Source organism: Bos grunniens, chromosome 1 (genome assembly GCF_055505025.1).
Source record: "Bos grunniens cultivar Pamir isolate PY7600 chromosome 1, Bosgru_T2T1.0, whole genome shotgun sequence".
Lineage (NCBI taxonomy): Eukaryota > Metazoa > Chordata > Mammalia > Artiodactyla > Bovidae > Bos > Bos grunniens.
In genome coordinates, this window is record NC_141165.1 from 112,355,215 (window position 1) to 112,499,393 (window position 144,179).

Below are 144,179 nucleotides of genomic sequence, written 5' to 3' on the forward strand. Positions count from 1 at the left end.
TTTACCCTTGTATTCCATAAAAGGTTTCTCCTTGTTTTAACCCTTCAGTTATTTCAGCAGAGTGGATGGCGTGGTGGCCATACAAAGGCATGTGATGATTTTTTCCCTGCTGTGGATAACATCCTAACTCTCCTTTCCTAGATTTCCATGGCTTTTTCACCATGTGCCCTTCTGTAACCGTGGATCAGCCCTTTTCTCTTTAAGAGAGTGCACCACAGGATGACTTCCAGCTTGCTTTTTCCAGGGGAGAACACAGGTGCTACAAAAAGAGATGTCTCACGAAAAGGAATCATAACATAAGGGTGGGATACAGTTGAATGACAAAAACAAATATCTAAGGTGTTTGAATCAAGGTCCATGCATTCATTTATTTCTCAAGGTAGCAAGAAGATAAAACAATTGAAATTCCATCTATAATGAGTTACAAATGATAGTAAGCCCAGGAACCTTGAGCATATATATCTATAAGGCAAATAAAACAAATATTTTTCAGAATGTGGGCATCACACTTTAGCTAACCTGAGGAGAGCCACTCCAAGCCCCCAACACCGTGACACCAAGAATCATTCTCAACCGATTGTTTTCCAAACAAAACGTGAAAAGGCAAATCTGTGACTAATAATAATAGAAGAAAATTTTCATCCAGAAAGACTGGATGCCCATCAAAGTCACATCTCTTCTTCTGATTCTGGTTCTCGTTCAGCATTTTTCAGGAGTCCAACTTCTGAGGGGCAGAACCTCGTAAATCGAGATTTAACCAACCTGAAGACAGAATGAAAATCATCTTGTATTATGCTGTTTAAAATTAAACCCCCAAATTATCTGTATCTATAATACAACAAACTCCAAATTATCTGTGCAAATGGAAGAGGTACCCCCAAAAAGAAAAATCACTTTTATTTGTCTTTGGAGCTACCTGTGAACATTTTGTGGATTAAAGCTGCATAGGAGCAAACAGACACAATAAAGCTCTAATATGTAATGATTGTTTGCATCATATTCAAAATTTATAACTTTAATAATTTCTAAAACAAGCAAGAGAATCTCTGAAGTAAGCCCAGACAAAAGAGCTCAGGTGTGTGTTAAAGAAGCCCTCTCTAAGAAGGAAGCACACAAAGGCATCTCCTTCCCCACGTCGAGCCCCATGTCAAGCCTGGGCTGTACTGCAGCCCTTACTGCAGCCCTTACAGCTCTCTGAAGACTGCAGCAGTCTTCAGAGAGCTGCTTCTGTGCTGGCCCCAAGCTGCTCTATTGCATGTGATGGGCCTGGATGCATTCAGAAGTTGAAAGAAGTGACCTCTATTCTTCTAACTATTTGCATAGATTAAGAGAATCTGTAGGTGTGGTTGGGAAATTATCATTTTGGCATTGGAAGATATGAAACTTCTTGGTGGCAGAAACTCAGCAGGCTCTTTTGTTCTCTGATATAATAAAAACTAGGTAAAGCTTTTCCTGTACAGGATTATTTGTGAAGACATCTCGCTGTGACTATGTCAATAAAACATAGCTAACTTTCAGAAATATACAATATGGAAACAAACTGATAAATAAAATCATTCTCATTTTTTGAAAAAATGTCACTAGCCTATCTGTATCTATACACTTGTTTCCTGCCTTTCTTCTCCCACTGAAGGTCTGGCCCACCCCTCACAATATACCTAGTTTTTACTTGTGCTCTGGATCTCACTGGAGTATGAACTTCCTAAGAACAGAGACTTCATCTTATTTACTGCCCTAACTCTTGTCAGTGTCTAGAACGATGTCTGGTACACAGTGCCTCACCACATATTTAATGATTTAATGGGCTTGTGGAACAGTCTTCCAGGAGTTTATATTACTCATCTTGCTGTTGTTGTTCAGTCACTCAGTCGTGTCAGACTCTTTGGGACATCATGCACTACAGCACGCCATGCTTCCCTGTCCTTCACTATCTCCAGAGTTTTCTCAAACTCAGTCCATTAAGTCGATGATGCCATCCAGCCATCTCGTCCTCTATCACCCACTTCTCCTCCTGCCCTCAACCTTTCCCAGCATCAAGGTCTTCTCTAATGAGTTGGCTCTTGGCACCAGGTGGCCACCAGAGGTAATTCTTCAGTCACTTGCAACTCACCATTAATTCCTCCAACACACAACGGAGCAGTATCAGTAACATCTATTGACTTATCAAGAGCCAAGAAAAACTACTCAAAATCACTTGGCTTGATAATTAGTTAACTATTGACCTTGCTCCCAATGTCCTCAACTCTTCAATGCACTATTATCCTGAAAGGCTAATACTTCTAACTAAGGTGACAACTGGGACAGTGTGTCATTTTTAATCCCACACAGTCACCTCCATATTGCAAAACCTGAATATGCATTAAATGAAAGGAATTAATTAGTTACTTCATTCACTAGATTTATTCCTGATGACTCCTAGAAAATAAATAACTGTCTGCTTATTACCAACTAATTGTTAACACAGAATCTAAGGACTCCTGCTGTTCCCCACATCTGCTCTCTGAGCTGTATCTGTTGCTGCTGTTGTTCAGTCATAAGTCGTATCCAACTCTTTGCAACTCCATGGACTACAGCATGCCAGGCTCCCCTGTCCTTCACTATATCAGGGAGTTTGCTCAAACTCATATCCATTGAGTTGGTGATGCCATCCAACCATCTCATTCTCTGTCACCCCCTTCTCCTCCTGCACTTAATCTTTCCCAGCATCAGGGTCTTTTCCAATGAGTTAGCTCTTCATATCAAGTGGCCAATGTATTGGAGGTTCAGCTTCAACATCAGTCCTTCCAATGAATATTCAGGACTGATTTCCTTTAGGATTGATTGGTTTGATCTCCTTGCTGTCCAAGGGACTCTCAAGAGTCTTCTTCAGCACCACAGTTCGAAAGCATCAATTCTTTAGCATTCAGCTTCCTTTATGGACCAACTCTCACATCCATACATGACTACTGCAAAAACCATAGCTTTGACTCTACAGACCTTTGTTGGCAAAGTAATGTCTCTGCTTTTTAATATGCTGTCTAGGTTGGTCATAGCTTTTCTTCCAAGGAGCAAGCATCTTTTAATCTCATGGCTTTTAATCTCATTTTTTAATCTCATGTCACCATCCACAGTGATTTTGGAACCCAAGAAAGTAAAATCTTCCACTTTTTCCATTTTTTCCCCATGTATTTGCCATGAAGTGATGGGACCAGATGCCATGACCTTAGGCTTTTGAATGTTAAGTTTTAAGCCAGCTTTTTGGGTCTCCTCTTTAACCTTTATCAAAAGGTTCTTTAGTTCCTCTTCACTTTCTGCCACTAGGGTGGTATCAGATTGGGGGATAGAGTAATAAAAGGAAATGCAAGTAATTTTTAGTTCCTAGAATCATGCAAGTGCAGAAAATTAAGGTCAGGGTATGTCTGGGCTTTTGCTCCCACATGTTCTCTTCAGTTAATATAAGAGCAGAGCTGAGACTCTGGGTATATACTTCCAGAGTCGATCTGGAAATCAAACTTTCAAAAGGCAAAGGTACAATCTGATATGAATTTTGTCATTTCTATTTTGTTCTTCAATATGGCTCACAAGAGTTGTCTCCTTGAAGACCAACCTGAAAATCGGTAATATTTCTCCATCCATCCAGAGGGGCTTTTGAAATAGTTCTGTACCACAGTGGTATTATATATGAAATACAACAAAGATTTCATAAAGATAGGTCTGTCCTATGAGCTGTCATGAGGACAACAGCAGGCATGGGACTAGATGAGGCAATCCTTAAATCATTATTCTGGAAGGCTGAAAAGCACGCCTTCATTTTTCAGAGATTTGGGAGGTAGGAGTTTCATAACCCAGTTTTGTTTCCATGGTGATCTTTGTGCTCTGTCAAATAAATTCTGATAGAATGTCCTCAAAACCCATCAGCTGTGACTGAGTTACAATCCAGTTCACAGTCAAACCATGATGAACAGATTTTCAAAACTCTTCATGACTACAGGAACTACATATGACCTCACTGAAAGTTAGTATATATTCTTCATGATATTCTTTAAGCTATTGCTTAATGTTATATAAAAATACATTAGAACACAAGTTCTTGGCCTAATATTTCAAGAGCAATATGAGAGTGAAACTTAAAAGCACATAAAACATGATTTCCAAACAACTGAACACTATTTGAGTAGTTCTGAAACAGATCTGTTAAAACAGAAATAAGTGTCTATTGAGTACCTATATAATTTTGACAGTATGACAAAAGCTGTGAGAGATATGAAAAAAGGTCTTTTCCTGCAGGTGAACAATCTAGTTAGCAGATAAGACTAACCTGAGCTAATAGTAAATATCACAAGATAGATCACAACTGTTAAAATGTGTATTAGAGACTAAAGTACTGCAAAACTCTTGAAGGGAGATAAGCAAAGACTAAAACAATCACAGAAGTTTTCACAGGAGAGATGGGCATTTAATTAGGATATGCCAGGTAGATGTAACTATGTGGTCAATAAATCAAAGGTTCTGGGTAAGGAGAGGCAACTGAAACAGTAAACATGGAGCTTCTGGTTTCTAGCAAACTATAGGTGGATAAGAGATTCATTAGTGGTCTGAAGGTTTTTGAAACAGGAAGAGACAATAGTCTTCTTTTGGCTCTGGATGGGAGCTGACATGGGGTAGAGAGATTGCTTGAATGCTGGCTTTATTCTTGGAGGCTGCACAGCCCCTAAGGAGATGAGGCCCAGAAGTCAGCCTAAAACAACAGAGGAAGAAGTCAAGTTTCACTCAATGACAGAGTGAGTCTTAACCACCAGCACATACACATGCTTTGAGGGAACTGAAAAGGACTAATAGAAATCACTCAGGGAGAAGGTAGAATTTGCCAGCACCCATGGCACTTAGACCTCTGTACTATGCTGTGCTTAGTCGCTCAGTTGTGTCTGACTCTTTGTGACGCTATGGACTGTAGCCCGCCAGTCTCCTCTGTCCATGGGGATTCTCCCAGCAAGAATACTGGAGTGGGTTGCCATGCCCTCCTCCAGGGGATCTTCCCAACCCAGGGATCGAACCCCATGTCTCCTGCACTACAGGTGGATTATTTACCATGTTAGCCATAAAGGAAACTTAGACCTCAAGTAGGGGGTAACTACAGATCAAGGTAGGCTGACCCAAAATATACAAGAGACATAATGGAAGCTAGACCAGGAAAAGATTTCCTCACCCAGAGATACAACACCAAAGCTCTTTAGCAGTGAAGCTCAAAGAAGCACAGAGCAGGAGAGATAACCGGGGTAAATGTCTAGAGAAAGGACTAGAAAGCTAGTTCAGGCAGAGTCTGAGACCCCTCTGGTCTAGAATCAGCTACTGTAATTTAGGGATTTAGAGAACATGCTAGATGTGTACTGTCCAATATGGTATCACTATGCATATATGAATATTTAAATTAATTAAAATTAATGTGGCACTAGGCACATGTCCACCTGCAATGCAAGAGACCTGGGTTCGATCCCTGGTTGGGAAGATCCCCTGGAGATTCCCCATGGACAGAGGAGCCTGGTGGACTACAATCCATGGGGTTGCAAAGAGTTGGACAGGACTGAGCGACTAAGTACAGCACAGGCACATGTCAAGTGCTCAATAATCACACACAGCTCATGTCTATACGATGACCATAGATATAGAACAATCTTCAATCAATGCTAAAGTCTGAAGGATTGGAGCCTGCATGATTAATAGTTGGAATCAGCCAGGCCAACTGTGGTTTGGCATTACCTACCATGCTAATAGAAATAATAATGAACCATACTCGCTTCTTTCATTCCAACAATCCTTCAAGCTTCAGTTTAATTCTCAATTGTGAGGAGGCCTCCTCTGTGTTCCAATAGTGCTTTATTCTTACACTATTTCCATTTATCGTACTATATTTAAACTGTCTCTCTCTCCCCATAGGGTCTATACCTTATACACTTTTTGATACAGAAGAAGGAGAACAAGAACTAGAGGAATAATAAAAAGAACAAGAGTGAGTGGGGGAGGTGGTTCAAGATAGCAGCCTAGGAAGGTCTTGAATTCACCTCCTCCCATGGACACAGCAAATCTACAGCTACATAAAGAACAATTCCCTATTAAAAAAAAAAAAAAAAAACCCTGAAAACTAGCGAAAAAGCTCCTCTACAACACAGGACAAGGTTCACAATGAGATGGGTAAAAGAGGCAAGAGACATGGTCCCGTCAAAGACCCCATCCCCAGTGTGAAGACTCACAATCAAAGAGACCTCACAGATACAGAGCTTCTTCCTGAGGAGCAAGAATTTGTGCCCTATATCAGGCACCCAAACGCTTGGGACTTGCATTGGTGAGATGAGCCCCAAAACATCTGGCTTTGAAAGACCAACAGGGCTGATGTCGAGAAGAACCAAAGGGGTGTAAGGAATAGAGATTCCATTGTGAAAGGGCTTGCATGCAGCCTCACCCACTTGGCCATACAACATAAAAGCCACAGTTTGAAAAGTGTCTAGACCATACATGAATGGAATTCATTTCCTAACCTTAGAGCATCTACTAGCAAGGAAGAAATCTGTTAGGATTCTCTCCAGGGATGGAAGCACTGGCAGGTTCCATTTTTGCTTTCTTCGGCCTCTACTTTGCTAGTGCCAGCACTAGCAGCCACCATTTTTGCACTCTTTTTCTAACTTGCTAGCACCAGTGTTAGAAATCAAAGGAGAAATTAAAAATTACCCAGAGATAAGTGTAAGTGGAAATACAACATACCAAAACCTAGACAGCAAAAGCAGTTCTAAGATGAAATTTATTTATAGCAACACAGGTCTACCTCAAGAAATAAGAAAAAATTCAAATAAACAGCCTAAATTTTACATCTAAGGGAACTAGAAAAAATGAACAAAGAAAGCCCAAAGTTATTATGAAGAAGGAAATAATAAAGATCAGAGCAGAAGTAAATGAAATAGAGACTAAAAAAGCAATAGAAAAGATCAATGAAACAAACCGCTGGTTCTTTGAAAAGATAAAATTGGCAAACTTTTAGACTTACTCCCTAAGAAAAAAAGAGAAGGCTTAAATAAGTAAAATCAGAAATATAAGAGGAGAAATTGCAACTGATACCAAAAAAAAGGTACAAAGGATTAAGAAAGTATTATGAACTGTTAAACACCAACAGATTGAATAACCTGGAAGTAATGAATGGTGACTGCAGCCATGAAATTAAAAGACGCTTACTCCTTGGAAGGAAAGTTATGACCAACCTAGATAGCATATTCAAAAGCAGAGACATTACTTTGCCAACAAAGGTCCGTCTAGTCAAGGCTATGGTTTTTCCTGTGGTCATGTATGGATGTGAGAGTTGGACTGTGAAGAAGGCTGAGTGCCGAAGAATTGATGCTTTTGAACTGTGGTGTTGGAGAAGACTCTTGAGAGTCCCTTGGACTGCAAGGAGATCCAACCAGTCCATTCTGAAGGAGATCAGCCCTGGGATTTCTTTGGAAGGAATGATGCTAAAGCTGAAACTCCAGTACTTTGGCCACCTCATGTGAAGAGCTGACTCATTGGAAAAGACTCTGATGCTGGGAAGGATTGGGGGCAGGAGGAGAAGGGGATGACAGAGGATGAGATGGCTGGATAGCATCACTGACTCGATGGACCTGAGTCTGAGTGAACTCCGGGAGTTGGTGATGGACAGGGAGGCCTGGCATGTTGCGATTCATGGGGTCCCAAAGAGTCGGACACAACTGAGCAACTGAACTGAACTGAATGAATAAATTCCTAGGAACATACATCTTCCAAGATTGAACCATCATGAAATAAAATATCTGAATAGGTCAATTACTATGAAAAAGACTGAAACGGTAATCTCAAACAAAAAACTCTCAATGAAGAAAAGTCCAAGACCAGGTGGTTTCACTGGTAAACAGTACAAATATTAAAAAAAGATTTAAATACCTATCCTTCTCAAACTTTTAAAAAATGTAAGAGAAGAGAATGCTCCCAAACTCATTTCACAAGGCCAACATTACCCTGATGCCAAAATCAGACAGATATCACACAGGAAAATAAAATTATAGGCTAATATCACTGATGAACATAGGTGCTAAAATCTTCAACAAAAGATTAGCAGACTGAATTTAAGACTGCATTAAAAGGATCATGTACCCTGATCAAGTGGGATTTATTCCAAGGATGCAAGGATGGTTCAACATCCACAAATCAATAATATGATACATCACATTAACAAAAAATAATTAAAATCATATGAATAGATGCATTTATGATTTAAAAAACCTCTCAACAAGTGGGTATAAAGAGAAAATACTTAACCTAATAAAGGCCATATATGACATGCTCACAGGTAACATCATACTCTGTGATGAAATCATGAAGGTTTTTTCCTTTAAATCAGGACCAAGACAATGATGCTTACTCTCGCCACTTTTAGTCAAAATAGCATTGTAACTCAGAGCATTTAGGCAAGGGGAAGAAAAGCATATAAATTGAAAGGGAAGAAGTAAAACTGTTACTATTTGCAGATGACATGATACTATATACTTCCCTTATAGCTCAGTTGGTAAAGAATCTGCCTGCAATGCAGGAGACCTGAGTTCAATTCCTGGGCAGGAGGATCCCCTGGAGAAGGAAATGGCAACCCACTCCATTTATTCTTGCCTACAGAATCCCCATGGACAGAGGAGCCTGACAGGCTACAGTCCATGGGGTTGCAAGAGTTGGACACAACTTAGAGACTAAACCACTATATATATATATATATATATATACACACATTATATATATATAATGTAAAACCCTAAATACTCCACCAAAAAAAACAGAACCGATAAATTCAGTAAAGTTGCAGGGTAAAAAATTAATATGCAAACTCATGTTTTTGTATACCAACAATGAACTATCAGAAAGAAAAGTTAAGAAAAAATCCCATTTAAAATGGCATCAAAAAGAATAAAATATAAAATACATGCAAACAAATTTAACTAAGGAGATGAAAGATCTACGTACTGAAAACTATAAGACACTGATGAAAGTAATTGAAGAAGACACAAATAAGTGGAAAGATATTCCATACTTATGGATTGGAAGAATATCATTAAAATGTCCATATTACCCCAATCTATAGATTCAATGCAATCCCTACCAAATTACCAAAGGTATTTTTCATAGACATAGAACAAACAGTCCTAAAATATGTATGGAATCACAAAAGATCCTGAATAGCCTAAGCACTCTTGCAAAGGAGAACAAGGCTGGAGGAATCATGCTTTCTGATTTCAGCCTATACTATGAAGTTGTAAAATCAAAACAGTACGATATTGGCATAAAAAGATCGATGTCACAGAACAGATAGCCTAGAAATAGACCCACACATAATATGGGCAGTCAATTTACAATAAAGAAGGCACAAATACAAAGTAGGGAAAGGCCAGTCTCTTCAAAAATAGTGCTGGGAAAACTGGATAGCCACATGCAAAAGAGTAAAACTGGACCACTGTCTTACATCATACACAAAAATTAGCTCAACTAAGATATTTATATAAGTTTATAATATTTTATGCTTTATGTAATAGAATATTACTCAGCCATAAAAAAGAATGGACTGGACCTTAAGGGTATTATGTTAAGTGAAATAAGGCATAGAGGAAGAAAAATTCCATATGATTTTAGTTATCTGTGAGATGGGAAAAACAAATGAACAAACAAAACACATAGATACAGGGAACAGACTGGTGGTTGCCAGAATGTGGAGAGGTGGGCATAAATAGATGCAGAGTATCAGGAGGCACAAACTTCCCAGTTATGAAATAAATAAGTCTTATAGTTTTCAAAGTATAGGTCTTGTGTCTCCTTCAGTAGGTTTATTCCTAAGTATTTTATTCTTCTTAATGAGATGGTAAATGGGGTTGTTTCTTGAATTTCTCTTTCTGATCTTTCATTGTTAGTGTATAGAAATGCAACAGATTTATGTGTACTAATTTTGTGACCTGCAACGACCAAATTCATTGATGAGCTCCAGTAGTTTTCTTTAGGATTTTCTATGTATAGCATCTTTAGGATTTTTTGTATATAGCATCATGTCATCTGCAAACAATGACAGTTTCACATCATCTTTTTCCAATTCGGATTCTGTTTGTTTTTCTTCTCTGATTGCCATAGCTAGGACTTCCAAAACTATGTTGAATAGAAGTGGCAAAAATGGACATCCTTCTCTTGTTCCTGATCTTAAAGGAAATCCCTTTACCCTTTCACTGTTGAGTATAATGTTAGCTGTAGGTTTGTCATATATGACCTTTAAGGTATGTACTCAAATTATGTTGAAGTATGTACCCAAATCCCAAAGAAAGGCAATGCTAAAGAATGCTCAAACTACCACACAATTGTATTTATCTCACATGCTAGTAAAGTAATGCTCAAAATTCTCCAAGCCAGGCTTCAGCAATATGTGAACCGTGAAGTTTCAGATGTTCAAGCTGGTTTTAGAAAAGGCAGAGGAACCAGAGATCAAATTGCCAACATCTGCTGGATCATCAAAAAAAGCAAGAGAGTTCCAGAAAAACATCTATTTCTGCTTTATTGACTATGCCAAAGCCTTTGACTGTGTGGATCACAATAAACTGTGGAAAATTCTGAAAGAGATGGGAATACCAGACCACCTGATCTGCCTCTTGAGAAACCTATATGCAGGTCAGGAAGCAATAGTTAGAATTGGACATGGAACAACAGACTGGTTCCAAATAGGAAAAGGAATATGTCAAGGCTGTATATTGTCACCCTGCTTATTTAACTTGTATGCACAGGACATCATGAGAAACGCTGGGCTGGATGAAGCACAAGCTGGAATCAAGATTGCCGGGAGAAATATCAATAACCTCAGATATGCAGATGACACCACCCTTATGGTTGAAAGTGAAGAGGAACTAAAGACCCTCTTGATGAAAGTGAAAGAGGAGAGTGAAAAAGTTGGCCTAAAGCTCAACATTCAGCAAACGAAGATCATGGCATCCGGTCCCATCACTTCATGGCAAATAGATGGGGAAATAGTGGAAACAGTGTCAGACTTTATTTTCTTGGGCTCCAAAATCACTGCAGATGGTGATTGCAGCCATGAAATTAAAAGACGCTTACTCCTTGGAAGGAAAGTTATGACCAACCTAGACAGCATATTAAAAAGCAGAGACATTACTTTGCCAACAAATGTCCATCTAGTCAAGGCTATGGTTTTTCCAGTGGTCATGTATGGATGTGAGAGTTGGACTGTGAAGAAAGCTGAGCACTGAAGAATTGTTGCTTTTGAACTGTGGTGTTGGAGAAGACTCCTGAGAGTCCCTTGGATTGCAAGGAGATCCAACCAGTCCATCCTAAGGAAGATCAGTCATGGGTGTTCATTGGAAGGACTGACGCTAAAGCTGAATCTCCAGTACTTTGGCCACCTCATGCGAAGACTTGATTCATTGGAAAAGACCCTGATGCTGGGAGGGATTGGGGGCAGGAGGAGAAGGGGACGACAGAGGATGAGATGGCTGGATGGCATCACTGACTCAACGGACATGAGTTTGAGTGAACTCCAGGAGTTGGTGATGGACAGGGAGGCCTGGCGTGCTGTGATTCATGGGGTCGCAAAGAGGTGGACACAACTGAGCGACTGAACTGAACTGAACTGATGTACCCAAATTATGTTGAGGAATGTACTCTCTATGTACACTTTCTGAAGAGTTTTTTAATCATAAATAGGTGTTGAATTCTGTCAAAAGATTTTTCTGCTTCTTGAAATGATCCTGTCACCTCACACCAGTCAGAATGGCCATCATCAAAAAAATCCCCAAACAATAAATGCCGGAGAGGGTGTTGAGAGAAGGGAACCCTCCCAGACTGTCAGTGGGAATATGAATTGGTGCAGCCACTATGGAGAACAGTATGAAGGTTCCTTAAGAAGCTAAAAATAGAGCTACCATATGATTCTACAATCCCACTCCTGGGCATATACCCAGAGAAAAACACGGTCCAAAAGGATACATATACCTCAATGTTCATTGCGGCACTATTTACAACAACCAAGACATTTAGGAAGCAACCTAAATGTCCATAGACAGAAGAATGGATTAAAAAATTTGTGGTAAGTATATATAAAGGAATATTACTCAACCATGCAAAAGAATGAAATAATGCCTTGTGCAGCATCATGAATGAACCTAGAGATTGTCATACTGAGTGAAGTAAGTCAGAGAAAGCAATATCATATAATATTGCTTATACATGGAATCTAAAAAGAAAGGACATAAATGAACTAATTTACAAAACAGACATAGACTCACAACAGACTTAGAGAAGGAACTTACAGTTATGGGGGGAGGAATGGGGGATATTTAGAGAGTTTGGGGTTGACATGTACACACTATTATGTTTAAAATGGATAACCAACAAAGTCCTACTATATAGCACAGGGAACTCTGCTCAATTTCCTATAGCAACCTAATGGGGAAAAGAATTTGAAAAAGAATAGATACATGTATATGTAGAATGGAATTACCTTGTTGTACACCTGAGAATAACACAGCCTTGTTAACCAACTGTACTCCGATATGAAATGAAAAGTTAAAACATGAAAATAAAAGAAATAAATCATGGGAATGTTATATATAGCATGGTGACTATAATCAATAATATTGTATTGTAGATTTGAAAGTTGCTAAGAAAGTAAATCTTAAAAGTTCTCATCACAAGAAAAAAAGTGTTTGTAAATTTGTATGGTGACAAATGGTATGCTGCTGCTGCTGCTAAGTTGCTTCAGTCATGTCTGACTCTGTGTGACCCCATAGACGGCAGCCCACCAGGCTCCCCCGTCCCTGGGATTCTCCAGGCAAGAACACTGGAGTGGGTTGCCATTTCCTTCTCCAATGCATGAAAGTGAATGGTATAACTAGACTTATTGTGGTGGTCATTTTGCAATGTATATAAAAGTTGAATCATTATGTTGAACACCTGAAACTTGTATAATGTTGTGGGTCAATTGTACTGTATTTAGTTGCTCAGTCGTGTTCAACTCTTTGGAACCCCATGGACTGTAGCCCATCAGGCTTCTCTGTCTATGGGGATTCTCCAGGGAAGAATACTGGAGTGGGTTGCCATGCCCTCCTCCAGGGGATCCTCCCAATCCAGGGGTCGAACCCAGGTCTCCCACATTGCAGGCAGATTCTTTACCACCTAAGCCACCAGGGAATCCCCAAGAAATACTGGAGGGGGTAGTCTATGCCTTCTCCAGGGATCTTCGTGACCTAGGAATTGAACCAGGGTCTCCTGCATTGAAGGAGGATTCTTTCCCAGCTGAGCTACCAGAGAAGCCCCATGTCAACTGAACTTCAATTTAAAAAGAAATCTACCATAGGAACCAGAAAAAAAAAAAAAAAAAACAAAGACAAGAAAAAGAAGAATCTTCATTGAGTTCTTATTATGTTGTAGGCAGTTTAAATACATGATTTTCATTTAGGTCTCCATTTTTTAAACAACAAAACTGATATTTAAGGTGATTAAATAATCTACCCTAATATAGCTGACAAGCAGCAAAGCTAGAATATGGGTTCTTAGCAATCTGTATATTGCTCCTCATCCATCATGAAACATTGTATCAAAGTCCCTGTAAAAACATGGATCATTTAACTGAATCTTACTGTTAGAAGTATTGCAGTAAATGTCAAATTAATCAGATACTCAAACTTAATGGGAGACATACATGTTTGTCAAGAATGACCACAAGCTTGGGAAATTCCATAACTGAGGTATGCATGGGGAAATGGAGGGGGCTCACTGCAAGTATGGGGAGGACCATGTGGAAAAGAAAACAGCATATGCAAAGACATGGAGGCACAGAAGAGTGTGTTGAAGGGTGATGCATAGGTTAGGAGCACAGCAGAGACACTTTTTAGCTATTCCAACTTTAAACCAAATTTATTCTTTTTATTGGAAATGTCTGTGCTTATAGACAATTTTCTGCTATATTACTCTGTTTTGTGGAATGCTAAGGAGTGAAATACCTCTTTGAACTTAAATTTCAGTACTGTTGAATCTTTTTTTTTTTTCAGTACTGTTGAATATTAATGATCATATCCCAAAAAATAGAACTTCCACGAACAAAAAGCACTAACTTACCAGGTGACAAAGACATAAATTGCTCCAACGATGCTAATGGCTGTTGCATAATGCCAACAAAAGCATATGGAGAGAAACATAACGTTGTCATGATCCATTAAATCCCATGCAGGACCTCCACTGGGAGGATAAAGGATAAACCCAATCTGTAATTTAAAACAAGAGCACACATTAAGAAGTACCAGCCATATTCCCAAAGATGGTGCAGTTCAAAATGTTTCATTTCAAGATTAATGGTAACATAACTCCCATTATCTGAGATGCTACAGATAAGAAACTCTACCTGTTTTACTAAAATGGACAATATCTACTAGTTAATTCTTTTGGAAAAATGTTAAGGATATTTATAGATCAATTTTCAAGATATGAATAGTAATCATCTCTGGATATTGGTGGACTTTCAGAGAATATACTAGGATTCCAAGTTGCTCAGCTTCACTAAATTATTTCAAAGTCAGAGTTTTGAAAAACAGGTTTTAAAATAAACAAAGCCTTTAATCCATTTTGAGTTTATTTTTGTGTATGGTGTTAGAAAGTGTTCTAGTTTCATTCTTTTACAAGTGGTTGACCACTTTTCCCAGTACCACTTGTCAAAGAGATTGTCTTCTCTCCATTGTATATTCTTGCCTCCTTTGTCAAAGATATGACCCAGAGGGATGGTATGGGGAGGGAGGTGGGAGTGGGGTTCAGGATTGGTAACATGTGTACACCCATGGCGGATTCATGTTGATGTGTGGCAAAACCAATACAATATTGTAAAGTAATTAGCCTCTAATTAAAATAAATAAATTTAAATTTAAAAAAATAATAAAAAAATAAAATAAACAAAGCCCATGGGTAACATTATATTCATACTGAAAGCTTATCTCCTAAGATCAGGAACAAGACAAGGGTTTCTTATTTTACCAATTCTACTTAACACTGTACTAGAAATTCTAGCCAGTGCAATTAGTCAAGAAAAATTGATAAAGCACATCCACATTATAAAGGAAGAAGTAAAACTATCTATATTCACAAATGACATGATCTTATATACATATAATTATAAAGAATCCACAAAAAAAACCTATTAGAGCTAATAAATAAATTTAGCACACTTGCAGGATACAAAATCAACACACAAAAGATGCAATGAACAATCCAGAAAAATTGTTAGGAAAACAATTCCACTAATAATAGCACTGAAAAGAATAAAATACTTGGGAATAAATTTAAGCAAGGAGGCTCAAGATTTGTACCTTGCAAACTACAAAACATTGTTGAAAGAGATCAAAGAAGATCTAAATAAATGGAGTATAGCCAGGGGTCGTAAGAGTCAGACACAACTTAGCAAATAAACCATCATTACACCATATATAAAAATAAACTCAAAATGAATCAAAAACCTAAATATGAGAACTAAAATCATAACTCTTAGAAGAAAACACAAGGAAAAAGCTTCATGTCCTGGGATTTGGTACTAATTTCTTAGACATGACACCAAAACACACCAAAATTTAAAACTTATGCACATCAAAGGACAGTATCAGAAAAATGAAAAGACAAACCTTAGCATAGGAGGAAATTTTGCAAATCATATATCTGATAAGGAATTGACATCTAGAATATATTAAGAACTCCTAAATCTCAACAAAAAGCCAAAAAAAAAAAAAGCCAAACAAAATTTTAATGGGCAAAGGACTTGAAGACTCATTTCCCCAAAGGTGTTTAAATCCTCAATAAGCTCAAGAAAAAAATTATAAACATCATTAGTTATTAGAGAAATGCAAATCAAAACCACTATGAAATATCACTTCACACCCCCTAGAATGGTATTAATAATAGTAAGTAACAAGTGTCGGTAAGGATATGGAGAAATTGGAATCCTTACACGTTGCTATTGAGAATGTAAAATGATACATATATGCGTGCCCAGTCTTGTCTGACTCTTTGTGACCCCATGGACTGTAGCCCTCCAGGCTCCTCTCTCCATGGGATTTTCCAGGCAAGAATACTGGAACGGGTTGCCATTTCTTACTCTAGAAGATCTTTCCAACCCAGGGACCAAACCCATGTCTCTTGCATCTCCTGCATTGACAGGCAGATTCTTTTCCACCGTACCACCTGGGAAGCCCATAAAAATGATACAGCCATGTGGAAAACAATTTGACAGTTTCTCAAAAAGTTAAAGTAGAATATCATTTTAGATACTGTATTTACCCAAAATAACTGAAAACAGGTATCCAAACATCTACACAAATGTTCAAAGCAGCATCATTCACAAGGGCCACAGTTGAAAACATTCCAATTGTCCATCAACTGATAATGAACAAGCAAAATGTGGTATTTCCATACCACAGAATATTATTCAGCCATAAAAATGACATTAACTTATAATGCAACATGGATGAACCTTGAAAACATTATGTTAGAGAAAGAAGATAGGCACAAAAGGTAATATATTGTATAGTTCTGTTTGTATGAAATAACCAGGATAGGTAAACCATAGAGAAACAAAGCAAATTAGTGGTAACCAGGGACTGGAAGGAAAAGAAAAGGGAATGACTGGTTAATGGATCTGGGGTTTCCTTTCAGGGTGACGAAAATATTTTAGAACTAAACAGAGGTGAGAGTTGCACAACACTGTGACTGTACTAAATGTTGCCGAATTATACACTTTAAAAAGCATAAAATGTTGCTAGAGGGGAGAAGGTTCCGGGGATGAGAGAACTGGTGAGGGAGATTAAGAGGTACAAATTTCCAATCACAGAACAAATGAGTTCCAAGTATGAAATGTATACTGTTGGAAATATAGTCAATAATTATGTAATATCTTTGTATAGTGGCAGATAATAGATCCAGATACTACATGGATATTAGATCTGAGGGATCATGTTGAAATGTATAGAAATATCAAATCACTATGTTGGGCATGAGGAACTAACACAGTGCTCTAGGTCAGTTACACTTCAGAAACAAACTTATAGAAAAAGAGATCAGATTTGTGGTTACCAGAGGTGGGAGGTGGGGGAAAGGGAATTGGATGAAGGCAGCCAATGGGTACAAACTTCCAGTTATAAGATAAATAAGTGATATAATGTACAATGTGATCAATATAATCAACAGTGCTGTATGTTATGGAAGTTAAGAGAGTAAATCCTGAGATTTCTTATCACAGGAAACAATTTTTTTCAATGTCTTTAATTTTGTTTCTACATGAGATAATGGATAGTCACTAAACTTATTTTGGTAATCATTTCATTAAGTAAATGACATCATTGTGCTGTACATCATAAACTCATACAGTGTTGTATGTCAATTATTCTTTAATAAAACTGAAAAAGCAAGGAAGGAAGAGAGGGAGGGAGGAATTTAATTCTGTTATGTGAATTTTACTCCAATAAGAAAAGTAAGATAAATAAATGATACGTAGATAGACAGAGGAACAGATGTCAGGTTTGAGATCTAAATGAAATACAAAATCAAGATAATTACATGGATAATTGTACAAAAGTCTACCATATATTAGCTAACTATGTGTCAGTTACTGTGCTTAGGAGATTTCTCTACTATGGCCCTTCAATAATATATTATTATCCCAAGTTAATGTAATGTTATCCTCATTAACAAGACTGGAAAATTGGGTGGTTTAGTAATTTGCTTCTGATCATAAATCTAATAAATGTAATCTTACTGGGGGAAAAAAAAGCATTTTAGTTTATAATATTGAGTGAAACCATTTCTGTTGGAAATTTCCAGTAATATGAATAAATCAGGGAAAAGTAAGAGTTATGCCTTAATCACATGTTCCTATTTCCCATTTGAAAGGTTTCCCTTTAGGGAATTCCCTGGTGATCCAGCAGCTAAGATTCTGTGCTCCCAATGCGGGGGGTCTGGGTTCTATCCCTGGTCACAGAACTAGATCTCATGTGTCACAACTAAGAGTTTGCATGCTGAAACTCAGGATCCTGAATGCCCAACAAAGATCAAAGATCCTGTGTGCTGCAACTAAGACTCAGCACAGCCAAATAGATAAATATTTAAAAAATAAAGGATTCCCTTTAGTTGGAAGGAGAACTGCCACTGGTACTTCCTGGAAGATGTACCACCATGTGTCAGGCACTGTAACCTCACTCAAGCACATAAACTTCACCCTAATTCTCATCCTCACAACCACCCCAAGAAGAGGGTGTCATCATCCCCATATCACAGAGGGTAGAACTGCAACTCAGAGACTTTGGTCATGTCCCCAGTATTACAAAACAGCTGATTGACTAACAGGGTTCCAAGCCAGGAGGGCCTGCCTCCAGAACTCTGTGTGCTCCTTCTTCTACCCAACATGCTCTTTCATCATTTAGCCTTTCTCCATGGGGCAATGTGGCTTGGACACAGTGGCTTGGAAGGACAGTGGCTTGGACACCAGGGTCCGAGTGAGTCATCTCAGCAGTTTGATACAGTTTGAACAATCGGTACTGAGACATAGTTGGTCCCATGAAGACATGGTACTGTCTCTCCCTTAAAACACAGATTATAGACTGGCAGATCCTGCGCCACATCTATATCACAGATGTGCTTTGCCTGCCCTGCACATTTTAAAAAATAAGTTGAATTAATTCACAATGCTTGAAAAATTAGGGAACTTCACGCAGAAGTCCATAGTCTCAGCTTACTTCTAAAAATAGAAATATCTGGCCACACCAGACCTGTATTTCAAAGCATGAACAGCAACATGTATCCTCCATTGATTCATCATTCAGGTTGGTAGCTGCCTGACCAAGTGGAGCAGTCCAGAGGCCTTCATTTTTACACTGGTGCTATGTACTTTATTTATTAACCAATGTCACATTCATAAATTTTTCTAAAATATCAAAGCTGACAGACTCCTTTTGTTGTGTCTATTTTATAGATAAGAAATCTAAGTAAGGTGCAAACCTGCCTCTGGGTCTCCAAACAGTCACAAAGGCACTTGCATCATTGCAAGAGCTCAGGACTCTGCATAAGGGCAGGGCTCCATTCTAAAGGGTTGAGTAATTAACAAAAGAGAGATCAATCATCAAATTAGAAATCTGAGCCTACAGTACCCATAAACTCCAGGAGGAGAATGCCACCCAGCTGCTTTGCCTGCTGTTTGGACATATCTGTGTTTTGTAATACCCTTTTATAATACTTCAAGGAAAGCTCACAGTGGAAACCAAAGTGATCAGAGCCCAGGTCCCTGAAGGCCCTGGAAGAAAAAGAGACTTTCTAGCTCCTCTGTGCTCACTGTTTGGAAATGACAATAAGGAAACTCAAACCATGTAGTCAATTCTCAGTTTAAGGGGCCCAGCCATTTCAACCAGGGTGTCAGAACTGCTTCTCATGTTTTCCTCTCACATCAATACATGGAGGTTGACAGAGAAATCTGTGTCAACCAAAGGCCTTTTGAGAGGTTGAGTTTAATGACCTAGTTAGTTTAAGGACTAGCTCTCCAGTTCCCACCCATCAGTCTCACTTGTGTTCCTTCAATGCCATTCACATTACTCACCTATCCCAGCCTGGGGAGTGATCAACTCCAGCTCCCAGAGGGAAGACATAACAGTTGTTGTGGGTTAAATCATTCCTTCTAAAAGGGCGTGTTGAAGTCCTAACCCCTGATACCTGTGAATGTAACCTCATTTGGAAATAAGGTCTTTGTAGATAACATCCAGATGAGGTCATATTGGATCAGAATTGACCATAAATCCAGTGGTGAGTGGGGCTTCCGTGATAGCTCAGTTGGTAAAGAATCTGCCTGCAATGCAGGAGACCCTGGTTTGATTCCTGGGTGGGGAAGATCTGCTGGAGAAGGGATAGGCTACCCACTCCAGTATTCTTGGGCTTCCCTTGTGGCTCAGCTGGTAAAGAATTCACCTACAATGTGGGAGACCTAGGTTCGATCCCTGGGTTGGGAAGAAGGCTGCCCACTCCAGGATTCTGGCCTAGAGAATTTCATGAACTGTATAGTCCGTGGGGTCACAAAGAGTTGGATACAACTGAGCGACTTTCACTTTCCAGTGATGAGTGCCCTTATAAGAGGTCCATGTAAAGACACAGGTACACAGAAATACACAGGTGTGACTCTGGAGGCAGAGATTGGAATTATGCTACCAACAGGCCAAGGAAAGTCAAGGATTGCTGGCAACTGACAAATTCTCCCTTGGGAGAGAGATTCTCTTCTTGGGGCCCCCAAGAAAGAACCAACCTGCTGACAACTTGATTTTTAGTTCTGTCTCCCAGAACAGTGAAGTCTTCCTGCTTGTTGGAATTTGTTATTGCAGCCCTTGTACACTAATACAGGGGCTAAGGCTGAAATAAGCAGAAGAGTATCACCTGTCCTAAAGCTCAAACCTGGACACACTGGTGACTCTCACTTATCTTTCAAACCCCAACTAAAGTTCACCTTCTCCTAGAAGATTTCTCAACCCTCTTCCTATGGAATTAATAGTATCTCCTCAAGGCAGAGGCATTTTCAGGTTGGAACATTTCATTCAAGCAACAGTCTCATAAGATATCATTACTATTTTTTAGTTGAGGAATCTTAAGCACACAGAACAGTTAGTCTATGGTCATGTGATTAATACGGTAGATCCAGAATTCAGATCTGGGTCCGCCTGACCTGGACTCACAGACTTCTCCCTTCATGCCACAGTCACAACTGTTTTTTGAGTTTCCAAAATAAAATCCCTCCCAGGTGTGTTGTCCTCTTTCCTTGATTCTCTCTGCACTGTGGTCCTCACACTGGGAATGACAAAGTGCAAAAGTGAGCTTTAGAAATACTCATTCACAAACAGACTCAGAAAACATGATTCATGGAATAAATAAATGTGCCTGAGAGATTTTTTTTAACCTTTTCTAAATTGCCTTTGATTAGGCTTTTGAGAAAAATATATTTGGCTGTAATGTGGTTCAAGAAACCATTTTGATAGGTGGGGAGGGGAACTCCCTTCAGGTTTGTCTATTACTTAATCATTTATATATGAGCTATTTTAAATAATGGCCACTGTGGGTATTTTCCTCATTCTGTTCACCTCTCCATATTTATGGTTCCAAGAACCCAGGTGTACCTTTTCTCTAATCTGTCTATATATTGTTTATTAATCACATATGGAGAAGTAGCAAGAGAAAAAATATGCTGAAAAGCAAATCACAGTGTAATAGTACTACCTGAGATAGAGTTTGGGGCATAAACATTCATAGCAACAAAACATGGAAGCAAAATAAATTCACCTAAGCCCCTGAAACATTTTTGTTTCAGAGGAAACTAACAGGGAGAGGGCAGGGGAGGAGACGTATTGTTGTTAAACCTGCCTTTCCCGCCAGTGTGTGTGTTTGCATTGGTATCAAATGTTCATTTTCCTTTAAGTCCCAAACTAATCTAGGCATAATGACAGATGGAAAGTTTTTAAATGATCTTGGATTTATGCCCAAAGATTCTAACCTCAAATCTCTTCCTTAGAAAAGCTCCTGGGGAAATATGAAAATATTATTCCTCTGCCAGAAAGAACGATATTAAGCCAACCTATGGCCTGGAGAATCCCAGGGACGGCGGAGCCTGGTAGGCTGCTGTCTATGGGGTCACACAGAGTCAGACACGACTGAAGCGACTTAGCAGCAGCAGCAGCAGCATGGTCAGTTATGAAAGCTCACAGCTTCCTCCCTCAGATATTTAATCAAACATTAATGATTAAAGAAGCACTAAATAGTTTCATTCATTCTGAGCTTATCTTTATTATTCCTTTTTTCAACTCTGGGTTTCCCCCTTTCTCCTTACTTTCTAACTTCTTTATTTGCATATTTAGCTCTTTAAAAACTTGATTTAGTAAATATATGGAGAATCGTCAACCCAACAAAGATGGAATATACTATTTTTTCAAATACATGGAACATTTACTGCCAGTGACATTGGGCTACATTCCAAAGGCAGTCTCAACACATTTTAAAGGGAACACATACAAAGCAATAGAATTGCAAATAAACAATTAACAAATTGCAAATAAACAAATAAAAAAGAAAGAATATTTGGGGGAAACTGAAAAGTATGCTCCTAAATAACTCATAAATTAAAGAGGAAAGCACACAGAAAATGCAACATTCAAAATTTCCCAAGAGTGAAATCTCACAGGAGGTAGCTAAAGTAATATATAGAAAAGGAATTCTATAGAAAGGTATGGGGCTTCCCAGGCAGCTCAGCAATAAAGAATCCACCTGTTGTGCAAGACCTGGGCTCAATCCCTGGGTTGGGAAGATCCCTTGGAGGAGGGCATGGCAACCCAGTATTCTTGCCTGGAGAATCCCATAGACTGAAGAGCCTGGCAGGTTATAGTCCATAGGGTTGCAAAGAATCAGACAGGACTGAAGCAACTGCAGACACATGCAGTCTTAGATGTATTATATGTGAAAATAAGAAAATTAAATATAAGTGAATATTCAACTCAAAAAACTAGAGAGAAAGAGAAGACAACCTTATGACATTAAAGAAAAAACTGAAAATAAGGAGAAATTGGCAAATCCATAACTAATATAAAATTTTAACAGATCTCTATCAGAAAGTGAAAGATCAACTGAATGAGAAGCAATTAGAAACAGAGAATACATAAACATACAATTAAAAAGAGTTCCAAGAGCCTGCCTTTACCCCACATTGAGAGGAATTTTTAATTTCGTTTTAGTTTCCCTGGAGCCAAACAACCAGCCATCATATCTACCCCAGACCTGGAGTCCATAGGCCTGCAGTCCACATCTTCTCCAACTATGCATTGCTATTCTGTCTGGCCCGCCGGTGGCTTGCCCTACTTTGGGTTGTTTAATTGCAACTACATATTTTTTACCCTCTTACTTTCATTTAGTTTTCTCTTTTTTAATATCTTTTTAATTTCATAGGTATTTTTGATAGTTTATGTATCATTGTTATATGTTTGAATCAGAGGAGATTTGCTGAAGCATAAACCCACTTGTCATCTTGGTCAGAAGTTACCACTGTTGAATTTTTTTTAATTTATTTTTAGTTTTGATCAACAACACATGCACAATATACAGTAAAGTATTCCCATCAAGAGATACAGAATGCATAATTATGTTTTACATGCCATTCTATTTAGCTTCCCAACAGATGATAAATAATCTCACAATGCAACTTCTGTATACCAGCTGGTTAAATTTACCGATTATAAATTTTATCACATGATAAGTAATTTTTTACTTTTTCTATATGATTTTTCCTTCAAAATAACCCTTGAATCTAGCTCTTTCTACTCTCCCACAAGCTTAAATATCACATCTTTCCTAGCTACCATTTCGACCATGATATTTCTCTGCCCCTTGCCCACAAGGGCATTGTTATCACTCTTCACTGAAATGCAAATCCCTGGAAGAACCTCATCATCCCATATCCTTGAACTTTAGTGACTAAAAATCTCCTTTAAGAAATCTTCTGTCATTAAACCACATTCACCTTTCATCCCAGACTTTCATTATATCTATATATGTATATTGGATTATGACTTATCAGTCTCTATAAAATAGTAGTCCCCAATCTTTTTGGCAACAGGGACTAAATTCGTGGAAGACAATTTTTCCATGAACTAGGGTGGAGGAAGTGAGAGTTTCAGTTCAATTCAAGTGCATTATATTTATTGTGTACTTCATGTTTTTTCATATTATATCAGCTCCTCCTCAGATCAGACATTAGATCCCGGAAGTTGGGGACCCCTGCTGTATAGTAGATGTTCACTATGTTTTCAACAACACTCCAAGATTAGGGAGTCAACAGTAAAATGGAAAATGTCTGGGATTTGGAGTCAAACAGACCCACATTTAGAACCTAGCTCCATTACTGAGTGATCCTGCGAAAGTAACTTGCTCTCTCTGAGCCTTCTTTATCAGTCAATTGGGAATGATAATATCTAACTTCCAAGTTGTCGTGAGGACAAAATGAAACACAAGGACAAAATGAGAATGAAATAATGTGTATGTAAAAGTCGCGTCCAGCAGCCAGCACATACTTATTCCTCAACACATAATTCCCTCCCTTTCCTGCCTTCCATGTTTCTCAAGCTTATTACTCATTAGGCTTTAAGTGACTTTAACATCAGGAACTGCTTCCAGCTAAGCACCAGCTCAGAGTTCCTACAAAATGGATATTCAGGTGTGTGAAGAAGGTGGACACCTCCCACCTCCTTTCCTGCTGCTCTGTCACTATTCCCACCAGGGTCACTGAGCCCCTCAATTAAGCATCACCTCTCAAAGGCTCACATTCGCACTGCCAGCAGAATATCAGAAGGGAGTCTCTGGGTTTCAGAGCACAACACCTACAATCAAAGAGAGAAGGCCATCAGTGCAGACACCAGGCACATTGACTGGAGGCCCCAACTCACCTGCCAGAACCAGCTTCCCTGAAGCAGGAAAAGGCTTGTCCGCAGAAGTTCCACAGTTATACTGGTCTGTGCAAAGAGCTCCATGAAGGCAATCACGCCTGTCGAAAATACGACCAAGACCAGAAGCTTGTGCACAAAGATGTCCAACATTTCCCGGCCATGAATGTGATTGTAGAAAACAAAAGCTGTCAGAGGCAGAAAAAATTGTTTGCCTTTTTCAGTGAAACTATCTACTGTTTCCCTCAATACACAACTTTCATAAACACACACATTTATTTGTCCAAAATATCAGATGCTCACTGCTTCCTACAATATTGGAAACCTCTAGCATTTGGAGGGACTTCCCAGGTGGCACAGTGGTAAAGAATCTACCTGCCAATGCAGGAGGTGCAGGAAATGTGGATTCCATCCTTGGGTCTGGAAGATCACCTGGAGTGGGAAATGGCAGCCTACTTCAGTATTCTTGCCTGGAAAATCTCATGGACAAAGGAGCCTGGTGGGCTACAGTTAATGGGGTGGCAATAGAGTCGGACATGACTGAGCACACAGCATTTTTGGAGTCATCACTACCTCTTTAGGATGGAATCTTTGAAATTTCCTTTCCCCTTCCCCAGCTTTTATTCTCTTCTCCACTATATCATGACATTTTCTATAACTATATTTCAAAGCCATGTTTTATGCAAAAATAAGAATAATAAGCATGAAGGGAACAGTGAAACAGGTGTTGAGGTGAACAGACAGATGAATGAGACAAACCTTCACCTTAAGAAATTCAGTCCACTGAAGGCAGTAAATATACACACAAGTCATAAGAGTGGAATTTGATGGGTGTTATAAGATTCTCTGGAAGCTCCCAAGAAGTAGTAACTAACTATATTTTTTAATCCCATGGACAGAGATGCTGGCTTCAGTTTCATCCTTTTCATTTAGATGAGAGGGAAAAGATGTTCACTGAAAATATGGTAACACCCTCAGATAAAGAGAATCATGGCATCATGGTTGGTGCCCAACCAAAGCTCTTACCTTTGGATGTGGGAGGCAAAGTGGACATTAGGAAAGACTATCTCTTGATAATGGGGAGATTTTTCTAGTTCTACAAACAATCTATCCCTTATATATAAAATAAATGAAAACAAATCATTAAATACTTGCTTTCAGTGTTTCTGTACAGAGTAACAGGGAGGCTAATGGAACAAAGAATGTTAGGACTTCATTTTTATGCGACCGGATTTTTTGGACCCTGTTTATCATGTAATGGTGGAGTTTCACTATATCAATATTAGATTTGGAAGCTACTCTACTGTGAGTGGTGGTCTCCTCGTTTGAGGATATTTATGCTTCACTATTCTCAGCTCAATTTTATATGTCAAAAATGGAAATAATGATCATCTCCTGGATAAATCAGAGATAAACAATGGCTGTCATTATTGTTGATTCGTTGCTTAATCGTAACAGACAAGTTCTGCAAGCCCCATGGCTGGAGCCCAGTAGGCTCCTCTGTCCCTGGAATTCTCCAGGCAAGAATACTGGAGTAGGTGTTTCTTTAAGAAAATGTGAACTATGAATAAAACACATTGAATTTTTTCATGTGTTGTACTAAATGAGTCAGTGTGTGTGTATGTTAGTATTCAGTCATGTCCAACTCTTTGTCACCCTATGGATTGTAGCCCACCAGCCTCCTCTGTCCATTGAATTCTCCAGGCAAGGATACAGGAGTGGTAGCCATTTCCTTCTCCAGGGGATCTTCCTGACCCAGGGATCAAACCCAGGTCTCTTGCATTGCAGGCAGATTCTTTACGAACTGAGCCACCAGGAAAGCCCAAATGAGTCAGTAGGGAAGGAAAATCTTTGGCATCCTGTCTAGGACATCTCAATAGCTCACCACGGCCCAAACCAAACAGATGACCTTGTGGGCCAAGGCTATACCAGGACGCAAAAGAAATATTATTGTAAAGGGCTAGACAAATGTCCAAGAATAATGAAAGGTATATGAAAATACTCATACTTACCCTCCACAAATAAGGCATTTGATAACATTAATTTGCTAAAGGAGGCAGGAAGTGAAACGACGGTAGAAGATAAGATATTGGTTACACCCAGCAGCCCAAAGAAGAAGTACATGGTAAAATGCTGCCAGCTCAGGAGTTGGACCCATTGACCCTCTTTGTAGTCATATAAGGTCAGGTGTGGTCCTCCAGGATAAAACTGTTCTCCAAGGATGCCTGCAGAGGGATATATCACACTTTAAGCCATCTTTCCACAATTTTACTGAAAAAGGAAGATGAAGAAGAACCAGGCTACTTCTTATCCCAATATATTATCTTTTTATGGCACTGATTCTTCTATCTGGGCTGTTACCTACAGCTGAGCACTGGTTCTTTAGGCTGGTTTTGAAGCTTCAAAGATTGGTTTGGATAATCATTCTTAGTCAAAGATAGTGAGTTTCATCAAACAGCTATTTCAGATCTTCAAAGCTAATGGTCTTAGTTCCACAGAGTTCCCTGATTAGTTCCCCTGATGGCCTTAGTTCCTACTTTAATCTAATGACTAGATAAATCCTGAGTAATTTTAGATTTAGATTTGTGAGGTTAATCCTATAGCATCTGATTAATTCTTCTTACATAGTACATCTTTGGGTAGTGAGTTGTGCTTGGTTCAGGATTAAAATGCTAGAGTTCAGCTTCTCCCCAGTTATGGATAACTGAGAAAGCACACACAGATATAGCATACAGTCTAGCCAGTTACACAAATTCTGAAAAACTTTCTTGAAGATGCTGCTTCATTTATTTATCTATAGAATTTGGCAAGGAAATTCCTCTCTTTGAAAAATAGTTGATCCACAGTTGGATGACCATCGCAAAGACCTCTCATCATGAACAAAGTATGAAGAAATCTGAAGGAAAATTAGGAAGTTCTGCCTTCAATAAAGGAGAGGCTGAAGTGGAACTCTAAAAACACAATGTTTTTACAGAATCATAGAACCAATGGAAAGGCCTTACAATCATCTGGCCCAACCTCTGTCTCTAATTTAGTAACCACACAAAAAGGATGAACACAGAAGATAAGGTTTTCTTCAACCTGAACCCTGTGGATAGCCTATCAGCAATAATTTATTATTGACACTTTCCCATAATCACTTGATTACCTTTGTGACATTTTGAAAAATGGTTTTGGATAGAGTTAACTCTTTCAGGCCTCAGAATAACTGACATAAAATTATCTTAAAGGCTCCAACTAAATCTAAAAAGAAGATTCACCTTGACTGGACAGGCAAGTTAATTGCTATGACTAACTCATAAGGAATAGCCCTTTGTATAACATGAAGTATAAGTTCTAATAAATTATACTAGGTAGAAATTACAATTAGAATAGGTATTCAGGTATTTTTAATGAAATATTTATTTTAGCAATTTTTTGTTTTGATATTGAATTATCTCTTTGCATGTGAAAATACCCCAAAAAGCAAACAGAACACAGAAAAGGGTCACTCACCCGTTAAAGTCATTCCAACTATTACAATTCCTTCCAACATTTCAGCTCGATGGAATAATGCTTTGGAATCAAGGTAAGAAGTCCGTTTCTGCTTTTTGAAGGCATATTTCAGAATGTACTTTATAGTCCACCAAATCCCCAAGATAAAGAAGAAGGATCCAGGGAGAGCATGGCCTTTGAAGTTCCCCATAACTACCAAAATAAGAACACAGAGAAGATGAAGGTGTTTCCTTTCCAAAACTTGGCCAAACATCACTTATTCCCATGTACTATCTTCTGATGATGGTAGATATATACTGCTGGGTCAGAGGATCCGGTATAACTGTCGACAGACATAGACCAATTACAGGATCAACAATACCATCAAGTAGAAAGACAGACATTGGTTGAACAATTAACCTTATTCTAGGCACTGTGTCTACTGGTTTACATGTGATCTCTAACCTAATTTTCACAATATACCAACGAATCAGGGGTTAAATCATATTTTCAATTGGGATACAGGTGTAGAGAAGTGAAATTACTTATCCAAATCTCACAATTATTAAAAAAAACTTTGATGAATGTGAGTCTCAGTGAACTCCGGGAGTTGGTGATGGATAGGGAGGCCTGGCGTGCTGCGATTCATGGGGTCGCAAAGAATTGGACACGACTGAGCGACTGATCTGATCTGGGTGTAGAGTGAAAGAGAAAAAGAGAGAAGTCTGGGATGGATGTTTTGGCCTGAGAACCTGGGAGAAGAGACTTGCCACTGTTTTTAACAAGGAGCTCAAAAGATCTCTTAAAAGTGATAGTGTGTACTCAGCCAAAACACTTTAATCATATTTGAAAGATAGTAATAGGAAAGTTCTATCTTTATGTTTAAAACTCAAAGTGATATGAAATTGCCTACAAAAAATTTTAAGTAGGTAATTTCAGAGTATCAAACATCAAGTGTGTGGAAGAGACCACTAGTGCTCATCAAATATCTGTGTATTCTTCCACGCACTTTTCCCAGCCTGCTCTCCATTTTAATCAGAACCATGTTTCTAGTTCTGTCCAGCAGATTGTGGCATTTGTCACTTTCATGTTAAGTCAGTTAAGAGCTTATGTGACTCCTTTAACTTGTTTTTCCCCCGCTTTGGCAACCTAGGCATGGTATAACTACAACATAGAAGATAGTCAACCAGATTGCATTAGATTTTTGCAGGAAACAACTCTTTATTGAGTTAAGTCATTAAAAGTTGACATTTAACAGCCTAATCCAGCAGATTGAGAGGGATACCAAGCCAAATCAAATTTAAATTCTGTAAACATAACTGCTATATGATCGAGCAATAAAAAACAAAAATATCCTCCTTTTTTGGTCAGTGCTATAGAAAACCAGGCTTGAATTGAATTGCTACATGATCAAGCAACAAAAAACAGAAATACTCTTTTTTTTTGGTTTTGACCAAATATGTCTTGAATTCAGTCTTACAGAAATTCAGTCTTGAATTTTTTGAGTTTACGTGAGTAGTCCTTTGTTCAAAGCTAATGTACCTTCTACAGAATAACAAAGAGAGAACTCAGAATCATCCCTGTGGATTGGACAGTAGATCAGTGCAGAAGAACTCATGAGAGGGGGATTTCAGGATTCTCCCCAGCCCAGTAGGGCTGAGTGCTGGACCCCTTGGTTTGGGACAGATTCCTTTGAGTTACTTCCACATCCTCCTGACAGAACCGTGAAGTTTCAAAGATGAACTATGAAGCTGACTAAAACACTACAAGTCTCTTAAATCTCCAGCTGAGATCCCAGACGGACATTCCAGCAGCCCCTGAATCATCCATACACTGGAGTGGGTTGCTATTTCCTTCTCCAATGCATGAAAGTGAAAAGTGAAAGTGAAGTCTCTCAGTCGTGCCCGACTCTTAGCGACCCCATGGACTGCAGCCCACCATGCTTCTCCATCCATGGGATTTTCCAGGCAAGAGTACTGGAGTAGAGTGCCACAAGAAACTAAAAAATACATATACATGGGATTGAAAAGTACACCTACACTGTAAATTTTTTTTAACTTTTCTGGAAAAGAATCTGATATATTCTAAAGGAATCTTAAAGATTTTTACGTTCCTTGGTACAGGGATTGCACTTCTAGGAATTAATCCTAAACATCTAACTGGAAATAGAAGTACCAAATTAGAAATAATATACATCTCTAAAATTAGGAGATAGGGGATATATTTAGTTAAAATAAATAAATAGGATTTTTTTAAAAACTGAGGAAGATCTGAAGACCTCAAAAACTAGATCTGAATCCCAACTTTACCATTTACCTACTCCATGTCTTTGGGAAAGTTATTTACCCCTTCAGGGCTTCAGATTCCTCTTCTGTTGTGATCATGGGGCTCATGTGCTCAGTGGTATTCAACTTTTTGCAACCTGCTCTACAGTAGCCTGCCAGGCTCCTCTGTCCATGGAATCCTCCAGGCAAAAATACTGGAGTGGGTTGTCATTTCCTTCCCCGGGATCTTTCTGACCAAAGGATTGAACTCTCATCTCTTGCATCTCCTGCACTGGAGGCAAATTCTTTACCACCTGGGAAGCCCCCCTCTTTTCTTAAGACAAACTTTCTAACTGATAAAATGAGATATTTCAAAGCAAACAAACCACAGTATTACTAAACAAGCTCCTGCTATTCTCAACCCATCTCAAACTATGAAAGAAAAACAAAAGTAAAACCAGATGAGAAATTCTACTTGGATACCAGCTGCAGCAAAGCAAGAAGCACCTATACCATTCACCTAGCAATCATTCATGTATGGCCTGTAACATTGCTCCTGCTGCTGTCTTAGAGGGTTACTAGAATTTTCTGTGGTTATTTAACTCCTTGACTGCAATTAAAGTATAAGCTGCAAGTAGATTGAAAGCAGGAACCAATCTACTCTTCCATTCCCCACTGGACCTATGAAGCTCTAAGTTAACAAGAGTAAATAAGCCCTTCTTATAACACAGGATCACATATTTATTCAACACCTCCATTGAACTAATCATCTTATTTATACCACCCACTACCAGAAAATAATATTTTCTCCAGTTATCACCACTCATCCACTTGCTCAAGCCCAAAAATATGAAAGTCATCCTAGAGTCCACCTGTGTCCCTGAAAACTAATTGGTTATTGATACTTACTGCCTCTACTTCCTTTGTCAATCCTCTCCTGCCCCAAACTTGGTTGACTTCCCCTAGCCTCTTGAATTTTATCTACTTGGAAAATCCTCCCTCATGGACAGACAGAAAAGAATCACTCTTACACCTTCTCAGAGTACTCAGTTCTTATTTTAATGAATTCTTTGTGTGATTAGTTACTGGAAATGTGCCTTCTCCATTAGCCTGTATGCTCATCACTATATTGTGAGAGCCTGTAAAGCAGGTAATTGAGGCCTCTCAGTGGTTGTGAGCCTGGGTCATCCATTTTTTCTCTTTTTTTAGGTTCTTGGTATATGGGGGATAAAAAAGAAGGAAGTTCCAAACAAGAGTTACCAAAATTGTGGTTGCTTTTAAATATTCAGGTTTTCCTAATAAATACTTTGAATACACACATAAAATATATTGCATATTTTAGAAATGGCATGAAAATATCTGAATTGTAAAACTCTAAGCCAAGTCTACCTCCATGACCAGCTAACAGATTCTTGTACCCCCAAAGGCTGAACAAACCAGTATATCTCAGAACAGTCCCTGGGATGTGATTGGGAGGCAATGGGAATAGTTGAAAGATTTTGAGATGATCAGAGTGGGATAAGAAATGACTCCTTTTCCTATGTCAGTTATAGAACTTCTGTATCGTTAGCCTTTTAATCTGAAACATTCTAATGGTTCCAATCTTTCTGTTTTAAAGACCCAAACAAAATGAAGTCAAAGCAGTCTTGCTATATTTGCCTGGCTAAGGGACTCAACAGACCCAGTTGCTCCTAAAAACAAAAATGGCACTCACTTAATTTCACTTCCATTGTGGAGAGAGAAAACTCACTCAGAACCTCAAACATCACTCAAGTCAACTTCTAGAACACCACCACCTGTACATCTGTCTTTTGTTCCCTGGTTTCCTATTGCCTGCAAGTGCAATTGCTGGTAAAAACCTAGTAATCCAGAGTTTAATTAGATCTCAATCCAAAAGCTGACATGTTGCCTTTGGAAGGAGAACATGGGGCCCTCCTCCACAAAGCAGAGCACTCCCGCCAGACAGCCAGCAGAAGCCCCGGGGAAATCACCAGGCTAGCAAACCAGAAGGTCCTTCATCAGCATCCTCCCTGCTTGATTGCACCACTTATAAAGGTTCAGGCGGCCCTAAAGTGGTGAGCTTCACGATTCAATCACTGGTTTCTAGCTTCCAGTCATCCTAAAAATTTATACACTTCCCCATCCAGAAAAAACCCTCTGCTCCTAATGACACCAAACATCATCCCCTAAGCTAAGACAAGAAACAATGCCTGAAACCCCTATTAGCTGTATTTTACTGACCAACACCTGCCATACACGAACACTCACTCACCACCCAAAAGGGAAACATTTTAAAACTCTAGCATTTGGGGGTAATACTGAGCAAATCTCAAGTGCAAAATCAGGTGTTAGGTGTTCATTCCCATTAACCAAAGCCACTTAAACAATGACCAGGCCTGTGTACGGAAAGAGGAGAGAACTGAAAATAGTTGCGAGAAACAGGTTCTGAAATTTACTCATTGGATTCTGAACCAGATATAAATGAAAACCATGGAGAAAAATTTAAACTAAAAATTCATCTTCAGCCACCACCAAACTTCAAGTAAAAATTCATCTTGAGCCATGACCAAAATAAAATAGTACTAAATCTTATTTAGTGACTCATATCAAGACATTTATAAATCCAACACAATAAACCAATTTGAGCTATTTCTTGAGCTCACTTTATCATTTGCCTTCATTTTCAAAGCAATGTGTATACAAGCATATGTAGCTTTGATTTTTTTTTTTTTTGATTCTCCATCATTCCATATCAGTTCTTTCTCTCCCAAATTTCAACTGTTGATGTATGGAACAGTCTTATGGACTCTGTGGGAGAGGGAGAGGGTGGGAAGATTTGGGAGAATGGCATTGAAACATGTAAAATATCATGTATGAAACGAGATGCAAGTCCAGGTTCAATGCACGATACTGGATGCTTGGAGCTAGTGCACTGGGATGACCCAGAGGGATGGTATGGGGAGGGAGGAGGGAGGAGGGTTCAGGATGGGGAGCACATGTATACCTGTGATGGATTCATTTTGATATTTGGCAAAACTAATACAATTATGTAAAGTTTAAAAATAAAATAAAATTAAAAAAAAATAAAAGACATTCTTAGTTAAATTATCCTTACCTTCACACTTTCCTCAGTGTCAACTCCCATGCAATTCTCTTCTCCCAGAATAGAATTTACAATGGTCCCAGTCTCAAGAAGGAAAAGCAGATACTGACTGGCCTAAATCTAAAATTGTCCCGTTTTCCTCCTTGGAGACTAAACCAATGTGCTCACATTAAATCAATGTGCCACCTTGAACTTGAGCAGATAAATCTTCCGAATATGTCACAATGCCTGCGTTGTGTGTCTAAGGACCACATCCTTTTAAACACCCTACCTCCAGTTCAAACATTGTGCCACAGAATATTTCCCAATGAGACTCACCTTGACACCCCACCCACATGACCACAGTCCTGTCCCACCTGCTGTGAAAACCAGAGCCAGGAGAACATGTCTGATCTTTGGCCTCTGTCTTCCAGGCTATCAAGATGGACAAGCAACAAAAGGAAAGACCATGGCAGCAGTAATGTAATAAAGCCTGATTTTAAGTCTGATAAAGACAAACCATCTTCTTACAGGGCATCAAGCAAGAGACTGGCACAGGTGCTTAAGTTGGGAGTCACAGCCAAATCAAAGTTATAGGAATAAGAAAGTTCAGTTCAGTTCAGTTCAGTCACTCAGTTGTGTCCAACTCTTTGTGACCCATGGACTGCAGCACACCAGGCCTCCCTGTCCATCACCAACTCCCAAAGTTTACCCAAACTCATGTCGGTGATGACATCCAACCATCTCATCCTCCGTCATCCCCTTCTCCTCCTGCCTTCAATCTTTCTCAGCATCAAGGTCTTTTTAAATGAGTCAGTTCGCATCAGGTGGCCAAAGTATTGGAGTTTCAGTTTCAACATCAGTCCTTCAAATGAGTATGCAGGACTTATTTCCTTTAGGATGGACTGGTTTGATCTCCTTGCAGTCCAAGGGACTCTCAAAAGTCTTCTCCAACACCACAGTTCAAAATAAGAAAAGACGATGGGAAAACATTTAAGTAGGTCAATAGTGAAGGTCACTTGCCCTCACAGAATACACAAACTGAGAGACAGGTGAATAAATAAGTTAGATTAAATTATTCTAAGCCAATATGAGGCTTGCACAAAGTAAAATGTGGACAAGAAAGAAGCAACAGTCTGACTCTAACCTGGAGAGCCAGCAACTGCTACCTATCTGCATTCAAGTCTTATTTCCTCCTTCAGTGTAAACTCTTGGTGAACAAGTGCCATGTCCCCTAGAATGCTTCACACCTATTTAGCACTCAATAAATAGCCAATGAATGATGAGCTCCTGCCTGGGACCCCACCTCCCTGAAACACTGGCCTGGGTGGCAAACAGGATCAGAAAGAGTCAGGGTGCCTAATTAAAGGCAGACTGGGCTCACTTCACATCTACTAAATCAATCAGCAGGAGGAAGCCCAGAAGTCTGCATTTTTAAGAAGTACTCACCACTTGATCTTTAGGTACTCTTGAGTTTTGAGGAACAAAGGCTTAGAGTATGTGGGGGACAAGCAAGGTGGCACAAAGACACTCAGATTTAAATGTGGCTTCCCCATCACCATACCCCAGAGGTATTTGTCTTCCATAAGTACCTAAGTCCTGATGTGTTTGCTTACATCACACTTCATATTAGGCAATGGTGTGTGGCTCAACACCTGCTCTTGAGACCAGACGCTAATCTGGCTCTGTCAGGTGACAATAACCATTCCAGAGTGCTGCCATTCTATTTATTTGACTCTATTTTACCATGCATTATTAAGACATCATTTTACTTTTATCTTTTCTATACCCCTGGTTCTAATTCCCATATCCTTCTCAATGTTCAGATAGCTAAAACCATCCATGTCACATGGATCATTCTTCTTCAAACATCCAGAATCACAAACAGAACACTCAACTTGAAACTATGTGACAGGATAAGGAAATCCAAAGACATCTTGAAAAACAAAACTGACAAATAGAAAGTAAGAATAAATACCATGTTACATTATGTGCCTGTAGCCAACTCTTCAAATATAGAAGCCTAGATTGTTTCTGTTAGTAGTGTTGCACCTGATATGGGTAGGAAGCTGCTGCTGCTGCTAAGTCACTTCAGTCGTGTCCGACTCTGTGTGACCCCATAGATGGCAGCCCACCAGGCTCCCCCATCCCTGGGATTCTCCAGGCAAGAACACTGGACTGGGGTGCCATTGCCTTCTCTGGGGTAGGAAGCTAGCATGTACTATAAAGTGCAAATAACTTTTCATGTATCTGCTTATTCTCTCTTTGAGAAAACCGAAGGAAATATTCTTTCCACCACAGTTCAGTTCAGTTGCTCAGTCGTGTCCAACTCTTTGCGACCCATGGACTGCAGCAAGCCAGGCCTCCCTGTCCCTCACCAACTCCGAGAGTTTACTCAAACTCATGTCCATTGAGTCAGTGATGCCATCCAACCATCTCAACCTCTGTCGTCCCCTTCTTTCCACCACAGGTATGAGGAAACTGATACTCCAAGAGATTTACTAACCAACACTATGGCACAGAGTTATTAAAGACCAGAGCCAGGATTTCAAGTTCTTTATATATTTGATTCCAAATCCCATTCTGTCCCCCTAGATCAGGGCAAAGACTAGAAAAGGTTTTTGAATAGTCCCATCAGAAAGTCTTCATCAAGTACATTTGCATAGGTTAAACATAGAAGGGAGAGGAATTGTCCCTCTAGGATTATCAATAACTGAATTATCAGCACCAGTGAAGGAGGTGAAGCTTTTAATGTAGCCACAATATTTATTTATCCACTAGGATAGTCAAAGTCAGAATGCACAAGGATGCCAACAAAAAAGAAAACCAGGCTGAGTAGTGTGCAACATCATTTGACAAAGGTCTAGACACTGAGATGAGTATTAGTGATGTGGTAAGAATCTAAAACAGTCATCTGTATTTCCAGGCTTCATTCAGTTCAGTTCAGTCACTCAATCGTGTCCGATTCTTTGTAACCCCATGAACCACAGCATGCCAGGGCTCTCTGTCCATCACCTACTCCCAAAGTTTACCCAAACTCATGTCCATTGAGTCAGTGATGTCATCCAACCATCTCATCCTCTGTCATCCCCTTCTCCTCCCACCCTCAATCTTTCCCAGCATCAGGGTCTTTCAAATGAGTCAGCTCTTCACATCAGGTGGCCAAAGTATTGGAGTTTCAGCTTCAATATCATTCCTTCCAATTAACACCCAGGACTGATTTCCTTTAGGATGGATTTGTTGGATCCTCTTGCAGTCCAAAGGACTCTCAAGAGGCTTCTCCAACACCACAGTTGGAAAGCATCAATTCTTCGGCATTCAGCCTTCTTCACAGTCCAACTCACATCCATAGATGACTACTGGAAAAAACATAGCCTTGACTAGATGGACCTTTGTTGACAAAGTAATGTCTCTGCTTTTTAATATGCTGTCTAGGTTGGTCATAACTTTCCTTCCAAGGAGTAAGCGTCTTTTAATTTCATGGCTGCAATCACCATCTGCAGTGATTTTGGAGCCCAGGAAAACAAAGTCAGCCACCATTTCCAGTCTTTCCCTATTGTTTGGCATAAAGTGATGGGGCCAGATGCCATGATCTTCATTTTCTGAATGTTGAGCTTTAAGCCAACTTTTTCACTCTCTTCTTTCACTTTCATCAAGAGGCTCTAAAGTTCTTCACTTTCTGCCATAAGGGTGATGTCATCTGCATATCTGAGGTTATTGATATTTCTCCCAGCAATCTTGGTTCCAGCTTGTGCTTCTTCCAGCTCAGTGTTTCTCATGATGTACTCTGCATATAAGTTAAATAAGCAGGGTGACAATATACAGCCTTGATGTACTCCTTTTCCTATTTGAAACCAGCCTGTTGTTGCATGTCTAGTTCTAACTATTGCTTCTTGACCTGCATACAAATTTCCCAAGAGGCAGGTCAGGTGGTCTGGTATTCCCATCTCTTCCAGAATTTTCCACAGTTTATTGTGATCCACATAGTCAAAGGCTTTGGCATAGTCAATAAAGCAGAAATAGATGTTTTTCTGGCACTCTCTTGCTTTTTCGATGATCCAGCAGATGTTGGCAATTTGATCTCTGGTTTCTCTGCCTATTCTAAATCCAGCTTGTACATCTGGAAGTTCACGGTTCATGTGTTGTTGAAGCCTGGCTTGGAGAATTTTGAGCATTACCTTACTAGCATGTGAGATGAGTGCAATTGTCCGGTAGTTTGAGCATTCTTCGGTATTGCCTTTCTTTGAGATTGGAATGAAAACTGACCTTTTCCAGTCCTGTGGCCACTGCTGAGCTTTCCAAATTTGCTGACATACTGAGTGCAGCACTTTCACAGCAATATCTTTTAGGATCTGAAATAGCTCAACTGGAATTCCATCACCTCCACTAGCTTTGTTCATAGTGATGCTTCCTAAGGCCCACTTGACTTCACATTCCAGGATGTCTGGCTCTAGGTGAGTGATCACACCATCATGATTATCTGGGTCATGAAGATCCTTTTTGTACAGTTCTTCTGTTATTCTGGCCACCTCTTCTTAATATCTTCTGCTTCTGTTAGGTCCATACCATTTCTGTCCTTTATTGAACCCATCTTTCCATGAAATGTTGCCTTGCTACTTCTAATTTTCTTGAAGAGATCTCTAGTCTTTCCCATTCTGTTGTTTTCCTCAATTTCTTTGCACTGATCGCTAAGGAAGGCTTTCTTATCTCTCCTTGCTATTCTTTTGAACTATGCATTCAAATGGGTATATCTTTCCTTTTCTCCCTTGCTTTTCACTTCTCTTCTCACAGCTATTTGTAAGGCCCCCTCAGATAGCCATTTTGCTTTTTCGCATATGTTTTTCTTGGGAATGGTCTTGATCCCTGTCTCCTGTACAATATCATGAACCTCCTTCCATAGTTCATCAGGCACTCCGTCTATAAGATCTAGGCCCTTAAATCTATTTCTCACTTCCACTGTATAATCGTAAGGGATTTGATTTAGGTCATACCTGAATGGTCTAATGGTTTTCCCTGTTTTCTTCAATTTAAGTCTGAATTTGGCAATAAGGAGTTCATGATCTGAGCCACAGTCAGCTCCTGGTCTTGTTTTGCTGACTGTATAGAGCTTCTCCATCTTTGGCTGCAAAGAATATAATCAATCTGATTTTGGTGTTGACCATCTGGTGATGTCCATGTGTAGCGTCTTCTCTTGTGTTGTTGGAAGCGGGTGTTTGCTATGACCAGTGCATTCTCTTGGCAAAACTCTATTAGCCTTTGCCCTGCTTCATTCTGTACTCCAAGGCCAATTTTGTCTGTAACTCCAGGTGTTTCTTGACTTCCTACTTTTGCATTCCAGTCCCCTATAATGAAAAGGACATCTTTTTTGGTTGTTAGTTCTAAAAGGTCTTGTCGGTCTTCATAGAACCGTTCAACTTCAGTTTCTTCAGCGTTACTCGTTGAGGGATAGACTTGGATTACCATGATATTGAATGATTTGCATTGGAAATGAACAGAGATCATTCTGTCGTTTTTGAGATTGCATCCAAGTACTGCATTTCAGACTCTTTTGTTGATTATGATGGCTACTCCATTTCTTCTAAGGGATTCCTGCCCACAGTAGTAGATATAATGGTCCTCTGACTTAAATTCACCCATTTCAGTCCATCTTAGTTCACTGATTCCTAGAATGTCGATGTTCACTCTTGCCATCTCCTGTTTGACCACTTCCAATTTGCCTTGATTCATGAACCTAACATTCCAGGTTCCTATGTGATATTGCTCTTTAAAGCACAGGACCTTGCTTCTTCACCAGTTACATCCACAACTGGGTGTTGTTTCTGCTTTGGCTCCATCCCTTCATTCTTTCTGGAGTTATTTCTCCACTGATCTCTAGTAGCATATTGGGCACCTACCCAGGCTTCATGCTGCTTCACAACTCATGTCAATGAAAAATGTCTAAAATACTTTGTCAAAAATCATAAAATTACACACTTAAAATTTATGGCTAAATTTTATTGTATGTAAATTATACTTCAATAAAGCTAATTGAAAAGGGAGAATGAACACTTCTGCACTTACTTCTCTCCTGGCAATCTGGAACATGATTTTGATGGATAGAACCTTAGCAACTATTTTAGATAATAAGGCCCATGTTGAAGAGACAAAGCAGTGAATCTGAAAGAAACTTAATCTGGACAACTTTGTTAGGATCTATCCCATTCCTGAATACTACATTTCCATGAATATTTTATGCAATATGGAAATGAAATCTATCATGTATAAAAGCCAAAAATATTTAAATCTATTTTGTACAGCAACAATAACCTTAAAAACTATGTTTCATATAATAGCTAACATTTTGTTTGCTTTCTGTATACCAGTCTCCATTCAAGTAAGTGCTTTGCATTTTAACTTATTTAAACTTCAGAAGAAACCTCTGAAGTAGACACCAGTGGATACTCTTGTCACTCTGATTTTATACACAAAGAACTTGAGGCAAAGTTAGAACTAAGATGTCCACAATCACATAGGTGATAAGTAACAGTACTGGGCTTTATATCCAACCCTTGGTCTACAGTACCTTTACCACAATGTACCATAAATACAGTTAAAAAATACATGACCAAGAAGACATTGGCAATTAATGTAACTGACAAGGGCTGAGCAGCCAGAATGTAATTTTTAACCAGGAGTCAGTTAAAAAGAAAAAAAAAAAATTCTGTTCCCCTATATGCTTCTATCATGGGCAAGAATAAGAACAAACAATTCAACACAAGGCAAAACCTTAGTGACTGATAATCATATGAAAAGATGTTCAATATCACTAGAAATCAAAGAAAACTAAATTTAAAGTAGAGCTATATTTTCACCTATTACTTTGTCAAAATTAAAAACGATCTATTACATCAAGTGTTGAGGAGAGTGTGCGGAAACTGGAATGCTTATACACTGCCAGAAGTGTAAATGAGATTGCTGGCCACAGTCCGGCACTTCCATATGTACTATGTACCCTAAAAATTCATAAACTAGACATGTTCCCTTGAATATAAAAAAAAAAATTATTGCTTCATTGGTAGTAGTAACATGAAATTAGAAATAACCTGAATATCCATCAACAGAGAAATGGAAAAATAACATGAAGCAACATATATGTAGAATACTAGAGTTAAAAAAGACCTCTTTAAAGATAAAATGCACTAGATCTATATTTAGCAACATGGATGGATTTTTAAAGCATTAAGTTGAATGAAAATTGCAAGTTGCAAAACACAAGTATGGTTTGATGCAACTTACATATTGTTCTTACAAACCATTCATTGCTTACTCACATATATGAATATAAAAATACAAAGGCAAGGATAGTCACTATTTTTTTTATTTTCATTTTATTTTTAACTTTACAATATTGTATTGATTTTGCCATATATCGAAATGAATCCACCACAGGTATACATGTGTTCCCCATCCTGAACCCTCCTCCCTCCTCCCTCCCCATACCATCCCTCTGGGTCGTCCCAGTGCACCAGCCCCAAGCATCCAGTATCGTGCATCGAACCTGGACTGGTGACTCGTTTCATACATGATATTATACATATTTCAATGCCGTTCTCCCAAGTCATCCCACCCTCTCCCTCTCCCACAGAGTCCAAAAGACTGTTCTATACATCAGTGTCTCTTTTGCTGTCTCGTATACAGGGTTACTGTTACCATCTTTCTAAATTCCATATATATGCATTAGTATACTGTATTGGTGTTTTTCTTTCTGGCTTACTTCACTCTGTATAATAGGTTCTAGTTTCATCTACCTCATTAAAACTGATTCAAATGTATTCTTTTTAATGGCTGAGTAATACTCCATTGTGTATATGTACCACAGCTTTCTTATCCATTCATCTGCTGATGGACATCTAGGTTGCTTCCATGTCCTGGCTATTATAAACAGGGCTGCGATGAACATTAGGGTACACGTGTCTCTTTCAATTCTGGTTTCCTTGGTGTGTATGCCCAGCAGTGGGATTGCTGGGTCATAAGGCAATTCTATTTCCAGTTTTTTAAGGAATCTCCACACTGTTCTCCATAGAGGCTGTACTAGTTTGCATTCCCACCAACAGTGTAATAAGAGGGTTCCCTTTTCTCCAAACCCTCTCCAGCACTTATTGGTTGTAGACTTTTGGATCACAGCCATTCTGACTGGCGTGAAATGGTACCCCATAGTGGTTTTGATTTGCACTTCTCTACGAACAAAGCTAGTGGAGGTGATGGAATTACAGTTGAGCTATTCCAAATCCTGAAAGATGATGCTGTGAAAGTGCTGCACTCAATATGCCAGCAAATTTGGAAAACTCAGCAGTGGCCACAGGACTGGAAAAGGTCAGTTTTCATTCCAATCCCAAAGAAAGGCAATGCCAAAGAATGTTCAAACTACCGCACAATTGCACTCATCTCACACGCTAGTAAAGTAATGCTCAAAATTCTCCAGGCCAGGCTTCAGCAATATGTGAACTGTGAACTTCCTGATGTTCAAGCTGGTTTTAGAAAAGGCAGAGGAACCACAGATCAAATTGCCAACATCCGCTGGATCATGGGAAAAGCAAGAGAGTTCCAGAAAAACACCTATTTCTGCTTTATCGACTATGCCAAATCCTTTGACTGTGTGGATCACAATAAACTGTGGAAAATTCTGAAATTGATGGGAATACCAGACCACCTGATCTGCCTCTTGAGAAATTTGTATGCAGGTCAGGAAGCAACAGTTAGAACTGGACATGGAACAACAGACTGGTTCCAAATAGGAAAAGGAGTTCGTCAAGGCTGTATATTGTCACCCTGTTTATTTAACTTATATGCAGAGTACATCATGAGAAACACTGGACTGGAAAAAACACAAGCTGGAATCAAGATTGCTGGGAGAAATATCAATAACCTCAGATATGCAGATGACACCACTCTTACGGCAAAAAGTGAAGAGGAACTAAAAAGCCTCTTGATGAAAGTGAAAGTGGAGAGTGAAAAAGTTGGCTTAAAGCTCAACATTCAGAAAACGAAGATCATGGCATCCGGTCCCACCACTTCATGGGAAATAGATGGGGAAACAGTGGAAACAGTGTCAGACTTTATTTTTCTGGGCTCCAAAATCACTACAGATGGTGACTGCAGCCATGAAATTAAAAGACGCTTACTCCTTGGAAGGAAAGTTATGACCAACCTAGATAGCATTTTCAAAAGCAGAGACATTACTTTGCCAACAAAGGTTTGTCTAGTCAAGGCTATGGTTTTTCCTGTGGTCATGTATGGATGTGAGAGTTGGACTGTGAAGAAGGCTGAGCACCGAAGAATTGATGCTTTTGAACTGTGGTGTTGGAGAAGACTCTTGAGAGTCCCTTGGACTGCAAGGAGATCCAACCAGTCCATTCTGAAGGAGATCAGCCCTGGGATTTCTTTGGAAGGAATGATGCTAAAGCTGAATCTCCAGTACTTTGGCCACCTCATGAGAAGAGTTGACGCATTGGAAAAGACTCTGATGCTGGGAGGGATTTGGGGCAGGAGGAGAAGGGGACGACAGAGGATGAGATGGCTGGATGGCATCACTGACTCGATGGACGTGAGTCTGAGTGAACTCCGGGAGTTGGTGATGGATAGGGAGGCCTGGCGTGCTGTGGTTCATGGGTTCACAAAGAGTCGGACATGACTGAGCGACTGATCTGATCTGATCTGATCTGATAATGAGTGATGTTGAGCATCTTTTCATGTGTTTGTTAGCCATCTGTATGTCTTCTTTGGAGAAATGTCTATTTAGTTCTTTGGCCCATTTTTTGATTGGGTCATTTATTTTTCTGGAATTGAGCTGTAGGAGTTGCTTGTGTATTTTTGAGATTAGTTGTTTGTCAGTTGCTTCATTTGCTATTAGGTCCCATTTGTTTATTTTTGCTTTTATTTCCAATATTCTGGGAGGTGGGTCATAGAGGATCCTGCTGTGATGTATGTCGGAGCGTGTTTTGCCTGTGTTCTCCTCTAGGAGTTTTATAGTTTCTGGTCTTACGTTTAGAAGGATAGGCACTATTAATAGTGGTTTCCTTTGGGGAGAGTGAAGGAGACTAGAACTGCGGGATACCAGGGGGTGCTTAATCTGTAATATTCTCTTTTATTTAAAAGAAAGAAAAACTTGAAACAAATAATACAAAATGTCGGTTTTGCATGGTCAGAAGACTAGAGAATGCCTTATTGTGCACTTTCATTATTTTTTTTAATTAATAGATTTTATTTTTTAGAAACACTTTAGGCTTATAAAAATTAAGCAAAAATACAGAGTTCCATGTTTTCTCTCCCCAACCCTCACAGTTTCCCAATTAATAACATGATGCATTAATGTGTTACCTTTGTTACAACTGAGGAACCAATCATGATACATTTTTATTAACTGAAGTGCATAATTTACATTAGGGTTCACTCTTTGTGTTTACAGGTCTTGAGTTTGACAAATGCATCATGTCATATATCCACCAGTACAGTAACATACAGAATATCCCTCAAAACTTCCTTTGCTCCACCTATTCATCCCTTCCCTCCTGCCCCTGAGCCCCTGGCAACAACTAGTCTTTTTACTATTTCAATAGTTTTTGTCTTTTCTATAATATTATATAACTGGAATCATACAACATGTAGCCTTTTCAGACTGAACCCTTTCTCTTAGCAACAGGCATTTAAATTTCCTCTATGTCTTTTTGTGTCTTGATAGTTCATTTCTTTTTAGTGCTGAATAATATTCCTGTAGGTCAAGAAGCAACATTTAGAACCAGACATGGAAAATGGACTGGTTCAAAATTGGGAAAGGAGTATGTCAAGGCTGTATACTGTCACCCTGTCTATATTTAACTTCTATGTAGCATACATCATGCAAAATGCCAAACTGAATGAATCACAAGCTGGAATCAAGATGTCAGGGAGAAATATCAACAGACATGCAGATGATACACCACCCTAACGGCAGAAAGCAAAGAAGAACTAAAGAGCCTCTTAATGAAAGTAAAAGAGGAGAGTGAAAAAGCTGGCTTAAAACTCAACTTGCAACAAACTAAGATCATGGCATCTAGTCCCACCACCTCATGGCAAATAGATAGGAAAACAATGGAAACAGTGACAGACTTTATTTTCTTGGGTTCCAAAATCACTGTAGATGGTGACTGCAGTCATGAGGTTAAAAAACATCTGCTCCATGGAAGAAAAGCTATGACAAACCTAGACAGCATATTAAAAAGCAGAGACGTCACTTTGCCAACAAAGGTCTATATAGTCAAAGCTATGGTTTTTTTCAGTAGTCATGTATGGATGTGAGAGTTGGTCCATAAAGGAAGCTGAGCACCAAAGAAATGATGCTTTCAAACTGTGGTGCTGGAGAAGACTCTTGAGAGTCCCTTGGACAGCAAAGAGATCAAACCAGTCAATTCCAAAGGACATCAACCCTGAATATTCATTAGAAGGACTGATGCTGAAGCTGAAACTCCAATACTTCGGCCATTTGATGTGAAGAGCTGACTCACTGGAAAAGACCCTGATGCTGGGGAAGATTGAAGGAGGGAGGAGAAGGGGATGACAGAAGATGAGATGGTCGGATGGCATCAATTCAATGGACATGAGTTTGAGTGAACTCCGGGAGATGGTGAAGGACAGGGAAGCCTGGCGTGCTGCAGCTCATGGGGTTGCAAAGAGTCGGACATGGCTTATTGACTGAACAAAAACAACAATATTCCATTGTATGACTGTTTCACTGTTTCTTGTTTTTGTTTTTTAACCCATTCCCCTATTGAAGGACATCTTGATGCTTCCAGTTTAGGATGTTTATATTATACAGTTGCTATACACATTTAAACATTTATGTGCAGGTTTTTGTATGGACATCAGCTTCCAACTCATTTGAGTAAATATCCAGAAGCACAATCCTGAATCATGTGGTATGAGTATGATTTGTTTTGCAAGAAGCTTCCAAATTGTCTTTTAAAATACCTGTATCATTTTACATCCCCAGGAACAAATAACAAAGAATTGCTCCATATCTATCCATTCTAGCATTTGATGTTGTCAGTGTTCTGGATTTCAGCCATTCTAATAGGTGTGCAATAGTACCTTATTGTTGTTTTCATTTCCATATCAATAAAGACATAATTTGTCATCTGTATATTTTCTTTAATGAAGTGTCTGCTCAGATCTTTCACTTACTTTTTATTTGTTTTCTTACTGCTGACTTTTAAGAGTTCTTTGTATATCTGGATTTCTCTCCTTTATCAGACACTTGAATTGCAAGTATTTCCTCCCAGTTTGTGGCTTTTTTTTTCCATTCTTTTAAAAGTATCATTCACAAATTGGAAGTTTTAAGTTATAGTGTAACATACATGTTTTTCTTTCATGGATTGTGCACTTGATGTTGTAGCTAAAAACTCATCATACCCAAGGTCACCTTGATTTTCTATGTTATATTCTAGAAGTTTTACAGTTTTTTTTTTTTACATTTAGGTCTATGATCCATTTTGAATTAATTTTTGTGAAAAAATATAAGGATTATTTATAGATCTTTGTTTTTTTGAATGTGGGTGGGTATACAGTTGTTCCAGCACCACAAAGATTATTCTTTCTATGCACAGAATCTCAAAGATCACTTGACTATATGTATGTGAGTCTATTTACGGGCAGTCTATTGTGTCTCATCTATGTGTCTTTTCTTTCACCAGTACTACACTGTCTTGATAAGTGTAGCTTTAAACTATTTCTTGAAATCAGGTAGAGTCAGTCCTCTGATTTTGTTCTTCAAGATTGTGTTGGTTATTTTGGGTCTTTTGCCTTTCTATACAATGTTTAAATTTAGTTTGTCAATATCCACAAAAAATTTGCTGGGATTTTAAGTGGTATTGCATACATAGATCAATACAACACTGAATCTAAGAACTGACAACATTGGTTCATTTCACCCATAAACATGGAATATCTTTCCATTTATGTAGATTTTTAATTTCTTTCACTAGAGGTTTATAGTTTTCCTCATATAAATCTTGTACATATTTTCTTAAACTTGTATTTCTTTTCTTTTTTTGGTGCTAAGGTAAATAGTGTCAAGCATTTCTTTTAATTAATCATTGTAATTGAAGAATAGTTACTTTACAATATTGTGATGGTTTTTGCCATACATCAACATGAATTGGCCACACGTATATATGTGTCCCCCCGATCCTGAACACCCCTCTCACCTCCCTCCTTACCCTATCCCTCTGGGTTGTCCCAGAACACTGGCTTTGGGTGCCCTGGTTCATGCATCAAACTTGCACTGATCATCTATTTTACATATGATAATATACATGTTTCAGTGGTATTCTCTCAAATCATCCCACCCTCACCTTCATCCACCGAGTCCAAAAGTCTGTTCTTTACATCTGTGTCTCTTTTGCTGCCCTGCATATAAGATCATTGGTACTGTCTTTCTAAATTCCATATATATGTTTTAATATATAGTATGTGTCATTCTCTTTCTGACTTACTTCACTCTGTATAATAGGCTCCAGGTTCATCCACCTCATTAGAAATGACTCAAATGCATTCCTTTTTATAGCTGAGTAATATTCCATTGTGTATATGTACCACAACATCCCTAACGATTCACCTGTCGATGGACATCTAGGTTGATTCCACGTCCTAGGTATTGTAAATAGTGTGAAATGAGCATTGGGGTACATATGTCTCTTTCAATTTTGGTTTCCTTGGGGTGTATGCCCAGCATTGGGATTGCTGGGTCTACTAGATTCCCAGTTTTTTAAGGAATCTCCACACTGTTCTCCATAGTCGCTGTACCAGTTTGCAGTTCAACCAACAGTGTAAGAGGGTTCCCTTTTCTCATGCCTTCCAGCATTTATTGTTTGTAGACTTTGATGGTGGCCATTCTGACCAGTCCTTTATCGAGCCCATCTTTGCATGAAATGTTCCTTTGGTATCTCTGATTTTCTTGAAGAGATCTCTAGTCTTTCCCATTCTGTTGTTTTCCTCTATTTCTTTGCATTGATCGCTGAAGAAGGCTTTATTATCTCTTCTTGCTATTCTTTGGAACTCTGCATTCAGATGTTTATATCTTTCCTTTTCTCCTTTGCTTTTCACCTCTCTTCTTTTCACAGCTATTTGCAAGGCCTCCCCAGACAGCCATTTTGCTTTTTTGCATTTCTTTTCCACGGGGATGGTCTTGATCCCTGTCTCCTGTACAATGTCATGAATCTCATTCCATAGTTCATCAGGCACTCTATCTATCAGATCCAGGCCCTTAAATCTATTTCTCACTTCCACTGTATAATCATAAGGGATTTGATTTAGGTCATACCTGAATGGTCCAGTGGTTTTCCCTACTTTCTTCAATTTAAGTCTGAATTTGGCAATAAGGAGTTCATGGTCTGAGCCACAGTCAGCTCCTGGTCTTGTTTTTGCTGACTGTATAGAGCTTCTCCAACTTTGACTGCAAAGAATATAATCAGTCTGATTTCGGTGTTGACCATCTGGTGATGTCCATGTATAGAGTCTTCTGTTGTGTTGTTGGAAGAGGGTGTTTGTTATGACCAGTGCATTTTCTTGGCAAAACTTTATTAGTCTTTGCCCTGCTTCATTCCATATTCCAAGGCCAAATTTGCCTGTTACTCCAGGTGTTTCTTGACTTCCTACTTTTGCATTCCAGTCACCTATAATGAAAAGGACATCTTTTTTGGATGTTAGTTCTAAAAGGTCTTGTAGGTCTTCATAGAACTGTTCAACTTCAGCTTCTTCAGCGTTACTGGTTGGGGCTTGATAAAGGACAGAAATGGTATGGACCTAACAGAAGCAGAAGATATTAAGAAGAGATGGCAAGAATACACAGAAGAACTGTACAAAAAAGATCTTCACGACCCAGATAATCACGATGGTGTGATCACTGACCTAGAGCCAGACATCCTGGAATGTGAAGTCAAGTGGGCCTTAGAAAGCATCACTATGAACAAAGCTAGTGGAGGTGATGGAATTCCAGTTGAGCTATTTCAAATCCTGAAAGATGATGCTGTGAAAGTGCTGCACTCAATATGCCAGCAAAATTGGAAAACTCAACAGTGGCCACAGGACTGGAAAAGGTCAGTTTTCATTCCAATCCCAAAGAAAGGCAATACCGAAGAATGCTCAAACTACCACACAATTGCAGTCATCTCACATGCTAGTAAAGTAATGCTCAAAATTCTCCAGGCCAGGCTTCAGCAATATGTGAACTGTGAACTTCCTGATGTTCAAGCTGGTTTTAGAAAAGGCAGAGGAACCACAGATCAAATTGCCAACATCTGCTGGATCATCGAAAAAGCAAGAGAGTTCCAGAAAAACATCTATTTCTGCTTTATTGACTATGCCAAAGCCTTTGACTGTGTGGATCACAATAAACTGTGGAAAATTCTGAAAGAGATGGGAATACCAGACCACCTGACCTGCCTCTTGGGAAATTTGTATGCAGGTCAGGAAGCAACAGTTAGAACTGGACATGGAACAGACTGGTTCCAAATAGGAAAAGGAGTTCGTCAAGGCTGTATATTGTCACCCTGTTTATTTAACTTATATCCAGAGTACATCATGAGAAACACTGGACTGGAAAAAACACAAGCTGGAATCAAGATTGCTGGGAGAAATATCAATAACCTCAGATATGCAGATGAGACCACTCTTATGGCAGAAAGTGAAGAGGAACTCAAAAGCCTCTTGATGAAGGTGAAAGTGGAGAGTGAAAAAGTTGGCTTGAAGCTCAACACTCAGAAAATGAAGATCATGGTATCTGGTCCTATCACTTCATGGGAAATAGATGGGGAAACAGTGGAAACAGTGTCAGACTTTATTTTGGGGGGCCTCCAAAATCACTGCAGATGGTGACTGCAGCCATGAAATTAAAAGACACTTACTCCTTGGAAGGAAAGTTATGACCAACCTCGATAGCATTTTCAAAAGCAGAGACATTACTTTGCCAACAAAGGTCCGTCTAGTCAAGGCTATGGTTTTTCCTGTGGTCATGTATGGATGTGAGAGTTGGACTGTGAAGAAGGCTGAGTGCCAAATAATTGATGCTTTTGAACTGTGGTGTTGGAGAAGACTCTTGAGAGTCCCTTGGACTGCAAGGAGTTCCAACCAGTCCATCCTAAGGTCAGTCCTGGCTGTTCTTTGGAAGGAATGATGCTAAAGCTGTAACTCCAGTACTTTGGCCACCTCATGTGAAGAGTTGACTCATTGGAAAAGACTCTGATGCTGGGAGGGATTGGCAGCAGGAGAAGGGGATGACAGAGGATGACATGGCTGGATGGCATCACCAACTCCATGGATGTGAGTTTGAGTGAACTCCGGGAGTTTGTGAAGGACAGGGAGGCCTGGCGTGCTGCAGTTCATGGGGTCGCAAAGAGTCGGACACGACTGAGTGACTGAACTGAACTCAACTGAATGTCTTCTTTGTAGGAATGTCTGTTTAGATCTTTTGCCCACTTTTCGACTAGGTTGTTCAATCAACCCAATTTGATTGGATTGTTCAATTTTCTGGTATTGAGCTGCATAAGCTGCTTGCTTTATTTTGGAGATTAATTCTATATCTGTTGTTTCATTTGCTATTATTTTCTCCCATTCTGAGGGCTGTCTTTTCACCTTGCTTACAGTTTCCTTTGTCATACAAAAGTTTTTAAGTTTAATTAGGTACAATTTATTTATTAATTTCCATTACTCTGAGACGTGAGTCATAGAGGATCTTGCTGTGATTTATGTCAGAGAATGTTTCAAACTCCAATTGTTCATTGCTGATATATAGGAGAGCAGTTGACTTCCATATATTAACCTTATATCTTGCAATCATAATCACTTACTAGTTTCAGGAATTTTTGGTTATTGTTGATTCTCTTGGATTTTCTACATAGACAATCATATCATCTGCTTAACAGTTTTATTTATTTCTTCCCAACATGTACACTTTGTATTTCCCAACCTGTGCATTTTGTATTTCCTTTTTTTATATTATTGAATTAGCTAGAACTTCTAGTATAATGTTTAATATTGCTGGTAAAAGGGGACAAACTTGCCTTGATACCAGTCTTAGGGAGAAAGCATCCAATCTTTCACCATTAAGTATGATGTGAACTGTAGGTTTTGTGTAGATATTCTGTATCAAATTAAATAAGTTTCCCCTTCTATACCTATGTTGCTACTTTTCAGATTAAAAAAAAAACAAACCTAAGACAGTCTTTGTTGTTGTTGTTCAGTCACTCAGTCATGTCCAACTCTTTGCTACCCTGTGAACTGCAGCATGCCAGGCTTCCCTGTCCTTCACCATCTCCTGGAGCTTGCTCAAACTCATATCCATTGAGTCGGAGATGCCATCCAACCATCTCATCCTCATCCTCAGTCATCCCCTTCTCCTCCCGCCTTCAACCTTTCCCAGCATCAGGGTCTTTTCTAACGAGTCAGCTCTTCGCATCTAATGAGTCAGCTCTTGTGGTCAAAGTATTGGAGCTTCAGCTTCAGCATCAGTCCTTCCAATGAATATTCAGGACTGATTTCCTTCAGGATTGACTCCTTTGATCTTTCAGTCCAAGGGACTCTCAAAAGTCTTTTCCAACACCACAGTTCAAAAGCACCAATTCTTCGGCGCTCAGCCTTCTCTATGGTCCAACTCTCACATCCATACATGACTATTGGCAAAACCATAGCTTTGACTATATGGACCTTTATCAGCAAAGAAATGGCAAAGTAAGATGGTCTTTAGAACTAGAAAATAGAGAACCTTAAATGCCAAGTTAAGAAGTTTGAATTTTATTCCATGGACAATAAGAAGTAACCAAATGTTTCGAGTAGGGGGGAAAAAAAAAAAAAAGGATGTGACAGAGATACGCATCAGACCCCTTAAAATCTTCCACAATACAAGAATCTAATTTCTATTTAAAGATGTCCAGACAACTCCTCCAACTTCCTTCAATACCTCATTCTGCTGACATTCAAATCTCATGCTCTGTTAGCCCTGCCTCATAGCCAACTTGAATCCCTTAGAGGTCTCAAGGAAGATGCAGAATATTCATCAGTCTTGATAAACTGCTTTCACACAAACCTTACTTGCAAACTCAGTATTTTACTACCTACTCCCTGCCCATAAAAGAAAGTTATGTTACTCTTGTTCAGAGCAGAGACACAGGCAACCCATGGCCCAAACTCACTTATTAAGCAATGTACAGTCAAAATACAGTGACTACACCTGAATCAACAGTGTCGACACAGTCATTTTCATCATACCTTCTAAAGAAGGAGTTGCTATTGTCAAGAGCTCTATTCATAAGGATATCTAGATGCCTGTCTACAGAGAACATCCTGTAACCCAGTTCTATCCACTGGGGACATAAGGTTAAATCAGAATCCTCATTTTAGCCAGATCTCCATGTGACTTACATACACAATAAAAACTAGAAACACTGGTCTGGTCTAGGGCAGAATTTCCCAACAGTGGCACTATTAACAGTCCACGCCAAATTATTTGTTTATTGGTTCTCCTGTGCTTTCCAGAATGTTCAGCAACTTCCCTGGCCTCTACCTACTAGATTCTGACAGCAGTTTCCCCCTAACTGTGAAAATCAAAGATATCTACAGATATTGATAAATGTCCCCTGAGGGGCTAACTCATATCCCCTTCCCAAGTAAAAAAACACTGGTTTAGAAGACCCTTGGTTCAAACCCCTTAACATAAAAACAGGTGGGTTTTTTTTTTCTTTCTCTTCAGAAAAAGACAAATATAACAAGTTTAGCTGTTAACTACTGTATCAAAATATGTTCAAACAAGATTATGCGCACCTTTTTCAGAAAGATAAAGTACATGTTATTGCAACTAACAGAACAAAACTTCATTTTGAAAGATAAGACTTGCAAAATTCCCATGACCTTTCATATAAACATTTTTGAAGTGTACTGTTTAATATTACTATTGAAGACAAAGGATTTGGCATTAAATATGACATACACGAGGTCCAAGGACCTATCCTTTCATGTCATCACTGCAAACATATTTGCTCTGCTGCTAAGTCGCTTCAGTCGTGTCCGACTCTGTGCGACCCCATAGATGGCAGCCCACCAGGCTCCCCCGTCCCTGGGATTCTCCAGGCAAGAACACTGGAGTGGGTTGCCATTTCCTTCTCCAATGCATGAAAGTGAAAAGTGAAAGTGAAGTCGCTCAGTCGTGTCCAACTCTTCATGACCCCATGGACTGCAGCCTACCAGGCTCCTCCATCCATGGGATTTTTCAGGCAAGAGTACTGGAGTGGGGTGCCATCGTCTTCTCCAATATTTGCTCTAGATGCCATTATATAAAAGTCTATCTAGAACATCTCCGCATTTTGAAAAAGATCATCTACAAGGCTAATGCTCTGTGTCCACCCTTAAATAGTGTGTGTGGTGACAAAGTAAGGGAAGTCATGTTCAAATTCAGTTTATGAGAAAACAAATAAATTGCAGAAGCTGAAGCTAGCATGGTGATATCTGAACACTGTACGATTTTGCTGGCATAGAGAAGGAAAAGGTTGCATAATAATTCTTTGGTCTCTTAGTCTCCTGGATTCAGGAAATTTAGGTCTCATATTTATTCTGATTAATTTTTTCACAGAAGCCATCTAGGAAATAATGGTTCCTGATTTGGATGAGTGTCTCTGGAAAATATAGAAAGAAACAAGACAATTTCAGCTATTGATAAACTAGCTCAGGGTATCCTAGCAGAAAACAAAGAAGAACTAAAGAGCCTCTTGATGCAAGTTGAAGAGGAGAGGGAAAAAGTTGGCTTAAAACTCAACATTCAGAAAACTAAGATCATGGCGTCTTGTCCCATCACTTCATGGCAAATAGATGGGGAAACAGTGGGAACAGTGACATATTTTATTTTGGGGGGCTCCAAAATCATTGCAGATGGTGACTGTAGCCATGAAATTAAAAAACGCTTGCTCCTTGGAAGAAAAGCTATAACCAACCTAGACAGCATATTAAAAAGCAGGGACATTACTTTGCCAACAAAGGTCCATCTAGTCAAAGCTATGGTTTTTCCAGTAGTCATGTATGGATGTGAGAGTTGGACTATAAAGAAAGCTGAGCACTGAAGAATTGATGCTTTTGAACTGTGGTATTGAAGAAGACTCTTGGAAGTCCCTTGGACTGCAAGGTGACCCAACCAGTCAATCCTAAAGGAAATCAGTCCTGAATATTCATTGGAAGGACTTATGCTGAAGCTGAATCTCCAATACTTTGGCCACCTGATGCAAAGAACTGACTCATTTGAAAAGACCCTGATGCTGGGAAAGATTGAAGGCAGGAAAAGAAGTGGACGACAGAGGATGAGATGGTTGGATGGCATCACCGACTCACTGGACATGAGTTTGAGTAAACTCTGGGAGTTGGTGATGGACAGAGAGGCCTGGTGTGCTGCAGTCCATGGGGTCACAAAGAGTTGGACAGGACTGAGCAACTGAACTGAACTGAACTGATCCTGAGGGGAGGATGGGGACATTGGTTGTGCTTGGAAGTTTTGAGCTGGGCTGAGCTGAGTCGAAGGGGCGAGGCCAAGGCAGGGGAAACATCTATGCAGTGGACGAGACCATCGGCCCAGTACTACCCTCAAATACGTATGGTCTTATTGATTCCATTACACAGAAGAGACAGCTAAGCTTAGAGACATTTGCCACTTGCCTGAATGTCTGTAGTTAGTAAGTGGTAGAGGGCAGAAAAGGAAGCCAAATCTCCCAAGTACTAGTGGACAGTGTTCTTTCTGTTAATACAACACCAAATACCCTTGTTTTAGTTTCTTGTTGCTGCTCTAACAAATCACCATAAATTTCAGCAAAATATTCAATATCTTTCAGCTCTGGAACTCAGAAATCAGAAATGAGTCGCACTCAAATCTCAGTCTCTCTCTCTGAAGCTGCTCCACATTCTTCTGTTGCTACGTGTCCTTTTTATTTCTCTGATTATCCTGCCTCCCTCTTGTAAGGACCCTTATGGTTACATTGGGCTGATCGGGATAATCCAGAGTATAATCTCCTTATCCCAGATCCTTTACTTAATCAAACCTTCAAAATCCCTTTTACCATGTGAAGAAAAACAGAATACATCACCCCAAAGAATGGCTCTTTGACATAAAAATTATTTTTGAGCTGAAGGCTATTAAGAATGCAGGGAGGAGGCGGTCCTAAGATGGTGGAGGAAAAGGAGAGGGAGATCACTTTCTCCCCAACAAATACATCAAAAGAACATTTGAACACTGAGCAAATTTCACGAAACAACTTCTGAATGCTGGCAGAGAACATCAGGCACACAGAAAGGCAGCCCATTGTCTTTGAAAGGAGGTAGGGAAAAAAATATAAAAGACAAAAAGAGAGACAAAAGAGGGAGGGATGGAGATCCATCCCGGGAAGGGAGTCTTAAAAAAGAGAGAAGTTTCCAAACACCAGGAAACACTGTCACCGGCGAATCTGTAGCAAGCCTTGGAACCTCAGAGGGCAACATAACCGGGAGGAAAAATATATAAATAATTAAAACCCACAGATTACATGCCTAAGGCAACTCCCAGCGGAGAAGCAGTGCAGACATCTGCATCTGCCACTAGCAAGTGGGGACTGGACAGGGAGATGTGGGCTGCATTGCTTAGGGTAAGGACCGGGCCTGAATGCCCTGAGGGCAATCGGAGGAAACTAACTTGAGATAGCAAACCATACTGTGGGATAGCTATCCTGCGAAAAGCCCTAACCTAAAACACTGCCAGGCCCACTCACAGAACAAAGGACTGAGCAGAGCTAGCTGACTGCGGACCGGCCCATCCCCCGCTGGAGACAGGCAGGCGAGGGCAGCCAGAGCCAGGAGGAGGGGGCAATTGCAGCCCCAGAGAGGCATCATCTACCAAACTGCAAGCAGGCTTCATTGCTAACCAAGTCTTCTTGGGATTCTGGATGGTCGACATCTGCCAGGAGGGTCACAGCCAGAGAGAAGCTCCCCAGAAGAGACACACGGCACACCTGAGAAGGTGCGCTGGTTGTACACCCAGAAAACCGAGCAGCAGGGACGGGGGAGACGATAAGTCGCAGCGACCGTACTCGCCAAGCACCTGGTCACCTGAGCTGCTCAGACCTGGGAAGGACACAAAATGCAGGCCCAACTGAGTCTGCGCCTTTGTGGAGTATTTGAGTACCTGAACCTGAGCGGCTTGGACATGAGAAGTGCATACAACCCAGGGCCGGCCTCAGACAGTCCCGTCAGAGAAACCTAGAGCCTGAGCAGTGTAAACAGGGAAAGCACACACTCCATAAGTGGGGGCAAACCCAGTGTGGCCAAGACAGTGTGAGCACGCCCCACACACGCCAGTGATATTTGTTTACAGTGTTCCTCCCTCCCCACAGCACGACTGAACAAGTGAGCATAAAAAAACTGACCACCACCACCCCCTTGTGTCAGGGTAGAAATTAGACACTGAAGAGGCCAGCAAACAGAAGCTAAAATAAACAGAGGGAACCACTTTGGAAGTGACAGGTGCAACACATTAAAACTCTACAGTTAGCACCGACTACATAGGAATGGGACTATAGATCTTGTGAAGTGTAAGCCAGATCAAAGAACTATTTGAAAATGAACTGACCTCACACTGTCCACAACAACACCAGAGAAAGTCCTAGATATATTTTTACTATTATCATTTTTTAAATTAAAAAAAATTTAAGTCCTATATTAACCTTTAATTTTCATTTTTATAACCTATTACTTTGCAAAAAAAAAAGACCCTATTTTTTAAAGCAAACTTCATATATATATATTTTATAATTTTTGTGACTTTGTTTTTTTCTTTAATATTGTATTTTTCAGAATCTAACCTCTACTTTAGATTTTTAATCTTTGTTTTTTGGTATTTATTATCAATTTTGTACCTTTAAGAACCCAATCTTCAGTACCCATTTTTACTTGGGAGCAAGATTACTGGTTGGATTGCTCTCTCCCCCTTTGGACTTTCCTTTTTCTTCATCAGGTCGCTGCTATCTCCTCCCTCCCTCTTCTCTTCTCTACCCAACCCTGTCAATCTCTTTGTGTGTTCCAGGCTGTGGAGAACACTTAGGGAACTGATTACTGGCTAGATCAGTCTCTCTCCTTTTGATTCTCCCTTTTATCCTCCTGGCCACCTCTCTCTCCTTCCTCCCTATTCTCTTTTCTGTGTAACTCCGTAAACATATCTGAGGGCTACAGACTGTGGAAAGCACATAGGGAAGTGATTACTGGTTAGCTTGCTCTCTCCTCTTTCGATTCCCCCTCTTCTCCTCCTGGTCACCTCTATCTCCCTCCTCCCTCTTCTCTTCTCCATGTAACTCTGTGTACCCCTCCGGGTGTCCCTCACTGTGAATAAACTTTACATCATTGACTTAGATGTTTTATCATTGGTGCTGTATAGATGGAGAAGTCTTGAGGCTACTGTAAGAATACGACTGAAAACCAGAGCCAGGAGGCTTAAGTTCAAATCCTGAGAACACCAGAGAACTCCTGACTCCAGGGAACATTAATCAGCTCATCAAACGCCTCCATACCTACACTGAGCCAAGCACCACACAAGGACCAACAAGTTCCAGAGAAAGACACAGGAACATAGGCCTGAACTTCAATATACAGGCTGCCCAAAGTCACACCAAACCCATTGACATCTCAAAACTCATTACTGGACACTTCAGTGCACTCCAGAAAGAAGAAATCCAGCTCCACCCACCAGAACACTGACACAAGCTTCCCTAACCAGGAAACCTTGACAAGCCACCCATCCAACCACACCCACAGCGAGGAAACTCAACAATAAAGAGAATTCCACAAACTGCCAGAATACGGAAAGGCCGCCCCAACCACAGTAATATAAACAAGGTGAAAAGGCAGAGAAATACCCAGCAGGTAAAGGAACAGGATAAATGCCCACCAAACCAAAGAGGAAGAGATAGGGAATCTACCTGATAAAGAATTCCAAACAATGATACTGAAAATGATCCAAAATCTTGAAAACAAAATGGAGTTACAGATAAATAGCCTGGAGACAAAGATCGAGAAGATGCAAGAAATGTTTAACAAGGACCTAGAAGAAAAAAAAAAAGAGTCAATATATAATGAATAATGCAATAAATGAGATCAAAAACTCTGGAGGGAACCAACAGTAGAATAACAGAGGCAGAAGACAGGATTAGTGAGGTAGAAGATAGAATGGTAGAAATAAATGAAACAGAGAGGAAAAAAGAAAAAAAGAATTAGAAGAAATGAGGACAACTGCATAGACCTCTGGGACAATGTTAAATGCCCCGACATTTGAATCATAGGAGTCCCAGAAGAAGACAAAAAGAAAGGCCATGAGAAAATACTTGAGGAGATAATAGTTGAAAACTTCCCTAAAATGGGGAAGGAAATAATCACCCTAGTCCAAGAAACCCAGAGAGTCCCAAACAGGATAAACCCAAGGCGAAACACCCCAAGACACATATTAATCAAATTAACAAAGATCAAACACAAAGAACAAATATTAATAGCAGCAAGGGAAAAACAACAAATAACACACAAGGGGATTCCCATAAGGATAACAGCTGATCTTTCAATAGAAACTCTTCAGGCCAGAAGGGAATGGCAAGACATAACTTAAAGTGATTAAAGAAAATAACCTACAGCCCAGATTACTGTACCCAGCAAGGATCTCATTCAAATATGAAGGAGAAAGCAAAAGCTTTACAGACAAGCAAAAGCTGAGAGAATTCAGCACCACCAAACCAGCTCTCCAACAAATGCTAAAGGATCTTCTCTAGACAGGAAACACAGAAAGGGTGTATAAACTCAAACCCAAAACAATAAAGTAAATGGCAATGGGATCATACTTATCAATAATTACCTTAAATGTAAATGGGTTGAATGCCCCAACCAAAAGACAAAGACTGGCTGAATGGATAAAAAAACAAGACCCCTATATATGTTGTCTACAAGAGACCCACCTCAAAACAAGAGACACATACAGACTGAAAGTGAAGGGCTGGAAAAATATATTCCACGAAAATAGAGACCAAAAGAAAGCATGAGTAGCAATACTCATAAAGTAGACTTAGTAGACTGGTCTACTAAGTAGAAAACTAATACAATTATGTAAAGTTTAAAAATTAAATTAAATTAAAAATAAATAAAAAAAATAAACACACACATACACACACACAAAAGAAATGGAAAGATATCCGGCAATCTTCAAATTTAATGCAATCCCTATCAAAATACCCATGACATTTTTCACAGAACTAGAACAAATAATCCTAAAATTTACATGGAACCACAAAAGACCCAGAATTACCAAAGCAATCTTGAGGAAAAAAAGAACAAAGCTGGAGGAATAACCCTCCCAGACTTCAGACTCTACTATAAAGCTATAGTAATCAAAATATACTCATACTACTATGTAGAGGGCTTCCCTGGTGGCTTAGCTGGTAAAGAATCTGCCTGCAATGTGGGAAACCCAGATTCGATCCCTGGGTAAGATCCTCTGGAGAAGGGAACGGCTGTTCACTCCAGTATTCTTGCCTAGAGAATTTCATGGACAGAGGAGCCTGGCAGGCTTCAGTGCATGGGGCCACAAAGAGTCAGATATGCAAAGAGTCTGACTGAGGGACTAACATTTTCACTATGTATAAAATAGATAACCAACAAGAACTTACTGTATAGCACAAGAAACTTACACTCAATGCTTTGTAAAACCTATAAAGGAAAATAATCTGAAAAAATAGATATATGTGTATGTATAATGAATCACTTTGCTATACATATGAAACACAAAATCAAATATATACTTCAATAAAAAAATTTTAATAAAAAAATTTAAGTTGCACAAAAAAACAACAACAACAACAAAAAAGATAAAGTAGACTTTAAAACAAAGGCCGTGAAAAGAGACAAAGAAGGACACTACATAATGATCAAAGGATCAATCCAAGAAGAAGATATAACAATTATAAATATATATGCTCCAACATGGGAGCACTGCAATATGTAAGACTAATGCTAACAAGCATAAAAGGGGAAATTAATAATAACACAATAATAGTGGGAGACTTTTTAATAACCCACTAATACCTATGGATAGATCAACTAAACAGAAAATTAACAAGGAAACACAAACTTTAAATGATACAATAGACCAGTTAGACCTAATTGATATCTATAGGTAATTTCACACCCAAACAATGAATTTCACCTTTTTCTCAAGTGCACATGGAACCTTTTCCAGGATAGATCACATCCTGGGCCATAAATCTAGCATTGGTAAATTAAAAAAAAAAATTTTAAATCATACCAAGTATCTTTTCTGACCACAATGCAGTAAGATTAGATGTCAATTACAGGAGAAAAACTATTAAAAATTCCAACATATGGAGGCTGAACAACACGCTGCTGAATAACCAACAAATCACAGAAGAAATCAAAAAAGAAATCAAAATATGCGTAGAAACGGATGAAAATGAAACACAACAACCCAAAATCTATGGGACATTGTAAAAGCAATGCTAAGGGGAAGGTTTATAGCAATACAGGCTTATCTCAAGAAACAAGAAAAAGGTCAAATAACTAACCTAACTCTACACCTACAGCAACTAGAAAAGGAAGAAATGAAGAATCCCAAGGTCAGTAGAAGGAAAGAAATCTTAAAAATTAGGGCAGAAATAAATTCAAAAGAAATGAGACCATAGCAAAAATCAACAAAGCCAAAAGCTGGTTCTTTGAGAAGTTAAATAAAATTGACAAACCATTAGCCAGACTCATCAAGAAACAAAGGGAGAAAAATCAAATCAACAAAATTAGAAATGAAAATGGAGCAATCACAAAAGACAACACATAAATACAAAGGATCATAAGAGACTACTATCAGCAATTATATGCCAATAAAATGGACAACTTGAAAGAAATGGACAAATTCTTAGAAAAGTACAACTTTCCAATACTAAACCAGGAAGAAATGGAAAATCTTAACAGACCCATCACAAGCACGGAAAATGAAACTGTAATCAGAAATCCTCCAGCAAACAAAAGCCCAGGATCAGATGGCTTCACAGCTGAATTCTACCAAAAATTTAGAGAAGAGCTAACACCTATCCTACTCAAACTCTTCCAGAATACCACAGAGGAAGGTAACCTTCCAAACTGATCACCCTAATACCAAAATCTGAAAAAGATGCCACACAAAAAAGAAAAATACAGGCCAATATCACTGATGAACATAGATGCAAAAATCCTTAACAAAATTCTAGCAAACAGAATCCAACAACACATTAAAAAGATCATACACCATGACCAAGTGGGCTTTATCCCAGGGATGCAAGGATTCTTCAATATCCACAAATCAATCAATGTAATACACCACATTAACAAATTGAAAAATAAAAACCATATGATTATCTCAATAGATGCAGAGAAAGCCTTTGACAAAATTCAACATCCATTTATGATAAAAACTCCCCAGAAAGCAGGAATAGAAGGAACATACCTCAACATAATAAAAGCTATATATGACAAACCCACAGCAAACATTATCCTCAATGGTGAAAAATTGAAAGCATTTCCCCTAAAGTCAGGAACAAGACAAGGGTGCCCACTCTCACCACTACTATTCAGCATAGTTTTGGAAGTTTTGGCCACAGCAATCAGAGCAGAAAAAGAAATAAAAGGAATCCAAATTGGAAAAGAAGAAGTAAAACTCTCACTGTTTGCAGATGACATGATCCTCTACAAAGAAAACCCTAGACTCCACTAGAAAATTACTAGAACTAATCAATGAATATAGTAAAGTTGCAGGATATAAAATCAACACACAGAAATCCCTTGCATTCCTATACACTAAGAATGAGAAAACAGAAAGAGAAATTAAGGAAACAATTCCATTCACCATTGCAACGAAAAGAATAAAATACTTAAGAATATATCCACCTAAAGAAACTAAACACCTATATATAGAAAACTATAAAACACTGGTGAAAGAAATCAGAGGACACTAATAGATGGAGAAATATACCATGTTCATGGATTCGAAGAATCAATATAGTGAAAATGAGTATACTACCCAAAGCAATTTATAGATTCAATGCAATTCCTATCAAGCTACCAATGGTATTCTTCACAGACAAAAAACCTCGAATAGCCAAAGCAATCTTGAGAAAGAAGAATGGAACTGGAGGAATCAACCTGCCTGACTTCAGGCTCTACTACAAAGCCACAGTCATCAAGACAGTATGGTACTGGCACAAAGACAGAAATATAGATCAATGGAACAAAATAGAAAGCCCAGAGATAAATCCACGCACATATGGACACCTTATCTTTGACAAAGGAGGCAAGAATATACAATGGATTAAAGACAATCTCTTTAACAAGTGGTGCTGGGAAACCTAGTCAACCACTTGTAAAAGAATGAAACGGAACACTTTCTAACACGATACACAAAAATAAACTCAAAATGGATTAAAGATCTAAACATAAGACCAGAAAATATAAAACTCCTAGAGGAAGACATACGCAAAACACTCTCCGACATACATCACAGCAGGATCCTCTATGACCCACCTCCCAGAATATTGGAAATAAAAGCAAAAATAAACAAGTGGGGCCTAATTAAACTTAAAAGCTTCTGCACAACAAAGGAAACTATAAGCAAGGTGAAAAAACAGCCTTCAGAATGGGAGAAAATAATAGCAAAAGAAGCAACAGACAAACAAGTAGTCTAAAAAATATACAAGCAACTCCTACAGCTCAATTCGAGAAAAATAAATGACCCAATAAAAAAATGGGCCAAAGAACTAAATAGACCTTTCTCCAAAGAAGACACACAGATGGCTAACAAACACACGAAAAGATGCTCAACATTACTAATTATCAGAAAAATGCAAATCAAAACCACTAAGAGGTACCATTTCACGCCAGTTAGAATGGCTGCGATCCAAAAGTCTACAACCAATAAGTACTGGAAAGGGTGTGGAGAAAAGGGAACCCTCTTACACTGTTGGTGGGAATGCAAACTAGTACAGCCTCTATGGAGAACAGTATGGAGATTCCTTAAAACACTGGAAATAGAACTGCCTTATGACCCAGCAATCCCACTGCTAGGCATACACACTGAGGAAACCAGAACTGAAAGAGACACGTGTACCTCAATGTTCATCGCAACACTGTTTATAATAGCCAGGGCATGGAAGCAACCTAGATGTCCATCAGCAGACGAATGGATAAGAAAGCTGTGGTACATATACACAATGGAGTATTACTCAGCCATTAAAAAGAATACATCTGAATCAGTTCTAATGAAGTGGATGAAACTGGAGCCTATTATACAGAGTGAAGTAAGCCAGAAAGAAAAACACTAATACAGTATACTAATGCATATATATGGAATTTAGAAAGATGGTAACAATAACCCTGTATACGAGACAGCAAAAGAGACACTGATGTATAGAACAGTCTTTTGGACTCTGTGGGAGAGGGAGAGGGTGGGATGATTTGGGAGAATGGCATTGAAACATTTGTAATATCATATATGAAACAAATCGCCAGTCCAGGTTCGATGCATGATACTGGATGCTTGGGGCTGGTGCAATGGGACGACCCAGAAGGATGGTACGGGGAGGGAGGAGGGAGGAGGGTTCAGGATGGGGAACATATGTATACCTGTGGCAGATTCATGTTGATATATGGCAAAACCAATACAAAAAAAAAAAAAAAAGTCTTTGTTCTCAAAAAAAAAAACAAACAAACAAACTATTAATATATTTGTGGGGACTTCCCTGATGGTTCAGTGGTTAAGAATCTGGCTTTAAGTTCAGAGGACTTGGGTTCAATCTCTGGTCAGGGAACTAAGATCCCACATGTTTCAGAGCAACTAAACCTTCATGCCACACTGCTGATCCCATGGGTCAGAACTAGAGTGTCCATCAGCTGCAACAAATATCCTGCATGACACAACCGAGACCTGAGGTGGCCAAATAAATAAATAGATATATTTTTTTTAAAAAGAATCCAAAAACATATTTAAAAGATCATATATCATGACCAACTGGGCTTTATCCCAGGGATGCAAGGATTCTTCAATATCCGCAAATCAATCAATGTAATACACCACATTAACAAATTGAAAAATAAAAACCACATGATTATCTCAATAGATGCAGAGAAAGCCTTTGACAAAATTCAACATCCATTTATGATAAAAACTCTCCAGAAAGCAGGAATAGAAGGAACATACCTCAACATAATAAAAGTTATATATGACAAACCCACAGCAAACATTATCCTTAATAGTGAAAACTGAAAGCATTTCCCCTAAAGTCAGGAACAAGACAAGGGTGCCCACTTTCACCATTACTATTCAACATGGTTTTGGAAGTTTTGGCCACAGCAATCAGAGCAGAAAAAGAAATAAAAGAAATCCAGATTGGAAAACAAGAAGTAAAACTCTCACTGTTTGCAGACGACTTGATCCTCTATATAGAAAACTCTAAAGACTCCACCAGAACATTACTAGAGCTAATCAATGAATATAGTAAAGTTTCAGGATATAAAATCAACACACAGAAATCCCTTGCATTCCTATACACTAAGAATGAGAAAACAGAAAGAGAAATTAAGGAAACAATTCCATTCACCACTGCAACGAAAAGAATAAAATACTTAGGAATATATCTACCTAAAGAAACTAAGGACCTATATATAGAAAACTATAAAACATTGGTGAAAGAAATCAAAGAAGACACTAATAGATGGAGAAATAAACCGTGTTCATGGATCGGAAGAATCAATATAGTGAAAATGAGTATACTACCCAAAGCAATCTGTAGATTCAGTGCAATCCCTATTAAGCTACGAACGGTATTTTTCACAGAACTAGACCAAATAATTTCACAATTTGTATGGAAATACAAAAAATTTCAAATAGCCAAACAATCTTGAGAAAGAAGAATGGAACTGGAGGAATCAACCTGCCTGACTTCAGGCTCTACTACAAAGCCACAGTCATCAAGACAGTATGGTACTGGCACAAAGACAGAAATATATATCAATGGAACAAAATAGAAAGCCCAGAGATAAATCCACGCACCTATGGACACTTTATCTTTGACAAAGGAGGCAAGAATATACAATGGATTAAAGACAATCTCTTTAACAATTGGTGCTGGGAAAACTGGTCAACGACCTGTTAAAAAAATGAAACTAGAACACTTTCTAACACCATACACAAAAATAGACTCAAAATGGATTAAAGATCTAAACATAAGGCCTGAAACTATAAAATTCCTAGAGGAAGACATAGGCAAAACACTCTCCAACATAAATCACAGTGGGACCCTCTATGACCCACCTCCCAGAATATTGGAAATAAAAACAAAAATAAAAAATGGGACCTAATTAATTAAAAGATTTTGCACAACAAAGGAAACTATAAGCAAGATGAAAAATCAGCCTTTGGAATGGGAGAAAATAATAGCAAATGAAGCAACAGACAAACAACTAATCTCAAAAATATACAAGCAGCTCCTGCAGCTCAATTCCAGAAAAATAAACGACCCAATCAAAAAATGGGCCAAAGAACTAAACATACATTCCTCCAAAGAAGACATACAGATGGCTAACAAACACATGAAAAGATGCTCAACATCACTCATTATCAGAAAAATGCAAATCAAAACCTATGAGGTACCATTTCACGCCAGTCAGAATGGCTGCAATCCAAAAGTCTACAACCAATAAGTGCTGGAGAGGGTGTGGAGAAAAGGGAACCCTCTTACACTGTTGGTGGGAATGCAGACTAGTACAGCCACTATGGAGAACAGTACGGAGATTCCTTAAAAACTGGAAATAGAACTGCCTTATGACCCAGCAATCCCACTGCTAGGCATACACACTGAGGAAACCAGAATTGAAAGAGACACGTGTACCCCAATGTTCATCACAGCACTATTTATAATACCCAGGACATGGAAGCAACCTAGATGTCCATCAGCAGACGAATGGATAAGAAAGCTGTGGTACATATACACAATGGAGTATTACTCAGCCATTAAAAAGAATACATCTGAATCAGTTCTAATGAGGTGGATGAACCTGGAGCCTATTATACAGAGTGAAGTAAGCCAGAAGGAAAAACACCAATACAGTATACTAACACATATATATGGAATTTAGAAAGATGGTAACAATAACCCTGTATGCAAGACAGCAAAAGAGACACAGATGTATAGAACAGTCTGTTGGACTCTGTGGGAGAGGGAGAGGGTGGGATGATTTGGGAGGATGGCATTGAAACATGTATAATATCATATATGAAAAAAGTCGCCAGTCCAGGTTCAATGCAGGATACAGGATGCTTGGGGCTGGTGCACCACTGGGATGACCCAGAGGGATGGTATGGGGAGGGAGGTGGGAAGGGGAGTTCAGGATGGGAAACACGTGTACACCTGTAGCAAATTCATGTTGATGTATGGCAAAACCAATACAATATTGTAAAGTAATTAACCTCCAATTAAAATAAATAAACTTATATTAAAAAAAAAAAAAGGGTGCTCGGGGCTGGTGCACTGGGATACCCAGATGGGGAGGGAGGTGGGAGGGGAGTTCAGTATGGGGAACACATGTACACCTGTGGCAGATGTATGTCAATGTATGGCAAAACCAATACAATACTGTAAAGTAATTAGCCTCCAAAAAATAAATAATAAATAAATTTAAAAAAAAGAATGCAGGGAAAGCTCTACGTCTCTTTTTTTACCTAAAGGCAGAATACACATTCTTCTTTCACTGGAGATAGTCTTACCAGCCCAGAGATGGCCCCAGAGGAATCTGCAAATGAATATTAGCCACTAGTTCCCTGCCATATATTTTTCTTCCCAGTTTGCTGCCCTCAGAAGCCTAAGCTTGCTTTCTTTGTCCTGTCATTTCTCTCCACAGTTATTGCTCTTTGTTGAAGATGCTGTAGAAACTGTAGTTCTAAGCCACTTAGAAAAGTGAAAAGTGACTTTTCACTGAGGTTTCTCCCATGTACTATGCACTGCAGGAGTTAATAAACTGTTTTCCTCTTGTTGATCTTTTTGTTACAGAGTCCGAGCTGAAAACCTAAGATGAGTAAAATTTTGTCTACCCTACTTCCTGACGACTCACATGAAACAGGTTGGGATGTCCCACTCTCTCCAAATCCTGCAGATGGGATCCTGGAACAAAAAGCCAGGGAAAGGTAAGAATTCCTACCCAAGTCAGCTCTCTCAGGTCTCTCTGCAATTCCTGAGCAAGAAAGGAAGGTAAAATTTTCCCTTATCCCTTCCTCTCCAAATGTTTTTCCAAAGAATTATTTGTAAATTTTAGTTATTTAAACTGTGACTCTGTGGATTTGGTTTTCCAGGTACCAACAGCCTCTGGGGCTTCCCAGGTGACATGGTGGTAAAGAGTCTGCCTGCCAGTGGAGGAGACACAGGAGATGAGGGTTCAACCCCTCAGTCAGGAAGATCTCCTGTGTCAGGAGCCATGTTAGGCATTACTGACAAAATGGAGGCATGGCCCCAACCCCTTCTCCTCATCTCACAGGCACAGTCCCGGGATGAAGGAGTTAGACCTTGTGATTCTGACTTGTTCTTTCCTTTCTTTGGTTGAGTTGGCTGGAAAGAATGTTAAGGTGCTTGAGAGAAGCATGAGAAAGCACAAAGCCTTCTACAGTTGTGCCCAGGAAATAATCTATAAAATAACCATTGACATTTGTTCAAGGATCTTTACAAAGAATGTCCCAGGATGAGCACATAGGCCACAGCTTGAGGCCATGGGAAGGATTGTTATCTGAGACCTGTTTGTGTGGGGAATGTTTATGGCAAAAAAAGTTTGCTGAGTTTAGTGTTTAGGAATAATTAAGAATAGCTAGAAGCCTTTTTAGGAAATAATGATCTTAAGATGCTAGGGGCAAACAGGATTTAGAAAGATAAGAAATAAACTGAGGAATGTGGCATGAATTACAATGTAATCACAAGTTAAGTATAGGACACATAAGAGAAAGTAGATAATAGATAGTAAAGCCAATTCTGAGAGAATCGCTGAAGCAGGAACTCTGTAGGACAACAATGATTTCTGGAGACAATAAATCTGGGTGGGGAAAACTAAAAATGTCAAACCTATGACCTAATGCTTTTGTCAAAGTATAAAAGAAAACCTGAAGCTTAAAATAAACATGTAGTTCCATACTATGAGTCAGAGGCTACATCCGCCGACACCACTCACCCCTTCAGGCTGATTCCCTGGCTGCTGGAGCTGGACTCCGGCACTCCTGGAGAGAAATAGGCTACCAACTCCAGTATTCTTGCCTGGAGAATGCCATGGACAGAGGAGTCCAGTGGGCTACAGTCCATGAGGTTGCAACGAGTCAGACATGACTGAGCAACTGAGTGCACACGTGCACGCACACACACACACACACACACACACAGCCTCTCAGAAACAGTCATTAGTTTCCAGAATTGTCTCTGTCTTTTGTGGTGTTTCATAAGGAAGCCATAAAGGACCTTTGTCATCTCTCCCTTATTTGTATTATTTGCACTGGGAAATTTTTCAGCATAATCCCTTAGGTACTACACAGATTAGTGGGTCTGTGATTTAAGGTATCTCACTCTGTAAGAAACCAGAGCTTCTTCACGCCATGTAACAACAAAGGTCTTTACTTTCTTAGACAATCTTTGAGGGAAACTTTGCATTTCAAGGGGAACTGCATCTTATGTAGAATCTTTGGGGATGACTCTAAAACTGGACTGGAAGAAACACAAGCTGGAATCAAGATTGCCAGAAGAAATATCAATAACCTCAGATATGCAGATGACACCACCCTTATGGAAGAAAGTGAACAGGAACTAAAAAGCCTCTTGATTAAAGTGAAAGTGGAGATGGAAAAGTTGGCTTAAAGCTCAACATTCAGAAAACAAAGATCATGGCATCCGGTCCCACTACTTCATGGGAAATAGATGGGGAAACAGTGGAAACACTGTCAGACTTTATTTTTGCGGGCTCCAAAATCACTGCAGATGGTGACTGCAGCCATGAAATTAAAAGACGTTTACTCCTTGGAAGGAAAGTTATGACCAACCTAGATAGCTTATTCAAAAGCAGAGGCATTACTTTGCCAACAAAGGTCCATCTAGTCAGACTATGGTTTTTCCTGTGGTCATGTATGGATGTGAGAATTGGACTGTGAAGAAGGCTGAGCACCGAAGAATGTGTTGGAGAAGACTCTTGAGAGTCCCTTGGACTGCCAGGAGATCCAACCAGTCCATTCTGAAGGAGATCAGCCCTGGGATTTCTTTAGAAAGAATGATGCTAAAGCTGAAACTCCAATACTTTAGCCACCTCATGCGAAGAGTTGACTCATTGGAAAAGACTCTGATGCTGGGAGGGATTGGGGGCAGGGGAAGAAGGGGATGAAAGAGGATGAGATGGCTGGGTGGCATCACTGACTCGATGGACATGAGTCTGAGTGAACTCCGGGAGTTGGTGATGGACAGGGAGGCCTGGCGTGCTGTGGTTCATGGGGTCGCAAAGAGTCAGACATGACTGAGCGACTGAACTGAACTGAACTTGTGTCCATGGTTAAGCCATAAAAGGCACATTGGTTTCAAGTCATGAAAAGGCTTATTCATTTAGTTACAGTCACATTAAAATAGGTATACCTTTAAAGATTTGAGCTTTTATCTTTAAAAAGATATTTGAGAGATTTCTCATTAGAAACTAGGCCCCAAGAACACATAACAAGGTTGTTTTATTGTTCTTTACTCTGTAACCACACCTCCTCAGCTCCTAGTCTTTCTGTATATGGGGGCCCACCACAAAACATAAATAAATAAAATTCACAGCCTATACTACACTTAAGAAATGTCTTAAATAATAATTGCTTTAAATTTCTCATAATAAATAAATATGCTCCTGATTTTTCTTCTTTAAAAAAAATTTCTAGTGACTTAGTTTCTGGTGATGTAAATTTTACCACATCTCTAAAATATAAACATCAGAAGAGTTAACTAGAACACTACCTACAACTACCTGAGACTGGATGGAAAAAAGAAGAGAGACTTTTTTTTTTTAAACAAATAGCTATGAAAGGTCCCTTGTTCAAAATCTAGTCCACAGCCTCTATGAGGCTATCTGTCAAGAGCAAATTTTAAAACCTTTAAAAATTTTCTCCACAAATATTGGTAAAAATCTTTAGCCATCTAAGCAAATAACCTTACCTTGTTCCATCTGCCAGAAATGCAATTTGAATTGAACTTTCTTTTATAAAGTGGTCAGTTTTATATTCCATAACTTTTATTCCATAAAGGGCTAAAATTTTTAAATGAAAGGAATAAGATGTTTGTTTGCATCTGTGTGTATATTTATATATGTCTGACCATGTGTTATTTATATGTGGTATTTTTGTACCTTTGGATAGTATTGCCAAAAATAACATCTGAAAGAGCTTAATAAGGATATGTATAAATTAAAATGTTCCTAAAATGCTCAGAAATATAGAAACGAACCAAAATGTTTTTCAAGTTCGATTGGGTTAATCTTTAGTAAATAAAAGCTAGTTTAAGTTTTAAAATTTAATAAAACAAGCATTTCTTCAGGAATTTCAACTTTAAATTTAACACATATATACAATTTTTTCTACCTGGACTTAATAGTCAAACAAGCATATGTTATCTCTACTAGATATTTAAGATTATAAAATTACAAATCAAATCTAAGAGAAATATACAACAAATTGCTTTATGTACATCAAGCACAACAGCAAAACAAGAAAAAGAAGCTATGTATTTAATTTTTTAAGTGCTTCGCTTCTATGATTATTAAGAATAAGTTAATTAACTAAAAATAGGTGGGATACGAGTTTATAAATTAACTTCTCAACAATGATTATATTTTACTTAAAAACGGCTTCCAAAATCTTCTTGGTGAAATAAGCCTTACTCTATGTTAAGTGATAGGTAGTCATTAACTATCTAGATTATTTCCAGAAGATACAATACTGAAACATTATTGCTAAACAGAAGTTCACTTTTGGCTTCTTATGACAGAGGGACAAAAGACATTTGGGTCTATTAATAACATGTTTTTCTTGCCGTGTTAAAATTTGTACCATGAATAAAAGTCGTATGTATCTAGAAGTTATGAAATGTTTAATTCATAATTTGCCAATCCATAAAAAAATGTTGGTATGTGACACTTCACAGTTGTCTGCTTCTTAATTCTCACTGAAAACTAGGGTTACTAGGAATTAAAATTTTTAACAATATATGTAATTAAAATTACTAATATAGAAAGAAAAAAACTCTGTATGTAAAGTATATAAGGAAAGTAAGATACAATTTTGGTAAGAAAAGATATGAGGTATGAAGATGCTTTTCTGTTATGGGAAATGCGGAGTAATTTTCTCCTGGTTTAGAGGTTAGGGTTAGGGTTAGGGTTGTTGGTGTGCTGCAAGTCATGGGGTCACAAAGAGTCAGACACGACTGAGTGACTGAACTGAATTGAAATGAAAGGTTGTTTCAGAATAATAAAGGAGAAAAAAAAAGGACAAAACTAAACAGATTTAGAAAGTTTGGAATATAGACAAAATCTTGTATAGTCAAGATGGCTCAAATTGAATAAATTTACCACAAAACGTTTTTTTTTTTTAAACAAGGGATATTAAAATAAGCTTTAATATCAAAAGTGAGCATATGTAAAACTAAAATTTATTTTACACCAAGGAAACTAGAATTGAAAGAGACACGTGTACCCCAATGTTCATCGCAACACTGTTTATAATAGCCAGGATATGGAAGCAACCTAGATATCCATCAGCAGGTGAATGGATAAGAAAGCTGTGATACATATACACAATGGAGTATTACTCAGCCATTAAAAAGAATACATTTGAATCAGTTCTAATGAGGTGGATGAAATTGGAGCCTATTATACAGAGTGAAGTAAGCCAGAAAGGAAAACACCAATACAGTATACTAACGCATATATATATGGAATTTAGAAAGATGGTAATGATAACCCTGTAAGCGAGACAGCAAAAGAGACACAGATGTATAGAATAGTCTGTTGGACTCCAACCCTCTGTTGGAGAGGGTGAGGGTGGGATGATTTGGGAGAATGGCATTGAAACATGTATATATCATATATGAAACAAATCGCCAGTCCAGGTTCGATGCATGATACAGGATGCTTGGGGCTGGTGCACTGGGATGAACCAGAGGGATGGTATGGGGAGGGAGGTGGGAGGGGGATTCAGGATGGGGTACACGTGTACACCCGTGGCGGATTCATGTTGATGTATGGCAAAACCAACACAATACTGTAAAGTAATCAGCCTTCAATTAAAATAAATAAATTTATAATTTAAAAAAAGAAAAAAGAAAATAAAATTTATTTTCCTTTCTCTGTTAAAAGAACTAAGTCTTTTCAGACTACTGATCTGCTCTTGGTAAGAGATTATACAAGATTCTGGATTCTGGATTTTTTTTGACCTTTTAAGAAATCTTCCTATAAAACCAAGATTTTTTTAAATTTATTTTTTATTGAAGGATAATTGCTGTACAGAATTTTGTTGTTTTCTGTCAAACCTCAACATGAATCAGCCATAGGTACACATATATCCTCTCCCTTTTGGACTTCCCTCCCATCTCCCTCCCCATTCCACCCCTCTAGGTTGACACAGTCAAACTAGTCCCTGTTTGAGTTTCCTGAGCGATACTCCCGTTGCCTATCTATTTTACATATGGTAATATAAGTTTCCACATTACTCTTTCTAAACATCTCACCTTCTCTTACCCTCTCCCCATGTACATAAGTCTATTCTCTATGTCTGTAAAACCAAGATTTTATGTCATCAAAATATTACCTGTGCTTCACGTTGTCTTTACCAGGTGTTCAATTAATTAAGAAAAAGGGTCTTAATATTAAGAGAGCTAAGTTTTGCTTTTTTTTTCCTCAGGACATGTAACTTTCTGTATTCACCTTTAAATCTTTTTATTGTCACTGTGGATAAATGGATAATATATTATTTCACAGTGATCTGTGATCCTTGTAAATCAAGTGTTTCAAGCTTTTGACATTTTTTACAAACTTTTCAAAACCAAATTCTAAATGAAATCTTTTTGATTTGGAACTAACTTTGAGATTTTCCAGGGGTATTCTGGAAAATCTCAAAGGATTTGTTCTCTAAAAAGAGAAAAGTTAAATTAATTAGACTTATTTGATATGTTAAATTACATGGGAATAAGAAGGATTCCCTGGTGACTCAGACAGGGTAGAGTCAGCCTGTAATGCAAGAGACCCGGGTTCAATCCCTGGGTCAGAAAGATACCATGGAAAAGGAAATAGTAACCCACTTCAGTATTCTTGTCTGAAAAATCCCATGAATGAAGGAGCCTGGAAGGCTACAGTCTGTGGGGTCGCAAAGAGTTGGACACAACTGAGCATCTTCACTTCTACTTCTAAGAAATGATGCTAAATCATCTTTAGGTTCTATTTGTATGGGTGTGTTAGTATTTTAAGTCGTCCAGAAATCATAAAAAACTGACATGTCCTAGTATGATGTTAATAGTCATAATTCCAGCTATCATCTTAAAATATTGTATGTCACAGATAGCCAATTTTCCTTGTCAGTTAAATTATAATGTATTCTCATCAGACTTTTAACCATGGCCATGCATACGTCTTTTGGAATTCACAGAAAGTTATTGTTTTATTCTGATGCTGCCCTGAAAGCTTAATTTCTAGAACTGTAATAGAAAAACTGATTGATTTATAAAACTGTTAACCCATGATCAAGAAGAACAAGAATTAATTACATAGGACTAAATGAACTGATAAGGATAATTATAATTTTTTATGATTTTTTCCTTTGAAACATTACCAGCTCATTAATGTTTTGCTTTTCCAAATTTAAGGAAAACTTTTTCTCTTTTCTATCAAGCTACTCATAATTTATGGCAATTTGGTAAATTATATCTTTGTAAACAGAATTTTCTCTCTATCTGATCCCTCAAGAATTCAGAAACTTATTATTGAGTATTCTTATTTTCATGGCACTATCAGTTCTGTTCAATCGCTCAGTCGTGTCCGACTCTTTGCGACCCCATGAACTGCAGCACGCCAGGCCTCCCTGTCCATCACCAACTCCTGGAGTCCACCCAAACCCATGTCCATTGAGTCGGTGATGCCATCCAACCATCTCATCCTCTGTCGTCCCCTTCTCCTCCTGCCCTCAATCTTTCCCAGCATCAGGGTCTTCTCCAATGAGTCAGCTCTTCGTATCTGGTGGCCAAAGTATTGGAGTTTCAGTTTCAGCATCAGTTCTATGAATGAACACCCAGGACTGATCTCCTTTAGGATGGACTGGTTGGATCTCCTGGCAGTCCAAGGGACTCTCAAGAGTCTCCTCCAACACCACAGTTCCAAACATCAATTCTTCGGTGCTCAGCTTCCTTTAGTCCAACTCTCACATCCATACATGACCACTGGAAGAACCATAGCCTTGACTAGATGGACCTTTGCTGACAAAGTAATGTCTCTGCTTTTCAATATGCTTTCCAGGTTGGTCATAACTTTCCTTCCAAGGAGTAAGCGTCTTTTAATTTCATGGCTGCAATCACCATCTGCAGTGATTTTGGGGCCCAGAAAAACAAAGTCAGCCACTGTTTCCCCATCTATTTGCCATGAAGTGATGGGACCGGATGCTATGATCTTAGTTTTCTGAATGTTGAGCTTTAAGCCAACTTTTTCACTCTCCACTTTCACTTTCATCAGGAGGCTCTTTGGTTCTTCTTCACATTCTGCCATAAGGGTGGTTACATCGAAATAACTGAGGTTATTGATATTTCTCCCAGCAATCTTGATTCCAGCTTGTGCTTCTTACAGCCCAAAGTTTCTCCTGATGTACTCTGCATAGAAGTTAAATAAGCAGGGTGACAATATATAGCCTTGACGTACACCTTTTCCTATTGGGAACCAGTCTGTTGTTCCATGTCCAGTTCTAACTGTTGCTTCCTGACCTGCATACAGGTTACTCAAGAGGCAGGTCAGGTGGTCTGGTATTCCCATCTCTTTCAGAATTTTCCACAGTTTATTGTGATCCACACAGTCAAGGGCTTTGGCATAGTCAATAAAGCAGAAATAGATGTTTTTCTGGAATTCTCCTGCTTTTTCCATGATCCAACAGATGTTGGCAATTTGATCTCTGGTTCCTCTGCCTTTTCTAAATCCAGCTTGAACATCTGGAAGTTCATGGTTCACGTATTGCTGAAGCCTGGCTTAGAGAATTTAAGCATTATTTTACTAGTGTGTGAGATGAGAGCAATTGTGCAGTAATTTGAGCATTCTTTGGCATTGCCTTTCTTTGGCATTGAAATGAAAACTGACCTTTTCCAGTCCTGTGCCCACTGCTGAGTTTTCCAAATTTGTTGGCCTATTGAGTGCAGCACTTTCACAGCATCACCTTTCAGGATTTGAAATAGCTCAACTGGAATTCTATCACCTCCACTAGCTTTGTTCATAGTGATGCTTCCTAAGGCCCACTTGACTTCACATTCCAGGATGTCTGGCTCTAGGTGAGTGATCACACCATAGTGATTATCATGGCACTATAGTTATTTGCATAAGTTCTGTGAGAATCTGCTTTCTTTATAAAAGAACACTGTGGGCAATATTGATTATATTACCAAGACTTTGATTGGAATGTAGTATTTGAGAATGACGTACATAGACTCAGACATAACCAGACAATATTAAGAAACTAAGGTTGGCTTTATGGATCCAACAAAGCCTCCCTTCAAAAAATTACCAGGTATCTTATTTATAGGGTTCCCAGCCTAACCAATGAGAATGGAAAATCATTTCCTAGCAGATACAGAACCTCATGGCATTTTAGATCTCAAGAAGAGAAGAATTCACCTAAATCTATAGGACTTAGAAGTGAGTCCTTGGCTTGGCTTCCAAACTCTATCAAAAGTTCTAGCAAAGCAGACTTAAAAGAGCTTACATGATCGACCTCTATTCTTGCTGCATTTATATAAATAATCAGATCAAGTTTAATGAAATTAGACTTATTTGGCAAACAAATTAGTTTCATTTTGACTCTCTTTGGTAAAAATGGAGGTGACTAGAGAGAGAAAAATGTTGTTTCAATGGAAAACTATAACACACCTTTGTGGAACATTAGATCCTAGCCCTGTTCACTGTCACTGAGGTTTTGTTATTTGCATGTGAACTAGAGTGAATCCCAAATTCTTTCATTTCCAACACTATCTGGTCACAACTCTCCAAACTAGCATTTCGAGTGTTTTTCCCACCCTTCTGACTTGTAATCACTAAGAAATAGAACCGCCCTTTCCCCAAAACCACTGAAGCTGAACAACTTGATATAAACAGAAATATCACCCACCACAGTTCATGTATGGACAACTTTGTCCTTCATGCCTGCTGCTGTATAGGTCACTCAGAAGGTTCACTGGAACACACCGATGACATCCTAAGAGACATTCAAACTGCAAAACATACTTTGAGCTCAGTATCTTGAAATCTGTTCAGCTGATGGTCATCTGGATTCAGAAACCAGTTTTATAGTCAACTCCAACCATTAAACATCCTTTTCCTTTAGTTTCTATAGAAATGCCTCTTACTAAATCCCTGATTGCTCGCATCACACAGTCGCTTAATTTAGATGGAAACTAATGGGAGTCAAACACGACTGAGCAACTTCACTTTCACTTTTCACTTTCATGCATTGGAGAAGGAAATGGCAACCCACTCCAGTGTTCTTGCCTGGAGAACCCCAGGGATGGGGGAGCCTGGTAGGCTGCCGTCTATGGGGTCGCACAGAGTCGGACACGACTGGAGTGATTTAGCAGCAGCAGCAAACTTAATTTAGATGGAAACTACCTACAACACCACCTTCTGAAATGGGACACAACTGTTGAACTGAAGGGACCTATTATCAAACTAAGAGACTGATTCAATAAAATATGAAACAATGTTCTTAAATCCATTCTTTTCTGCTTGTTCCTGTCTATATTCTTCTCCCCATTTGCTGATCTCTTACTTCACAACTTCTAACCCAACTCGACTTTTAATATGTGACACTTTCTAAAAATAAAGTTTCAAATTGGGAACTAAAGGAAATCAGAATAAGTCATCCCAAAATATGCCTCTTGGACATAAAAACAATTTTGAGCTGAAGGCAGTAGCAAGTGGAGGAAAAGCTCTCTCTACCTGCCTCCTTTCTGTCTAGAGGCAGGATGTAAGTTTTTCTTTAACTGGAGACAGATTCTTATCAGCCTGAAGGTGGGAAGATGAAACTGCAAACAAGTTGCCATTAGTTTCCTCCCATATGTTTATCTTCCCACAGTGCACCCCTTGAAAACCTAAACTGCTTTCCTCTGTCTTACCATTTCTCTACAAATTTATTGTTTTTTGTTGAAGATGCTTTATATCCAGAATTCTAAACTGCCACTTCAAGTTATTTTTCAATGAATTTTCTTTCACGTGATATCTGCTACATGCATTGTTTTTTGTTTTTGTTTTTAAAGACTGTTATTTTTCCCTCCTGTTAATCTTTTTGTTAAAAATACCACCTGAAAACCTAAAATGGATAGAGGTCCAGTTTTTCCCTTCCTGATTCATGTAGAGCAACTCGCTCTGTTTCCAGAGATTAGAACTTGGCCATTTTAGGGCTTCCCTGATAACTCAGTTGGTAAAGAAACCACCTGCAATGCAGGGCACCCTGGTTCAATTCCTGGGTCAGGAAGATCTGCTGGAGAAGGGATAGGCTACCCACTCCAGTATTCTTGGGCTTCCCTAGTGGCTCAGCTGGTAAAGAATCTGCCCATAATGCAGGAGACCTGGGTTTGATCCCTGGGTTGGGAAGATCCCCTGGAGAAGGGAAAGGCTACCCACTCCAGTATTCTGACTTGGAGAATTCCATGGACTGTGTAGTCCATGGGGTCGCAGAGTCAGACACAGCTGAGCGACTTTCGCATACCCTTTTAGGTATATCAGTCAGATGGAGCGCCTCTGACAGTCATAAAAATAAAAACTTAAAAAATCTCCAACAGACGGTGGGGAGACAACAGAAATGGAAACTGGGTTTTTCTGCTACCAAGCAAGGGAAATGAAGGAATGAATAAATGGCTATAGAAATCTCCAGAAAAAGCCTGTAAGAGTTAAGCAATCCCAGTTTTTAGTTTGACTGTTTCTGATCTTTGGTCCACGTAACTACACTTGTCCTTCACAAAGTTAATTCCTTAATCACTCTCTGACCCGAGGCATCCTGCACCTGCATTCTTTCCCTCACACACCCTTGTAACAGTCTTCAGAAAGAAAGTCACAGGCAGATAATCTTGAGGATGACCAAACCCAGTGTTGTAGCTGTTATGGAACTTTCCAGAAGAATGAAAGACAGTCACTGCCTTGATCCTTACCACATACTTATGAAGAAGACACCCAGCTATAACACCTCTGCCTATTTCCCGGGGGACGGGGGGCACAGTTGAGGCGCTAGCCTGTGTTTCCTCTTTGCCAGGCAAAGGAATAAAACCACACTTTCTTTCTCCTTCATGACTCTGTATTTCTGCTCGGCATCCGTGCACAGAGAGCCAAGATTTTGGCAGCAGAAGGAGCCTCCTCAGACTCTCAGTTTCCATCACTGAAGAAAACTCAAGGGCCTAGTGTTATGTACTTCTCAATCCTGGCTGCACCACAGAATTATCTGAAGAGCTCATAAAAAATAACCAATGCCTGGACCTCAATTCCAAGAGTTTCTACTTCAAGTCTGCTTATATATATACATCTCCTGGCTCAGCCCCTATTTTTTTGGAGTACTTTCTCAGCGCTACTAAGAGGTTGTTTTCCAGGATACAGCCTCAGCAAGACCCTGAATAAAACTCAAACTCACAACTCTCCTGTTGTACAGTTTTAAACTCTCCAGATGGTTTTTGTTAACTCTCCAGATGATTCTCATTATCTAGAGGTGAACCCACTAAGCCCGTCTCTTATGCCTGGTATCTGAGCTCCATCAGCCTTGCTGACTGCTACACTAAATGAAGGAAGGGAAGGGAAAGAGGGGCTGACCATGGGTTCTGTCATGTGCCAACACATAATACATTTTACATATACCAGTTAATTGAATCTTCTTAATTATCATTCTCATTTTAAAGATAATGATAAAAGAGATAAATTTCATAAGGATTACAACATCAGTCACAATAATGTTGCAACAGAACCAAGATTCAATCCCAAGCCTATATCCAAAGGGGACAAAGGAGAAATAATATTTTTTGAGCACCCACCAATCTAGGAGCTCTATAGAATCCTCCCAATTCCATGAGGCATTATTTTCCTCCATTTTAAAGACATTTGACAAGTCAGTGACTTGAAAGGCTAACTAACTTGTCCAGGACAAATAGCTTGTAAACAACAAAACCTGGATCTTGATTGAAGTCTGTTCACTTCTAAAACCCCCTCCTTTATCCCATCCTTCTCTGAGCCTCAAAAGCTAATTCTAACCACCGTAACAAGAGCCATTAACATTTATTAAGTGCTGACTTTGTATAAAAAATGGTACTCATAGCTTTATATGTGTTATCCAAGGAAAAATCAAGTAAAATGATTACAACAGAAAAAATAGTTTTCAGTATATGAGGTATGGGCCAGCAGCATCTCTTGCAACAATAGTCTCAGATAACTCATCAGCACAATGAAGTTGGATAAGACTGCTTCAGATGGGCTTTGGTTTTGCTTCTTATCTTTTCAAAGAGTTGTTCTGGTAATACATAGTCTGGTCTAAGGTTCTCCATTTACCAGATTCCACAGGCCCCAGTGAAAGATACATAAGGAGGCAGCTGCTTCCATTCTGTGGTTGAAGATGATGTTAGAAAAAAAAAAATACAATGTTAAAATACCTTCTTCCCAGTATGGCCATTTTTCTTTGAGCATTTCAGGGTATTGTTGTCTAGATACACATTGTTATCTCCCAATATCCACAGCAAGAGGTCACTCCTTAATAAAACAGATTATACTGCAGGTGGGATTACCTAATAGCCCTAGGAAAGCCAGAATGGGATAAAGCACTGTTTCTCAAACTGTCTCTAATGTACAGACATTTTAAAAGGAAATAAATTCCTTTCAAGCCAGCATGTTGACAAATTGTTTCTTAAATGTTAATAGTAAAATATATATATTTGGACAACTGTGAAAATAAAACCAATTTATAAATTAAATATAAGCAAACACTACAAAACCAACACAAATCAAACTAATGCAAATCAAATAGACAATTAATTCTTTCAAAATAAGTGGCCTTTCGCAGCTACAGCATATATTATTTTTGGTCCAGACGATGTATATTATTGTGTTCCCCCAAACTGACTCATATCTCTATTCAAACTAAAATCCACTGTAAGGTTGCCTGGCATTTTAAGCCCATCTTCTTTATTCATCAACCCTTAATAATTAAATCAGCACTACATGCCCTGCATCATGATCCAAAATACAAAAATGTCAGCTTCAGCACTGAGGTCACTGGCCGAACTCTAATAAGACACTCATCCAGGTAATGTAGAATATGCTTACATATTTCTCAGTAATTGCTGACATGAAAATGCAGTCAGATTATCATAATAAAAAGTTTGCAGACCCCCTTCCTCACCCTCCAAGAACATATCAGCAGACTCATAGCAGTCTATTGACAGCAACTTGAGAAACACTAGGATAAAGAATTAGGAAGAATTGTACCCAAATTCAACTCTCACATCCATACATGACTACTGGAAAAACTGTAGCTTTGACTAGACAGAACTTTGCTGGCAAAGTAATGTCTCTGCTTTTTAATATGCTGTCTAGGTTGGTCATAGGTTTTCTACCAAGGAGCAAGTGTCTTTTAATTTCATGGCTGCAGTCACCATCTGCAGTGATTTTGAAGCCCGAAAAATAAGTCTGTCACTTTTTCCATTGTTTCCCTATCTATTTGCCATGAAGTGATGGGACCAGATGCCATGACCTTAGTTTTCTGAATGCTGAGTTTTAAGCCAACTTTTTCACTCTCCTCTTTCACTTTCATCAAGAGGTTCTGTAGTTCTTCTTCACTTTCTGCTATAAGTGTGGTGTCATCTGCATATAAAGAAATATAAAGAAAGCTGAACGCCAAAGAATTGATGCTTTTGAACTGTGGTGTTGGAGAAGACTCTTGAGAGTCCCTTGTACAGCAAAGAGATCCAACCAGTCCATCCTAAAGGAAATCAGTCCTGAATATTCATTGGAAGGACTGATGCTGAAGCTAAAACTCCAATACTTTGGCCACCTGATGCGAAGAACTGACTCATTTGTAAAGACCCTGATGCTGGGAAAGATTGAAGGTGGGAGCAGAAGGGGATGACAAAGGATGAGATGGTTGGATGGCATCACCGACTCAATAGACATGAGTCTGAGTAAGCTCCAGGAGTTGGTGATGGACAGGGAAGCCTGGAGTACTGCAGTCCATGGGGTCACAAATAGTCAGACACAACTGAGCGACTGAACTGAACTCTACCCAAATAGTTCATGAGAGGAAATTTCTCTTTATATAAATATTTTAGCTAATAAATGCAGAGGAAATTATAGACTTTAGAATTTTACAAGCCAGGATGAACTAATAAATTCAGGCAGTGATAAACAAAGATGATCGACATCCAAGAAAGACAGTCCAACAAAATGTGCCTGAAGTATTCTTGCAAAAAAAAGTGAACCTAGGTGTGATCCAGCCTTGCTATGAAATTCTTAACTTACAGCAAATACAGGGGCAGAGGAGCTTATTAAGTGACATCATATGCAACCAGTAAAACCAAATGATGCAAAGTTCTACAGGGCAAACTAGCTTCTTCAACAAATAAACTGCAAGAAAAACCAACAGAAGCAAAGAGAGAACTTGTGTACTAACAGAGACTTCTGAGTCCTATCTATAATAGCAATGTATAAACTTTATTTAGATGTTAATTCACACAAAGGTATAGTTCAACTTTTAATTTTATAGGGGTGATAATAGTGATTATATTTAGGGGTTTTTCTTAATTTTTATTTTTAAAAGATATATATGAAAATATTATGGACCAAATAATGTGATGACTTGTTAGTTTAGATGATTATAGTTTCCAAACTGTGATGGTTAATTTTGTATGTCAAATTGGCTAAGCCCATGCTACTCGGTTTTTTGTCAAACACCAGTCTACATTGCTGTCAATGTATTTTTCAGATCTGATCAACATTTAAATCAGAAGACATGGAGAAAAGCAGATTATCCTCCACAGGACAGGGGGGTAAGGCAGGGGAGCAGGGGGCAGGGAGGGGATGTACTCAGTCAGTTAAGGGCCTCAAGAGGAAAGACTGAGGTTCTCCAAGGAAGAAGCAATTCCGCTTCCAGATTTCCTTCGCAACAGAAACTGCAACATCAACTCTTCCCTGGTTCTTTAGCCTGTTGGCGTATGCTACAGATTTCAGATTTGCCAGTTCCACAATCTCAAGAATCAATTCCTTAAAATCAATCAATCTCTTTCCCTTTCTCCATGTAGTCAAACACGCACACACATCCTTTTGGTTCTTTTTCTCTGAAGAATTCTAATACCAAAATTATCTGGAAGAAGCGAGAAATGAATAAGGAAACAGATAAAACAAAATTGGCTGTAATTCAACAATTACTAAATTGTTGCTAGTTGACTCTATTTTTGTGTCTTCACACATTCTACTTAAAAAATTGGGAAAGCTAAAAAGAAACAAAAAAGCCAAGCCAAAAAAAATGCAAGACTTGTTTTGCTTTTGTTATTTTTTTGTCACAAGGTCTTGAAGGCAGCACAGCATACCGGAAATCAAGGCTGCCTGAGGCATCTGAGGTCCTGACAAGACTCAGAAGAGAGTCTTCCCTGGAAGGGCCTGGCCTTGGTAGTGACTCTTCCCTTGACCTTGAACTTCCAGTCTAATTTAGACTGCACCCTCTCTGTCTACTTTATAGAGGGAAAGAAAAATGCTGTGAGGGAAAAAAGACAGAAATTGAATTTATACTTCAAATTCAAGTTCAGACAAGAAGAAGCTGAGTTTTGCAGCTCGCTATGTTCCATGGGAAATGCTCTGACTCCTGTACAGGAAAATGAGGGGTCAGAGTGAGTTGAAGTCTCCTGCCTTCCTGCCTCCTCCCTGTCCCCCAACTTTACACTTAAAGCTATTATTTCAGGGGAAAAAATCCTCCATGCTTCTGCCCCCATCTCATAGAAGGTCAGGTATGCAAGTGCATGAAAAAAACCTCAAGGTAAATGAGAATTAACAAAGGAAATATAGAGGAATGAGGAGCTGCTGCTTGGGCTGCCTGGGTGTGAGCTGGCTCATGTGTCTGTGAACAGTAAGGTCCCTGAGAAAACCATACACGAGCCTTCCTTAGACAGAAATCTGAAAGGTCCCATGAAAGTATCAGTCACCAGTGTTGACAGCTTTACAAGTTTGTCAGCCAGGTTTTCAGTACCTACCCTTCAGCCTTTGGGTAGGCCTACTTGCCATATTTATCAACAACAACAAAATATAGGATACCAGTGAAATTAGAATTCCAGATGAGCAATTTTTGGCATAAATATATCCCATATATTGCATGTATTACATGAAATTCAAATTTTGCTGGGTATCCTGTGTTTTACCCAGTAACTTATGAAGGTATTTCCATGGAGTAAAGAACATTGCAACAGCTCAGTGTGGAGATTTCTCAAGTAATACTCATGAAGCTAGTGAAGAAACTGTCAGTGAAGTGCCACATGAAAATAAGAAGGAAAAAAAGAAAGAATATTTCTCTCTCCCTAAGAATGAAATCCATTAGCATGTTTCTCTGAGTAAGAGATCTCAGTTGACTTGGCTGTGACTTCTGAGTATATCCAAATGTCTATTTAAACATCCTATGCTTTTCTGAATTACACCGTGGCTATTTCTTAATCAAAAGTGCCCCTGTGCCTCATTTATACAGTAGCTCCATAAAGGAGTTGTTGAAAACTTAACTTTTTTTATTAGCTTTCATGTACTCTCACTTTATAAATTTTTATGTTGCACTAATTCTGGAAAAGATCCTGTATTCCTCTCTTGCTGACAATCTGCTACATACTACATCTTTCAAAAAGATAAATGAAAAGGAAAATGAAGTCTCTTGTTCAGTGATTCCTCATCTAGATAATACTCCCAAAGTGTGTGTGTGTGTGTGTGTATGCTTTTCAACCAACTCCTTTGGATCTACTTGGACACACGAGAGGGCCTCAGGGGTTCCACACTGGATGGTCTCTTGAAGTCCATCCAGCTTCTTGACACCACTGTTCAATGTCCCCATCCAGTGTTTCCAGCCCACATCACAGCTGCATAGAAGTCAGACTACAGCCCATCACCATTTAAAAAGAGGCTGCTAACTGGCACTAGGGATACAGAAAGAAAAGGAGATACCACTGTTAATCAGCACATACATGGCTTACCACTCATTTAAACAATATGCATGGATTAAGGACTTCCCAGATCTTCCCTGGTGGCTCAGACAGTAAAGTATCTGCCTACAATGCGGGAGACCTGGGTTCGATCCCTGGGTTGGGAAGATCCCCTGGAGAAGGAAATGGCAAACCTCTCCAGGACTCTTGCCTGGGAAATCTCATGGACAGAGGAGCCTGGTAGGCTACAGTCCATGGGGTCGCAAAGAGTCGGACACAACTGAACGACTTCACTCACTTCTCATGGACTAGGCACCTGCAAAATCTTACTCTCCCATCCCTTAGGGGTACAAATTACAGTTAGGTTCCTGGTATTAGTAAGAGGAAACTAAGGCTTAGAAAAGACAAAGCTTATTGGAGGTGTCCTCACAGCAAGTTAAATGGCAGAGCTGGGATTTGAACCTCATCTCACTGACTCTGAAATCCATGCTCTTACTGATATGCACCTGCCCTTACACGGAGACAATGAAACTCAGTGTGTGAAGGACAAAGAGGACTCCAGCATGCCTGGCCCAGAGGGCGAGGTGGGGCAGGAGCAGGAATTATGTAAACTGGCTAGAAGTGAGGCTTCAAAGCTTACTTGAGGCCAGCTGCACATCCTGCTGCAGGCCCTGCTTCTCTGAGCGCTGTCATTATGCAGACAAGGAAAGATAAAGTGTGAAAAGAGAGACAGAGGTGCCCACAGCTCCAGGCATGCTGCTCCTCTGCCAGTATCTGGAAGCTAGTAAAAGCTTTGAAGCAGGGAAATTGCAGTCTAAATGTTATTTCAGGGTGATTAATTTGGTAGGAATGCACAGAAGATACTAAAGGGAGCAAGAGGCTGGAGGCGAGGAAACTGGTTAAGAGGCTATTGCAGACGCTAATTTCCAAGATGAGTCTGACTCAGAACAGGGCAGTGGAACGGGAGTAAAAGAGCAGAAGTGAGTGTTCCCCGCCAAAGGAAGAACTGACAGGCTCTGGGGACCTGCAAAGCTGTGGCTGCGGGTCAGTGATGGTCTGAGGCTGGGAGAGACAGAGGAGGAAAGACACTTCCAGAGCCAGTACATGTCCCAGCCCTGAACCCTGACGTACCTGTCTCTTCTGTCTCCTCTCTAGACCACAAGCTCAAAGGAGTCATGGAGCCTCCCTGTGTCTGGCAGCCCCACAGCTTTTCCCCATTGCCAACCACATGCTGCGGGTTTGGTAGACTCAGTAAATATTGACTGGCAGTCTGTTTCTTCCAGCTGGAATGCTGTGTTCCCACCTTTGCCTGGAAATGCCACGGGCAAATGCTTTCCTGGAGGCCCAGCTCAAACACCTCTCCCTCAGAGAGGCGTCCGGTCAATTTAAATTAGATCCTGCTGTTTTCCTCCCAGAGAAACTTCTCTTTACATACTTCTTACAATATGTACTTTTACATTTGTTACTTTTTTTATTTTTCACTTTCTGTTGTTGCTTTAGCTGTCAGTGGCAGTTTTCTACTCCCCACTAGGCATAAGCACTGCGAAGTCAGTTTGTCTTTTCACCACGGAGTCCCCAAAGCCCACAAAATGCTATCCCCTAAGAATAAAATGTAATTTTAAATTGCCAGTAGCTGCATTTTTTAAAAGTAAGAAGAAACTGGTGAAATTAATTTTGATAACATTTTTATTTAACCAAACATATATAAAATGTTATCATTTAAACATATGATCTATAGAAAAAATTATTAATGAGATTAGTTAACATTCCCTTTTTTGCATTAAGTTTTCAACTCACCACATATCTCAGTTGGAATTATCCAAGCATTCTCTAAACACATGTGACTAGTGGCTGCTATAATGGACTATTAATATAGATCCTTGCAGGATGCTTACATGTACTACTTTCTTAGTACAAAGTTAATTCATGAAAAAAGGAGGTTGGGAAGGGTAGAAAGATGGAGAAAAGCAAGAGAGAAAAAGACAGGGAAGAGAAACTAACCTTTGCTGGGTATTTACTTTCACCTATCAATAAATTGTGTGATTTAATTCTCATATCAACCCTGGAGAGGTAGGTTGAGAACAGTCTATAAATGAGGACACTATCTCTGCCCACATCACATTCTCTTTTGAGCAAAAGAAGCAAGATTCAGAACCAGTCTCCCTTACCCAGCTGTGCTGCGTTACTCACACAAGCCATATCTAACAAGTCTAAACAGGCCCCACTGCTATCTACACTTTCTCCCTGCAGGTAAGACAGCCCAGGGCTCCTGCAAGGTATTATTTTGAATCTCACATACTCTCTCATTTCAAAAGTATAGTCTAACCATTGCAGGCTAATGTGGGAGTGTCTCCTTCATCCTCCAGACATATTTCAGAGGAATTCTTATCCCACTGCAGCCATTAATTGTTGTTGTTGTTCAGTCTCTCAGTTGTGTTCGACTCTTTGTGACACCATGGACTGCAGCATGTCAGGCTTCCCTGTTCTTCACCATCTCCCAGAGCTTGCTCAAACTCACATCCAATATCCAGCCTTGACCTACTGCTTTCCCAATTTGGAACCAGTTCGTTGTTCCATGTCTGGTTCTAACTGTTGCTTCTTGACCTGCATACCAGTTTCTCAGGAGGCAGGTAAGGTGGTTTTGTATTCCCATCTCTTGAAGAATTTTCCAGTTTGTTTTGATCCACATAGTCAAAGGTTTTAGCATAGTCAATGAAGCAGATGTTTTTCTGGAATTCTCTTGCTTTTTCTATGATCCAATGGATGTTGGCAATTTGATCTCTGGAAATATTTCCTACAGACATGTTTCAGAGGAATTCTTATCCCATTGCAGCTGTTCATTAGGACTCTGCTATAACCAAACAACATGATGGCATTTAAAGTTCTCCAAATATTCCAAACTCCCTAACATGCCTCCTTAGCTCTATAGAGTTTTTCTGCTGCCTGGACCCCTTCCTTCCTTCAACCAATAATACACATCCTGCATGACTCAGTTTAAGAAAAAGAGGAGGAAGAAAGAGAACAAAAAAAAACTCATCAGTAATCTCATCTCAACCAAGGAATCTCCCTAATTCACTCTGCAAGTGTGTGGAACCCTATTCTGTGTTCAAGACACTCTCACAGAGTTTTTTCTGAATGCCATCATTACATATCTAGGATCTCCCTCACTACACTGTGAGCTTCTGAAAAGCAAGAACTGTGTCTCTTATCTTTACATCCTCATTGCCCAGCATTTATTGAATGGGTTGTTAAGTAAATAAATGATGGATGGACTGTTGAGCATGCTTAGAGCCCTGTTTGAATATAAGAAGCAATACCTGGTACCACATAGTCTTAAAAGAGGACTAGAGTGCTCTTGCAACATCAGCATCCCAACAGACCAGCTCTCAGGGTATGGTTACAGTGATAGGAGCAGACAGCCTCTACAGAGGACATGGTGATGCCCTCACACATTTCATAAGAGGTAATATTCTAAGCCAGCAGTCCCTAACCTTTTTGGCACCAGGGACTGGTTTGATGGAAGACAATTTTCCCAGGAACCACAGTGGGCTGGGAATGGTTTGGGGATGATTCAAACACATTACATTTATTGTTCTCCTCTGAGAATCTAGGAAATTCTATCTTACATGGCTCAGATGGTAAAGAATATGCCTGCAATGCAGGAGACCTGGGTTCAATCCCTGGGTGAGGAAGATCCCCCGGAGAAGGGAGCAACACACTCCAGTACTCTTGTCTGGAGAATTCCAGGGACATAGGAGCCTGGGGTGGGGGTGGGGGGCTACAGTCCATTGGGTCACAAAGAGTCAGACAAAACTGAGCAACTAACACACATGAGAATCGAATCTGCCAACAATCTGACAGGAAGCAGAGCTCAGGCAGTAATGCAAGCAATGGCGAATGACTGTGCATACCGATGAAGCTTCACTCACTCACCCACCACTCACCTCCTGCTATGCCGCCTGTTTCCTACCAGGCCATGGACCAGGAACTCCTGTTCTAAGCTGTGCAGAAGATTTAGCAAAGCTGGGACTAGCCCTTATGTTAGCCTCAGGTTTAGTTCACTTCAGTTGCTCAGCTGTGTCCGACTCTTTGCTATCCCATGGACCACAGCACATTAGGCCGCCCTGTACCTTACCAACTCCTGGAGTTTATGCAAACTCATCTCCATGGAGTCTGTCAGACCAACCAACCATCTCATCCTCTGTTGTCCCCTTCTCCTCCTGCCTTCAATCCTTCCCAGCATCAGGGTGTTCTCCAATGAGTCAGTTCTTTGCATCAGGTGGCCAAAGTATTGGAGTTTCAGCTTCAACATCAGACCTTCCAATGAACACCCAGGACTGATCTCCTTTAGGATGGACTGGTATGATCTCCATGCAGTCCAAGGGACTCTCAAGAGTCTTCGCCAATACCACAGTTCAGAAGCATCAATTCTTCGGCACTCAGCTTTCTTTATAGTTCAACTCTCACATCCATACATGACTACTGGAAAAACCATAGCCTTGACAAGATGGGCCTTTGTTGGCAAAGTAATGTCTCTGCTTTTTAATATGCTGTCTAGGTTGGTCATAACTTTCCTTCCAAGGAGTAAGCATCTTTTAATTTCATGGCTGCAGTAACCATCTGCAGTGATTTTGGAGCCCAAAAAAATAAAATCAGCCACTGTTTCCCTATCTATTTCCCATGAAGTGATGGCACCAGATTCCATGATCTTAGTTTTCTGAATGTTGAGCTTTAAGCCAACTTTTTCACTCTCCTCTTTCACTTTCATCATGAGTCTTTTTAGTTCCTCTTCACTTTCTGCCATACGAGTGGTGTCATCTGCATATCTGAGGTTATTGATATTTCTCCCAGCAATCTTAATTCCAGCTTGTGCTTCTTCCAGCCCAACGTTTCTCATGATGTACTCTGCATAGAAGTTAAATAAGCAGGGTGACGATATACAGCCTTGATGTACTCCTTTTCCTATTGGGAACCAGTCTGTTGTTCCATGTCTAGTTCTAATTGTTGCTTCTTGACCTGCATATAGGTTTCTCAAGAGGCAGATCAGGTGGTCTGGCATGCCCACCTCTTTCAGAATTTTCCACAGTTTATTGTGATCCACACAGTCAAGGGCTTTGGCATAGTCAATAAAACAGAAATAGATGTTCTTCTGGAACTCTCTTGCTTTTTTGATGATCCAGGAGATGCTGGCAATTTGATCTCTGGTTCTTCTGCCTTTTCTAAATCCAGCTTGTACATCTGGAAGTTCATGGTTCATGTATTGCTGAAGCCTGGCCTGGAGAATTTTGAGCATTACTTTACTAGCATGTGAGATGAGTGTAATTGTGCGGTAGTTTGAACATTCTTTGGCATTGCCTTTCTTTGGGATTGGAATGAAAACTGACCTTTTCCAGTCCTGTGGCCACTGCTGAGTTTTCCAAATTTGCTGGCATATTGAGTGCAGCACTTTCACAGCATCATCTTTTAGGATTTGAAATAGCTCCACTGGAATTCCATCACCTCCACTAGCTTTGTTCGTAGTGATGCTTTCTAAGGCCCACTTGACTTCACATTCCAGGATGTCTGGCTCTAGGTGAGTGATCACAGCATGGTGATTATCTTGGTTTAGGAAGCTAAAGCTAATCCTTACCACACCTGTTTTCAACAAGATGGGTGGACTTTGATGGGATTAGATCTGGTTGACAGAGTGCCTAAAGAACTAGAGAGGGAGGTCTGTGACATTGTACAGGAAGCAGTGATCAAGACCATACCCAGGAAAAGAAATCCAAAAAGGCAAAATGGTTGTTTGAGGAGGCCTTACAAATAGCTGAGAAAAGAGGAGAAGCCAAAGGCAAAGGAGAAAAGGAAAGCTATACCTATCTGAATGCAAAGTTCCAAAGAACAGCAAGGAGAGATAAGAAAGCCTTCCTCAGTGCTCAATGCAAAGAAATAGAAGAAAAGAATAAAATGGGAAAGACTAGAGATCACTTCAAGAAAATTAGAGATACCAAGGAAACATTTCATGTAAAGATGAGCAAACTGAAAGACAGAAATGGTATGGATCTAACAGAAGCAGAAGATATTAAGAAGAGGTGGCAACAATACACAGAACAACTATATAAAAAAGATCTTCATGACCCAGATAACCACGATGGTGTAATCACTCACCTAGAACCAGACATCCTGGAATGTGAAGTCAAGCGGGCCTTAGGAAGCATCACTAGGAACAAAGCTAGTGGTTATGATGGAATTCCAGCTGAGCTATTTCAAATCCAAAAAGATGATGCTATGAAAGTGTTGCACTCAATATGCCAGAAAATTTGGAAACTTTGGAAGATGGCACACTAGGGTATTACACTATTAAAAAGAACCAAACAACAATACCACACAAGAGTAAGCCCCATGTTCTCAGCAAAGGCACACTCCTGAAAAGCAAACAAATCAAGATGAATGACATGTCATCCCCAAATAGCCCAATTTTCCTCATCCTGAGAAGCAGGTCAGGGTCCAGGGCAGCCTACAACCACTGCCTGGCACTCATCCCCTCGCCTCCAGCATAGAGAAATTAGTCTTAGGAATCAGAAACTTTCATGGAATTTCTCATGAAAACTATCATTATAACATCATGGACCAACCAGGAAGTGAGGGAGAAGAGGGCTTGATTATCAGGAAGCTGGTGGCTCAGTGGTAACAAATCTGCCTGCCAATGCAGGAGACGTGTGTTCAATCCCTGGGTCAGGAAGATCCCTAGAGAAGGGAATCGCTACCCACTCCAGTATTCTTGCCTGGAAAATTCCAGGGACAGAGAAGCCTGGTGGACTACAGTCCATGGGGACACAAAGAGTTGGACATGACTGAGCAACTGAGCGCACACACAGGTCATTACCTTATGCCCCACACTTACTCACCAGGCACTGTTTGCCTTTTCCTCTTTTTTTCTTGCTCTGCTTGTGGAATCTCAATATCCAGATTAGGGATGAACCCAGGCCACCGCAGTGAAAGCACAGAGTCCTAACCACTAGGCAACCTAACCACTAGTCCTACCACTAGGGAACTCCCTGCCTTGGTCTTCTTGCAGGCAGATCTGAACCCAGGATTTGACATTGCTGGGCAGGTATCTAACCAGAGAAACACAGCACTGCCTGAGAGAGGACTAGAGGTGTTAGGAAAGCATGGCTTCTAATGAACTCCAACTGAACCAGAAACAATAAATAATCGACAACAAACACCTCCTCCCTCATTACTAGGCTGATCAGAAATACTCTTTATATAAACTGGCTTGGAGGTATCCTGGAGCCAGGGTGCAGGAGCCAAATGTGGCAAGGAGGCTCTGGTCACTCCCCACAAGTGCCAGAACAGGGACTTTGAGTAATAATAATGTGTTAATGTAGGTTTGTCAGAATGTACCTCTCCAGAGTGAGACGTCAATAGTGGAGAGGGCTGTGCATGTTTTGAGGGAGAAGATGTATGGGAACCCACTGTACTTTCTGTTCAATTTTGCTGTAAACCTAAAACTTCTCTAAAAAATAAAATCTATTTTTCAAAAAGGCACTGCAGGTAGATGCCCAAGATAAGTAGCCATGCTTAGTTACTCAGTCATGTCCAACTCTTTGCAATCACATGGACTGTAGCCCACCAGGCTCCTCTCTACACAGGATTCTCCAGGCAAGAATAGTGGAGTATGCTATTGTGCCCTTCTCCTGACCCAGGGGATCTTCCTGACCCAGGGGTTGAAACCGGGTCTCCTGCATTGTAGGTAGATTCTTTACCATCTGAGCCACCAGGGAAGCCAGATTCCCAAGGTATTTGCTTAGTCATTCAGTCGTGTGCAACGCTCCATGACCCTATGCACTGTAGCCCTCCAGGCTCCTCTGTCTGTGGGGATTCTTCAGGCAGGAATACTGGAGTGGGTTGCCATGCCCCCCTCCAGGCAATCTTCCCAACCAAACCAAGGTCACCCACATTGCAGGTGGATTCTTTACCATCTGAGCCACCAGGGAAGCCCAAGGTACAACAGCACATAAACAACAGAGCAGACAGCATAACTTTCCAGAACCCAGCAGGGGCAGCTAAGAGGGGGCTCCACCAGTTTGTCCTGTGTGTGGCATCTACTAGCATCCTAACATGGTCCTAAAGGAAAACCAAAAATCATATTCTGTGCTCCCAAATCACTCATGATTTCCTGAGCCAAAAGTCATGAAGCCTCACTGAAGCAACAGGAAGGAAGTGGAGGAATCAGGAGATACTCTTGTTTACTGGGAATTGAGTCTAGTACCCTGCACGGGAGCTCTCCTGGTACCTCAACAAAAGCTAACTATATCCAAGCCAGATGAGTCATCCTGTGGCCCTAGCCAGGAAAGGAGTTTCCCTCAAACACGCCAAATTTCACAGTCACTTTTGAAATGTAGGTCAGCCTCTGCAGGATGGGACGAATCTTCATATCCCTAAAGGGCAAGAGCCACAGCTGACAAGCCACCAATATGTACTGATTTTTTTTTCTCCTTTCAACATCATGTCCTTCACTCTTGTGCTCTCCTCTGAAATCCCTCCGCTGCTGCTACGAAATCCCTCTAGTTTATCCCAAATCTTGCCCTTCTCTGCAACTATAACAAGACAGATGCTAAAACAGTTATTCCTGTGGCCTCACCAAGCAATGAGAGCAACCTCCCCCCCTCAAAAATCATGACCTGAATGCATCCTCCTCAAAGGGCCTGTATCATGCAGTGTGCATAGCTGTGCCTGCCCCCACCGCTCCACCCCCGCCACCACCCTCAGGACCAGACAAGTGGCCACATTTCTACCACCAGACATGAAGGGAAGTAACAAGAAGCTCTGTACCCCAGTAGAGGCTCCCTCCTGTGGGAGCATCCCATCTTGCTGGCTTGTCAGCCCATTCCAAAAGAACTGAAGGTTGCTTACAAAGATTAACAGAGTTGGCAAAATAAAATAAAGAAAATCATAAAAATGGGAAGTTGAGGGGCTTGTTTCTTCTGGATTGGGAGTGAGGAAGACTGGTAGCAATTTAATTGTCTCTAACTTCATTTCTCCCTACTTCAACCTGTCTCTTCTTTACTGATCTTACCTGATTCTAGCTCTCTTGTCAAAGTCACCAAAGATCCCAAATTGCTGCATTCAATAGCCAATTCTGTCCTCAGCTTACTTGAGCCACTAGCAGAAATTCAAAGAGTAGATCAGGGCCTTTTGCTGGAAAATACTCTTCCCCTGTTTTTCCTCCTCACTGGTTCCTCCTTCTTTTCTGCTTTCTCCTATCTCACAGGTCCTTAAAATTAGCAAGTCCTCAGGCTCAGTTTTTAGAACTCTTTTCTACCTGCCCTCCGTACTGGGGGATCTCATTCTGCTTCACAGCATGAATACTATATCACCACTCCTAGATTTCTATCTTTAGCTCAGCCTTCACTGCTTAACTCTAGACTCCCATATCCAGCTTCCCACTCAGCATCTCCACTTAAATATCTGAAGTGAAAAAGTGAAGTTGCTCACTTCAAAAAAAAAAAGTGAGTCACTTGTCCGACTCTTTGCAACCCCATGGACTGTAGCCCTAAGAGGTTCCTCCATCCATGGAATTTTCCAGGCAAGAGTACTGGAGTGGGTTGCCATTTCCTTATGCAGGGGATCTTCATGACCCAAGGATTGAACCCAGGTCTCCCACATTGCAAGCAGATCCTTTTACCATCTGAGCCACCAGGGAAGCTCAGATGTCTGACATACACCTCAAATCCCAAACCATCCAAAACAGATCTCCTAACATCCCTCTCGGACCAGACCTGCTCTAGTTTTCCCCACTCAATGACAACTTCATCTTTCTGGTTACTCGCCCCCACCACAGTTAAGGATGATGTAAAGTCATCCTTAACTCCTCTCTTTCACTTCTTACGTCTAACCCACTAGAAAATTCTGCTGGCTCTATCTCCAAAATATTCCCCGGGGCTGTCCACTCTTTACTGCACCCCTGTAAGCACTTTCATATAGGTCTGGGTTATTACAATGGTCTAACTGGACTCTGCTTCCACCTCTGCCCTTCACATTTTTCTCAACATAGGAGCCAGTGTTACTCTATTGAAGTATAAGTTGGGCCCAAGGTTTCACAAGAAACTTCATCAATTCAGTTCAGTTCAGTTGCTCAGTCGTGTCCGACTCTTTGCGACCCCATGAACCACAGCACGTCAGGCCTCCCTGTCCATCACCAACTCCCTGAGTCCACCCAAACCCATGTCCATCGAGTCGGTGATGCCATCCAGCCATCTCATCCTCTGTCGTCCCCTTCTCTTCATAGCCCCAAGTGATGTCACTCCTCCAGCCTCTTCTCACCCTCCCCTCCACGAGCCACACTGGCCTCCCTGTCTCTCCTTGCACACCAGGCTTGCCTCCACCTTACAGCCTTTGCACTTGCTGCTTCTCCTTCTTGAAATGCTCTTCCCCTTATCTCCTCTAAGTCTTTGCTCAAAAACTTTCTCAAGGAGTCTTTCGTGATCATCCTATTGAAAACTACTAAGTGCCTCAAACCCCATCCCCTTTTCTTGCTTTACTTTCCCATAATAATTCCCATCTAAACTACTACAGACTTCCCTGGCTATTTCATTGATTGTGTTGCCCCTCACTCGAACAAAAGCTTCATGGATGTAGGATTATTTTTTCTATTTTTCTTTTCTTCTTAATCTCTGGCTCTAGAACTGTGCTTGGCATATAATAATTTGGTACATAAGTGTTAGATGTCAATGTGAATGAAAAGTTCTTGCTCTTTTACACTAAAGATTACTATAGAAATGGTGAACTAATTTTTGACTGTGTCAAACCAATTCTCCCTTCATAGTCATTCATCATTCTTGGTCTGAGTAGCACCTTGGACTTGAGGCAGAAGGGTTAAGGATTAAGAAACAAAACAAAGCCTTGTTTTAAAGCCTTAAAACAAAGCCTTCATGTCTTAGTTAATGCTGAAAATTTGCCAAATTGAATAAAAAAATCAATAGACCATAACCCGACAAGTTTCTGTCAGTTTTACACACATACACATGTCCAGTTGCACACCAAAAGCAACTAGTAAGGAAACACATTAAAACTTACGACTCTTTTACTTGTACCCACACTCCCCACGGCTCATGAGTGTTGAAGGTGTGTTGTTCAGTAGCTGACAATCCTGGCAGATGCTGCTTTAATGCTTGAGAGAGACAAGCATCTTTCACTAGCATCAACCTTGGAACAGCTCCAGAGAAATCCTTTTTTCTTCCTCCCACTCACATATTTCTCCCTGGGCATGGCACGCATTGCCAGTGGCCTCCATCTCCACTCAACCTACAGAACCCTGGCCCATAACACCCCTTAATTAATGTCATCAGATAAGCAAGACTGAGTATCACTCCACTATGCACACTCTCTGCTTAGCAGAAGACCCTGTCCTTGGCAATCAGGGAAGCACTCCCCAGCCACCGTCAGCAGGTGCTTTTCCAGGTCCTGAGAAGGACTTACAGCCTTTATGCCCACTCTCACCAAGTCTGCCTCCTGACTAATCATTTCTATGAAACTTCTCATCGTCCAACTTAGGTGGCCAGTGTGTAAGCACAGAAAAAGTGGAGGCTTCCACAGGGATAAGGCCCTCCCATGACCCTGCTTTTCTCTCCTGGGCCAGTCCACCAAGCCAGGCTACTCACACCCATTCCCACCCAAGGGAAATAGATAAAAAGCTGCAGGGTACACCCCTCACCTGTGTACAGCCTATGAAGATTAAGAAAACTCAGGAAAGAACATTCACAATCATTGCTGCTGGTTTCGGTATTTGGACCCAGTTGCCAATAAGAATATTTCTTAAATCTTGCTTAAAAAATAAATTTTACACATTTATGTGTAAAATGCACCCATGAAATTGAGGTTGTGCTATCTACCATAAAACAAAGTAAACCAAGGAGATGTAGAAAATCCTTCTTTTCCAAGTATGGAAGTACCACATGTTGCCCAGACCTGAATCATTCTTTTAATTAGAGGTTCTAAGTCAGTATGGATGGAGAAGTCAATGGCACCCCACTCCAGTACTCTTGCCTGGAAAATCCCATAGACGGAGGAGCCTGGTAGGCTGCAGACCATGGGGTCGCTAAGAGTCGGACACGACTGAGCGACTTCACTTTCACTCTTCCCTTTCATGCATTGGAGAAGGAAATGGCAACCCACTCCAGTGTTCTTGCCTGGAGAATCCCAGGGATGGGGGAGCCTGGTGGGCCGCCGTCTATGGGGTCGCACAGAGTCGGACACGACTGAAGCGACTTAGCAGCAGCAGCAGGAAGTCAGTATGGAAATGCTTTTAGAAAGGGAAAAGAGATCTCTGAGAATCTCCTCTTAAAGGAGGTTAAATATGCCATCAATTAAGATCAAAGAACGGGTAGCAGTTTCATTAGGTGTTTATCTGGATACATAAACTTGGAGGAAGGTGATCAAACAGGTTCTTGATTTTATTTTCTCCCTCTTGTGACACCTGAGTGACCCTAGAAGAATGAGGCAGAAACAGCTAATAGATTTGTATGGCCAAAAACAAAATGAAAATGTGGGGTCCCTTGTTCATAAATTGTTGGGATGTTCACAACAGTGACAGTAGAGCATTAAACCAAGAATGAAGCTCTCTCATCTAAAACTGGACCCTGTACAACTGTACACATTGCATAACCATGAAGCTGGCTCTGAAGATAAAGCATTCCTCTTCTGGTTGTTCAGCAACCTCCATAGAAACTACAGTGGAAAGAGATGCTCTGGGCATCATTCAACCTAGGCAGTGTCTGGAACGCTCCATGTCCCTATGAAGCGTCACTCCATGCTGGTATGAATTGTACTCACAAACATGGCTGTTTCCTTAGAGATGCAAAAGTTTTCTTATCTGGAGACTAAATAGACATTTCTCCAAAGAAGACATACAATGGCCAATAGGCACAGGAAACCATACTCAACTATTAGATACTCAATTATCAGAGAAATACCAATCAAAACTACAATGAAGTACCACCTCACACTGGTCAGACTATCCATCATTTAAAAGTCTATAAAATAACAAATGCTAGAGAGGATGTGGAGAAAAGGGAACTCTCCTACATTGTTGATGAGAATGTAAATTGGTGCAGCCACTATGGATAATAGTATGGAGGTTACTTAAAAATCTAAAAACAAGTTACCATATGATCCTGCAATCCCACTCATGGGCAATATCCAGAGAAAACTATAATTCAAAAGGACACATGCAGCCCAGTGTTCATAGCAGCATCACTTATAATAGCTAAGATATGGAAACAACCTAAATGTCCATCAACAAATGAATGGATAAAGAGGTATTATATATACACACCATGGAATACTAGTGTAGCGTTAGTCATTTAGTCATATCCAACTCTTTGCAACCCAGGGATATTCCCAACCCAGGGATCAAACCTGGGTCTCCTGCGTTGCAAGAAGATTCTTGACCACCTGCACCATCAGGGAAGCCCCAGGTGGAATACTACTACTCAGCCATAAAAAAGAATGAAATAATGCCATCTGCAGCAACACGGGTGGATGTAGAGACAATCATACTAAATGATATGTCAGAAAGAGGAAGACAAGTACCATACGATATTACTTATTGTAGAATCTAAAATATGACACAAACGAACTTCTTTACAAAACAGAAATAGACTCACAGACATAGAAAACAAACTTATGGTTACCACAAGGGAAAGGGAAGGGAGACATAAATTAGGAATTTGGGATTAGCAGATGCAAAGTATTATATATTAATATAAAACAAACAAGGGCCTACTGTATAGGTGTGTGTGTATATATATATACACATATATATGTATACATATACATACATATATATACACATATGTATATATATATACACACACAGACAAAAATGTGTATGTATATATATATACATATATACACATAACTGAATCATTTTGCTGTACACTAGAAACTAACACAACATTGTAAATCAACTATACTTCAATTTTTAAAAAAGCTTTCTCCACCAGTAATTGGTATTTATTTATTTAAGATTGGGCCACAATTAACCTAATCAACTGGACTGATCTGAAAAGAGCAATCTTTCAGGGTGGGCCCAGTAAGAGATTTGAGTGCCTGGAGGCAGAAGATTTCCTATAATTTTGGTTAAAGAAGAGATCTCTTTACCCTAACAAGTCGGAAGAGACTTCTTTGTCCATCAGCCATTGGAAATGGTTAGATTTTATAAGAATTAGTTACAAAAAATATGACTCAACCATATGGCTGTTGTTGTTTAGTTGCTAAGTCACATCCGACTCTTTTGTGACCCCAAGAACTGTAGCCTTATGGGCTCCTCTGTCCATGGGATTTCCCAGGCAAGAATTCTGGAGTGGGTTGCCATTTCCTTCTCCAGGAAGACCTTCCTGACCCAGGGATTGAACTACGTTGCAGGTGAATTCTTTACTACTGAGCCACCTGGGAAGCCCAACCATATGGCTAAGGAAAGTAAATTAGTCTTCAAGAAGATTTCTGACAAATGTTTTAGGTTGGGTCAGTTGTTTCTTTTTTCTCTTTCTGTGTTTTTGCTAACTCTCCCTCTTCATGTTGTTCAGGCTCTCACTTGGAATAACCAGCAGGCCCTCCCTTTTCCATCCACCATCACCACCCTCAATCAATATTCACTCATCCTGTGACCAAACAGCCCCTCTAATACATTAATTTCAGAAACGTGGTTAATGATGAGATGGACTAGAGGTGGAGGTGAGCCTAACAGAAGGCCAGTGGAGAAACCTCAATTAAACCAGAGTCTTTCTGCAAAGGATACCACTGCTTTCTCCAATACTAGTCTAATGGCTCTTTCTGTAAGAGTAAGATGCTCAGTGATGTAAACTAACTTGCTAATCATTTCTCCAATGACTTAAAACACCAAAAAATATTCATTCACCTTTATTCTTGCTTTCTTATTGGACATAGACTCAGAATTGCCAGTGATAAATTGCTTCTCAAATCATACCCACAGGAAAAAGAGAAAAGGATGTGTTTCAGTTTGAGTATGATAAAGAAGAAGATACTTCTCAATATTATTTGTTAACTAGAACTTGGAAAAATAAAGGGATTATGTGACAAAAAATGAAGTAGAAATTATATTATTGCAGATTTTCCTGAAATTGTACTTTTCAGGCCTAAGTTCCCTCATTAACAATACTCCATCCCCAAGTCTGGCCATGTGTTTTATGATTCAGCAGTATCAGTGAAGGATGTGTACCAAAAGGAAAATTCAGAGGTTTCACTGTGCTCAGTGTGAGAGTCAATACTGTTTTCCATGAAACATAGAACCACTGTGCTCTAAGTAGAGGAGCAGGTGTTTACCACAACAACCCCAATCTTTTCTTTTCAGAAGAACTAATTTCATCCCAGTGTCAGGATACCTCAAAATCCAAACATCCACCCAGTTGACCTTTCTCTGTTTTTAACTTTTCAAAAATATCTTTCAAGACAGGTAAACAATTCAGTCCTCTTAATTTATATTAAAAAAAAATATTGAATTCAGACCTAGAGACACATACAGACAGAAAGTGAGAGGATAGAAATATATTCCATACAAATGGAAATCAAAAGAAAATCAGAGTGACAATTTTCATATCAGACAAAATAGACCTTAAAATAAAGAATATTATAAGAGATAAAGAAAGACACTACATAATGATCAAGGGATCAACCCAAGAAGATTACATAACAGTTGTCAATATTTATGCACCCAACATAGGAGCACATCAATACATAAGGCAAACAGTAATAGGCATAAAAAGGGAAATTGATAGTAACACAATTATAGTAGGGAACTTACTTACACCAAAAGACAGATCATCAAAACAGAAAATTAATAAGGAAACACAAGCCTTAAATAACTCATTAGATCATATGGACCTAATTGATATCTTCAGGACATTCCAACCAGATGCAGGATACACTTTCTTCTCAAGTGTACACGGGACATTTTTCAGGATAGACCACATCTTGGGTCACAAATCAAGCCTCAGTAAATTTAAGAAAAATTGAAATCATATCAAGCATCTTTTCTAACCATAACACTATGAGACTAGATATGAATTACAAGTGATTAAACAATACATTTCTAAATAACAAACAGATTACTGAAGAAATAAAAAGGGAAATCAACAAATTCCTAGAACTGACAACAAAAATGTGATGACCCAAAACCTATAGGATGCAGCAAAAGCAGTTCTAAGAGGGAAGTTTAGAGCAATACATTCCTACCTCAAGAAACAAGAAAAACAACAAATAGATAACCTAACTTTACACTTAAAATAACTGGAAAAAGAAGAACAAAAATAACCCCAAACTGGTATAAGGAAAGATAGCTCAAAGATCAGAGCAGAAAGAAATGAAAAAGAAATAAAGGAATCAATAGTAAAGATTAATAAAACTAAAAGCTGGTTCTTTGAGAATATAAACAAAATTGACAAACCATTAGCCAGACTTATCAAGAACAAAAGGGAGAAGAATTAAATCAACAAAATTAGGCATGAAAAAGAAAGGTTACAACAGACAACACAGAAATACAAAGGATCATAAGAGACTATTATGAGCAACTATATGCCAATAAAATGCACAACCTGGAAGAAATGGACAGATTCTTAGAAAAGTTTAACCTTCTGAGACTGAACCAGAAAAAAATAGAAACTATGAACAAACCAATTGCAAGCACTGAAATCAAAACTGCTATCAAGAATCTCCCCAAAACACAAAAGCCCAGGGCCAGACGGCTTCATAGGTGAATTCTATCAAACATTTAGAGAAGAACTAATCTCTATCCTTCTGAAACTGTTTCCAAAAATTCCAGAGGGAGTAACACTTCCAAATTCATTCTACAAAGCCACCATCACCCTGATACCAAAACCAAACAATGACATCACAAAAAAAGAAAATTGCAGGCCAATATCACCGATGACGGAGAAGGCGATGGCACCCCACTCCAGTACTCATGCCTGGAAAATCCCATGGATGGAGGAGGGCTGCAGTCCATGGGGTCGCAAAGAGTCAGACACGACTGTGCGACTTCCCTTTCACTTTTCACTTCCATGCATTGGAGAAGGAAATGGCAACCCACTCCAGTGTTCTTGCCTGGAGAATCCCAGGGATGGGGGAGCCTGGTGGGCTGCTGTCTCTGGGGTCGCACAGAGTCGGATATGACTGAAGCGACTTAGCAGCAGCAGCAGCAGCAGCATCACTGATGAACACAGATGTAAAAATTCTCAACAAAATTCTAGCAAAGAAAATTCAACAATACATTAAAAAGATAATGCACCATGATCAAGTCAGGTTTATCCCCAGGGATGCAAGGATTTTTCAATATACACAAATCAATCAATGTGATACTCTATACTAACAAATTAAAAGATGAAAACTATGTGATAATCTCAAGAGATGCAGAAAAAGCTTTTGCCATAATTCAGCAACCATTTGTGATAAAAGCTCTTCAAAAAATGGGCATAGAAGGAACCTGTACATAATAAAGGTGATAGACAACAAACCCACAGCAAACATTATTCTCAACAGTGAAAAACTGAAAGCATTCCTTCTGAGATCAAAACTAGACAAGAGTGCCCACTCTCACCACTATTATTCAACACTGTTTATAGCTAGGAACACACATAGCTAGGAAGTCCTAGCTATGGGAATCAGAGAAGAAAAAGAAATAAAAAGGAATCCAGATTAGGAAAGAAGAAGTAAAATCCTCACTGTTTGCAGATGACATGATACTATACATAGAAAACCCTAAAGACATTACCAAGATATTATAAAGTACTAGAGCTAATCAGTGAATTTAGTAAAGTTGCAGGATATAAAATCCATACCTAAAAATCATTTGCATTACTATACACTAGAAAGAGAAATTAAGTAATCAATCCCATTTACCATTGCAACAAAAAGAATAAAATACCAAGGAATAAACCTATCTAAGGAGACAAAAGAACTGTATACAGAAAACTGTAAGACACTGATGAAAGAAATCAAGGATGACATAAACAGATGGGGAGATATTCTATGCTCCTAGATTGGAAGAGTCAATACTGTAAAAATAACTCTACTACCAACTGTAATCTACAGATTCAATGTAATCCCTATCAAGTTACCAATGGCATTTTTCAAAGAACTAGAACAAAAATTTTCACAATTGGTGTAGAAACACAAAAGACCCCAAATAGCAAAGCAATCTTGAGAAAAAAGAATGCAGCTGGAGGAATGCAACCTCCCTGACTTCAGACTACACTACAAAGCTACAGTCATCAAGACAGTATGGTACTGGCACAAAATCAGAAATATAGACCAATGAAACAATATAAAAAGCCCAGAGATGAACCCACACACCTAAAGGCACCTTATCTTTGACAAAGGAGGCAAGAATTTGAATGGGGAAAAGAGTCATTTCAATAAATGGTGCTGGGAGAATTGGAAAGCTATGTATAAAAGAATGAAACTAGAATACTTCCTAACACCAATAAACTCAAAATGGATTAAAGACCTAAATGCAGGACCAGAAACTATAAAACTCTTAGAGGAAAACAGACAGAACATTGTATGACATAAATCACAGCAAGATTCTCTATGACCCACCTCCCAGAGTAATGGAAATAAAAACAAAGATAAACAAGTGGGATCTAATTAAACTTAAACACTTTTGCACAGCAAAGGAAACTATAATCAGGTGGAAAGACAACCCTCATAATGGGAGAAAATAATAGTAAATGAAACAACTGACAAAGGGTTAGTTTCTAAAATATACAAGCATCTCATAAAACTCAATACCAGAAAAACAAATAACCCAATCAGAAAGTGGGCAAAAAAACCTAAACGGACATTTCCCCAAAGAAGACATACAGATGGCTAAAAAACATATGAAAAGATGGTCAACATCACTTATTATTAGAGAAATGCAAATCAAAACTACAATGAGATATCACCTCCTACTGGTCAGAATGACTATCATCAAAAAATCCACAAACAATAAATGCTGGAGGGAGTGCAGAGAAAAGGAAACCCTCTTGCACTATTGGTGGGAATGTAAATTGATTACAGCTACTATGGAAGCCAGTATGGAGATTCCTCAAAAAACTGGGAGTAGAACTACCATATGATCCAATAATTCCATTATTAGAATACTGGAGTGGGTTGCCATTTCCTCCTCCAGGGGGCCACAGGACTGTAAAATGTCAGTTTTATTCCAACCCCAAAGAAGGGCAATGCCAAAGAAAGCTCAAATACCATACAATTGTGCTCATTTCACATGCTATCAAGGTTATGCTCAAAATCCTTCAAGCCAAGCTTCAGCAGTATCTGAACTGAGAGCTTCCAGATATACAAGCAGGGTTTCAAAGAGGCAGAGGAATTAGATATCAAACTGCCAACATTCACTGGATCATGCAAAAAGCAAGGGAATTCCAGAAAAACATCTACTTCTGCTTCACTGACTACACCAAAGCCTTTGACTGTGTGGACAACAACAAACTGAAGAAAATTCTTCAAGAAATAGGAGTAAAAGACCTCCTTTCCTGTCTCCTGGAGAATACTATATGCAGGTCAAGAAGCAACAGTTAGATCTAGACATGGAACAACAGACAGGTTCAAAACTGGGAAAGGAGTATGTTGAGGCTGTATATTGTCACCCTGCATGTTTAACTTAAACCCAGAGTACATCATGTGAAATGCTGAGCTGGATAAATCACAAGCTGGAATCAGGATTGCTGGGAGAAATATCAACAATCTCAAAGATGCAGATGATATCAGCCTAATGGCAGAAAGTGAAGAGGAATTAAAGAGCTCCTTGATGAGAGTGAAAGAGGAGAGTGAAAAAGCTGGCTTCAAACTCAACATTAGAAAAACTAAGTAGCTTCTAATGTGAAAGGTTACATATTATGCAAATTAAGAACAACAGAGCACTTCCAATTGTGTGGCTTTCCTGGGCATCTTTCCTTCAAGCAAGGCTTTAGAAATTCAGATCACATTCCTGTTGGAGGCCATCTTCAACGCATGGACTCTATGTTCACCATAGAGGCAAAAGAGAGGTGGTAGAGAAGGCTTAACTGGTTTAAACCAATCAGATGGCCCTATCTATACACAAGACAAATAGAAAATACAGTTGTGTGATCTGAAAGAAAAAAACTAAGATCATGGCATCTGGTCCCATCACTTCATGGCAAATAGAAGGGGGGAAAGTGAAAGCACTGGCAGATTTTCTTTTCTTGGTCTCCAAAATCATCACTGATGGTGACTGCAGCCATGCAATTAAAAGGCACTTGCTCCTTGGAAGGAAAGTTATAACAAACCTAGACATCATATTAAAAAGCAGAGACATCACTTTGCTGACAAAGGTCCTTACAGTCAAATTAATGATTTTTCTTTAGTCATGAATGGATGTTGGTCCATAAAGAAGGCTGAGCACCGAAGAATTGATGCTTTCAAATTGCAGTGCTGGAGAAGACTCTTGGGAGTCCCACTGACTGCAAGGAGATCAAACCAGTAAAATCTAAAGAAAATCAACCCTGAATATTCATTGGAAGATCTGATGCTGAAGCTGAAGCTCCAATATGTCGCCCACCTGATGTGAAGAGTTGACTCGTTGGAAAAGACTGTGATGCTGGGAAAGACTTAAGGCAGGAGAAGGGGGACCACAGAGGATGAGATGGTAAGATAGCATCACCAACTCAATGGACATGAACCAAACTCAGTGGACAGCAAACTCCAGGACATAGTGGAGGACAGAGGAGCCTGGTGTGTTGCAGTCGGTGGAGTCACAAAGAGTCTGAACAACAACAATAACAATATGCCAAAAAACAAAACCAGTTACACCCACCACAATTAACAACTGTGAGACTGTATCAAGTTCTTCTGTGCATTTCTCTCCAGAAACCACAATCTTTGTCCTTGAGTACATCTTGCAAAAAGGCTGAAGGTCCCAGACATGTGCAGGAAGACAGGAAATGGTCCTAAGCTCATCAAGTGAAGACAGAAAGCCTCACCCACGCTCTCCTCGTCTCTCTCACTGGAAAACACCAGAGAGAAACGGATCCTCCTCTGATCAATGCTGATTGAAAGGAAATGAAAGTGATAGACTTTTTCCATCCACCATCTAACGCTGCAGCTGCTGTTATTATTATCATTAAATACTGCAAGTAAACTGTTTCTGCCACAAGAACCATCATAGAGATCATGAGAATACTGACTAGTATGCATCCCTGTATTCCTGCTGTAGTAACCCAACCCAGAGTCCAGCCAACACTGGGAATAAAAGTAAGGTTTTGGAAGACTTCTGATCGGCCTCCTTTTCAGGTGAAAACGTGATCTTAAGACCTCTGCTTTAAAAGACAAACTGACTTCCAATTTTTTCTAAGACTGACCCTTTAGCCCCAATCCTTCAAAGAAAGGAACATTTTCATCAGATGATAGTAGTAATGTCTTGTCATTATCTTCAAGTAAGAGCTTTCTTACTTTTTTACAAATTGATCTGGGACACAACGTTTTAAGAAACATACACTTTTCCACCACCCAAGAGACTTATAAGTAGAAAAGTCACCTATCTGCTCAGGCAGAATGGGAAAGGATGGCAAGGTGCTTGGCACCAGCCAAACTAAAGAACACTTGTTTCTTCAAGTAGCAAAGCATTAAAGAAGAGATACCCAGAAGACAGGGTGTCAGACCGAACTTCTAGGCAGCAATGAATCAGCAAAACACACTTGGTGCTTGATGACCAAATTAAAAATTACCTAATCTCAGAGGAGAAGAGACAGCCCAGGCTCAAAGTCTGGAGGTCAGTTATGGACCCGTAGAGCATTAAGCTCATGCATGACCCCAGAGTAATCTCACTAACCCAACCTCAAACTGCAAGTAGCAAAGTCAAGGTCTGACTCTTCAGCTTCAGTCCTAACACAACACTGGTACACTGCTGTTGAATTTCAGAGGCTGAAATTCACCCTGGCTGAACTCACCCCTTATACCTGTCAGCAGATCTTGGACTCCCTGGTTTGGCCCTTACTGCTCTCTATGGCATTTGATTCCAAGTCACCCATCAGCCTTAGAGAATTAGCCCCATTTCACCATCCATTGCTCCCAGCTCCAATGCTTGGGGCAGATACATGATGTACTGACTGAGCTTACCTTCCCATAAGCCAGGAGTTGGAGTTACCAAACACAGGAAACATATTTAAAAAAACAATAATGGACATGAAAGAGGAACTGTTATCTCAGAAGCCAAGATAAATATTAACGCAGACCATGGTTTAGCAGAATAGGGCATGTTATGTACAAAATGTTACACTGATGGACTTAACTGTTTGACTGCATAATGGTACAAAAATGTGTGTGGAAATACACTTCTAGGTCAGTCAAGGACAGTGTGTTTCATTTTAAACACAACTGCTTTACTATTTTGGGGTGCCAGACATTGTGAATTTTGTCTTTTGGGGCACTGGATATTTTTTCATATTTCTAAATATTCTTGAGGTCTGTTCTGGGATGAGTAGGTGACCTGGGAGCAGTCTGATCCTCTCAGGTATCACTTTTTGATGATCTGTTAGGCATGTCGGGAGCAGTGATCAGTTTAAGGCTAAGTATTCCCCGTTACTGAGGCCAGACCTTCCTGACTGTTCTGTCCAATACTTGTGAATTATAAGTCTTCTAATCTGGTTGGAGGGAACAAGCAATATTCCCAGACTTCTGTGACTGCAGGGAACTGCTCTCCACCCTCTCCCTCATCTTTGCACCCCTCCCGCCACCCTCCAGACTCCTGTAGTTGACTCACTTACTCTTACGAACACGTGAGGGGCCTTCCCGCATGTTTCCAGTGACCCCTCTCTGTGCAGGTCTCTTGGTTCTGGAACTCAGTCCTGTGAACTCTGGACACCTTGGTTTCCTGGGCTCTCAGCACCACCTCCTCAACTCAAGGAGTATGAGTTCCACCTGGGGCTCAGCCTGGACTGTCTCCCAGGGATCAGCTGGAGCAGTTGGAGTGTTTATGTCTTTGTAATTTCCTGGATATCACTGCCCTCCCATTGCCTGATGACCAGTGTTTCAAAACCCATATATTACTTCATATATTTTATCTGATATTTTTTATTATTTCAGGATAAGAATAAATCTGGCCCTGTTACTCTATCTTGGGCAAAACCAGAAATTCTTTCAAATTCAGTCAACTTAGCACTCAACACCAATATTATTACACAGAAAAGATACCACTTTAACCTGAGTTTTTCAAAATGAGGATCTTGAGCCACTGACCCAAGAATCTCCTAGAAAGCTTGATAAAAGACACATTCCTACTTCATATCCTCAGACTACTGAATATACTTTTTTTTTTTGGCCACTAAAGGGATTCCCAAGTAGCTCAGTGATAAAGAATCTGCCTGCAAATGCAGAAGATGCAATGCAAGAGACATAGGTTCGATCCTTGGGTTGGGAAGATCCCCTGGAGTAGGAAATGGCAACCCATTCCAACATCCTTGCCTGGAAAATTCCATAGACAGAGGAGCCTGGTGGGCTATAGTCCATGGGGTCACAAAGAGTTGGACACGACTGAGCATCAGCAGGCACACACACACCAAAAAAATTGAGAATTGTTTTCATTACCATGCCAGTTCATTAACAAAAGACAATAAAATCCTCTTCTAAAAGTTGGAAATCATTAAAATAGGTAATGGGTTTAAAAGGCAAGGAGAATACTGGAAGTCCAGTCTGAAATGATGTTGACCCTCCAATACCTCTTCCAGCTATATAAGCATACTTTGTATAACCCATGTCTCTCCATGGCCACATGAGAAATTTTGGAGCCGCTGCCTTCTCATTCACTGCAACAGTACTGCTCCATTTGGAAATTGGAAAACAACAGTGATATGGGGAAAGACTCATGACTCTCTCCACGCAGACAGCCTCTGGATGGTAAGCACCCAGGCCAAAGCCAAAGCCAAAGCTTTTTCCCAGAAGATGTGTTTCTTCTCAACTCACTGAGTAACTGTCATGCTCTCCACCAATGAATTCTCATCAAAAATATCAACAATCACACTATCAATCTTTTATTTTCTAATCTCAAGAGCAATTGGAATATCCCCTGTACCATCCTGACTCACACCAGCCCCATTTCCGGGGAAGGAAACAAACAGCCTAAAAGGCTTGTATAAGGTGTAAATACAATCTGGACATCATGAGGCCAAGTTTATCAGAGGAGAAGTAGGTTGCATTATTCGAGCAGTGTGTGTGTTAGTCATTCAGTCATGTCCAACTCTTTGAGACCCCACAGACTGTAGCCTGCCAGACTCCTCTGTCCATGGAATTCTCCAGGCAAAAATACTGGAGTGGGTTGCCATTCCCTTCTCCAAGGGATCTTCCCAATTCAAGGATCGAACCTTCGTCTCCTAAATTGCAGGCAGATTCTTTACCATCTGAGCTACCAGGGAAGCCCTATTTGAGCAGAGTTGCTCACAGATCTTCTCTAGGACTTGGTATTGGCCATCTCACTCATTTCGAAACTAATGGCAAAGTTATTGCTACTGGAGAACATGAGAGAAGCACCAGTCCAAGCCTGAGCTTGTAGATGAAAGAACAAAACAAGTATCTCACACCTCAAATCATCACGTGGCCTCTACCTGAACCTACTTTTTTATCCAAAGTCTGACTACATTTCATTAGCATTGGGAAAGGAGGGGACAAGGTGGAGATGGGTGGATAAAGGCAGAGCCAGATTACCTTTCAGGCCATGGTGAATATCAAAAAGTGGCAACCACGACAGGTGCTTCACTCCTGAGGATAGTATTACACATGGCATAAAGCATTCAGACACTGCAAGGAGGTTATCCTGTGCTTAAATCCTGATTTCATCACTGTGTGACCTTGGAAGAGTTACTTAACCTCTCTGGGCCTCAGTTATCTCATCTCTAAAATAATAATAGCCTCTACACCATAAGGCATCCATGACGGTACAACGAGAAGAACCCTGAGAAGAGCTGACACCTAATAAACTGTCACTCACTTAGCCATTAGTTGTTTGTGCATCTTTCTGTGAAGAAAGAGCTTTAAAGTATGATCACGGTCACATAACCTCTCTCCTCCATAAAACACAATACAGTTCATGAAGCCCCATTACATACAGGACTTCATGAATCCTCTCTTAGAAGTAGAGGGAGAAAGGCCTGCTTTTCTGATGAGGAAAAGGAGGCTTAGTGTCTGTATGGGGTTTTCCCACTTGCCCCAAGAGGATGATCTCATTCATCCTCATTGATTCATTCTTCTGCTCCCCGCAGTGGAAACAACAGAGGAAAAGTCACACAAGCAACAAGGAAAAAACCAGATTACCCTGCTCTCCCACAGTCTGTCTTCATGCCCTCGGTGTACACAAACTGAGGGCAGAGCAGGAGGAGGAGAAGCGACACCAGAGACGGAGACGCTGGGCTGTCAGTTCTCCTTCCTGCTGGCTTAAAGGTAAGAGCTTCTAGGTCCCTGACCCCAGTACCCCCCATTCTTTCTCAACAAAACCTTCTCTCTCCTCCTTATTACTCCCTCTTCCTCAGGCCTTTGTCCTCAAGGTTCAGCTACCACATGATTTTGGTGCGAGCATTTTTCACGATTTTTCCTTCTGCATTATTTTTTAATGTTATTAAATTTTCATTATTTATTTAATACACAGTGTCCCTAAATCTGTCCTAAATGTGCTTCTTACTACATGCCTCTCTCTATGCTGGTTTTTCCCCTCTTCCTGTAACAGCTGTTGACAATCATTAGTCTGAATTATTTCTGGCTTATAGAGAGAGGAAGCGAGATTCAAATAACTGGAGAACAACTCTCTGATCTAAAGGAAGACTTTATATTTGAGTCTTCAAATATAAAGGACACATCAAAAAAAAACAAGCTGTTAATTTTTTTTAAGTCTATACCTAGACATATCAAAGTGAAATTCAGAACTTTATACTTTGTTCATTTAAAGTGTGAGGATAGTAATTTAATACAGGGCTACCTGGAAATGAGGGATGTCATTTGAATTTTATGCAAGTAGTTGCTATTTAGTTGCTATGTCATGTCCTACTCTTTTGGGACCCCATGAATTATAGCCCATCAGGCTTCTCTGTCCATGAGATTTTGAAGCAATACTGGAATGGGTTGCCATTTCCTTCTCTGGGGGATCTTCCCCACTCAGGGATTGAACACACATCTCCTGTGGCTTCTGCATTGGCAGGCGGATTCTTTACCACTGAGCCACAAGGGAAGCCCTCATGGGGTTAAAGCCTCAAACCTAAAAATACCTTCACTAAATATCTAGAATAATGTTTGACTAAGTGTCTGGATACTGTAGCCTGGACAAATTGACACAAAAAATTAACTTTGCAGATGGAAATAACCCAAATGTCCATCAACATTTGTTTTGGATAAACAAAATGTGATATATATGTACAAAGAAAAATTATTAAGCTTTAAAAAGAAATCAAATTATGACATTATGATCTGGGTGAACTTTGAAGACATATGCTAAGTGAAATAATCCAGTCATAAAAAGACAAATATTCTATAGTTTCACTTATATGAGATACCTAGAGTAGTCAGATGCATGAGAAAGAATGTAGAATGGTTGCTGCCAGAGGCTGAGAGGACAGGGGAAGGTAATAGAGAGTTAAGGTTTAATGAGGACAGAGTTTCATTTTGATGAAAAAGTTCTGGAGATGCACAGTGGTGATGATTGCACAAAAATGTGAATGTACTTGACGTCACTGAACTATACACTTAGAAATGGTTACAAAGCCAAATTTCATGTTATGCTTTTTACCACAGTAAAAAATGAACTGCTTACATGTATAGGCTTTAGTATGACGCAGACATCATGCTAAATGTTTTCTACTGATTTTCTCATTTAGTGGCGTTGATATCCCCATTTTATAGGTAATAAAACCTCCATGACAAAGTGACTTACACTAGTAAGAAGTAGGTATCAAGTTGAAACCTTCAGTCTGACTCCAAAGTCTCAGTGACTGAGCACAGTGCGCTAGACTGAAAAGAGTGACTACATTAAGTTAATAAGATAAAAAGAAAACTAAACTGTTTTTCAAGAAATATTTTAAAGTTGATTCACTATATTAAAAAATTTAAGATTGAATTCCCAAAATTCAAATCCAGACTGGGTATGACTAATAACAGGACCCCTCAAATAGTCCTACGTTGACCTTCACCACGTGAAGTTCTTATCCCAAAACCACAGTGTCTCTAGAAATAAGAAAAACAAACAAACAAACAAGGATTCACAAGTAACAGGAATAGAAAGTGTACCTGGCATCTGCCCCATTCTTCCACAAGCCTTCAGACATTTCATTGTTTCTCTGTATTTTCAAATAAAACTACTGTGGTTCTATTTATATTTTTAAATTATATTCATGTTTAGATCTACACCCATGAGTAGACTCTTGGAGAAGGACTGGAAGGATACAGACCAAACTACTAACAAAATTACATCTGGAAAAACTAGTAGAAAGGAAAGAAGGCAGTAAATAAAGGGGAAATCATTACTTTTGATGCTTGTATACTCTGTTTCAGCTTTTTAAAGGCAACAATGAGTCACCTGCTATTACTGAAAGTCTACCGTAAGCCCAAGGTCTATAGTAGTTCTGTTCAATCAAGATGAAAAGACATATATGATATTATACATGTTTCAACTGAGTCGCCAGTCCAGGTTTGATGCATGATACTGGATGCTTGGGGCTGGTGCACTGGGACGACCCAGAGGGATGGTACGGGGAGGGAGGAGGGTTCAGGATGGGGAACATGTGTATACCTGTGGCGGATTCATATTGATATATGGCAAAACCAATACAATACTGTAAAGTTAAAAATAAAATAAAATAAATTTTTAAATTAAAAAAAAGAAAATACAGATGATTATTTGTAATGAGCTCCATCTAAAAAACAAGTAAAACATCTCCAGATGAGATGGCTGAATGGCATCTGCTGTAGTTCATGGGGTAGCAGAGTTGGACACAACTTAGCAACTGAACAACAACAAAACATGACCGGTCTGCACATGCAACACATCCGTACACAAGACTCATGTTGATATTCTGGCCACTCCTGGGAAACTGTACCAACTCCACTCCTCCAAATGGTCCCCCCACCTCCAGTGATCCTCCTTCCATGGACTTCCTGACTACTGTTGTTATAAACAAAAAAAGCTGCTTTGATGTATTATATCCAAGGCAGCACAGACTAGTGGTTAAGGCTTGGGCTCTAGGGGGTGCAAGAAGAATAAAAGAATCATCCAAGGGAAGAGGGGCCTTAGAGATCTTTTAACAGTTGATGGCACAGAGACGGCCATAATGGCTCAGTCTTGCCCAAGGTCACACAGGCGGTCCACAGCAGCATCAGGACCAGACCTGGGTTCCCTCTGACACAGCTCAGTACTTCTCAAGGAAGAGACAGCAGAGATCTCCAAACTGACTCTCCACTGAGGTGAATACTACAGGTCTTATCTTCTTCAACAATTGTACATCATAAGGTTATAAATATTAAGGTTATAAATATTACCATGTGAATGTTCGACTCTCTTAGCAACATGAAAAAGGGCTTTCCAGCACACACTGTGTGTGTAGGGAGTTGGGGACGAGTGCAACAATCACAACCATGTCAAAGACTTTAGAGTGTAGCCTGCATCTGAAATGCAGCCTAATAGTCCAGGATGCCAAACCACTTCAGCAGAGCTCCAAGACAGCCACCACAAGAGTGATTCCAAGAGTGGGACCCAGACTCACTGGGCAGTCCTTCAAGGCCCTGAAGGGGGTGGGTTGGAGGTCACTGAAGCAGTGGAACAGATGGGGAGGGTATGGTGGGCAAGGGGTAGAAACTGGACTCCAGAGATGGATCATTCCAGAGACACCTCCAACTATGCAACTGCTGCCAGTTCAGCTTGCCACTTCCTACCAATCTTACCTCCCAAGCCTCTCCTTCCCCACAGGCTCTCCCCACCACTCTCTCCTACCTCCCCCTTCCCCCACTTTTCATCTTTCCATCTACTGACTTCTCATGAATTATCCCTATCACAACCCAGGGTCCTGATGATAGAGTCACACTTTCTAGCCTCAATGCTTTTGTCCATGCTTTCCCTTCCTCCTAGAATGCCTGCCACCTTCTGTTTTAGGATCCCTTTCCCCTCAACCAAAGCTGTTTGTCAAAATCTTTCCCAGAAATGCCAACCCTTCTATAAAACCATCCTATAAGTTCTCTTTCCCAGAACTTTCTAGATCTTTCTAAGGTGCTTGATAAATTCTACCTCACTTTCCTCTCCAGACTCTCTCTCCCTTACAGCTATACACAAGGCCCCATTAACAACTGGTCTGCACTCAGTAAACCCTAGGTGGTAGTGTAGAGGTCAGAATGGTGGCTGGGAAAACAAGTGCAGCAGGGGAAGCTGAGAAGGGAGCCGGTGATAGGTAGTATTATCTCCATATACAGAGGATGGAACTGAGGTAAGATGGGCTGAGTAACTTGCTCAAGATTAAACAGGAGGGTTTTGAATTGAACCAGACCAGCTGGCTCTTTATACTGATCCCTGCAACACTGTTTCTTCTAAACCTCCAGCCCTGAAAACCACTTCAACTCTTCCACTCACAGTGTGCAATGCTTTTCTGAATCAAAAACACACTTTCAATTAAGGCACCTACTGCTTTCTAAGTCAGAAATTAAAGATCAATTCTGGCCACAATAGTAAATAATATCTGATAAAGCCTCAAATCTAAAACATTGCTTAAACAGAGACAATTATAGATGTCTAAGATGGAATGAGCCTCAGGCCATTCACCTAGCTCAATATTTGCCAACATTTCCATTTCTAAATCCTGAAATAAATATCAGAATTATGTGGAAGCACAACGATCTAACAACCACTGTGAATATTATTTTGATGTAATTATGGGATTAATACAGAACAGTGATGTTATTTACTGATGTACATAGGGATGTACATAGTGGTCTGTACATAGTGGTCATAATATAACATTATTGATGTACATAGTGGATATACATTATTGATGTACATAGTGGTACATAGTGTGATTAATATATAACATTATTGGTGTACATAGTGGATGTACAGCATCTCTAAACAAACATGTTTAATGTGTTTTTTAATGATCAAGGAAGAATTTGTGCCTACCACTATGAGCAGGAGAATACAGAAAAGACACTGAGCTTCATTCACATGTAACTGAAACAGTAACTACCTATAACAATTCAGGATTTAAATAATTTAATATTAAACATCTTATTATAGAAAGTAAAGTTTCGTTAGTTGTGAATAACCCAGATAACTTTTCAATCCTCTACCAAAATAGAGTGTTGGGGATGGATAAAAATACCGGTTCTACAAATGTATACACTGTTCTCACTGAAAGAAAACAGAAAAATAAAGTTATCCATAGTTCAACTTTGAAGTTAGAAGAGGCTTTTAATAGGAAAGCAGTTAAATTTCGGTTCCCAGGAAATTTTTAAAAATAGCATACAGATGACCCCAAAACTAAAGTGTTACCAAAGAAGTAAAGGAAACGAAGTCTGTTCAGTTTGTGGCAGCAAGCGGTATTCTCTCCCTGATAAAGAGAGGGCTAGTGAGAATAGGAAAAAGAGGCAAGATAGAGATCATAGAGCGATAAACAGGATATCCAATACGTATCCAAAACTTACCCAAATCGGTCTTACTCAATACTACTTTTCCACTTTGCCAGTTTTAAATGAGACAGCGGCTGGGCTTTCGTTGTTGCTGTTTCTGTCCTTTGGATCCCAGAGCCCCAAGAACGTTTAACAAGTAGGATGGGATCTGGCCCCCTCTCGCATTAGAGGAGAAAAGTTTTAAACTTGGATTCTAGGTTGCTTCATTGGGAAAATGTATAATAATAAGTGCCTGCAAGGAGAGAACGTGGGAGACGTGCTCAGCTGACGTCGGCCCGAGAAGGGGCAGCACAGTTCCCCAGCGCAGCTGTCCAGATGTGTCTCATCTGATTCCCCCGCGGGGCATGAGTCTAGGCGGCCGCCGCTAGCAGAAGCTCCAGCTGATTGGTCTCCGGGGCTCCTCGCTTGCCGCCTATTGGCGGGTCAGCCCGCCACTCCCGCGGGCCTCAAGCCCCGCCCCCCGCCCCCCGGGCTCGCTCGCTGCATCCTTGGGAAGAACCTGGAAGTGGAGCGCGGGTGCTGATGTGGCACTCGGCGGCCACTGCGGGCCCGGGTGGGGCCGGGGCCGAGAGGGGTCTTCCGCACCAGGGCTAGTCCCGGCCCTGCTTCCTTTTACTCCCACCCTTTCAGGTGGTTAGGCTGGTTTCTTTAAACAGTGTGATTTCAACCCGTTCTTGGGATGAAATTTATAGGCACGCCCCGCTCTGACTTAAATCCCCAACATTTCCGAGTGGAAGGGACTGGGGCTCCGAAATGCCCACGCCCCCAAAGGGCCTCAAACCACGTCTCAGAACTTCACTCTCCCCTCTTGATCCAGGGAGCAAAAAATGAAATTCAAGAGCCTTTTTCATGGGGACAGTATGCTTTTGTTGGAGGAAAAAAACTTAATGAACCCTTCACTGAAGTCCTCATTAACTAGAGAAGTTGTTCTTTCTGCAGAAAAGCCCAGGGTTGATTATGGGAGAGATTTGGAAGACTTGCTTAGTTTCAGCTGGGTGATGGTAGTTGTAGGAAAATGAAAAACGTTGTTTTGTGAGAATGTAAACAGGACAGCAAAACGATGCTTTGATCCTGGGGAAACTGTTCAAAGATTGATTAGTTGGGGGGAGTGTCTGCAAACCAGTCACCTTTACAATTTGAGGATGTTGACAGCAATGTGACCTCATTGAAACATTAAGATGGCAAAAGCTACATTCATTGGGCCACACGCCATGAACTGTGCCAGGTCTTCACTAAATTGCTTTACCTGCATTATCATGTTTAATTCTTACAGCCACCCTATGAAGTAGACATTAAAATTATCTCCACTTTCAGATGAGGCTACCAAGACAGAGACCAGGCAGTCTATCATAGCACACCACCAAGTTTTCCAATATGTGTTCACATCATGCGTACATAAATTTTCATGCCATTTGCCAGGAGTAGTTGGGTCAGAGTTTATTATTATGAGTGCCTCTGCCTTCTGATGTCCAAAGCTTTCACTCTGTAGATGATGTATTCTTGGTTGGTCTATTTGTTACCTATTGCTATTTAACAGATTACCACAAATTTGGTAGCTTGAAACACCACACATTTACTCTTGCAGTTTTTAAAGGTCAGAAGTTGAGGCATGGCTTAACTGGGATTCTCTGCTCAGCATCTCACAAGGCTGCCCTCACAGTGTCTGTCAGGATACATCCTCATCTGGAGGCTCAAGGAGGGAAGAATCTGCTTCCAGGCTCTCTTGGGTTGTTGCAGGCTTCATTTCTTTGTGGCTTTAGCTCTGCATCCCCTGCTTCTTTCTAGATGTCAGCTAGCAGCTGCCCTTGCCTCCTAGAGACTAGCCTCGATCTCCTGAAGTTCCTGGATGCCAGGAGGTGGAGAGCCTGGGGTCCTCCTTAGGGTCTGTCTGCCACAATGGACTAGTCAGACACCGCAAGTCTTTATAGCCCTGATTTCCATGTTATCTCTCCTCTGCAAGCCCTCCAAAATTCAGGGTCCCATTCACCAAGGAAAAAAAAATACATGAGTAGATTCACAATACTCAATCACTCTAGCAGTCAAGAAAACTCACGAAGGAAGCTTGGCCCTTGAAATTCATCATGAGTTCAGCTTTCTGGAACATTTGTAATCTGATAATGGTACACCTTTAATTCAAAAGTTATTCAACAATGGCCTGACAGTCAAGGTATATGATCAACCTTCTACACTCATTACAATCAACAGGTACCTGACATTGTTAACCACTGACATGGCTTCCTCAAAAATCTACTTAAAAAAAAAAAAAGACTTCCAGGGAGGAAGATGGAGTAGATACAATTTTCCCTGTTTCTCCTGCTAGTACAACCACAAACCCTGACTTTACGTATAAACAAATATAAAACAACTTTGAAGGGTTGAAAGAAGAAGGCAGAGAGGCTTAGAATCTAGGGACCAAAGGAATGTCATGATCATGAGTTCCTTGATCCAGACTTGGACCCCAGCAAAAGACTGCTGTCTTTTGTTTTTAGCCAAAGAACCAGGAAGGAGGAACCTAGAAAGACAAGATGAGTTTAGACAATAATGGGTATGCTCTAGCCAAACACCCCAGACAAAAGTGTGGCTTCCCCCACATCCACCTCAGCAAAGGCTAGCTGGGTCCTAGACTTCCACCTTTAGCAGGCTATAATAAGGTAAAAACTAAGGGCTGGTTCTTTGAAAAGATCAATATAATGAACAACTGGTAGCATGACTGACAAAAAAAATTAAGAGAGAAGACATCAATTATCAACGTCAGGAACAAAACCAGGGATCTCACTATAGACCTTGCAGACGTCAGAAAGAAATAAGGGAACATTCCCAACAACGCTACACACATAAAATTTGACTTAAATAAAATGAACCAATTCCTTGAAAAACACAAATTCCCACAACTCACTCAATATGAAATAATTTGAATAGCTCTGTAACCAATTAAAGAAATTGAATTCATAATTCAAATACTCCCAAAGAAGAAATCTCCAGGCCCAGAAGTTTTCACTGAAGAGCTCTACCAAATGTTTAAGGAAGAATTAACACCAAATCTACATAATGTCTTTCAGAAAATAGGAAAGAACCCTTTCCAACTGACTTTGGCAAGACAGAACTTCTCAGATGCAAAACCAAAGAAACAAAGCATAAAAAAGAAAACAGACCAATCAATACCCCTAATGAATACAGATGCAAAAATATTAGCAAATAGAACTAAGCAATATATAAAAATTATTATACACCATTAGCAAGTTGTGTTTTTTCCCCAGGGATGCAGGGCTTATCTAATTAAAAAATTAACCAATATGACCCATGACATTCATAGACTAAAGAAAAATTACACAAATTTATCAGTTGATGCATGGATCACAACAAACTGTGAAAAATTCTTCAAGAGATGGGAATACCAAACCACCTGACCTGCCTCTTGAGAAATCTGTATGCAGATCAGGAAGCAACAGTTAAAACTAGACATGGAACAACAGACTGGTTCCCAAATCGGGAAAGGAGTACATCAAGGCTGTATATTGTCACCCTGCTTATTTAACTCAATGGCACCCCACTCCAGTATTCTTGCTTGGAAAATCCCATGGACGGAGAAGCCTGGTGGGCTGCAGTCCATGGGATCGCAAAGAGTTGGAAGCGACTGAGCAACTTCACTTTCACTTTTCACTCTCATGCATTGGAGAAGAAGATGGCAACCCACTCCAGTGTTCTTGCCTGGAGAATCCCAGGGACAGCGGAGCCTGGTGGGCTGCCGTCTATGGGGTTGCACAGAGTCGGACATGACTGAAGCGACTTAGCAGCAGCAGCAGCAGAGTACATCATAAGAAATGCCAGGCTGCATGAAGCACAAGCTGGAATCAAGATTGTGGGGAAAATATCAATAACCTAAGATATACAGGTGACACCACCCTTATGGCAGAAAGTGAAGAGGAACTAAATAGCCTCTTGATAAAAGTGAAAGAGGAGAGTGAAAAAGTTGGCTTAAAACTCAACATTCAGAAAACTGAGATCACGGCATTCAAGCCCCATCACTTCATGACAAATAGATGGGGAAACAATGGAAACAGTGACAGATTTGATTTTGGGGGGCTCTAAAATCATTGCAGATGGTGACTTCAGCCATGAAATTAAAAGAGACTTACTCCTTGGAAGAAAAGTTATGACCAACCTAGACAGCATGTTAAAAAGCAGAGACATTACTTTGCCAGCAAAGGTCTATGTAGTCAAAGCTTTGGTTCCTCCAGTAGTCATGTATGGACGTGAGAGTTGGACTATAAAGAACGCTAAGCATTGAAGAATTGATGCTTCTGAGCTGTGGTGTTGGAGAAGACTCTTGAGAGTCCCTTGGACTACAAGATCCAACCAATCCATCCTAAAGGAGATCAGTCCTGAATATTAATTGGAAGGACTGATGCTGAAGCTGAAACTCCATTACTTTGGCCGCCTGACGGGAAGAGCTGACTCATTGGAAAAGACCCTGATGCTGGGAAAGATTGAGGGTGGGAGGAAAAGGGAACAATAGAGGATGAGATAGTTGGATGGCATCACCAACAGGAGTTGGTGATGGACAGGGAGGCCTGGCATCTGCAGTCCTTGGGTTTGCAAAGAGTCAGACATGACTGAATAACTTAACTGAACTGTTCAGTCGATGTAGAGTAAGCACTTTCAACAAAATTCAGCATCAGAAAAATGCTCAGAAAAATAAAAAAGGAGAGGAGAACATGCACAAGAACACATACAAAATACCCACAGCTAACATTATGCTTGGCTTCCCAGGTGACTCTATGGTAAAGAATCAGCGTGTAATGCAGGAGATGTGAGTTCAGTCCGGGGGTCGGGAAGATCCCCTGGAGAAGGAAATGGCAACCCACTCCAGTATTCTTTCTTGTTTGGAAAAATCCGATGAACAGAAGAGCATGGTGGGCTACAGTCCATGTAGTCTCAAAGAGTCGGCCACAACTGAGCACACGCAACACTATACTTAATGTGGAAAACTAGATGCTTTTCTTACATACTTTGTGATTCTCTTTATATAACATCCTTGAAATGACAAAATTATGGAAATGGAAAACAGAATAATGATTGCCTGGGGTTAAAGAGGTGGTGGGGTGGAAGGGAAATGAGTGTGAATATAAATGGGCAAAGTAGAAGATCCTTGTGGTGTTGGAAGAATTTTGTAGTTTGACTATATGCATGGGATGTTGTTGGGATATTGTACTATAATCGTGCAAAATGTTATAATTGGAGGAAACTGAGTAAAGAGTACATGAAATCTTGGGTCTTCCCTGGTGGTCCTGTAGCTAAGCTTCTGTGCTTTCAATGCCGGGGACCTGGGTTCGATCCTTGGTCAGGGAACTGGATCCCATATGCTGAAATTAAAGATCCCACATGCTGGAAAAACAAACAAACAAAAGAAGATCCCACATGCTATAACTAAGACCAAGAGCAGCCAAATGAATAAACTTTAAAAAAAAAAGAATACTTGAGGTCTCTCTGTATTATTTCTTTCAGCAGTATATCCATCTATAATTATCTCAAAATAAAAATTTTAACTAAAAAAAAAAGATTTCTGACTATCTCCCTCACCTCCTCCTGGTTTACACAACTTATTAAGCAGTCTGGTCACCGAATACAGCTCTGTCCAGAAAGAGAGGATCTCCTATCAGCCACTTACTTTCTGGGTAATATTCTAGATGAAATAAGTGGAGGGTTACACAGAAGTATTCTGAAAATTTGGAATTCTGGGTTGACTATTCTTGAGCATGATGGTGCATCCTTTCTCTTCACAGCACCACTAGGCCAGTTAGATTGGTATACCTTCAAGGTGACAGCCTGGCCCAAAGGGGACCTAGAGGATTCAAACCTAATTCTAGTTCAGCCACCTGCATTCTCTTACCGGATGACATGGTCCTAGGTCATAAGAATAATGGATGCTTGATTGTGTACACTGCCCACTGAGTTCTCCTCTAATAGCCCATGCATCCCCAGATGAGGAACGTAAGAATCTCAAGTTTTAGAAAAACTGGGCTTGTCCCTTTTGCACCCTACTCACTAGATAAAAGATGTGATGTGAATAGGGCATGATTAGAAAAGAGGTGAGGTTATAGCTACTGAAACAGACACACTGATTTTGTAGAGGTTGAGGGAGAGCAACAACCCTAGTGCCAGAAGAAGGAACATCAGAAACCCTGGGGCAGAGGGAGAAGGGGGGAACATTAATCATTCATCTTTCACAATTGCCCTGGAGACTTTTTCCCGGAGGAAAAGGCGTAGATGAAACCATCCCAAACTGTTGTGGTCATCTTATGTGACACTGTGAGTCTGTCATTCCCTGCCAGGCAGCTCTGACCACAATTTGATACCCATTCTCCTTAACCTTACCAAAAAGTCTCCTGAAAACAGCAATAGATGACTCCAATTCCAGTATTTCCCCCACAGAACACCTGTCAATACCTCTGAATGTTCCCTTCACTCTTATTCTCAGTCATTCATGGGACGGAAAAGCTACCACTCAGCAAGCAGCATGAATAGAACAGATTGGACTGACTACTCTCAGGTGGTCTTCTCAAAAAAGGATTAGCCTGAACCCTATGGCTTACCAATTAGCCAAGAAGCCACCCTGGAAGCTCTGCCGACCTGTACTCCCCCACCCTCCTCTGGACAGTCCCAACAGTTGGCAGCAACCCTGGTCCAAGGACACTGCGCACATCCCCAATATCGTATTTTTTGAAGTGGAAGCCAGGCACTAACTTGCCTCCATTTCCAAAACACAGTGACTTGCATCTTAAAAATGTACATAAGAGATCTACAAGTGCTTAGCCAAACATCACCATGTTCCTCATAGACCACATACATTTCTCAAAAACAAGACTACCTTTGTTACTTGGAGAAATTTCCTCTAGGGATAAGTGACTCATTACTTTTTCCCCTACAATGGGAGTTACCCAATTTAAAAAGATGGTGCAAAATTTACCCTTTTACTTTAGATGAAATGATGATTGACACCACCTTGATCCTCAGTCATTCAAGTAAGCTTCAAATCAGTGTTCAGGAATACAGATGGCCAAAAGACACATGAAAAGATGTTCAACATCACTTATTATTAGAGAAAGATAAATCGAAACTAGAAAGAGATAACACCTTGTATAGGTCAGAATGTTCATCACAAAAAGTCTAAAAATAATAAATGCTGGAGATGGTGTGGAGAAAAGGGAACTCTTTTTACACTATTTGTGGGAATGTAAATCTGTGCAGCCACTATGGAAAACAGGGAAATTCCCTGGGGGTTTAGTGGTTAGGATTTGGTGCTTTCACTGCTGGGGACCAGGTTTGATCTCTGATTGGGGAACTACAATCCCATAAGCTACAAGGAGCAGCCACAAAAACAAACCAAAAAAAAAAAGAAGAAGAATGGAACAAATAGAAAACAGTATCAGTTCAGTTCAGTCACTCAGTCGTGTCCAACTTTTTTCCACCCCATGTACTGAAACATGCTAGGCTTCCCTGTCCATCACTAACTCCCAGAGCTTGCTCAAACACACATCCATCAAGTCAGTGATGGCTCCAACCTTCTCATCCTCTGTCGTCCCCTTTTCCGCCTACCTTCAATCTTGCCCAGCATCAGGGTCTTTTTCCAATGAGACAGTTCTTCACATCAGGTGACCAAAGTATTGGAGCTTCAGCTTCAGCATCAGTCCTTCCAATGAATATTCAGGACTGCTTTCCTTGAGGACTGACTGGTTTGATCTCCTTGCAGTCCAAGGGACTCTCAAGAGTATTCTCCAACATCACAGCTCAGAAGCATCAATTCTTCAGCATTCAGCTTTCTTTATGGTCCAGCTCTCACATCCATACATGACTACTGGAAAAACCAAAGCTTTGACTAGATGGACCGTTGTTGACAAAGCAATGTCTCTCTATTTTAATATGATGTCTAGGTTGGTCATAGCTTTTCTTCCAAGGAGCAAGTGTCTTTTAATTTCATGGCTGCAGTCACCATCTGCAGGGATTTTGGAGCCCAAGAAAATAAAGTCTCTCACTGTTTCCACCGTCTCCCCATCTATTTGCCATGAAGTGATGGGACTGAGTGTTCTTGCCTGGAGAATCCCAGAGACGGGGGAGCCTGGTGGGCTGCCGTCTATGGGGTCACACAGAGTCAGACACAACTGAAGTGACTAAGCAGCAGCAGTAGATGGGACTGAACGCTATGATCTTAGTTTTCTGAACGTTGAGTTTTAAGCCAGCTTTTCACTCTCCTCTTTCACTTTCATCAAGAGGCTCTTTACTTCTTCTTCACTTTCTGCCATAAGGATGGTGTCACCTGCATAACTGAGGTTATTGATATATCTCCCACAGTCTTTAGCCCAGCTTGTGCTTCATCCAGCCTGGCATTTCACATGATGTGCTCTGCATATAGGTTAAAGAAGCAGGGTGACAACATACAGCCTTGACGTACTCCTTTCTCAATATGGAGCCAGTCCATTGTTCCATGTCCAGTTCTAACTGTTGCTTCTTGACATACATACAAGTTTCTCAGGAGGCAGGTAAGAAGTCTGGTAGTTTCATCTCTTGAAAAATTTCCCACAGTTTGTTGTAATCCACACAGTCAAGGCTTTAGTATAGTCAATTTGAAGCAGTGGCAGTGGCTCAGTCATGTCTGACTGTTTGCAACCCCATGGATTATGCAGTCCATGGAATTCTCCAGTCAGTAATAATGAAGTGGGTAACTATTCCCTTCTCCAGGGGACCTTCCTAACCCAGGGATTGAACACAGGTCTTCCACATTGCAGGTGGATTCTCTACCATCTGAGCCACCAGGGAAGCAATGAAGCAGAAGTTTTTCTGGAATTCTCTTGCTTTTTCTATGATCCAACAGATGTTGGCAGTTTTATCTCTGTTTCCTCAGCTTTCTCTAAATCCAGCTTGAACATCTGGAAGTTCTCGATTCTCATAATGTTGAAGCCTGGCTTGGAGAATTTTGAGCATTACTTTCCTAAGTGTGTTTCATGAGTGCATTTGTGTGGTAGTTTGAACATTCTTTGGCATTACCTTTCTTTGAGATTGAAATGAAAACTGACCTTTTCCAGTCCTGTGGCCACTGCTGAGTTTTCCAAATTTGCTGGCTTATTGAGTGCAGCACGTTCACAGCATCATCTTTTAGTATTTGAAATAGCTCAGCTGGAATTCCATCACCTCCATTAGCTTTGTTTGTAGTAACGCTTCCTAAGGCCCACTTGACTTCACATTCCAGGATGTCAGCTGTAGGAAAGTGATCACACCATCGTGGTTATCTGGGTCATAACAATCTTTTTTGTATCACTCTTCTGTGTGTTCTTACCACTTTTTCTTCTGTTTCTGTTAGGTCCATACCATTTCTGTCCTTAATTTTGACCATCTTTGCATGAAATTTCCCTTGGTATCTCTAATTTTCTTGAATATATCTCTAGTCTTTCCTGGTCTATTGTTTTCCTCTTTTTCTTTGCATTGATCACTGAGGAAGGCTTTCTTATCTCTCCTTGCTATTCTTTGGAACTCAGCATTCAAATAGGTATATCTTTCCTTTTCTCCTTTACCTTTTGCTTCTCTTCTTTTCCCATTTGTAAGGCCTCCTCAGACAACCATTTTTCCTTTCTACATTTCGTTTTCTTGAGGATGGTCTTCATCACTGCCTCCTGTACAATGCTATGAACTTCCATCCATAGTTCTTCAGGCACTCTATCAGATCTATTTATTTGAATCTATTTGTCACTTCCACTTTGTAATCGTAAAGCATTTAATTTAGGTCATATAGTTCCAAAGAATAGCAAAGGGAGATAAAAAAGCCTTTTTCAGTGATCAATGCAAAGAAATAGAAGAAAACAATAGAATGGGAAAGACTAGAGATCTCTTTAAGAAAATTAGAGATACTATGGGAACATTTCAGGCAAAGATGGGTTCAATAAAGGACAAAAATGGTAGGGACCCAACAGAAGCATAAGATATTAAGAAGAGGTGGCAACAATACATAGAAGAACTATACACAAAAGATCTTCATGACTCAGATAATCACGATAGTATGATCACTCACCTAAAGTCAGACATCTTGGAATGTGAAGTTAAGTGGGCCTTTAGGAAGCATCACTACAAACAAAGCTAGTGGAGGTGATGGAATTCCAGTTGAGCTGTTTCAAATCCTAAAAGATGGTACTGTGAAAGTGCTGCACTCAATATGCCAGCAAATTTGGAAAACTCAGCAGTGGCCACAGGACTGGAAAACGTCAGTTTTCATTACAATCCCAAAGAAAGGCAATGCCAAAGAATACTCAAACTACCACATAATTGCACTCATCTCACACGCTAGTAAAGTAATGCTCAAAATTCTCCAAGCCAGGCTTCAGCAACACGTGAACCGTGAACTTCCAGATGTTCAAGCTGGATTTAGAAAGGCAGAGGAACCAGAGATCAAATTGCCAACATCCCTGGATCATCGAAAAAGCAAGAAAGTTCCAGAAAAACATTTCTGCTTTATTGACTATGCCAAAGCCTTTGACTGTGTGGATCACAATAAACTGTGAAAAATTCTGAAAGAGATGGGAATACCAGACCACCTGACCTGCCTCTTGAGATACCTGTATGCAGGTCAGGAAGCAACAGTTAGAACTGGACATAGAACAACAGACTGGTTCCAAATAGGAAAAGAGTATGTCAAGGCTGTATATTGTCACCCTGCTTATTTAACTTATATGCACAGTACATCATGAGAAACGCTGGGCTGGAAGAAGCACAAGCTGGAATCAAGATTGTGGGGAGAAACATCAATAACTTCAGATATGCAGATGACACCACCCTTATGGCAGAATGTAAAGAAAAACTAAAAAGCCTTTTGATGAAAGTGAAAGAAGAGAGTGAAAAAGTTGGCTTAAAGCTCAACACTCAGAAAACGAAGATCATGGCATCCGGCCCCATCACTTCATGGCAAATAGATGGGGAAACAGTGGAAACAGTGTCAGACTTTATTTTTTGGGACTCCAAACTCACTGCAGATGGTGATTGCAGCCATGAAATTAAAAGACGCTTACTCTTTGGAAGAAAAGTTATGACAAACCTAGACAGCATATTGAAAAGCAGAGACATCATTTTGTCAACAAATGTCTGTCTAGTCAAGGCTATGGTTTTTCCAGTGGTCATGTGTGGATGTGAGTGTTGGACTATAAAGAAAGCTGAGCGCTGAAGAATTGATGCTTTTGAACTGTGGTGTTGGAGAAGACTCTTGAGAGTCCCTTGGACAGCAAAGAGATCCAACCAGTCCATCCTAAAGGATATTGGTCCTGGGTGTTCATTGGAGGGACTGATGTTGAAGCTGAAACTCCAATACTTTGGGCACCTGATGCGAAGAGCTGACTCATTTGAGAAGATCCTGATGCTGGGAAAGATTGAGGGCAGGAGGAGAAGGGGATGACAGAGGATCAGATGGTTGGATGGCATCACCAACTCAATAGACATGCATTTGGGTGAACTCCAGGAGTTCGTGATGGACAGGGAGGCCTAGAGTGCTGTGGTTCATGGGGTCACAAAGAGTCGGACACAACTAAGCCACTGAACTGAACTGAGTAGTCTAATGGTTTTCCCTCCTTTTTAAGTCTGAATTTTTCAGTACGGATCTTATGATCCAAGCTACAGTGAGCTCCTGGTCTTGTTTTTGCTGACTGTATAGCACTTCCCCATCTTCAACTGCAAAGAATGAAATCCATGTGATTTCAGTATTGACCATCTGTTAATGTCCACGTGTAGAGTCTTCTCTTGTGTTGTTGGAAGATGGTATTTGCTATAACCAGTGTGTTCTCTTGGCAAAACTCTGTTATCCTTTGCTCTGTTTCATTTTGTACTCCAAGATCAAACTTTCCTGTTACTCTAGATATCTCTTGACTTCCTACTTTGCATTCCCGTCCCCTATGATGAAAAGGATATCTTTTTCTCATGTTAGTTCTAGAGTGCCTTATAGGTCTTCATAGAACTGTTCAATGAGGACCCAGCACAGCCATAAATAAATAAATAATGATAGTGATTATATTAGTTTCTCAATCACGTCCAACTCTTTGTGATCCCATGGACTATAGTCCACCAGGCTCCTCTGCCCATGGAATTCTGCAGGCAAAAATACTGGACTGGGTAGCCATACTCTTCTCCAGGGGATTTTCCAGACCCAGGAATTGTACCTGGGTCTCCTGCATCACAGGCAGATTCTTTACCATCTCAACCACCAGGGAAGACAAAAAAAAAAAAAAATATATATATATATATATATATATATATGTACAGATGGGACATTGACCTCAGAAGCGGAGTGGATTTAATGACTGTAATAGGAATAAGATCAGAGTAGCAACCTTGACTGGCAGGGATCTGTGGTGATTGCTTATAGACCATGGTGCACTTGTCAAGAACTGTACATGTTCTGAGATGTCACCCCACATGTAAGCTAGCAAGTTAGTTGGCCACAGTGTCATGAATAACGACAAAGGACATAAGACTTCTGGGTCAAAGGCAAAGGACAGTTTATTACAGTAATAACGGCAGCCACATATTATTAATAACATTTGAGCTGGTTCCCAGAACCCCAAATTCTGCAGGATGACAGCTAGTTGACGTCTGAACATGCAGTGGGTTCCTGAGCTTAGAAAATCCCAATATTTTTTTGGAGTTACAAGAAAACTTTTCCCATCTGTGCCCCGTAAGAATATATTATCTTTATTATTGAACAGAATGCACTCTACTCTGGAAGGAGACATTATATATATTTCCTGAAGTTGTTTCCTCTATGAACATTCATTCAGATTGTCTAAGACAATGGCAACCCACTCCAATACTCTTGCCTGGAAAATACCATGGACGGAGGAGCCTGGTAGGCTGCAGTCCATGGGGTCGCTAAGAGTTGGACACGACTGAGCAACTTCACTTTCATTTTCACTTTCATGCATTGGAGAAGGAAATGGCAACCCAATCCAGTGTTCTTGCCTGGAGAATCCCAGGGACGGGGGAGCCTGGTGGGCTGCCGTCTATGGGGTCACACAGAGTCAGACATGACTGAAGAGACTTAGCAGCAGGATAATTGCTCATAAAACTGTCTGGGACATCTGCTCATAAAACATGCAGAAACCTGAGACATACCTGGAGAATTGCCTCCCCAAAGAATCTGTTCCTTGCTTCAATGCCATCCTCACTTGGAGCATATTTTCCCAAGAGTGTGCCACTCTATCAACTAGTCTATAACATGACCAATAGGGACTGGAACCAAGTCCATTCAGTTTATCTTGGCATCTCACTAAGGCTGACATTGGACAGGACTCCAAGCAGCAAGACAAGCTAATCGGCAGTACTGACCTCAGATTCTCCAACCTCCCACACAGTGTCCTGGGTTCAACCAGCTAAACAAGTCCCTTTAACTATCAAGGTCTGTCTTCAAAAATCAAGTGACTTTCTCTAAGTTTCTGTGTTGACCTTTCCACTGGAAATAAAGCATCATGCTACATTCTGCAGGAAGTATGCTTGATTGTACAGACTCTGCTTTGGCCTGTAAGGAGAGTCTTTCATCTCTAACAATCCTGATCACTGACTTTTTCTTATTCATATTTCTCTATTTTTAAAAATTTTATTGAAGCATAGTTGATTTTCAATGAGTATATTTTTTCCATTCCATTTCCACAGGCTGTTAAATAGGACCTTGTTTTTTTCAGCCTGTGTATAATGATTTGCAACTCCTAATCCCAAACTCCCTATCCTTCTCTCTCCCAGCTCTCCTCCCGATGTCAGCAACCACAAAGTCTGTTCTCTATGTCTGTGAGTCTCTTTTTTGTTTCATAGCTATGTTCAATTGTATCATATTTTACATTCCACATATAAGTGACATCATATGGTATTTGTCTCTCCCCTTCTGACTTACTTCACTTAGTATGATAATCTCTAGGTCCACCTGTGCATGTGTGTGTGTGTGCACGTGTGCTAAGTCACTTCAGTCATGTCTGACTCTATGAGACCCTATAGATTGTAGCCCACCAGGCTCCTCTGTCCATGGGATTCTCTAGGCAAGGATACTGGAGTGGGTTGCCTGGTCCTCCTTCAGGGGATCTTTCGGACCCAGGGATCCAACCCACATCTCTTAGATCTCCTGCTTGGCAGGCAGGTTCTTTAGCACTAGCGCCACCTATGTAGCTGCAAATGACATTGTTATTATTGATGGTTGAGTAATATTCCATTGTAAATATGTACCACATCTTTATCCATTCATCTGTTGATGGGCATTTAAGTTGTTTCCATGTCTTAGACATTGTAAATAGTGCTGCTTTGAACATAGGGAGGCCTGTACCTTTTCAAATTATAGTTTCGTCTGGATATGTGTTTAGGAGTGCAATTGCTGGATCATGTAGCAGCTCTATTTTTGTTTTTTTGAGGATGTCCATACTGTTTTCTTTTCATATTATTCATGGGGTTCTCAAGGCAAGAATACTGAAGTGGTTTGTCATTCCCTTCTCCAGTGGACCATGTTTTGTCAGAACTCTCCATCATGACCCATCTGTCTTGGGTGGCCCTTCATGGTATAGCTCATAGTTTCATTGAGTTAGACAAGGCTGTGATCCATGTGATCAGTTTGGTTAGTTTTCTGTGACTGTGGTTTCCATTATGTCTGCCCGCTAAATTAGGATAAGGATAAGAGGCTTATGGAAGTTTCCTAATGGAAGGGACTGGCTGTGGGGAATCTGGGTCTTGCTCTGATGGGTGGCACTGTGCTCAGTAAATCTTTAATCCAATTTTCTGTTTATGGATGTGGCTTTGTTCCCTCCCTGCAGTTTAGCCTCAGGTGTTAATGGTGACCTCTTTCAAAGGACTTATGCCAGCATGCCCCGCAGCTCCCAGGACTGTTGAAGTCAGTGCTTCTGACTCCATGGCAGGCCACTGTCGACCCACGCCTCCAGCAGAAACTCCTGGAGACTCACAGGCAAATCTGCCTCAGTCTCTTGTGGGGTCACTGCTCCTTTCTCCTGGGTCCTGGTGTACACAAGGTTTTGTTTGTGCCCTCCAAGAGTGTTTCCCCAGTCCTGTGGAAGTTCTGTGATCAAATTCCACTGGCCTTCAAAGTAAAGTTCCCTGGGAGTTCTCAGTCCCTTTGCTGGACCCCCAGGTTGAGGAATCTGTTGTGGGCCTTAGAACTTTGCAACAGTGTGAGAACTTCTTTAATGAAAGTGCTGCACTCAATATGCCAGTAAATTTGGAAAACTCAGCAGTGGCCACAGGACTGGAAAAGGTCAGTTTTCATTCCTGTCTCAAGGCAACGTCAAGGAATCTTCAAACTACCACACAATGGTACTCATCTCACACGCTAGCAAAGTGATGTTCAAAATTCTCCAGGCCAGGCTTCAACAGTACATGAAACGTAAACTTCCAGAAGTTCAAGCTGGATTTAGAAAAGGGAGAAGAACCAGAGATCAAATTGCCAACATCCGTTGGATCATCAAAAAATCAAGAGAGTTCCAGAAAAATATCTACTTCTGCTTTATTGACTACACCAAAGCCTTTGACTGTGTAGAACACAACAAAGTGTGGAAAATTCTTCAAGAGATGGGAATACCAGACCACCTGACCTGCCTCCTGAGAAATCTGTATGAAGATCAAGAAAAACAGTTAGAACTGGACATAGAACAGACTGGTTCCAAATTGGGAAAGGAATATATCAAGGCTGTATACTGTCACCCTGTTTATTTAACTTATAAGCAGAGTACATCATGCAAAATGCCCAGGCTGGATGAAGCACAAGCTGGAATCAAGATTGCTGGGAGAAATATCAATAACCTCAGATACACAGATGACACTACCCTTACAGCAGAAAGTGAAGAGGAACCAAAGAGCCTCTTGATGAAAGTGAAAGAGGATAGTGAAAAAGTTGGCTTAAACTCAACATTCAGAGACACGTGTACCCCAGTGTTCATTGCAGCACTGTTTATAATAGCCAGGACATGGAAGCAACCTAGATGCCCATCAGCAAATGAATGGATAAGAAAGCTGTGGCACATATGCACAATGGAGTATTACTCAGCCATTAAAAAGAATACATTTGAATCCGTTCTAATGAGGTGGATGAAACTGGAGCCTATTATACAGAGTGAAGTAAGCCAGAAAGAAAAACAGCAATACAGTATACTAACGCATATATATGGAATTTAGAAAAATGGTAATGATAACCCAGTATGTGAGACAGCAAAAGAGACACAGATGTATAGAACAGTCTTTTGGACTCTGTGGGAGAGGGGGAGGGTGGGATGATTTGGGAGAATGGCATTGAAACATGTATAATATCATATAAGAAACTAATCGCCAGTCCAGGTTCAATGCAGGATATAGGATGCTTGGGGCTGGTGCACTGGGATGACCCAGAGGGATGGTACAGGGAGGGAGATGGGAGGGGGGTTCAGGATGGGGAGCACGTGTACACCCGTGGCGGATTCATGTTGATGTATGGCAAAACCAATACAATATTGAAAAGTAATTAGCCTCCAATTAAATAAATTTAAATTAAAAAAAAAAAACTCAACATTCAGAAAATTAAGATATTGGCATCTGGTCCTGTCAATTCATAGCAAAGGGAAACAATGGAAACAGTGAGAGACTTTATTTTCTTGGGCTCCAAAATCACGGTGTATGGTGACCATAGCCATGAAATTAAAAGACGCTTATTCCTTGGAAGAAAAGCTGTGATCAACCTAGACAGCATATTAAAAAGCAGAGACATTACTTTGCCAACAAAGGTCCATCTAGTCAAAGCTATGGCTTTTCCAATAGTCATGTATGGATGTGAGAGTTGGATTATAAAGAAAACTGAGTGCCAAAGAATTGATGCTTTTGAACTGTGGTGTTGGAGAAGACTCTTGAGAGTCCCTTGGACTGCAAGGAGATTCAACCAGGCCATCCTAAAGAAAATCAGTCCTGAATATTCATTGGAAGGACTGATGCTGAAGCTGAAATTCCAATACTTTGGCCACCTAATGTGAAGAACTGATTCACTGGAAAAGACCCTGATTCTGGGAAAGATTAAAGGTGGAAGGAGAAAGGGACGATAGAGGATGAGATGGTTGGATGGTGTCACTGACTCAATGGACATGAGTTTGTGTATGCTCCGGGAGTTGGTGATGGACAGGGTGGCCTAGCATGCTGCAGTCCATGGGGTCTCAAAGAGTTGTAGACGACTGAATGACTGAATTGGAAATAACCCAAATGTCCATCCAGGTGAATGATTTAAACAGACTGTGGTACATCTATATAATGAAATACTATTCAGCAATAATTTACACACCTGAATCCAAAATAATTGCACAGAGTGCAAGAAGTCAGACCAAAAAAAATTGTTCTGTATAATTTCATTAGTACACGTGTTTAGAAAACATGAGTTAATCTATAGTGACAGAAAGTAGACTAGAGGTTGTCTGGGACAGGGTGAGGTTATGGGAAGGAGAAAAGTGAGGTTCTTACAAAGGGACATGAATATATATATATGTCAAAATTTATATAACTGGCAAATTTATGTTATGAATACTTAACAGTAATAAAATGAAAAACATATCAAATTATACACTTTAAATATGAGCACTTTATGGGCAACTGTATGCTTTAAATAGTTTCAATTCAGTTCAGTTCAGTTGTTCAGTCGTGTCCACCATGAATCTCAGCACTCCAGGCCTCCCTCTCCATCACCAGCTCCCGGAGTTCACCCAAATTCACATCCATCAAGTCAGTGATGCCATCCAGCCATCTCATCCTCTGTTGTCCCCTTCTCCTCCTGCCCCCAATCCCTCCCAGCATCAGGGTCTTTTCCAATGAGTCAACTCTTCACATGAGGTGGCCAAAGTACTGGAGTTTCAGCCTCAGCATCAGTCCTTCCAATGAACACCCAAGACTGGTCCCCTTTAGGATGGACTGGTTGGATCTCCTGGCAGTCCAAGAGACTCTGAAGAGTCTTCTCCAACACCATAGTTCAAAAGCATCAATTCTTTGGCGCTCAGCTTTCTTCACAGTCCAGTTCTCACATCCATACATGACCACTGGAAAAACCATAGCCTTGACTAGACGGACCTTTGTTGGCAAAGTAATATCTCTGCTTTCTAATATGCTATCTATGTTGGTTATAACTTTCCTTCCAAGGAGTAAGCGTCTTTTAATTTTATGGCTGCAATCACCATCTGCAGTGAATGGTGATTGAAGTTTGGAGCCCAAAAAATAAAGCCTGACTCTGTTTCCACTGTTTCCCCATCTATTTCCCATGAAGCGATGGGACCAGATGCCATGATCTTAGTTTTCTGAATGTTGAGCTTTAAGCCAACTTTTTCACTCTCCTCTTTCACTTTCATCAAGAGGCTTTTTAGTTCCTTTTTGCTTTCTGCCATAATGGTGGTGTCATCTGCATATCTTTACTAAGTACCAATTATATCTTAATTAAGCTGTTTTAATATGGTGTTTTTAAACGAAACAAAGCTGTAAGAAAATCATCATGCAAAAATATTTTATCCCACAATTATTATTTCTTAAGGATAGGTTCCTATAAGGAAATTTACTAGGTCAGACAGTAATAATAGTTTTATCGTTCTTGCAACACACTTTCAAGAAAAATTGAACAATTTTTACTTTTAATATGCTATCTCACTTTCCCCAAACTCTGATAATTAATTTTTTTTAATATTTGCAACTCTGAGTTTTAAATGGCTTCTTCTTTTCATTTACATGTTGACTACTATGGATGCCAAAATTTAAACAGAGAATTTGAAACCTAGAGAGGTTTAAGTGAAGGCATTTAGGGTGACGCAGTCTGTGAGGAATGACAGATGACACAGAAAGTTCACCTGAGGAACCCCAGGGGCTGGACCATGGGGCAGAGAAAGGCCTGAGTGCTCTCTTCAAGGAACTGTAGCTATGTCCTTCAGGAGAGGGATGAGACTATGCCACGAGGGAACAGTGGGAAAGAAAAAGATCAAGTTGCTTGTGGATGGAACTCTCCCAACAGGAAGATTGCAGCTCAGGATGAGAAAGGACCTTTTTTGCAGGATAGAGGTGGCAGACTAAAAAGAACATCAACCATGAGAACTTTCAGTTCAGTTCAGTTCAGTCGCTCAGTCGTGTCCGACTCTTTGCGACCCCATGAATCGCAGCACGCCAGGCCTCCCTGTCCATCACCAACTCCTGGAGTTCACCCAGACTCACGTCCATTGAGTCATTGATGCCATCCAGCCATCTTATCCTCTGTCGTCCCCTTCTCCTCCTGCCCCCAATCCCTCCCAGTATCAGAGTCTTTTCCAATGAGTCAACTCTTCGCATGAGGTGGCCAAAGTACTGGAGTTTCAGCTTTAGCATCATTCCCTCCAAAGAAATCCCAGGGCTGATCTCCTTCAGAATGGACTGGTTGGATCTCCTTGCAGTCCAAGGGACTCTCAAGAGTCTTTTCCAACACCACAGTTCAAAAGCATCAATTCTTCGGTGCTCAGTCTTCTTCACAGTCCAACTCTCACATCCATACATGACCACTGGAAAAACCATAGCTTTGACTAGATGGACCTTTGTTGGCAAAGTAATGTCTCTGCTTTTGAATATGCTATCTAGGTTGGTCATAACTTCTCTTCCAAGGAATAAGTGTCTTTTAATTTTATGGCTGCAATCACCATCTGCAGTGATTTTGGAGCCCAGAAAAATAAAGTCTGACACTGTTTCCACTGTTTCCCCATCTATTTCCCATGAAGTGATGGGACCGGATGCCGTGATCTTTGTTTTCTGAACGTTGAGCTTTAAGCCAACTTTTTCACTCTCCACTTTCACTTTCATCAAGAGGCTTTTGAGTTCCTCTTCACTTTCTGCCATAAGGGTGGTGTCATCTGCATACCTGAGGTTATTAACACAGTGAAACTGGCTGCCTTTCCAGCCCTGACAAACATCAAGAAAAGACTAGCTTAAGAAGATGTGGTAAGTGCATATACAATGGAATATTAGTCATAAAAAAGAAATATTGCCACTTGCAGCAACATGAACAGACCTAGAGAATATAATGCTTAGTGAAACATCAGACAGAAAATGACAAAAGCCTGGCATGCTGCAGTCCATGGGATCACAAAGAGTCAGACACGACTGAGTAACTGAACTGAACTGATATTATATTACTGATGTGTGGAATCAAACACAAAAGAATATATATATAAAACAGAAACAGACTCATAGACACAGAAAATAAACTTATGGTTACCAAATAAGGGGGTGGGGGAACAAAGTAGGGGTATGGGATTAACAGATACAAACTATTGTACATCAAACAGATACGCAAAAAGGATTTACTGCATAGCACCAGGAACTGCATTCACTATCTTGTAATAACATATAATGGAAAAGAATCTGAAAAAAAATACTGATCACTATGCTGTATATCTGAAACTAACACAACATTGTGTATCAACTATACATGTAAGGAATGAAGAAAGAAAGAAAAAGGAAAGTAAGGAGGCAGGTAGAAGGAAGGAGAGGGCAGAAGGAGGAAGGGATGCTGGAAGGCACCTTGCAGACTCATTGCAGAGGGAATTCTTGTCTCAAGTAGGAATTTGGATGAGACAGTCTTGAATCAGATGCCCTTCACCCCGCTCCCTGTTTTACTGAGATACATTTACATACATCACTGTTTGAGTTTCAGGCATACAGCATGAAGTGAAGTCGCTCAGTCATGTCCGACTCTTTGAGACTCCATGGACTGTAGCCTACGAGGCTCCTCCATCCATGGGATTTTCCAGGCAAGACTACTGGAGTGGGTTGCCATTTCCTTCTCCAGGAGATCTTTTCAACCCAGGATCTGAACCCATGTCTCCCGCATTGTAGGCAGACACTTTACCATCTGAGCCACCAGGGAAGTCCAGCATAAAGTTTCACTTAAATATATTGTGAAATGATTACCACAATAAGATTAGTTAACGTCCATCATCTCAAACACAGCCAATAAAAAGAAATGGGGAAAAAACGGTGGGTGGGGGGGGAGTTCTCCTTATGATGAAAGCTTTAGGATTTACACTTACTAGCTATCATATATAACATACAGCAGTGGTCCTTATAGTTGTATGTCATGTTTTATATTACATCCCTAGAAATTATTTATCAGATGAGCTTTCAGTTCAGTTCAGTCACTCAGTCATGTACGACTCATTGCAACACCATGGACTGCAGCATGCCAGGCCTCCTTGTCCATCACCAATTCCCAGAGTACTCTAACTCATGTCCATTGAGTCGGTGATGTCATCCAACCATCTCATCCTCTGTCGTCCCCTTCTCTAGCCCTCAATTTTCTCAGCATCAAATTCTTTTCCAGTGAGTCAGTTCTTCGCATCAGGTGGCCAAAGCATTGGAGTTTCGGCTTCAGCATCAGTCCTTCCAATGAATATTCAGGACTGATTTCCTTTAGGATGGATTGGTTGGGTCACCTTGCTGTCCAAGGGACTCGCAAGAGTCTTCTCCAACACCATAGTTCAAAAGCATCAATTCTTCAGTGCTCAGCTTTCTTTATAGTCCACCTAACACATCCATATATGACTATTGGAAGACCCATAGCTTTGACTAGATGGACCTTTGTTGGCAAAGTAATGTCTCTGCTTTTTATTATGCTGTCTAGGTTGGTCAAAACTTTTCTTCCAAGGAGCAAGTGTCTTTTAATTTCATGGCTGCAATCACTATCTGCAGTGATTTTGGAGCCCCAAAAAGTAAAGTCTGACACTGTTTCCACTGTTTCCCCATATATTTGCCATGAAGTGATGGGACTGGATGCCATGATCTTAGTTTTCTGAATGTTGAATTTTAAGCCAACTTTTTCACACTCCTCTTTCACTTTCATCAAGAGGCCCTTTAGTTCTTCTTCCCTTTCTGCCATAAGGGGGGTCTCATCTGCATATCTGAGGTTATTGATATTTCTCCCAGAAATTTTGATTCCAGCTTGTGCTTCATCCAGCTTGGCATTTCCCATGATGTACTCTGCATATAAGTTAAATAAGCATGGTGATTATATACAGCCCTGACGTACCCCTTTCTCTATTTGAAACCAGTCTGTTGTTCCATGTCCAATTCTAACTGTTGCTTCTTGACCTGCATACAGATTTCTCAGGAGGCAGGTCAGGTGGTCTGGTATTTCCATCTCTTTAAGGGTTTTCCAGAGTTTGTTGTGGTCCACACAGTCAAAGGTTTTTGCATAGTCAATAAAGCAGAAATAGATGTTTTTCTGGAACTCTCTTGCTTTTTTGATGATCCAACAGATGTTGGCAATTTGATCTCTGGTTCCTCTGCCTTTTCTAAACCCAGCTTGAACATCTGGAAGCTCATGTTTCATGAACTGTTGAAGCCTGGCTTGGAGAATTTTGAGCATTACTTTACTAGCATGTGAGATGAGTGCAATTGTGCGGCAGTTTGAGCATTCTTTGGCATTGCCTTTCTTTGGGATTGGAATGAAAACTGACCTTTTCCAGTCCTGTGGCCACTGCTGAGTTTTCCAAATTTGCTGGCATATTGAGTGCAGCACTTTCACAGCATCATATTTTAGGATTTGAATTAGCTCAACTGGAATTCCATCCCCTCCACTAGCTTTGTTCATAGTGATGCTTCCTAAGGCCCACTTGACTTCGCATTCCAGGATGTCTGGCTCCAGATGAGTGATCACACCACTGTGATTATCTGTGCCTTGATGATCTTTTGTGTACAGTTCTTCTATGTATTGTTGCCACCTCTTTTTAATATCTTCTGCTTCTGTTAGGTCCATATCACTTCTGCCGTTTATTGTGCCCATCTTTGCATCTTCACTTGTTATCTGTAATTTTCTTGAAGAGATCTCTAGTCTTTCCCATTCTGTTGTTTTCCTCTATTTCTTTGCATTGATCACTGAGGAAGGCTTTCTTATCTCCCCTTTCTCTTAGAAGTCCTCACATTTTGTTTTTCTCATTCCCCTTTCTTAGCGTTTTTTTTTTCCTCCTGTTCCTGCACTTGCCTGGAAGTGGTGACACCATTATCATGTTATGTTTGCAAATTAAGAGGTGAAAAAAAAAATACCCCCTTGTTTATAAGAATGTAATGAAAAACCTTTAAACACACAATAGCTAGTCACAGGTGATAGATGTACTTCAGAGATGAGAAAAGAGAGCCTTGGCAAAGTACTTGGTTGGCTCCTTGCTCAGGTTAAAATCGTTCATTACCAGTACCTTATTACTACACTTTAATGAATGGCTAACCGGGGCCCATTGCAAATGGAAAATCTAAACAAAGAGATACAATAATCATTATGAAGATTTCATTCATTTGCATTTATCCCTCCACCAAAACACTTGAAGGCAATTTACACAACAGCAATGAAATCATCTGCTGTAAAGAAAGATGTATAGGACACAGAGCACTGAGGACGGAGGAGAAGAGAGTGAATGAGGCAAGATGAGTTTGAAATAATATCTTTGTCACCAAAGTTTGAAAACCAGCTACATGGGGGTATTTGATGCCATGCTGAAAAGTTTTGATTTAATTCTGTATGTAATGAGCTTGCTAAGGTCTTCAAGCTAGAGAGACACACAATGTTTTTGTTTTTGTTTACCTTGTAATTTCTTTTTATTTTATTTTATTTTTAAACTTTACATAATTGTATTAGTTTTGCCAAATATCAAAATGAATCCACCACAGGTATACATGTGTTCCCCATCCTGAACCCTCCTCCCTCCTCCCTCCCCATACCATCCCTCTGGGTCATCCCAGTGCACTAGCCCCAAGCACCCAGTATCGTGCATCGAACCTGGACTGGCATCTCGTTTCATACATGATATTTTACATGTTTCAATGCCATTCTCCCAAATCTTCCCACCCTCTCCCTCTCCCACAGAGTCCATAAGACTGTTCCATACATCAGTGTCTCTTTTGCTGTCTCCCACACAGGGGTATTGTTACCCTCTTTGTAAATTCCATATATATGCGTTAGTATACTGTATTGGTATTTTTCCTTCTGGCTTACTTCACTCTGTATAATAGGCTCCAGTTTCATCCACCTCATTAGAACTGATTCAAATGCATTCTTTTTAATGGCTGAGTAATACTCCATTGTGTATATGTACCACTGCTTTCTTATCCATTCATCTGCTGATGGACATCTAGGTTGCTTCCATGTCTTGGCTATTATAAACAGTGCTGCGATGAACATTGGGGTACACGTGTCTCTTTCCCTTCTGGTTTCCTCAGTGTGTATGCCCAGCAGTGGGATTGCTGGATCATAAGGCAGTTCTATTTCCAGTTTTTTAAGGAATCTCCACACTGTTCTCCATAGTGGCTGTACTAGTTTGCATTCCCACCAACAGTGTAAGAGGGTTCCCTTTTCTCCACACCCTCTCCAGCATTTATTATTTGTAGACTTTTGGATCGCAGCCATTCTGACTGGTGTGAAATGGTACCTCATAGTGGGTTTGATTTGCATTTCTCTGATAATGAGTGATGTTGAGCATCTTTTCATGTGTTTGTTAGCCATCTGTATGTCTTCTTTGGAGAAATGTCTATTTAGTTCTTTGGCCCATTTTTTGATTGGGTCATTTATTTTTCTGGAGTTGAGCTGTAGGAGTTGTTTGTATATTTTTGAGATTAGTTGTTTGTCAGTCGCTTCATTTGCTATTATTTTCTCCCATTCTGAAGGCTGTCTTTTCACCTTGCTAATAGTTTCCTTTGATGTGCAGAACCTTTTAAGGTTAATTAGGTCCCATTTGTTTATTTTTGCTTTTATTTCCAATATTCTGGGAGGTGGGTCATAGAGGATCCTGCTGTGATGTATGTCCGGGAGTGTTTTGCCTGTGTTCTCCTCTAGGAGTTTTATAGTTTCTGGTCTTACCTTTAGATCTTTAATCCATTTTGAGTTTATTTTTGTGTATGGTGTTAGAAAGTGTTCCGTTTCATTCTTTTACAAGTGGTTGACTAGGTTTCCCAGCACCACTTGTTAAAGAGATTGTCTTTAATCCATTGTATATTCTTGCCTCCTTTGTCAAAGATAAGGTGTCCATATGTGCGTGGATTTATCTCCGGGCTTTCTATTTTGTTCCATTGATCTATATTTCTGTCTTTGTGCCAGTACCATACTGTCTTGATAACTGTGGCTTTGTAGTAGAGCCTGAAGTCAGGTAGGTTGATTCCTCCAGTTCCATTCTTCTTTCTTAGGATCGCTTTGGCTATTCGAGGTTTTTTGTATTTCCATACAAATTGTGAAATTATTTGTTCTAGCTCTGTGAAGAATACTGTTGGTAGCTTGATAGGGATTGCATTGAATCTATAAATTGCTTTGGGTAGTATACTCATTTTCACTATATTGATTCTTCCAATCCATGAACATGGTATATTTCTCCATCTATTAGTGTCCTCTTTGATTTCTTTCACCAGTGTTTTATAGTTTTCTATATATAGGTCCTTAGTTTCTTTAGGTAGATATATTCCTAAGTATTCTATTCTTTTCGTTGCAGTGGTGAATGGAATTGTTTCCTTAATTTCTCTTTCTGTTTTCTCATTATTAGTGTATAGGAATGCAAGGGATTTCTGTGTGTTGATTTTGTATCCTGCAACTTTACCATAATCATTGATTAGTTCTAGTAATTTTCTGGCGGAGTCTTTAGAGTTTTCTATGTAGAGGATCATGTCATCTGCAAACAGGGAGAGTTTTACTTCTTCTTTTCCAATTTGGATTCCTTTTATTTCTTTTTCTGTTCTGATTGCTGTGGCCAGAACTTCCAAAACTATGTTAAATAGTAATGGTGAAAGTGGGCACCTTTGTCTTGTTCCTGACTTTAGAGGAAATGCTTTCAATTTTTCACCATTGAGGATAATGTTTGCTGTGGGTTTGTCATATATAACTTTTATTATGTTGAGGTATGTTCCTTCTATTCCTGCTTTCTGGAGAGTTTTTATCATAAATGGGTGTTGAATTTTGTCAAAGGCTTTCTCTGCATCTATTGAGATAATCATATGGTTTTTATTTTTCAATTTGTTAATGTGGTGTATTACATTGATTGATTTGCGGATATTGAAGAATCCTTGCATCCCTGGGATAAAGCCCACTTGGTCATGGTGTATGATCTTTTTAATGTGTTGTTGGATTCTGATTGCTAGAATTTTGTTAAGGATTTTTGCATCTATGTTCATCAGTGATATTGGCCTGTAGTTTTCTTTTTTTGTGGGATCTTTGTCAGGTTTTGGTATTAGGGTGATGGTGGCCTCATAGAATGAGTTTGGAAGTTTACCTTCCTCTGCAATTTTCTGGAAGAGTTTGAGTAGGATAGGTGTTAGCTCTTCTCTAAATTTTTGGTAGAATTCAGCTGTGAAGCCGTCTGGACCTGGGCTTTTGTTTGCTGGAAGATTTTTGATTACAGTTTCAATTTCCGTGCTTGTGATGGGTCTGTTAAGATTTTCTATTTCTTCCTGGTCCAGTTTTGAAAAGTTGTACTTTTCTAAAAATTTGTCCATTTCTTCCACGTTGTCCATTTTATTGGCATATAATTGTTGATAGTAGTCTCTTATGATCCTTTGTATTTCTGTGTTGTCTGTTGTGATCTCTCCATTTTCATTTCTAATTTTATTGATTTGATTTTTCTCCCTTTGTTTCTTGATGAGTCTGGCTAATGGTTTGTCAATTTTATTTATCCTTTCAAAGAACCAGCTTTTGGTTTTGTTGATTTTTGCTATGGTCTCCTTTGTTTCTTTTGCATTTATTTCTGCTCTAATTTTTAAGATTTCTTTCCTTCTACTAACCCTGGGGTTCTTCATTTCTTCCTTTTCTAGTTGCTTTAGGTGTAGAGTTAGGTTATTTATTTGACTTTTTTCTTGTTTCTTAAGGTGTGCCTATATTGCTATGAACTTTCCCCTTAGAACTGCTTTTACAGTGCCCCGCAGGTTTTGGGTTGTTGTGTTTTCATTTTCATTCATTTCTATGCAAATTTTGATTTCTTTTTTGATTTCTTCTGTGATTTGTTGGTTATTCAGCAGCGTGTTGTTCAGCCTCCATATGTTGGAATTTTTAATAGTTTTTCTCCTGTAATTGAGATCTAATCTTACTGCATTGTGGTCAGTAAAGATGCTTGGAATGATTTCTATTTTTTTTAATTTACCAAGGCTAGCTTTATGGCCCAGGATGTGATCTATCCTGGAGAAGTTTCCATGTGTGCTTGAGAAAAAGGTGAAATTCATTGTTTTGGAATGAAATGTCCTATAGATATCAGTTAGGTCTAACTGGTCCATTGTATCATTTAAAGTTTGTGTTTCCTTGTTAATTTCCTGTTTAGTTGATCTATCCATAGGTGTGAATGGGGTATTTAAGTCTCCCACTATTATTGTGTTATTGTTAATTTCTCCTTTCATATTTGTTAGCATTTGTCTTACATATTGCAGTGCTCCCGTGTTGGGTGCATATATATTTATAATTGTTATATCTTCTTCTTGGATTGATCCTTTGATCATTATGTAGTGACCATCTTTGTCTCTTTTCACAGTCTTTGTTTTAAAGTCTATTTTATCTGATATGAATATTGCTACTCCTGCTGTCTTTTGGTCCCTATTTGCATGGAAAATCTTTTTCCAGCCCTTCACTTTCAGTCTGTATGTGTCCCCTGTTTTGAGGTGGGTCTCTTGTAGACAACATATGTAGGGGTCTTGTTTTTGTATCCATTCAGCCAGTCTTTGTCTTTTGGTTGGGGCATTCAACCCATTTACGTTTAAGGTAATTACTGATAAGTATGATCCCGTTGCCATTTACTCTATTGTTTTGGGTTCGAATTTATACACCCTTTTTGTGTTTCCTGTCTAGAGAATATCCTTTAGTATTTGTTGGAGAGCTGGTTTGGTGGTGCTGAATTCTCTCAGCTTTTGCTTGTCTGAAAAGCTTTTGATTTCTCCTTCATACTTGAATGAAATCCTTGCTGGGTACAATAATCTGGGCTGTAGGTTATTTTCTTTCATCAATTTAAGTATGTCTTGCCATTCCCTCCTGGCTTGAAGAGTTTCTATTGAAAGATCAGCTGTTATCCTTATGAGAATTCCCTTGTGTGTTATTTGTTGTTTTTCCCTTGCTGCTTTTAATATTTGTTCTTTGTGTTTGATCTTTGTTAATTTGATTAATATGTGTCTTGGGGTGTTTTGCCTTGGGTTTATCCTGTTTGGGACTCTCTGTGTTTCTTGGACTTGGGTGATTATTTCCTTCCCCATTTTAGGGAAGTTTTCAACTATTATCTCCTCAAGTATTTTCTCATGGTCTTTCTTTTTGTCTTCTTCTTCTGGGACCCCTATGATTTGAATGTTGTAGCGTTTAATGTTGTCCTGGAAGTCTCTGAGATTGTCCTCATTTCTTTTAATTCGTTTTTCTTTTATCCTCTGTGATTCATTTATTTCTACCATTCTATCTTCTAATTCACTAATCCTATCTTCTGCCTCTGTTATTCTACTATTTGTTGCCTCCAGAGTGTTTTTAATTTCATTCATTGCATTATTCATTATATATTGACTCTTTTTTTATTTCTTCTAGGTCCTTGTTAAACCTTTCTTGCATCTTCTCAATCCTTGTCTCCAGGCTATTTATCTGTGATTCCATTTTAATTTCGAGATTTTGGATCAATTTCACTATCATTATTAGGAATTCTTTATCAGGTAGATTCCCTATCTCTTCCTCTTTGGTTTGGTTTGGTGGGCATTTATCCTGTTCCTTTATCTGCTGAGTATTCCTCTGTCTCTTCATCTTGTTTAAATTGCTGAGTTTGGGGTGTCCTTTCTGTATTCTGGCAGTTTATGGAGTTCTCTGTATTGTGGCGTTTCCTCACTGTGTGTGGGTTTGTACAGGTGGCTTGTCAAGGTTTCCTGGTTAGGGAAGCTTGTGTCGGTGTTCTGGTGGGTGGAGCTGTATTTCTTCTCTCTGGAGTGCAATGAAATGTCCAGTAATGAGTTATGAGATGTCTATGGTTTGGGGGTGACTTTCGGCGGCTTGTATCTTGAAGCTCAGGGCTGTATTCCTTTGTTGCTGGAGAATTTGCTTGGTATGTCTTGCCCTGGAACTTGTTGGCCTTTGTGTGGTGCTTGGTTTCAGTGTCGGTATGGAGGCGTTTGATGAGCTCCTGTCAATTAATGTTCCTTGGAATCGGGAGTTCCCTGGAGTCAGGGTTTGGACTTAAGCCTCCTGCTTCCAGTTATTGGTCTTATTTTTACAGTAGTTTCAAAACTTCTCCTTCTATACAGCACCATTGATAAAACATCTATGTTAAAGATGAAAAGTTTCTCTACTGTGAGGTTCACTCAGAGAGGTTCACAGCGTTACATGGAGAAGAGAAGAGGGAGGAGGGAGTTAGAGGTGACCCAAATGAGATGAGGTGGAATCAATAGTGGAGAGAGTGGGGTAGCCAGTAGTCACTTCCTTATGTGCACTCCACAACTGGGCCACTCAGAGATGTTCACGGAGTTATACAGAGAAGAGAAGAAGGAGGAAGGAGACAGAGGTGGCCAGAAGGATAAAAGGGGGGGATGAAAAGGAGGGAGACAGATTCAGCCAGTAATCAGTTCCCTAAGTGTTCTCCACTGTCTGGAACACACAGAAACTCACAGCGTTGGGTAGAGTAGAGAGGGGTTAGGGAGGAGACACAGGCGACCTGGTGGAGAAAAAGGAGAGTCCAAAGGGAGGGAGAGCAGTCAAGCCAGTAATCTCGCT

The 144,179-nt window shown here is 40.0% G+C and overlaps 1 protein-coding gene across 3 annotated transcripts; it reads right to left on the reverse strand.

The window, feature by feature from the left end:
- Positions 1–335: 335 nt before the first annotated feature.
- TMEM45A (transmembrane protein 45A) lies at positions 336–114,793 on the reverse strand. 3 transcript variants are annotated; one of them, XM_086409890.1, is made up of 6 exons: positions 114,485–114,793; positions 27,990–28,181; positions 26,507–26,719; positions 24,498–24,682; positions 14,128–14,273; positions 336–762 (listed from the first exon to the last, which is right to left on the reverse strand). In XM_086409890.1, the coding sequence occupies exons 2-6, from the start codon at positions 28,177–28,179 to the stop codon at positions 669–671; spliced, it is 828 nt and encodes a 275-aa protein (XP_086266016.1). In that variant the 5' UTR covers positions 28,180–28,181; positions 114,485–114,793; the 3' UTR covers positions 336–668. The 3 variants fall into 3 exon arrangements, with proteins under 3 accessions (XP_086266016.1, XP_086266008.1, XP_086266027.1); XM_086409882.1 differs by lacking the exon at positions 114,485–114,793 and adding an exon at positions 106,591–106,721; XM_086409901.1 differs by lacking the exon at positions 114,485–114,793 and adding an exon at positions 84,941–85,086.
- Positions 114,794–144,179: the final 29,386 nt, after the last annotated feature.

Bases quoted from the DNA above. Each gene is read 5' to 3' on its own strand.
- TMEM45A (XM_086409901.1), bottom strand. From the start codon at position 84,986: ATGACTCCTTTGAGCTTGTGGTCTAGAGAGGAGACAGAAGAGACAG. The intron at 28,182-84,940 runs GTACGTCAGGGT...TTATTTTGGTAG, and splicing joins AGAGGAGACAGAAGAGACAG to TTATGGGGAACTTCAAAGGC. The intron at 26,720-27,989 runs GTGAGTGACCCT...ATCCCTCTGCAG, and splicing joins AGTTGGAATGACTTTAACGG to GCATCCTTGGAGAACAGTTT.